General features: G+C 40.9%; 5 protein-coding genes and 2 long non-coding RNA genes across 13 annotated transcripts in view; 4 read left to right on the top strand and 3 right to left on the bottom strand.

Moving 5' to 3' along the window:
* The window catches only part of LOC149918597 (uncharacterized), a 4,201-nt gene extending 1,077 nt beyond the window's left edge, over positions 1 to 3,124 (top strand). For both annotated transcript variants that reach the window (XM_090137588.1, XM_090137589.1), the window contains one exon: positions 1 to 3,124. This exon is cut by the window's left edge. In XM_090137588.1, the coding sequence (XP_089993714.1) occupies positions 1 to 1,629 (1,629 nt within the window). In that variant the 3' untranslated portion in view covers positions 1,630 to 3,124.
* Positions 3,125 to 6,760: 3,636 nt separating this feature from the next.
* RGS20 (regulator of G protein signaling 20) lies at positions 6,761 to 44,666 on the top strand. Of its 3 annotated transcripts, XM_090137591.1 has the most exons (6): positions 6,761 to 7,158; positions 22,904 to 23,269; positions 35,696 to 35,844; positions 39,742 to 39,828; positions 40,868 to 41,102; positions 42,373 to 44,666. In XM_090137591.1, the coding sequence occupies exons 1-6, from the start codon at positions 7,036 to 7,038 to the stop codon at positions 42,559 to 42,561; spliced, it is 1,149 nt and encodes a 382-aa protein (XP_089993717.1). In that variant the 5' UTR covers positions 6,761 to 7,035; the 3' UTR covers positions 42,562 to 44,666. The 3 variants fall into 3 exon arrangements, with proteins under 3 accessions (XP_089993717.1, XP_089993716.1, XP_031468735.1); XM_090137590.1 differs by lacking the exon at positions 6,761 to 7,158 and having other exon boundaries at positions 23,008 to 23,467; XM_031612875.2 differs by lacking the exons at positions 6,761 to 7,158; positions 22,904 to 23,269 and adding an exon at positions 23,505 to 23,911.
* LOC149918598 (uncharacterized) lies at positions 7,011 to 11,951 on the bottom strand. The gene is made up of 2 exons (XR_016465173.1): positions 11,878 to 11,951; positions 7,011 to 7,107 (listed from the first exon to the last, which is right to left on the bottom strand). It is a non-coding gene; the product is annotated as an uncharacterized LOC149918598 (long non-coding RNA).
* A 2,478-nt stretch (positions 44,667 to 47,144) lies between the features above and the next one.
* On the bottom strand, positions 47,145 to 73,320 carry TCEA1 (transcription elongation factor A1). Of its 4 annotated transcripts, none has more exons than XM_031612816.2 (10): positions 73,136 to 73,320; positions 66,994 to 67,056; positions 61,769 to 61,874; positions 54,878 to 54,965; positions 53,709 to 53,854; positions 51,872 to 51,928; positions 51,194 to 51,348; positions 49,481 to 49,627; positions 48,534 to 48,605; positions 47,145 to 47,461 (listed from the first exon to the last, which is right to left on the bottom strand). In XM_031612816.2, exons 1-10 carry the CDS (start codon positions 73,202 to 73,204, stop codon positions 47,453 to 47,455), a joined length of 912 nt encoding a protein of 303 aa, XP_031468676.1. In that variant the 5' UTR covers positions 73,205 to 73,320; the 3' UTR covers positions 47,145 to 47,452. The 4 variants fall into 4 exon arrangements, with proteins under 4 accessions (XP_031468676.1, XP_031468675.1, XP_031468678.1 ...); XM_031612815.2 differs by having other exon boundaries at positions 53,709 to 53,857; XM_031612818.2 differs by lacking the exon at positions 73,136 to 73,320 and adding an exon at positions 69,926 to 70,170 and having other exon boundaries at positions 53,709 to 53,857.
* Positions 73,321 to 79,376: 6,056 nt separating this feature from the next.
* On the bottom strand, positions 79,377 to 90,031 carry LYPLA1 (lysophospholipase 1). The gene is made up of 9 exons (XM_031612761.2): positions 89,898 to 90,031; positions 89,522 to 89,553; positions 88,022 to 88,087; positions 86,719 to 86,766; positions 85,850 to 85,920; positions 85,194 to 85,267; positions 84,039 to 84,140; positions 83,446 to 83,619; positions 79,377 to 82,187 (listed from the first exon to the last, which is right to left on the bottom strand). The coding sequence occupies exons 1-9, from the start codon at positions 89,964 to 89,966 to the stop codon at positions 82,134 to 82,136; spliced, it is 690 nt and encodes a 229-aa protein (XP_031468621.1). The 5' UTR covers positions 89,967 to 90,031; the 3' UTR covers positions 79,377 to 82,133.
* Positions 90,032 to 92,206: 2,175 nt separating this feature from the next.
* MRPL15 (mitochondrial ribosomal protein L15) lies at positions 92,207 to 100,776 on the top strand. Its single transcript, XM_031612760.2, has 5 exons — positions 92,207 to 92,923; positions 95,704 to 95,861; positions 98,102 to 98,267; positions 98,741 to 98,864; positions 100,201 to 100,776. Exons 1-5 carry the CDS (start codon positions 92,825 to 92,827, stop codon positions 100,536 to 100,538), a joined length of 885 nt encoding a protein of 294 aa, XP_031468620.1. The 5' UTR covers positions 92,207 to 92,824; the 3' UTR covers positions 100,539 to 100,776.
* An 18,636-nt stretch (positions 100,777 to 119,412) lies between these two features.
* Positions 119,413 to 122,930, top strand: LOC149918599 (uncharacterized). The gene is made up of 3 exons (XR_016465597.1): positions 119,413 to 119,643; positions 120,591 to 120,724; positions 120,825 to 122,930. It is a non-coding gene; the product is annotated as an uncharacterized LOC149918599 (long non-coding RNA).
* Positions 122,931 to 144,179: the final 21,249 nt, after the last annotated feature.

Here is a 144,179-nt window from a genome sequence, read left to right on the forward strand (position 1 = left end):
GGGGGGAGCCCGGTTACTGACTGGGCTAAAATTAAAGAAGTAGCGGAAGAAAAGGGCCTAGCGAATCCAGCTGCGTTTCCGGTTGTGGCCTCAGAAAAGGGCCCAATTTGGGTTCCTCTAGACCCGAAAGGGATCACGAGGGTGCTTGAGGCAGTTGAGAAAAAGGGTTTGAAATCCCCCTCGACGATGAATGCCCTCGAGAACCTTACCGCACAGGGGCCTCTCCTACCCTATGATATAGAGAATTTGATGCGTATGGTTTTGAAGCCGGTGCAGTATACATTGTGGAAGGAGGAGTGGCAGGCCCGGCTTAGACAGTTATTGGTTATAGCGCAAAACGATCCAGCGAACGTATTACATAACTCCGACCTTCAGAGATTGATGGGTAGCGCACCAGGTCTGTTAACTGCCCAGGCACAAGTTACCAACCTGAGACCTGGGGAATTAATTGCTACATCTGACGCCGCTTTAGAGGCGTTTAGAAGGCTCGCAAGGAATGCAGAGCCCTCTACCCCGTGGACAGAAATTACACAGGGCCCCACGGAGTCATTTCAGGATTTTGCAAATAGGCTGATAAAGGCCGTAGAAGGGTCAGACCTTCCTAGGGCGGTCCATAGCCCTGTTATTCTGGACTGCCTATATCAAAAGTCGAGCGGGGACATACGCGCTTTGCTAAGAGCGGCGCCGGAAAAGTTTCACACCCCCGGTGAGGCCATCAAGTATATCGTAGAGAAGCAAAAGTCAAATCCGTCTGTGGCAGGCGAGGTTGCTGCCGCAGTGGCTGAGGTGATGATGGCGCGCGGGGGCTTTGGCCATCATCACCCCGGCTATCTGGCAGTGGGTCAAGAGGCTCAAGGACCATGTTATAGGTGCGGCCGGTGGGGCCATGTCAGGGCCCAGTGTAGGGCCAGAATAGGGAGCAACGAAAGTCCAGTATGCCAGTTGTGTGGGAAAAGGGGCCACAAGGCGCCGCAGTGTAGAGCTCGAAGTAGACCGCAGCATCCTAATAGATCGAGAGGAAGACCGCGTTCGACCGGGGACCTCCCTGTCCGCTTGCAGTTGGGAGACCTGAGCCAGCCTATGGTTGCTTTGTCTTTGGGTTGTGAGGAGCGCCCTCTAGTGAGGGCCACTATTACGATCACCGATCTCCCACCTGGTTCAGCGGGGCCACGGTCCATCTTTGTCACTGCATTGATAGACTCTGGCGCAGATGTGACGGTTATTGCGGAATCCGATTGGCCCTCTACATGGCCTACAGGGGCGGCACAGATGATAGCAGGAGTGGGAGGAACAACGCCCACCCGGAGGTCCGCCCAGAAGATTGAGATTATCGTAATCAACAGGGATGGTTCCCTGGAAAGGCCTGTTCTGCTTACCCCGTTAGTGGCGCAGGTGCCGGGAACCCTCTTGGGGAGGAACTTTCTGCGGAGTGTGGCAGCAGGCATAACAATTTATAGTGGGGGCCACGATCTGCCAATTGTCAGCGCAGTATGCGATCCCACTGCGCTGGAGACAGGAAGTGCGACCTGTCTGGGTGGATCAGTGGCCCTTACCGACAGAAAAGCTTGTAGCGCTTCACGCATTAGTACAGCAAGAGCTTCGCTTAGGTCATATAGAACCCTCTCTTAGTCAATGGAACACTCCTGTATTTGTGATAAAGAAGCGGTCAGGATCCTATCGCTTGCTGCATGACTTGCGCGCAGTTAACGCTCAGTTAGTGCCTTTTGGTGTAGTTCAGCAGGGTGCGCCCGTACTATCCGCCGTGCCTGCAGGCTGGGGGGTTGTTGTTATCGATTTGAAGGATTGCTTTTTCTCCATACCCCTGGCTGAGCAAGACAGGGAGGCTTTTGCCTTTACGGTTCCTGTCCGTAATAACCAAGGCCCGGCTCGTCGGTATCACTGGCGAGTGCTCCCACAAGGGATGGCGTGCTCTCCCACGATCTGTCAGATAGTGATTGACAGAGTCCTGAGTCCGGTCCGACAGTCCCCTAGGCAGTTCCTCCTGCTGCACTATATGGATGATCTGCTGCTATCATCCCCGACCCCATCGGGGCTCCAGTCATTAGAAGCCCAAGTGGTGACGCTCCTGACATCAGCCGGCTTCACTATTTCTGCTGAAAAGATCCAGAGAGGATCGGGGGTCCAGTTTTTAGGATATCGGCTGGGAGACAAAGCTGTCCACCCAGTCGGGGTTGACATCAAACCCCGGATACGCACGCTATGGGATGTGCAGAAGCTAGTAGGAGCCCTACAATGGATTCGAGGGGCACTGGGGATCCCTCCTCGCCTCATGCAGCCATTTTATGAGCAGCTTAAGGGCTCGGATCCGAACGAGGCGCGTTCCATCACGCCCGAAATGGCAGAGGCATGGAAGGAAATAACAGAATCCTGTTGTCAATCGGCTCTGTCTCGATATGATCCTGGAAGGGAGTTGGAAGTGGCTGCCTGTAAATGCGAGAGTGGGGCGGCTGCTGTTATAGGCCATGACTTGGGAGCCAAACCGCAACCATTGTGGTGGCATTTTTCCGTTCAGCCCACGCGTGCGTACTCCTCCTGGCTGGAAATATTGGCTAGGCTTCTTCGTAAGTGCCGTCATACAGCTGTCAGAACCTTTGGACAAGAACCTTCTATTATCTATCTCCCTACATCATACGGAGAGGATCCAGATGGACGACGACCCCATCGGAGACTGGTTCAAGAAGACGTTTGGCAACTTCGGGAGTTGGATTGCGAAGATCGTTAAGGGCATAGTATTAGCACTCTTAGTAATTGTGTGTATTGCCGCTATTCTGCCGTGTGTGATTATGTGCTTTCAGAATTGCTTGCTAAGGATTATGTAGTAGCTTATGGACCAATGCATAGAGTATAGAGTATCACAGGTATCGGGAACAATTGTAGCGTTTGCGTTCGCGCTGTTACGGGATATTACTGAGCATAGGGAGGGGGAGATGTAGTAGGCGTGGCGAGGAGACGGTGTGTGACGGGGTCAGGTTCCCTATGCTCAGGGCTTGCCAGGTGCTGTCCCACAATAGGACAGCGTGTATGCAAGGGGTGTAGACAAAGCAGGACAAGAATATTTAAGTGCCTGCTACATTTTAATAAACGCCATTTTGCTTCACCTATACTTGGGGTCTGTGTGAGCATTTGGCCCCGACCTGGTATGGGGTCGGTTTCGCTGGCAAAGCAGCATCTTATGGGGTGGAAAACGAATGATGCAGAGAGAGCGGCAACAAGTTAATACAGAAGGGTCTTCCCCTTCACAAACACAGAACTGTTTTCAATGTGCAGTGTTTCACTGAAGCTTTTTCCTGGGTAATTATAGCAGGATTGACCCACAGCTTTTTCTTTACTGCTTTGGCTCTTTTTTAGTTTATCTTAATTTCAGTGTCTATGACATTGTGGGAGATGGTTATTTTGTGAACATTTTTTTTTAAACAAGAGTAAACCATGCTTCCTGTAACCAATACAGAATTATGTGGTTTCTAGGTTAGAAGTTGGCTGATTTACTTTAAAGTTAATCAGATCTTGGCCTAAAGGATCTGATAAAGCTAATGCACCACAATTTAGCAAATTTCTTACCAAGAAATCTTCTGATTGCTCCACAACCTCTTTGAAATTAAATTCTGCATGCTCCGTTAGGTTACGGCACATATTCCTAGTAGGAACCACATTTTCAAAATAAAAATAAACTAAATTTTATTGTAATGACAGCATCTTCAGTTTTTCCCCTAGTAAACTGGTACAGTGCTATATTGTCCAAAAATTGAAAGTGAAGTACTGTGCAGAAAGAGGAACATAAAGGTCAGAGCAAAGGTACCTATTTATAGCCTTGATTAATAAATGCAGCTGAGGTCTAAAAAGAAGGTGCATTATTTGGAGATCAGGGAGAAGTGTCTCTCAGTCCCATGGGTATTCAATTCTGTATTGAAAGCTGGAGTATCTCGGGCTCTTCAGCACCTCTTTACAGCCTACGGTATCTCCTCTTCTGTCACCATCCCTCTCTGCTGCAGTCTCGTGTGCTTTGTGCTGATGGCAGTTATGAACAAGTGGGTGGCACTTGAATGTGTGGAAGGAGCACTCTTCTCTGGGAATGTGCTGCAGGTGAAATGAAACCTACCTCTGGGATAAAAGAGTAATAAAAAAGGAAGAGCTCCTCTAACTTATCTCACAGAAAAAGCTAGCTCGGAGCAGTAGCTTCTTGATGGAAGAAGGAAATCCTGAGCTACCTGATGCTGTTGATGTTAACTCTATAAGGAGAACAGGAATGAAAATGCTTACTTAAATCTCAGCAGTATCTCTGCCAAAGTCAGGCTTACTACCAAAGCTTATACAACAGCTTTCTTTCTATGCAGTGATTTCTAGTGCAATTCAGCTTGTTAAGCCGAATGCTGGAAACAGCATTCTCTCATTGTTCTGTATTTTTCTCCTTAGCACTGACTGGATTTCTCTGAAAACAAAGATAGAGGCATAACCAAGGCATTTCTTCTTACAAAAGATATCATAAGGGCAGGTAGCATTATACTTACATTATACCTACAGTGCTAAATTATCAAAATTTTTTAGTCTTAGCAGAAAAAGATTGTTGCCTCACATCTGTGGCTAAGAAGATCATGAAGCAGAATCTCCCAAAAAAGATGTTAAGGTGTGTGAGAGATGTGGAGGTAATACAAGACAGCCAACACAATTTCACCAAGGGCAGATTATACCTGACTAATGTGGTAGCCTTCTATAACAGAGCGATGGCATCGATGGACAGAAGGACAATTGGTGTCATCTACCTGTACTTGTGCAAAGCCTTTGACATGATCTCATACCATATTCTTATTTCTAAATTGGAGAGAAATGGATTTGAAGGCTGGACAGTTAGGTGAATAAAGATTTGGTTTTGTCATCATAGCCAGATAGTTATCAATGGCTCTATGTCCAGGTGGAGGCCAGTCACTAGTGATGTCCCCCAGGAGGTCCATCTTGAGACTGGTGCTCTTCAACATCTTTATCAATGACACAGATTATGGGATTGAAAGTACCGTCAGCAGCTGAGTGGTGTAGCTGACACAACAGAAGGGAGGGATGCCATCCAGAGGAACCTGGACACTCTCAAAGAGTGAGCACATGAGAAATTAATGAGGTTTAACAAGTTCAAGTGCAGGGTATTGCAGTTGGGTTGAGGCAATCCCAAATGTGACTACAGACTGGGGGAAAAACTCCTTCAGAACAGACCCACAGAGAAGGACTTTCCTGATGGGAAAAAGCTGAATGTGAGCTAGTGGCATGCTCTTACAGCCTTTAAGGACAACTGTATCCTGGGCTGCTTCAAAGGATGGTGGCCAGGAGGGAGAGGGAGGTGATTGTCCACCTCTAATCTGCCCTCATGAGGTCCTACCTGGAGTACTGTGTCCAAGTCTGGGGCCTCCAGTACAAGAAAGATGTGGAGGTGTTGAAGCTGATCTAGAGGAGGCCGTGAAGGTGATCAAAAGGCTAGAGCACCTTTTCTATGAAAATAGGTTGAGGGAGTTGGGCTTGTTTAGCTTTGAGAAGACACCGAGGAGACCTCATTGTGACCTTCCAGTACTTGAAGAGAGCTTATAAGCAGAAGCGGGACTGACTTTTTACATGGTGTGATAGTGATAGGGCAAGGGGAAATGGCTTTAAACTAAACAAGGGCGAATTTAGCTTAGATGATAAGAATTTTTTTACTCAGAGTGTTGAGGCACTGGCACAGGCCACCCAGAGAGGTTGCAGATTCCCCATCTCTGGATGGGTTCAAGACCAAGTTGGATGGGACCCTGAGCATCCTGCCCATGGCAAGGGGATTGGAAGTAGATGGTCTTTAAGGTCCCCTCCAACCTAAACCATTCTATGATTCTATGAGCTTTTTCAATTTGAAATGGATATAGTAAATTTTCAAAATTGTTGGAGTATCCCATCCAACACTCAAAATAGAAACTCTGTTGGTCCCTGTTTATAGTAAATTCTCATTTGGAAGTTTTAGCTAGTACTAATACTAATAAGAATACTAACTTAAAATATAAAGTTGTTAAAATTGGAATGAACAAATTAAAAAGTTGATGATTTTCATTGCACACTAATGTGTGATTTTGACCTTCTGCTGTTTGAATGATAAGAATTTTTTAAAGGTTTTGCCACGCAGGGAATGCTATCACTTCCTTAATTCCCTTTATAAACGGTAAACAATTGCAATTAATATTGCAAATAATTAATTAATTTGCAATTGATTAATTAAACAGTTGTAATTAATATTTGAATGAAAAGTTCAGCATTACTCAATGTTCCTTCTACTTCTCTGTGTTTCTCCCATTTGTTTTTCAAAAAGGAAAAAAAATGAATCCTGAGTGCATGTTAACAAACAGGAGAAAAGGGCTTGGCAGTCCTCTGCAAAACTAAGAGAGTAAACTATTAATAATCTACCTGGAGCATTAGTCTTTATATTTAGTTCGTCTCTATCCGCAGACAGGGCTACTTCTAATGTGGTGTTTTCCTTGGAGCTGGAAGGATTACCACTAGGCCATCTGTTCAGTCGGTTAGAAAAAATGTGATTGACAGGTACCACTGACCTAAAACAAGACATCTTCTTTTGGTACTGTCTGCAGAGTTCAACTACGTGGTGAATTGCTTCTTCCTTTGTGATAGAATGCATTTCATGGTTGTTACAGCCCATTTCTCTGACAGATATTTATCCACTATACATTCTTTTCCTCCTTTTCAACTTGTTAAAACCCACAGAGCTGTAAATCTAATCTCTAAGCTGGTGCAATGCTCAGGGGATGAGGCATTGCAGACATCTGAATGCAGATAATCCTGTTTGCCTCCAGAATGTTGGGGACCTCAGGAGGAGCTGGCAAGCTGTGAGAGGCCCTGACATTTGCCAGCTGGTGTAAGGACGAGCCATCTCTATGTTGTTGTCATTCAGTCCAATGTCTGGGATTTGGTTTTGTTTCATCGTTAAATAAAATCGGTACTTTTCCAAGAAAGGTCACTGCAAGATTGAATTCGAGAAGAGCCTTTTATTTCTCAATGTGGAGGCAACTTCTGCTCTACTTCAGGACTCACAGCTACCATGCAGACAGCTGTCAAGCAAAGGATGCCCTGCAAAATGAAAATGAAGAGGATATTAAAACAGTACAACAGCTTTTCAAGGTAAGATCTTTTCAAAGCTTGCATCCAGAGGAGGAAGACAAAGGTGGTAAAAAGGCTGGGAGGCATGTCCTATGAGGAGAGGACAAGGACGCTTGGGTCACCTAGCAAGCACAAAACTGCACCAGGGAAAGATCAGATTGGGCACTAGGGCACTTTATCATCAGAGTGGCCATACACTGCAACAGGCTTCCTAGAGAGGTGGTTGGTGCTCCATACCTGTCACTGTTGAGAAGGTATTTGGTCAGTGCCTTCAAAAACACACTTTACTTTTTTGTTAGCCCTGAGGTGGTCAGGCAGTTGGACTCAATGATCTTTGTAGGTCCCTTTCAATGGAAGTATTATAATTCAAAGATAGAATTCAGGGTTTCTGAATGTCCTCGACAATGGGGTAAGTGCTCTATCTGGAAAGAAGCTAAAAGAAACTGTGAATGTCATATATAACAGTTGTAGACTATTTGTCACCAAAACATCAGTAGCTTTCTTCTGTTCCTGAGCTCCACCCTTTACCCTCTGTTCCTCAGCATATCATAACCACAAAGACAAAGAAGCTGGTGATCCGCCTTCCCTTTAAGTCTGCTTTCAAACAACAAATTAAATGCATCCATCTAACTCATAAAAATGATTCATACCTCATGGAACTTATCTATGGTAAAAGGGTGAGGGAAAACATGCAGTGTCATGGCATTTAGATGCTGAGGAGATCTGCATTTTTACTAATGCTACCTCAGATGTTTTTTAATGATCGTTAACAAAAGAAGATTTCTCAAAGAAATCAAATTGTTTAGTACTAAAATCTATTAGAATGTAATAGAAAAGTCTCTCTAAAGAACAGATAAAACATTTTCTTAATTAAAAACAACTGTTATTTATCCTCTAGATTTTGTCAAAAGCCTCAAAGCTGTCTGAGGGCTGAACCAACATAATCTATGGTGAATGGCATGCTCCTGTGTACTCAGCAGAGCAAGGGAGGCAGATGTAAGAAAATATCTTATTAAAACTTTGATGCAAAAGTAATACACCCTGGTTCATGGTAGGGAAGAAAATGAAACAGAAAACTCAGACAATTTTGAAATAACGTAGTTTGTTATTTTTTTTTTCTCAGATTAATCTAGCACCAGAGCGGAGAGAAACAAAGGTAACCAGTCAAAAGAGTAGATCTCTTTGGTGAAAGGCAAGAAGGGAGAAGAAGCCATTCCCTAGGATCCTTCAAGTTAGAGCAAGAACTGGCTTCTCCATCTCACCTTCTTAGCCAACACATTTGTTTCCTGGAGGCAATTTCACTTGAATTGTACACAGGAATATACTCATCAGAAATCCTAAGTGATAGTGCTTTTACCAAGAGGAAATATTCAGTCAGCTTTGCCACTGCCACCCATTCCTGCTCATCAACAAAGTACTTTTAAAATTTCATGTCATTCTGCCTGGTTATCTGTCTATTTAGCCTGGCGACTTCTTGGCTTTCTTGAAGGGAATGGGAGTTCTGTCACAGGCACAACTACTTCTTAGTATAACCCTTGGTAGTCACTGCTTCTGAACCCTGCATTCTCCACAGCTCGTGTCCCCATTCAGGTCTTGTTTTGCTGCCCTGTTATTCATTGTAGGTGAACTGTTCCTTTCAGCTTGTCTCTTACATGAAATTGTAGTTTGTTAATGCATCTTTGAGACTAAAGTGGATAGGATGGAGTCAGGAACCTAACAGAGTAGAACATATTTCACTGCTCTGCAAAGGAGTTTACAGATGAACTTAAATGACACTGGAAGGCTTAGGGTTGTTTACTGTCCGTGGTTCTTTAAACACCTGTGCTGCCAGCTTCCCTTCTCCCACTGGTTACCTGTCCCATTTGCTTTGCTTTGTGTTTATGTTGCTAAATGCTGCAGCTCCACCAGCATTCCATCTCTGGAAGTAGGGACAGCCTGGGAACTGCTCTCTAACTGCTTTATGAGCTTAGCTGTGGTGAAATTTCTTACCTGTCTTGTATGAGACATGTGTTGGGAGAATGTGCCTACACAACTTCATAAATCATAGCAGCAAATGATTCAGTCTCCATATGCAACCTGAGCACTACTTGTAGTTACCAAGTGTCCAAAAGGATTGTGTTAGTGGTAGAAATTACAAAACATACTTTAGGAATGTGTACAGCCCTAATACTGAGAAAAGAAAATAAATTCCTACTTCATGTAGGAAAGCAATACTTTCCTTTTTTACTGGTAGGGAACCAAAGCAGAAATGGTGGGCGTGATTTCCCAGGTCTTAGGAAATGAAATTTGTAAAGCTGAAGACCAGTTTATCACTTACATTCCCAGAATAGACAAGATGATATTAAACTCTTTTTACGGTGACATTGAAGTCAGCAGAAAGTTCAGATTCTATCTAGTTAAGTATTTCTATATGTGACACTGATCACTGTGGGCAAACTATGTCATTAGACCCATTTATTTGCTTGACTGACAGGGACTCTGATCAGAGTGATTCCACAGAACTCATTAATTCTGATGTTCCCTTCAGCCTTACATGAGGTTTTGAACGTGATGCCCCTGAATGTGAGCAGTAGCTGCTTCTGACAGCAACTTGCCTTCTAATTCAACATGGCAAAATGTTGAAAAATTAAATAAATTGAGCTAAAAAAAGAAGCTTTTAACAAAAGACTTGGATTAGATTTATTTATTCCTGAATGTGCTTTCAAAGAGAAACTGAATTACAAGATGAATATTTTTGAAAAATGGCAAGCAGAGTTGAGTCCTTTCATATTCTCTTTGTGATATTTAAATTAATTCAGTTATTTCTAAACTTCATTTGCATTGTTGAAAGTACCTTTCCCTCTGACATGTTTTATCTTGTTTTGTAAAAGTGTTAAGAAGTAAAAGCAAATAAACTATTTTACCAGACTCAGCACAAAGATGCAAAGAGTCATTTTACCCAAAACTATCATGGGTACATTCTAATGTGCCTCCAGTGTACTTCAACAACAGCCCAGAAACACTACACTGAACAGGAATATAATGAGCGGGTACAAATAGGTCACAATATTTTCCTGATGGTAACATTAGTCTGAAGTCCTATTAAACACACTTCAGTGCCATCACTTCCTCAGAAGAGAATGAGGCTGTTCTCCGCAGAGATGCCACATTTTCGTTTGTGTCCAGGTTACATCTGAATAGGATCTGTTTCACTTACATAACGTAATTATTTTTTTTAAGCACATAGGCCACAGATTCAATTGATTTTACAAAAATGATATGCCTATGGACAACACATGACTGAAGAAGTGCAAATGGGATGACAGTGTCAGTTGTCTGAGGGTACTAATAAGCCTAAGCGTCCCTGACCAACCTCACCTTGGGCTTCCACCCACACCCATGGGCCCAGCTGTTCTATTTAAGATCAACTGTGGGTGCTTATTCCTTGCTTGAGCTGTGGAGGAGCACTCATCTCTGGCAAAGCTTTAGACATATTTAATGTGGTAATGGAGTCACCTGATTGAGACCATAACCCGTAGGCTCACTTCCTGTCTTGACCTTTGTTGTCCTGTGATAGTTTGGGTTTTCAAGGTGATTGAAAGGCTTGGTATTAACCCTTACCAGGGGATTGAATTCCATCCTGCCATGGTATTATGTTGCTTTATGGTCTGGGTTCTTGGTTGGACCTGGCCACCATCTCCATGTCTGCCCTGTTTGCCTTGCCCAGGTACTGTGGCATGGGCTGTGGCAGGGGAGGTACTTGTCCTGCTGGCTTCAGGATCTCCTTGGCTTCAAGCTAAACTCTCCAAGGGAGCAACCCTCTTGCTCTTGCAGCTCCCTGACATGCAAAATCTTTTCCAGCTTCCGCTGAGATTATCTTACCTGTAATACCTTTCTATCTGCTGTTCCCCAAGTCATGGAACAGAGAAATGAAGGAAGGTGAAGAAAAACATTTTGTTAAATGATGCATGTGCAAAGGAAAGGCAGAGAGCAGCTCTCAAGCCTCTCCAAACATCCATCTGCAGGCTGAAGCCTTATGAGCAGCCAGGTGGCACCTTGGTTACAGTACTTTTGTCTTTCTACTTCCCACGTCTCACCAGCCTGAATCACAGAATCACAGAATGGCCAGGGTTGGAAGGGACCTCAAGGATCATGAATCTCCAACCCCCCTGCCACATGCAGGGCCACCCACCTCCCCATTTAATACTAGACCAGGCTGCCCAGGGCCCTATCCAATCTCGTCTTGAACACTTCCAGGGACGGGGCATCCACAACCTCTCTGGGCAGCCTGTTCCAGCATTTCACCACTCTTACAGTAAAGAATTTAAGTTGTGCATAGTAAAGAACTTAAGAATTGAGCTGTGTGCAAGATGAGGCTGAAACTGAAATGGACATAAGCACACTGGAGCAGCATCCATTGGGTTTGGAGATATCAGACATTATTCCATGAACTGCATGTAATGTGGAAATTGCTCATGACCACGCATAGCTCATCTAGATTAGTCAGCAGCTGCTATGAATCATAATTTGTTTGATGGAATAGGGATCCATTCACAACTCCAGAAAGGTCAGAAATCATAAAAAACTACTATTTGTGAAAGACAGCATGCCATTTTCATGATTGCACTCTTCTGTAAAACACTCTAGTGTCTTCAGGTGATAAGTGCTGTATTAATTACTGTTAACAGTCCTGCTGAAGTCAGATATTGTCATGTCTTTCATAAGAGTAGCATGAGCCCTAATATCAGTAAGTAGACTTACCTTCTTCAGTCAATATAATCTCTGCTGAGCAGATTTTCATTGCAATATTGCTTGTTTGGTGAAGTCAGTTTTTCACACTTAGTCATGGCAGGACTTGTATGTCATAAAGCTTGTGATTGCATCACAAGATATTAGAAGCAAGCTGAAGAGTAATTTATACCAAGAAGAAATTATTGCTGTCCTTTTGAACAAGCATTTTGCCTAGTTAAATAGGCTGAAATACAGTTTAATCATCACATTTTATTTAATTCTTATGTTTGAGATGAGCAGGGGGTGCAAACTGTATGTCTGTGGATTTAATCACTTGGCAGCTAACACTCTTCATCTTTGCCAAAACAGTTACTTTTACATAGCAGCTGTAAAATTTGAGACATGTTTGGTGCTCTGTTTTATTCATGAGCAACATTGCTTCAACTGTAGCCAGACTTCTGGGAGGGAAATAGGAGTATTACAGGATGCTGACACCACCAAATTATGATTATCTAATCTTACTGACAACTTATTGGAGAATACACTATTCTTTTAGGGGGGGAAAGGGCTATTTTGCTGGCTAGCAATAAATAACATAATGAGGTAAAATAATATGCCATTGTCTGTGCTGTTTAATTTTGTTTTCTTGACATGTATCTTTTATAAGAAGGGTTTATCATGTCCCTGATGTGTTTTTACTAAGGAAATGCTACTTTTGCATAATTTTAGACTGTCAATCCTTCTGAGACCTGCACTGTCTATCAAAATACTGGGGTCCATCGTCCATCTCTTAAGCAGATCTGTTACAAAGATTAAGACCATCCCAGCCCCCTGACCCTATAGAGAAGTCAGACAGAAACTGGCTATGTTTTCTATCATTTGCAAGAGAATTCCTCCAAGGAAAAGTTTGTTGCATTAATTGCCACTTCCAAAAAGCACTCTGGGAGTATTTCAGCATTACTCACTCCCAAGTCTATAGCAGTTATTAGGGTCGCTCATGCTGTGAAAAAGACTGTAGTGGTCCTTTGGAGGGTGAGAGTTCTGTCTTTCAGCACTCTCCCACTTTATTTGAAGTGGGAGTTCTTCTAGCTTGCCACACTGTGGCAAAGACATTTTCCTTTGAAGGTCAGGTAAAGCTCCTACAGTTTTCTGTATTGAGTGAGGGAACTAAAACTAATAACTGGAAATCAAAAGGTATAGGACTGATATGCTGCTGTATGTAAATGCAGTGGTGTCCACTAAAGCCCATAGTTCCAAGGTAGGGACTTGCTATCTCACCAATGGATGAACAGAACTGGATATATAGGAACAGGATTCAAAAAGCACACTTCTGGAGAGGTGGCCACCAGCAGAAACACCAAATAATGCTAGAGGTGGGCATCTCCTTTCATTTGTTAATCACAGACTCAGATACTGTCTTGAAATTAGGCCTGAAACAGGACAGAGGAGTGCTTTCTCATTTGACAGCCCAGTACTTACTGCTGCTACCCAAATTATGGGCAGCCCCACTTGAAAACCTTTATCTGACGTGACTTTACCAAGTAGAGATGTGAGATTCATTTTTCCTTCTTAACAGGTACTCGATGAGCCTGAACCAAAATCCATAGGAATTCCAGGGCAGCCAGAGTGGAAAGTCATCCCCCTCCCCTCCACATTTAGCCATATCCAAATCAGAGAGGGCCCTTCTGGAAGCAGAGGCACCTCTTGCAGCCAGGTCATCAGCCTGGGAGATCAGAACTCACAGTGAAATTCACAGTGAAAAAAGATGCATTGCAAACATTTGTTCCTGTGTTTGGGAGTTCCCTCTGTCCCCAGAAAGCAGCTCCTTGCTCAGTGCTTTGGAGTTTTCTGGATGGCATGCTTGGATGCCTGTGTTCAGGAAAGAAGCCTGGCTCAGACCTATAGGTCCTTCTGGGAGCTGTGCTACAGTGTACTCTGAAACACTCAGCATATAACACTCAGCTCGTGAAACAAAGAGCTCCTCACAAGGTCCTTTTAAACTGTTCTGCAATTACTAAATCTAATTGGCATAATCATTGTTTTTTACTTTATAAAAGATTTTTCTTTGGCATCGATAAACACTGCTCAGAGAATAGATATTTATTGTTCAGCGCTCTCTGTGAGCCAGCAATAGCTGTGCTGACACAAATCAGAGAGCATTCTTTTGTAAAAGTTGTCGAAATAATAATGTATTATACATTAATGGGTGGACTGCTTGCATATTAACGATGTGCAAATTTTTCTAGCCCTCAGAGATAATTCGTACTAATTAGCAATCATGTGTTTTTCCAATTTAGTGATTTACATATTTTACCTGTGAAATAACACTAAAATTCCTTTTTTAGCTATGTGCCTTCAACATGGAAAATGCCAAAGCCTGAGCTGGTTGCACATTACTGTCAGAGGAAGAATTCAGTAATCACAAAAGCTAAACTATTACAATACTTCTAGAATAATGTCAGCAAAGCAATCCTAGACTGGCCTGAATTACGGAGTTTGTTTTCATTAATACATGACAATCTTCTTTAAGTGGAATAAAATACTACACTGACTAATATCTTACCTACTTAGCTGAATGTTAATCAATCAATTCAAGGTATGGGTAACTTGTAGTTAAAAATATACTCAGGATCTCCTTCTACCAGCAGGAATCAACAGTTTAGCTAAAGGATACAGAGGAAAAGCAGCAGCTCTTTCTCTCTGGAAAATATTGGAAGTAGCTTCTTCAAAAGGCAGGTAGTTCAGCATCTGTGAGGTAGGAGGAACTAATATTTATTCCATGGTATGTCTCTCCACACCCAGATGGATGAAAATAAAAGACTGCCAATTAAAAATAAATGTTCAATGACACAGAATAAATAAGAGGAACGGTGGTGGGTTGGGATTTTTTGAATCCAAAGTTCTCAGTGATTTCTGTGTGTCAGAAGAATCCCACAGGCCACAATAAATTGAGCCTGGGTCACAGGTGTCAGCCAATCCACCTTAATTAACACACCCTTCCAGTGCACAGGTGCAGTACTGCCAAGGGTAGTTTTGGGTGTGAGCTTGATAGTATCACCTGACCCTTGCTGCTAGGATCAGCTCTCCTCAAACCCTCCCTCATATGGGTTTCTCTGACCTGCTCTTTAGAACCTCGCTAACACAGACCCTACAGTCTAGGCAGCCTGCTCCATTGCTTCATGCTCCTACCATTAAAAACCCATTTTTAACCTAGAGATCCCTGTCTGCAGGTTAAATCCATTATTAGTTGCTGTATGTGTAGTGAGAATGAAGAGGAGTTTATTCTTTCCCCATCTGGACACAGCACACACTGCCTGATACGTCTATCACAAGTGAGGCAAAGACACAAAATTCATGAATCACAAACATGCTTTTTCACAGCAGTTTCTTTTCACACACACACAGACAGACAGACAAATAAATAAAAAATTTAAAAGACTCCCAGGACAGATAAACGTTTCTTCCAACCTGTTCAAAGCTTACCCAGTCCTATGTTTTCTGACCCCTTTCCTGCAAAAGCAGGGCAGCTCTATGCTCATATTTAGTTACCTCTCTTCATAAATCACCTTTGTCCAGCCAAAAGCAAGATGTAAAAGGAAATGATTAAACCCTACCATATACATCTTTATTTCAAAGCCCATCTATAGGTTGCAAGGGTTCCCCCTGCCAAGCCAGGATATGCAGGGAAAAGTCCATCACACTTCTCTCAGAGTCTGCACAGAGAACAGTAGCACTGTGTTGTGCCATATAGGGAACAGTACGCTTCATCAGAAGCATAACAACTTAACTCTGAGGCAGGCAGAATGTTGGTTTTTTTCTAATAGTTACATCCAAAAGATGTGCTGAAAGCTGCCACCTGTGAAATGGAAAGGATCTGTGAACATGTGCAGTGGTGGAGCCTGCCTCCTGGTGTGTCTGTGCCTCTATACTGACTGACTGTGATTTCCCATGGCCCACCCCTGCACCCAGCACTGATTCCAAAGAAATATTTGGGCACTTTGATTTTGAGGTCTTGGGGCTCAATAAGGGCAAAGACATCTCTAGCTGATTCTTTCAACTTACCTATTTCCTTTGGAGGTTATCAGGATAACTAGAGCAAAACCCATGGGTCAGTCTTGGAGATAAGATAAAGTATTTGTTCTCTAACTGAAGCATTTATTATGAAAAGAAGAGGGTTATAATATTTTAAAGTATCCAATTTCTTGAACTGCAGTGCTTAATTTTGAAATAAAAAGGATAGTCTCATTTGATGACCAAAATGTTGGTTTAAACACAATTTTGGGAATGTCTCTGGGGAAAGGAATATCCTTTCAGGGACTCCTTACCAATCCTGGAGTTGAGAATCACAAATAAGTTCTGACACCCACACTCCTTGTAGCTTCTGGTACTTGGAACTTGTATTCAAATTCACACAAGTGGTGCTAAATAAAAGCAGTAAAGAGTGTTTCTGCATTTTCATCCAGATCATCTGGATGGTTTGGCATGGAATAGCAGGCTGGCTCTCTGTCAAAGACTGATAAATTGAGTCAGAGCCTTAAACGACAAGGACATTTCTTCAAACTAGAATTACTTGCTGTTCACTGAAATATCTGATTCTGAAGGATGACTGCTGTTCTTATGGCAGATCAGTTTTCCTCGCTGCACTGCCCATTGTGTTGGTACAGGCCCTGTGCAGATTAATGCATATGCTTCATTTAAGTAACAGAGCAGCATCTGCTTGAATGATTTACCTGATCAAGAGTGGCATGCACAGACTGCAAAATTGTTTCAGACTCATAGAAATCTCTTGAGTATCAGACTGTGTGGTGAGGAGGCACCCTTTAAGCAGAAAGAAAAGCCAAGCTCCACTGGATTTCTACCAGCCTTTTCAGATCATTAGGAGAAATAACATAAAGTAGTCATGGATCATAGAAGAAAGTACAGGCTGTTGCAAGCTGGACCCTTTTTATCTTTTCAGTGTTTGGACAGGTTTGAAATGAACTGCAGAAAGGAATCTGGCAGGGACATTTGGTCTGCCCAGGAGAAGGAGATGGTCTTTAGAAACAGTGGTGTCACAGAGAAACTGCCACCAATCTGATCTCTTAATGAGTTGCTTTGAACAGCAATGTATAAAGGGGAGATATAAAACCGTTTCTACTCACCTGGACTTCTGTTCTCCCTCTTTTAAAATGCTTCTAGAATTCACAGCAGAGTGTATTGTGTTTTTGATTGTGATTACAGGGAATGGGGCAGATAGCCTGAGGGTGACCAGGGGAACAAGACTGCAGGAAGGAGTGCCTGTGTCTCTCAGCATCAGATGGGAGAAATGTGACTTCATGGGAAAAATCACATACCTTCCCCAAAAGCTCAGAACAGGTCCTCTGTGTCCATAACAGTATCTGTGGCACTAAAGAAGACCTGGGAACCAACACCATTTGTGAGGCTGCCCCTAAGCCTAAATCAAGCATGACATTTAAGCAGTCATTTGTGCTATCTGAAGTCACAGTTTGTGTAATCTATGCATGTATGCTTATGTGGGCAAGTTTACATAGGGTTTCTCTGAGAAAGATTAGTAAGACATTTTTCAAGGAAGCCACAGGGCTTTCTTCTTGATTCAATAGAAATATCTACTTAATAGGGATAACCTGGCCTCTCCAAATCTGTCCTTGTTATCTGCCATTGATAGTTTAGTGTGCTGGGGCAAATTCCATCTAAAGTGTTTCCATTTATCAAATAGAATCATAGCTGCTCCTCACCATCATTCCAATCAGATCTGCTCCCCTTCCTCAAATAATCATTTGAAGATCTTTCTCAATATTGCAGAATCATGGAGTCATAGAATCCTTAGAGTTGGAAGGGACTTTTAAAGTTCATCTAGTTCAACTGCCTTTCAACAAATAAGGACATGCACACCTAGATCATGCTGGAGTAATACTAGTTGCCACTACCTCAAACTACTATGCAGTGAAGCAAACACAGGATTTGCTCTTTGTGCCAGCATCTACCAGCAAAGAGCATTCTAGTCTGTGATATGACTTCTTTTAACCTCATACTACTCTTTTGCAGTCTCTTATTGCCCTCTTTTTTTTCCTTTTTTTCTTCTTCATCAAAGGAATTACAGTGTATTTTAGCCATCGTGTCTTTTCACATTCTGCCCTACATCTGGCAAGTGAATAATAGTTTTCTCCCATTGGTCTTTTAACAGGTCTACATGATTTTCCAAATTCCTCCAGATTTTCTATGGCCCAAAATTTGATTACGAGTCAGTAGCATAAGTCCCAGTGTCTTCCTTAGGAATGTTTCCAAGGCACAGTATTACAGTGCAGTCACATTGTGCAACCAGGTTTCTAAACGCACTTTGATACTACTCTGAAAAACCAAGCTGTTCAGGAGCATTGGTTCTAAATTAATCTATCAATCTTCCTTTCTGAATCAGCTCTGGATATAATTACAAAGTACTTTTGTAGTTTTCCAGACCTTAAAACTGCAGTCATGTTACTTTTGGATTCTTCTATAATTTAACTATATTTAGTATTTATCAATAGGAAGGAGTCTGCATAACAATTAGCTTACTTATGACACAGAATATTGGGAGTATTTCTGAAGGTCATGGCTGGATATGAATCTCTTGAGTGATGTTGATACCTTTTTTTGATACCTTTTTTTCCTTTCCTAATCATGAAGAGAAGAAAATATTTTTTGTTCCCAGATCTAGTTTGGTTGCTTTCCACTGTGGGCAGAGAAAAAAGACCTCTAATAGGAATAGTGCTTTGGCGCATAACATTATTAATCCTCAACTGATGAGGTTCTCCATTCAAATCGTAGGTGCACAGTGACACCTTCTGGAAGTTTGATATGAGAATTACTTGAGCAGCTTCCATCATCTGAAAACTCATAGATTTTACATGTAGAAGCTAATGTTTTGTCAGATCTTTGGCACACATTCCCTAATGTCACTGGGACATGTAGCAGCACAACATCGTCCTGATGGGAGAGTTTTCCTCAAAAGTCAATTCCATACTGTAGGGGTTTTAATGATTACAAATAATTCAAATGTTTATGCAAAGAAAAAAAAAAAAAAAGTAGGATAGAATTAGAAATGTATGTTAAGCTCACGATTTAAAAAAAAAATGCTATTAACATTTCATTGTTCACTACTTATTCACACAGACAAGGGAAGAGGGTCAGACAAAATACACTGGGACATCAATTGGCCTAACGCAGCAAACTAAATGAATGGCATAGTTTCTTAATGCAGTCCTACTTCAGCAGAAATTTCATTTTTGCATATGTCATATTGTAATCTGTAATTAGATCCTCTTTGCCCAAGCCACCAGCTCCCTGTATAGTCTGCCTGTCAATCTGCCAGCAACTCTTGAGTCAACGAGGTTTTTCAGCACATGGGCTGTGCCCCAGACCTCAGTAGAAAGGCTCACACACCCTATGGTGCCTGCAAGTGTCAACTGGATGGGAGCCACAACAGGAGCAGAGCCATCCCTGGCTAAATGATGCTGTAAAACGCAGCACTCACTCCTATTACTGGAAAGCCACTCCTTATTTCTAATATTCAATTCTGGCTCAAAAATGTTTTCTCCTTAAGCTGCCTCATCCTTACAAATAACAAAAATGTGATATGTAGGAGTGGAAAAGGAGCAGGGTTGTGAGTGGAGACAGCAGAGGCTGATTTCCAGACTTCCTGAGACTTCAGAGTAGGCGCTGACTGATAGAAATACTCGGAGATCCACAGAACTCAATAGATCTGTGATTCACACCAGCTGTGGATTGACTCTTTAGTTTCCAAAGAGTGTCTCTGACATATCTGGAGAAATGTTTTTCACCACTATCTAAAACAAAACAGTCACTATAGGTTCGGATGTCAACTGCATACAGAGCCACATCTTCAAGTAATGAGGTGCAATTTTGGCAGACAAGTACATAAAAACAATCATTATATAGCAGAAAAAAAATAGAGCTTGATTGTTTTGGCAGAACGTACACAGAGTCTTAGCCAACCTTGTGACAGCACATCACCCTGGAAAACTACCTTATGGAGCCATAATAATCAGCAAAGTTCTCAGCAGAGCCATCGATAGCAAACAATTCTGGCTGCACTGAGATCTAAGCAAGTGTAACAATCACAGTATCACAATTATCACAATAACTTTTCAAGCATGAGTTAATACAGTCACCTAACAATGCTACCACAAGTTTTAGCACAGCACCAGTAAAAGTGTAAGAGAAACTCCATGCTTTACATATCTCCTACTGAACAGTTACACTTGGACAGTGTAAATGAAATAACCATAGGAAGAATTTCTTCCCAGTGTGAATTTCACAATACAAAATAAATTTGGCTGAAAAATGAATGCATTTCCATTAACATTTGTGAAAAAATCAAGCATTAACATGTAGGCACTGCATGTAGGGTAAGTTTTCTCTGTGGACTGCTCCATGCAGCTGTATAGCTTGTTTTACGTCCTGTAAGACTCTGGTTTATTCTGCCTCCCATCAGCCTTGAACCTAAGTCTGTTTGAAGTCAACTACTAACGGCTCCATTAAGGAAAGCTGCTTTCACCTGTAAGTAACTAATGCTGAAAGAACGATAATAGCTACAAGTTCAAGTCATTTCCCAGAATATCATTTGCAACAGGCTCACTACAAAATATGGTTAATTCAAACGCATCTTTTAAGATTCTAAATATATATTCACATTTTGGGTTTTCATTAATGAATAAAATAAATATTAGAATATTGCTGATATTAACAAACAAACAAAAATAAACAAACAAAAAACCTACGAAGTTCAAGTAAAGTCATTTTACTTCTGAAAATATCTCCTTTCTCAAAAAAGCCTCAGACTAATTTGTGGCAAAGGCACTTTCATGTCAATGAAAACAGGCAAACATGGCTCCTTACCTCTGTTTGAATTGCTCCCTAATGTACTATGAATCAGCTCTACTCAACAGTCTAGAAAATCTCTACTTAACAATTTAAGTGAGCAGGAAACAGCAAAATAGATTGGTACACATAAAGCAGCCAGGCTACCTGTTCTTTCATCTGAAATTGTGCAAAAGCTCTCCGAGGGCAAGGAGAGGGAGTTGAGGAGTGAGGCCCACAGTCTGTCCTAGAACCTTAAAGTAAAGCAAGCCAATAAATAAAAGCTTTTGGCATTATGTCATTATATGGCATTAAGTCTGGTTGACAGAATGCTGAAATATAATAATGTTATTAAAATATGGATGCACATTCTATATTGCCTTTATTATAACATGATCTTAACATTTTCAATGGTAACAAGTTTTTTAAAAGTTACAGTTCAGATTTGTGGTAATAATTGCAGGCTCCTTCCACAATTGTTCATGAGAGTCTAATAAGGATGTATTTATTTATAATGCCTTATATAGTAATAGATAACATCAATATTAATATTTATCATGTGTGTTACAAAGAGGTGCAAGTGTGTGGGATTAGGAGGTGATTTTATGAAATACAGAGTTCATGTGTAAACGGTCAATTTTCTGTGACGTGTTTTCCAGCACACAACCAAGACCCAGATGCAGGACTCACAAATAGGTTGACGAGGTGTACACATTTTGTCTTCACTCTGTCCTAGTGAAGTAGAATTAACCTGTAGAAGTGATACAGCAGTGGAGACTGGGTGTGTAGTCACAGAGGTGCACATACAGCTCAAGTTTCTCTGATGTCCAAGGGAATTGCCTTCCCATAAGCACATGAAAAATGCATGCTTGAACTCATTTTAGGCAAAAAAAAAAAAAAGGGAATGAATCTTTGTATCTCAACTTTTGAAGTCCCTCATCTTTAAGCTTCTTTTTAAATAAGTTTGTTTACATCACCCTGCCTTATGCAGCCGAACATTAGCCTGCAATCATTAGTCAAGGAGAAAGGAGAGGAAAATGCCTATTTGTACCAACTCTATTCACTATTGCTATTCATGTTGAAGAAACTGGCCATCTTTAATTAGGTGCTAGTTGATCATGACCCTCCTTCCCCAAGAGAAACAGACTGAGACCATACCTCCCATAGGGTTACATTGTGCCCTTGTTGAAATGGCTCTGGTGTAGAGGGGGCTTAGGAAACTCATTCCAGCTTACTGCCCTGAGCTTACCCTGCAGAACAGCTGAGAGCTGGAGGCTCTCCATAGGTCCTGACCAGGCCATGACAACTGTAATTCAATACCGAAATGTATTAAACATCCCAGTCACATGCTTTGTGCCACAACAAAAAGGGCAGAGATTTCCAGAAGACCTTCTCACCACCATGCAGTAGAAATGTTCTTTCTATTGTCTCCTCTCTCCTGGGAACATTGTCCAGCTTCCTAGCTCACCCCTCTGAGTAGACCTAAGGGAGCTCCCTGTGCTGCCAAGCAACAGCAGACTCCATGTGTGCCAGAATGGCAGCTTCCCTGCAGCCTCAACTCAGGCAAGCCTCTTTTCCTCACACCAATAGTGTTGTGACAATGGTGTAGGCCTTGGGGGAGAGCACACCACCGCAGGGAAGGCTGTCTTCACACTAGGCAGGCCTCACTTCCTCTCTTTCTCTTTGATGCCAAGACAAATGGCTGTGGGCCAGAAAAGGGGAAGGTAGAAAGGCTGTAAATAAAACGAGCCCAGAATTGGAAAAGACAGAAATTGCAGCTAGAGAAAAGGGAGGCAGTATCTGAATGGCGTGAGTAATTTCTGCATCTTCCGATTCTGGGCTCGTACTCTAGTAGGGTGACTTCCTCCCCTCCGGGACCTTGCAATTTTGCTGGGAAAGGGGAAGATCGTATTGATATACTGCTGGGAAACAGGAGCGGCTTCGCTGAGCAGCCAGGGCAGCCCCGAGCTGGAGCCGAGCGGGTTCAGCACCCTGGACAGCGTCCTGCCGTGGTGACTCGTGCCTCAGCGCTTTGCTCGTGCTTATTTTACTGCTCGGTTTTCTTCCTTTACGCGGGTCACAGAATCATAGAATATCCTGAGCTGGAAGGAACCCCCAAGGCTGTTTACTTTATCACGTCTTTTCTCTCTCTTTCTCTCTCTCTCTCTCCCCCTCCCGCTCCCACTCCACCACCCCGCAGCCCCCGCGGGCCGCCGGGCTCCTTTCCCCGCTCTCAGCGCTGTTCTCCAGCCCCTTCCTCCGCCCGCAGCTCCCCTCCCACCGGCCCCGCCTGCGCTTCGTCTGCGCGCCCCGTCGAGACGCCCCGGGGCTCCGCCTCGGCCCCCTGGTTCTGGCGGCTCTGCCGGCCCCCGGCGGCACGGCTCCCCGCTGCCCGCTCGCCGCCCTCCTGCGTAGACGCTGGGCTCTGCCTCCCTCGGCAACCCCCCTCCTCGCCCCACCGCTGCCACCGCCCCACCGCCGCCCCTCCCCGGAGCGCCGGAGATGCCCGGCGTGCCACGGAGCCGCGCCGCCGCAGCCCCGCGCTGCCCTACAGACTCCCGGCGCCGTGAGTACCGCTCGGGGCCGCCTCCGCCCCATCCTCCTCCTCCTCCCTATCCGCCGCGGGGAAGCCGCCGTCCTCCCACGTCCCCCAGCCGGCTCCGGACTCCGCAGCACCGTGAGCAGGGAAGGAGCGGCCCCGACGGCGCGGCCCCGGGGTAGCCCGCACGCGGGTGAAGGGGCGGCTCCTGCCCGGCAGCCCCAGGTAACGCCGTGTCCCGGAGGTGCCGCGCCGTAAGCGACGGGCAGAGGGGGCGGGCGGGAGGACGTATCCCTGATGGTACTTAACGTGCGGGCGTGCTCCGTTCCCGCTTTGTACAAACGCGGCTCTCATATAGGGCATCTCTGAAAACCAAAGCAGCCGTGCGAGCCCCGTGGCTGCATCGCCTCCCCCTCCGGCCCTTCCCACCTACCTCCCCCGAGCGCACGCACACGCGCACCCGCTCCCTCCGGCACTTCTCCCCGCCGGGCGCCCACTGCCCGCCTCGCTCCGCTCCCCCGTCCTCGCAGAGCGGCTCCGGCCGGCGAGGGGCGCATGCGCAGGGCCGCGGAGCCGCCGTCCCCGGGCGGAGAGCGCGCATCTGCCGGGCCGGCAACGGGAGTGGGAGCGGGCACTGCCGCCCCACGGGTCCCCACCGCCGCCGACACCGTAAGTAGCGCTCGGTCCCGCGGCGGGACGGGACGGGACGGGGCAGGGCGGGGGCTGCCTTGCCCCGGAGCCTGCGGTCCTCACGCCGGCATCGCGGGCTCCCCTCCTCACGTGCGGTAACATCACTCCCCGCCGCCCCTCTGCGGGTCTCGACCTCCGTCGTCATTGGCACCGCCGTCGGGAGGAGGCTGCAGGTGGTGAGAGTGAGGCACGGCCGCAAATACTGAATGAGATTATCTCGGTACACGCCGGTGGGAATTGCAGTAATTTACTAGCGACGCAATGTGCTTGGCGCGACCGCTCCGTCATTTCATTTTGGCTGTTGAAAAATGCGCGATCCGAACGTTCCGCGCCGTGCCGCGGTGCCCCGTGCGGGTTCCGAACCCTCAGCCCCTCCGTGCGGGGCAGCGGGGCCACAGCGCCGCCCTCAGCTCGGAACAACGAAGGGTGTGTCCGAGCCAACCGCGTGCTGTAGCGGGGCGTGCGGGGTGCTCCGGGACGAGAGCATCCCACCTATCCCCGTCCATCCCTGCCCTCGCTCTGGGTCCCACATCTCGGGAGCACCACCGCTGCGGTGCTTACCGTGCCCCGGGGAGGAGCACCGCGCCCGTTCCCGGCTGTTCGGCACTTTCCCGGGGCCTGGGGTCTCTCCCCGTGTCCCCGCTTCCAAAAGTCCATCCCTCTGAATGGCCGCCCACTTGTTGTCCCGAGCGGGCGGCGGGAAGCACTGCGAGAATCCTTCGCGCTGGGGAGCAGCGCGGTGCCCTCATCTTTGAGAGAGCGTTCTGCCCACGGAGCCGCCGCGTGATGCAAAGGATGGATGTATCCACAAAGCGTCCGGGCTGAAGTGGCGGTGCGGGATGCCGAGTCCGGTACTCAGAGCGGAGCGTCGTAGCGCGACCCGAAGCGAATCGCGACGGTGGGCAGCGATAAGAGCTCAGCGTCAGTCTCTGCCCCCCGGTGACTCATCCCGCGCAGCCTTCAGCGCACCGCACCGCAACCCGCTCCGGCGGGAGCCGCATGAGTCAGACCCGCGCCCGGCACCGCGCGGGATGAGTCAGCGGCCGCTCCGGCTGCGCGGCCCCGGTGCAGCGCCGTGAGTCACCGCGGGACGGCAGCGCCGCCCGGGAGGAGCGCTCCCCGTTATCTCCGAGCGGCCCGCGGCGGGCGGTGGTGGCGGAGAGCGGAGCGTTCCGTGCGTCGGGCGCGCTGTTTGCGTGGGGGAGAAGGTTTGTAAAGCACGGAGCTGAATGAACTCGGTGTGCGTGTGCGTGCCTGTATATATCAGCGCAAGCAATATCTGAAGCAATACTTGCTCTAGGTCTAAAGCTGGAGGTGTGGCCGTTGGGGCCCGGTGTTGGCTGAGCTGAATTCCAGCTCCCGATGATCCGGTTTGTGAAAGGGCTCAGTGTTGGGCAAACTTCACCCATACTCACTTTTGTACCGCTCGATTGCCATGGCACCCATACACGTAGCTGGGTGCTTATGTTGCTTTTGCTGTGTCAAAGATGGAAAATTCTCTCATCTTTCCGAATTTACAGGAGAAATAGTGACAGAGAGTGACTCTGTTAAGTGCATTTTAGATCAGCTTTTTCAGTCAAGCCTTACAGGATGGAGTCCAAATCAGAGGTATCATAGAATCGCAGAATGATTTGGGTTGGAAGGAACCTCAGAGAACATCCAATCCCAACCCCCTGCCTGTGGGCTGGGGGATGCCCTCCACCAGCTCAGCTGCCCAGGGCCCCATCCCGCCTGGACTTGAACATCTCCAGGGATGGGGCACCCACAGCTTCTCTGAGCAGCTGTGCCAGTGAAGGAGGAACAGAGCACGTTTAAGCCCCTGGCAAAAAAGCTGAGCTGAAGTGACATGATGGAGGCAGTGGTAGGTGGAGACAGGACAAGGGGAAATGGCCGAAAACTGGAGCATAGGAAGTTCCGCACAAATGTGCACAAGAACTTCTTTACAGTGAGGTGACGGAGCACTGGAACAGGCTGCCCAGGGAGGTTGTGGAGTCTCCTTCTCTGGAGATATTCAAGACCCGCCTGGACGCCTACTTGTGCGACCTGGTGTAGGGATCCTGCTTTGGCAGGGGGGGTGGACTCGATGATCTCTGGAGGTCCCTTCCAACCCCTACAGTTCTGTGATTCTGTGATTTTGTACCTGTTATTATGTGGGTGTGATGCATTTTCAGCTATTTCTTTTGAAATGAAAAGCAATGCTTTGATCTGGAGAGATGAACCCAGCTCTTCTGAGCTGCTGCTCATCTGAAAAAATAAAGGAAATATACCAGGTAAAGACCAGGTTTCTGGACCCAAAAGCATCTCATAATTGTTGCTTACACTCAGGAAAGGGTCCAGCTGTCCACTGTCATCTGCTGAGGCCTTCAGCAGGCCCAGGTGCAGCCGTGGCACACAAAGCTGCGTTATGTGGTGTGGCTGCCAGCATCGCCTTACTGACTGCCATCCCTCATTCCTACATTCTCAAAAATTGCCATCGTCCCACTTCTGTTGCAAGATGCCAAATCTCTGCTAACACAAAATCTCCAAGGAGCTCTTACTAGGAACTCACTCAGCAGGTAACACAATAACTATGCCTAAAGCATGTGCGTGTGTGGGGATGTGTTCATTAACATGTATTTAATTCTTCTATATTTAAAACAGCACACTGCTTAGTGCAGGAAACCTGTGTCACTTTCCTCAATGAAGAGGAAGAAACATGACTATCAAACTTTCTATTCATATTTCAGTTGACAGCAAAACACTGCCATAGCCTACAGTTCTTATGAAGGACTTCAAATATTCAACTATTTCTGAATTAATAAAATAAAGATTTGTGGAATCATAGAATCACCAAGATTGGAAAAGATATCCAAGATCACCCAGTCCAACCATCCACATACCACCAGTATTTCCCCACTAAACCATGTCCCTCAGTACAACATCCAAATGCCTCTTGAACACCTCCAGGGATGGTGACCCAACCACCTCCTTGGCCATCCCATTCCAGCATCTGACCACTCCTTTGGAGAAGAAATTTTTCCTATTATCTAACCTGAATCTTCCCTGGCACAAGTTGAGGCTTGTCCTATTGCTAGTAACATGGGAGAAGAGGCTGACTCCCACTTCGTCACAACCTCCTTTCAGGTCACTGTAAAGAGCAATAAGGTCTCCCCTGAGCCTCCTCTTCTCCAGACTGAACAATCCCAGCTCCCTCAGCCGCTCCCCATAAGACTTGTGCTCCAGATCCCTCACAGCTTGAAATTTACTGTGATCCCAACCCCAGCTGCAAGACCTGTGAGGCTTAGTGGGCAACAACAGAATCCTTTTTCCACTTCTGACTATCACTACTGGGAGAGGTCTGAAGAATGAGCAGCAATTGCAATGTGGATATATTTTCACTTGGAGCTACTGAAGTTGAGTGCTCCTCATTGGTTTCATGGCATTTGGCACTGTCCAAGGTGTTCAGTGACAAAAGACAGCACCACTGTGTTGGCAGCACGTGGCTCCATGCTCTGTGTTCTCTTTGCAAGTCTTCAGGCTGTAGCCATGCAGGTGGGCCTGAACACATCAGGGCTGTGCTGTATATGGGGGCGAGAGTATTATTTTTGTGTTTAACAGCATCTGTGTGCTTCAGTAGGCTGAGAAAATCTCATTGTGCTCTAGCATAAACTGAAGATGGAAGTGTAAAAGTTTTGTCTGCTGTGTTTTATTTTGTTTTTTTTTTGGTATTCCTGTGACTTTTTTTTTTAATATCTGACCTTCATAGTTTATATTTTAAATATTTCTTCTTTGGGAAGGCTGTTTTCTTGGTAGGTAGATCACCTTTCTGCCGAGAGATAAGCAAATAATATAAATGTTACATGTCAGTCAAATAGTTCTTGAGGTGCTTTCAACCAGGGCAAGAATTTTAATTCCTGACCTTCACACTCTTTTACGTTCATAAGGTCACACACAGAAATGCCTCCCCTTCTGAATGGCAGAGAGGTGTGCCAGGGAGTTGAGATGAGTACAACAGCCATACTTTTAGGATGAGAGGTAACAGCCTAAAGTTTCATCACGGGATTTCAGGTTGGGTATTAGGAAAAAATTCTTCTCAGGAGGTGGTGAGGCAGTGAAACGGGCTGCCCAGGGAGTGGCGGAGTCACCATCCCTGGAGGTGTTCAAGAGCCATGGAGATGTAGCACTGAGGGATGTGGTTAGTGGGCATGGTGGGGGTGGGCTAATAGTTGGAATAGATAATCTTAGAGGTCTTGTCCTACTTTAATGATTCCATGATCTGTTCCAGTACCTCAGCATTTCTCTTATGGTATATGTTATGGCTTTTCCACTAATGTAAAAAGTAGTTTTTAAAAATGCTTCTTTAAATCCTCAGAGGTTTGGATTTGTTACTCTGTTTTTGTTTGTTTGTTTAAATTACTCATTAGCATTCAGTAACCTGAGTGTGTACTTTTTGTTATGAATCTCAGATGCTATCTAGCTGGATAAGAAGTAAGATAGCATGACATATTTTTCTTTATTTTTGGTTAATTGCTTTTAAGGCATATTTTTATAACAGATAAAGTTTGTTGTAATCATTAAATAGAAGAGAACATCTCTCTCCTTTGGAGATCTGGAAACTTCACATCTAGAGGCCTGTAGGATATTACCTTAGAGGGACTTGTAAAGCTGAGCCAACCAGAGACAAGCCAATTGTCTTGACAAATACATCCTTTCCCCAGCTGACTGATGTGGGAATGGGGCAGTTTTGTGGATGCCTCCAGACAGATCCTTCTGTCTGTCTGTGCCCAGCCCAGCATCTGTGTGTTTCTCTGCACTGTCTAACATCCTGGATCTGATCCTTCCAGACTCCAAGGCTGCAAAAGTGGCCAAACTCTTGCAAGTAGACAGAAGAAACTTGTTGCTAGTCTCTACTTGGAAGTGGTGAGAAGAAACATCCTGCAGATGCAGAAAGACTGTTGACGTAGTCTACTTAGACTTCAGCAATGCCTTTGACACTGTCTCCCACAGTATCCTCCTGAGGAAGCTGGCAGCCCGTGACTTGGACAGGTTTTTGTTGGGTAATGAACTGGCTGGATGGCCGGACCCAGGGTGTGACTGGAGTTAAATCCAGCTGGCAAGCCAGTCACGACTGGTGTTCCTCAGGTGTCAGTATTCAGGCATGCCTGTTCAATATTTTTATTGATGATCTGGATGAGGGCATTGAGTGCACCCTCAGTAAGTCTGCAGATGACACCAGTTTGGGAGGAAGTGTCAATACAGAAAACCCTACAGAGGGATCTGAACAGGCTGGATAGCTGGACTGAGGCCAACGGGATGAAGTTCAACAAGACCAAGTGCTGGGTCCTGCACTTTGACCACAACAACCCCAGGCAAAACTACAGGCTTGGGGTAGGAGGGCTGCAAAAACTGTGTAGAAGAAATGGACCTGGGGATGTCAGCTGAACATTAGCCAGCAGTGTGCCCAGGTGGTCAAGAAGGCCAACAGCATCCTGGCTTGTATCAGAAGTGGTACTGGCAGCAGGAATAAGGAAGTAATCATCCCTCTGTACTCAGTGCTGGTCAGGCCACATCTCAAGTACTGTGTTCAGTTTTGAGCCCCTCACTACAAGAAAGACATCGAGACCCTGGAACGTGTCCAGAAAAGGGCAACAAAGCTGTGAGGGGTCTGGAGCACAAGTCTTATGGGAAGCGGCTGAGGGAGCTGGGATTGTTCAGTCTGGAGAAAAGGAGGCTCAGGGGAGACCTCATTGCTCTCTACAACTCCAGGAAGGGAGGTGTGGTGAGGCTGGGGTTGGTCTCTTCTCCCATGTTACTATATAGGACAAGAGTGAATGGCCTCAAGTTGTGCCAGGGGAGATTCAGGTTGGATAATAGGAAAAATTTCTTCTCCAAAAGAGTGGTCAGATGCTGGAATAGGATGGCCAGGGAGTAGTTAAATTACTGTCCCTGGAGATGTTCAAGTGACATTTGGATGTTGTACCAAAGGACATGATTTAGTGGGGAAATATTGGTGGTATGTTAATAGTTTGACTGGATGACCTTGGATATCTTTTCCAACATTGGTAATTCTTTGATTCTATGAAGTGCCTATGTGCAAAAGACTGTTCTATAGGATATTGGTTGCTGAGAGATGCTCTATATGTAGCTAATGGTCATCCCTAGAGATGGATCAGGAATGTCTGCAGGAGTTCTGTAGAGCACATGGCAGCTGGATGCAGAACTCCCCAGGAAAGCACGATCCAGGAAGACTCATTTGGTCCAGCCAACAGCGCAGCAAGGAGTTTTACACCAGAAACTCCTTGTGTCACCTGGACATCAACCAACTGTCTTGTTCAGGAGATTTTATTCCCCATACAAAGGGCAACTCATGCAATGATAACTTATTTTTTATTATTATTTTATATGGTGTTTGAAGTTTCTCGGACTCAGTGCAGATGGGTCACAACTGGTGTTGGTGATGCAGTGCTCCTAAGTTCTTTCAGCTGAGACTGAATGGTGACAAAAATTTTGAGAATGCCACATCCCACCACAGTGACTTGAGTTTAACAAACTCAGATCCCACTGACTACCCAAGAGCCCACAGAATAGTGCCTTTTAGTCCTTCCCTATTCATATAAACTAGAAAGACTTCTATTAACTTGTGGCTACCCAAGCTCTCACCAAGTAAACAGAAGTGTCTTTGATAGTGGGCAAACTAACAGAACTGGACATAGAGATTTATTTCATGCTATATCCAGCAGTTGGCTAAACCTGTACCCAGACTAATAATAATAATGCTGAAGATAGTAAAGTTAAACCACTTTGTTCAAGGTATTTTACCTCATTCCATCACAAATCTGAAAGAATTTTTAGATCTGTTTCAGAACACACATGAACAGTCCATCACCAGCTGTTAAATCTTTTTCCCCACTGTTTTCTTCTGAAATCCATTTCAAGCCAGGCAGATTTCTGCTGCATATGTGGGGGGACAGAGGAAACAGACCCTGATTCTCAAGATCAAGCAACATCCAGTACAGAGGCTTCTCCTGCAGTTTGTTCTTGCTTCCTCCTAAGGGGCCTGGAAATCTGAAATCTCAGAAGATAAAGGAGGCTCATGGCACAGGGAGTTTACAACAATGGTGATTCTATTTTGGAATAAAGAGACTATCTAGAGGAAGATAAGCAATTTCTGATTCTGTTATTTTTTTCCCATCAGACCAGACTGTAGAGCACAGATCTCTCTTGTAGCACAGCAACCTAGTAAGGGCATTTCAGGTGACAGGGAATTTAAAAAGTATGAGAGAGTAAGGAACATCTAAGTTTATTGAGATGCTGGCATACTGGACATAACACAGCTCTCACAAGCTAGATTGATGAATGTCCCCCTAAGCTCTCTTCATGGAGAGAAGCTTTCTTCCCTTACCTTGAAGAAGTAATACAGCCTTGCCCAAATCTTCAAAAAACAAAGCTCAGCATGACTGCCCAAGGGACTTTCAAAATCAGCAGGTCAGTAATCTGGACTTGTACATGCGAGAGGTTGGTCATCATAAAGATTATGAAATTTCTCTGTAAGGATAAATCAGTCTGATCACTAGTTCTTTCCCACTTCAATGCCATATTGACTGAAAAGCAGGTTCCTATCTGATGTGGGTGATCTGGAGACACCAGGTGTAGGAGGATGGCTCTGTACCTTATTTTCATCAGCAATGTACCCTCTTCTTTACAGCCAAGTAATAGCTCTGAGGAACCCCTTACCCTTGGACACACTTATACGCACTTCAGCTCTCAGAGCTCCTCAAGCTCCAAAATCTTCCAGCTGATTGCTACAGCTAATGCTTTCCCTGCCCAGCTGTGTACATGCATTTTGCCACAACATCACGTTTGCGGTTTAAGAAAACAAGGATCATTCTTCCAGTTTAAAACAAAACAGCACAGCAAATCGTTAATCAAGCTGTAAGCCACCTCTTCTGCTATGAGTGAAATGCAGCAGCTGGAGGGGAGCAGTGCACCTGTGCCTCTTCCTCTGCTTCCTTGTGCCACTGCCTGTGAGTCTGCAAAGTATATTCTCAGCTGGGACTCAGAAGGAAACGGTTAGCTAAATATATGCGTATCAACATCTGTACTTCCCTTTACCAGCTTTATAAGTATGCTATTGGCTCGTGATGCCATTGATAATTGCCATTTTTCAGTATTAAAACAACCTGATTGCCTGCAGTGTTAATCTGGAAAATAAGGAAAGCCCTCTCGTGGCATTAGCAGTCAGACTTTTGTTTTGGTTTAAGCCCTTCAGCCTAATCCTGTGGAATGACAAGCTTGCAGAGATAACGTCACTAATACTATGTATTATAGCAGTAGGATCCACAGGGCAATAAGCAGAGCCTAGTAACTTACACTGGGTTCAGGCCTCATGTTTGGCACATGGTCTCAATGTGATCACAGTTTCATGTTGCAAGCATGAATTTTTAACTATATTTCACAGTTCTGCTTAAGAAGATAGAACCACAAGATGTAGATGTTTTATACAAGACATTTGTTTTTTCTGCATATTAATAATTCTTATGTGACCAAAGGGAGTTAGTCCCAGTGAAACAGAATAGGTAACGATGTAACTGTGGTTTGGTTTAGAGCCAGAGGTTAGGATAATGGTGCTGCATGGATCATTGACTCACTGCTTGTTCTGTGAACCTGGACCAGCAGATGGATTTTTTCTTAATACAATCTGCCAAAGGAGTTTCTCCGACTTGTAATAACGTGCTGGACCCACGCAGTACGTGACACCCATAGGTACTCACACAGAGGAGTAAATTCCTTCCTGTATCTTAACACGGTATTCCTAGCACAGAAAGTCACATCCTGTTCAGTCTGTGATCCACTCCAAACCTCTATCACATGCATCATATGGAAAAAAAGTGAATTTATTCTGCTCAGTCCTTTCTGTTCCATAATCTATGTGAGAAGAGATGGACATTCATAAATATGCGTAATATCAGAAAATAGGGTGGTGAGGCAGTGGCACAGCTGCCCAGAGAAGCTGTGGGTGCCCCATTCCTGGAGGCACTTAAAGCAATGTTGGATGGGGTCCTGGGCAGCTGAGCTGGTGGAGGGCAGCCATGTCCACAGCAAGGGGTTGGAACTGAGTGTTTTTTGAGGTCCCTTTGAACCCAAACTATTCTGTGATTCCATGAAATCTTGTAGGTGAACGATTCACAAGCGAACTGAAGAACTCAGTGCTACCAGGCAGTTTCTACTGAACAACTATGTCTGTACTCTTCATCAAAAATGTCAAAGGATAACTGTGAAGAAGAAACTGAAATGGCAACAGTGGATCCAAACAGATTTTTTTGAATTAAGATACAGTAGGATGAGGTGGGGTGAAAGAGCTTCTTCCTCCTACATCACCACCCTCTACTTTCTTCCCTTGAACAAAAGCCAACAGAAACCAGCTTTTCCACACACCACTATCAGTTAACTGCAGAATGGATTATTAGGGCGATGAATGTGTGAACTACCCATGTAAAACATCTCAGAAGGAAGCCTGGATAGGTTAGGCTACATAAACAGCACATCTCTGACTCCAAATTACTCTTCTCATCAATAATAACTGTTTACTGTCCAAGGAAGCCTGAAAAACTGCTTGATATATGATCAAACCCTCAGAGTGTTACATTTTTACATTCTAACTGAAACACAAAGACTGTTTTAAAACAGGAGAGGTACCTGCAGGAAAGTTAATGTTTAGTCTTTTATTCTATTACTATGAATTTCCAGATGTGATCTGCATTTCACATTTATGCTTCCACACTTTGAAATGAGCGATGCTATGGGTTTTTTGGAAGGTGTGTTCTTTTTCTGATTTTCTATTTCTGGACATTTAGGGATTGCTGCTGAGATTAGGTTTACAGATTTACAAATGGGTTATCATTTGTCTGCACTGTCCTTGTGCTTTATTCCTCCTGCAAAACAGGTGCATCTTCTGCTCAGCATGTCATACATATTTCCTTTGGGAGAGTGGGTGGTTCTCACAAAAAAAAAAAAAAAAAAAAAAAGCAAAATAGAAACTCTTAAGATCTATAAAACAGAAAGAAATTCAGCAGAAAAAAAAAAAATAATCCAGCAGAACTGAGTGCTGTGCTCTGCTAAAATAATGCACTTATTTCTGACTCTCCTTAAGTCTGTGACAACGTCTCTGCATTCCTCCTCCACCTCACATCAGCATTTCCTAAACTTGACTGAACATTTTAAACAGGAAACTTTTAACTATCTGCTCTTTGGCTCTTAGATTATATTTCAGATATTTTATTAAATTATCAACACAAAACTAACCCCAAATCTGCAACTGCTAATTTTAGTTTCCCTACAATCACCATGGCCTCAAGAGAAGATTCCATAGAATGGCCTAGGTTGAAAAGAACCACGGTGACCATTGAATTTCTACCTCCCTGCTATGTGCAGGGTCACCAACCACCAGACCAGGCTGCCCAGAGCCACATCCAGCCTGGCCTTGAATACCTCCAGGGATGGTGCATCCATAACCTCCTTGGGCAACCTGTTCCAGTGCATCACCACCGTCTGAGTGAAGAATTTCCTTCTAATATCTAACCTTCCCCTGTCTCAGTTTAAAACCATTCCCCCTTGTCCTATCACTATCCACTCTTGTAAACAGCCATTTCCCCTCCCATTTATACACTCCCTTCAAGTATTGGAAGGCCACAATGAGGCCCCCACAGGAGCTTTCTCTTCTCCAAGCTAAACAAGCCCAGTTCCCTCAATGTTTCCCTCATAGGAGAGGTGCTCCAGTCCTCTGATCATCTTAGTGGCCTTCCTCTGGACCTGTTCCAAGAGTTCCACACCTTTCTTGTGCTGGAGACCCCAGGTCTGGACACAGTACTCCAGATGGGGCCTCACAAGAGCCGAGTAGAGAGGGACAATCACCTCCCTCTTCCTGCTGGCTACTCCTCTTTTAATGCAGCCCAGAAACACAGTTGGCCTTCCCGGCTGCAAGCGCACACTGCGGGCTCATGTTCTGCTTCTTGTCCACCAGGAACCCCAAGTCCTTCTCTGCAGGGCGGGCTGCTCTCAAGAGGTTCTTCTTCTAGTCTGTATTAACACCTGGGATTGCCCTGGGCCAAGTGCAACACCTTTGCACTTGGCCTTGTTGAATCTCATCAGGTTTTCATAGGCCCACTTCTCCAGACTGTCCAGGTCCCTCCGGAAGGCTTAGCTACCTGAAAAGAATCTTGCACACAAAGGTATCATTTGGTACAGGAGGATGACTGTTACATATCCAAGATCAAGCACAATCCAACTGAAGCACTGGAGCACTGCCATAAGGTGCACAGAAAGGCTGGGAGTCTCCTTCTTTGGAGGTGTTCAAAGACACATTTGGATGCTTTCCTGCCATAGGGAACTTGCTTTAGCAGGGGGTTGGGCTAGATGGTTACAAGAGGTCCCTTCCAACCCCTGCGACTCTGTGAAGCTGCACTCACTTTTCCACAAGCTGGTAATTGATCTACAAACACATCGAGCACTAAGACACAGCACAACCCTCTGAGTAAGAGAATATATACTTATTGCTGCAGAGCGAGGCCAAAGCTCACACAGGTCAGAGAGGGACAGTGCCTGCAGCACAACTTGTCATTTCACTGACATAACTTATTTATTTATTTACAATCAGCAGAACTTGGGCTCCACCAATAATTGTCTCATTGCTTGTTTGCAGGCTTGAAGCTGTAGCTTTTTTATGACAAAACTAAAATGATAAAACCCAGATGTGCCTTACTTTCCCCTTGTCCTGCTCTCTTGCAGCCCATGGGATCGGAGCGGACGGAGATGCGCAAGCGGCAGATGGCAGCAACCCAGGAGACCCCAGGCACGGTGCAGACTCAGCACAGCGTAGGGAACCGCGGACCCAATGCCTGCTGCTTCTGCTGGTGCTGCTGCTGCAGCTGCTCCTGGTATGGCCCTTACCCAGCACAAAAGGGGAGGGAGGTAACAGCCAGCACGTGGGACAGCAGGAAGCAAATAAACCACCTGGGGCATTCAGCAAGGCTGCAACTAGGAGACACTGCTTTCTGCTGCAGTGCATTTTTTTTGCCACTGAAATAACATTATATACATATTTAATCTCTGTACAGTACCTTCAGAAGATAAGTAGGAAAGCATTTTAAGAGATGCTTTAGTCCTTGCCTTAGCCTCTCTCTAAGCTTTGCAGGTACACACACACACAAGTGATCACCTTTTTAATGAAACCCCAGCAACACATTTCACATTCCGGAAACAGAACAAAAAAGAAAAAGGCAGTAAGATCATTAACTCTTATATACCTCCTTTTAGAAATCCTTATCATTCTCTCTCTGCTTACTCTTGTTAGTGAGCATCTAAGTCTGATTCAATTTCTATAGCCATTTACCCTTAGACAAAAGGCTGTAGTACCAGGTCGCCCTCAGCTCAGGGAAACCCTTGCTTTCTGTTGTCTAAATTAGTACTTGGGATCAGAGCTTAGAAATCCCAACAGCTGAAGAAGTAGGTCCAAGCCTCACCCATCCCTAAAGAACTGCAGGTGTGATTCAAGTGAAATGTTTTGTCTAGCTCCTCCTCCCCACCCCTTTCACTTCCTTTTGCTTTTATTTTTCTTCCCTGGTAGCCTTTGTTAGCCGCAACCTAAGAACTGGTTGTTCTTGGCCTTTTCCTTGAACTGGTGTATCACCTACGAAATGAACACTTAATGTATATCATGTACTAATACTGATTCTCCTCAACTTTGAGCTTCATTGGGATTCCCAGTAAAACGCGAAAGCAATACCATAATGTGTAACAATTCTAGATGGAGGATCGCACCTTAGAAGGAGCACAGATTGCTACAGGGAATTAAGAGTACGTGTAAGGATGTGTAGGTCAGAAAGATAATAGCCAAGTGTCTGGCACTGCTCCTTTGTTGCAAAGGCAAGCAGATTTGTTGTCATTAATTAGTGGTGTCAACTCACAGCACCTGCAATTCATATGAAGCTAACTCTTGGGATCAGAGACTTCAAATACTGAAGTGTTCAGTGCTCACCTTCAGTAAATAATGGAGCAGAACATATTTTCAAAGAACTCCTATTACAAGCTGTTGAAGAGGACAATTTATCAGAGAACGAATCGAGACAAGGGGAGTCACTGCATTCCTTAAAAGAAAAAAAAAACAATTTGTCCACCTTCACTCTCATATCAGATGCAGTTTATTTCATTTAAAATTCAAGCAAAGCTTGCCATATTCTAAAGTCCTGTTCCTGTTTGGGGTGCATTACTAATTTAATGGGTTAGACCAGAATTTGCACTGAAATAAAGAAAAAAGTCTAAGTCATAAGAATTAAACCAAAAACTGACAGCATGCTGAGTGCTTCTTGTAAATACACAATCTACCATATGAACACTTCAGAGTAAGCAAACCTGGGATTGATGTGGAAGAAAGAAGTCATAAAACTACCTGATTGATCAGACAAGGAATCTGTTCCACCATTACTTCTTCCCAACAGCAGCTGGTAGCAAATGCTTTGGAGAACTTAAGTTAGGGAACAGTAGGCTCATCATTCCTTTGCTGTTAGTATGCAGCTTGTCAGAGCCTATAGACACCCAATCCTGTCCACCCTGATGGAAACAGAAAACATTTGGTAAGGACAAAAGGCTTCTTTTTTTGCAGGATGCCAAGGACTCTGGCTCTATCCTACAAAGCCTTGCAGCAGGTGCTTAGAGGTAAACTATGGTAATGTTCAGACAGAAATACTGTGCTGGTCAGGATCAGAGTTTGCTTCTTTGCAGAATGATGCCTATACTCAACCATAACCATACAAACATCAGAGTCATCTGAGCAGTTGTCCAGTACAATCTCACGTGGGTCATTTGGGACCTGCATTATTGCACTTATAAATATATTTGTACATAAGGAAAGAAACCCCAGACATTTATCTATGAAGTCAGTACATAAAACTTGCATTTCACCTTTCAAATTATTGATAAACTTTTTTTTTTTTTTTTTTAAACTTTTTACCTAATATTCCTGGGGATGCTGATTATCTGTGCACTTCACTATTCAAACAATTCAAAGAAAGCAATTTACTCAATAGATGGAATTATATTACCCAAATTTCACAATGTTGAAAATTCTTACTTTAGAATAAAATAAGAATCCAACACAGGCTCCAAAACAGAGTTGCTCATTTTAGCTTTAAAATAATCCCTGATTTCTTTGAGAACAATTGTTTTCTAGTAGCAAGAAATGCAAAACAAACCATAATTAAGCTATTTTTGTTCCCTGTTCGTAAAGCCTTTCCTCTAAATAGCTCAAGTACTTTGAACAGAAAAATTATGAATAGGAATAAAAATAACAGTCTGCATGAGTCATGCAGCTGATTTGCAGAACAGCCAATACCCAGCATACGCTTAATAGTAGATTTAGAATGAAATGGTGAAACGAGTCTCTCAGCCAGATTCCCACAGCCCATGTTCACTCTGCAGCTAAATCTGAAGCCTCCAGCACATTACTCTTTGGAAACCTGAGAATATGCATTTTGAATCTTAGCTCTGTTTACCCATACATTTCTAGGAAATGAGCTAACCTGCAAGGGCATCTTGTGAGGCACGGCATGACCTCTGAAGGAAACTTATTTCTTTTGAGCTTGTCTTCTTCCCCCTTCGGTTGGATATGTTTGTTCCCCTCAATCTTAAAACAACTCTGACAAGCACATCAGTTCTTGTGTGAGGAACACATACCACTTCTCTTAGTAAAAAAAGGCTAGAACCGCTGGTAAAAAGCATACTTAATGTAGACACAAAAATAATATACAAAAGCATGAATAGGCTTTAACTACTCGTTTTCTAAAAACACAAACTCCAGTGGTTCATTGGTTTGAATGTATGGTTCAGATGTTGCAGAGAAAAGATGCGTTTGCAATAGGTGATGTGCTTGCTCACAAATCTCACAACAGGAAAGCTTCCCTATCTCTTCAGTGCATGGCAAAGAGAAAAGCTTTTCTATCCTCTATTGCCAAACCTCCAGCTACTCTTCCCAAGCCTTAAAATATTACCATTCTCCATCCTCCCACCAGGTCCCTGCAGATGATGGACCACCCGTGGAGACAGCAAGAGAAGGAATAAGTGGTAAATAGTTAGGCTGCTAATAAGACAAAGCCAAGAGCTTAAAAGGAAAAAGAAAAAAAAAAAAAAAAAAAGAATTGGTTTAACAAAAAGCCTTGCTAGAGACAAATTAGATTCTTAGAGATTGAAGCAAAATGTTACATCAAGGAAAAGAAAGATACAGATGAAGAAATAGTTTGGTATTTTCCTAGAAGTTGTAACAACTGTACCACTTTATCTCAGCTGAAGTATAGATTTAATACAAATTACTGGTTGTAAGTCACTGGAATGTTTTCTTCTTGACAAACTCTTAACAGCTTTACAGATCACAAGAGTTTGTGTGCACACATGCATTTCTCACTGCAATGTAATAATCTCAGAATTCAGTCCTGTTTGCTAAAAGGAGACATGCTGAAAGTCAGCATCAAAAGAATCATCAGCAAAGAAAAGCGAACACTCAAGTTTAAGTGACATAAAATAACTGCATCAAGGGTAACTTACGTAAAAACAACAATGCAGTATAATAAACCTCAGTGGAGTACATACAGACTTTGTTGCAGATATAGGTTACTTTCTATCAAGGACACACCTGATATTGTATAGTTCTGCCGCATGAAAGTTTGCTAAGCTTACACAACCGAAGAGCTAGCATCAGAGTGTAACTATGGCTCCTGTTTGCATTTTTTCATTCAACCTTTCATTTCACAAAATTGGCAAAACTTTTGCTTGCTACCTTGCAGTCTTACTGTTAGAAACCAGGAAGAAGAGAGAGCAAGGAGAACATCCCATGAACTCCAAGCAGAGGGTATTCCGAACTGTGAGGAAAGGTATGGTTTTTATCATGTGCTCTATCAAACATGAAACAAAAATTCAAATCTTACTAAATAATGAAAATCAATTATCTGACATATGCAAATAAATGACAAATGGATAATAATAAAGCTGAATTTGCAAGTCATCCATCTCTTGCTCCTCAAAGAACCAAGAGTCTGATGTATAGCCTTTCATCCCATTTATATGCAGTGTGGAATCACGTTCAATTTTCAATGCTTTTTGATATAATAGACAAAAACAAAAAAACACACATAGTAAATCTCAGAATCATAAAATCATAGAATGGTTTGGGTTGGAAGGAACCTCAAAGATCATGAAGTTCCAACCCCCCCCCCCCCCCGCTGTAGATAGGACCACCAAACTCCATGTCTAATACTAGACTAGGCTGCCCAGAGCCCCATCCAACCTGGCCTTGAACACCTCCAGGCACAGGGCATCCACAGCCTCTCTGGGTAGCCTGACTGTTAACACAGTCTGTCCTTTATCTGAAAAAAAATAATATTTTTCCCACTCAGTTAATACATAACTGGAGCTAACTGGCAGAGCTCAGCCTTAGAAAAGGAATAAATACAAAGGAGAGCTCAAATACTCTTAAGAATCAGGCATTTGTCTCTTAAGAGTTGCCCAAGCAGGTAGAAGGACCTGTGAAACTGCAGTAGACTGAAGGGTGTCTGTTGTGGTATTTGGATTGTTGCTTCTTTTTACATATTTTCATTCACTCTGTAACACAGTGATTCAATAAGGATTATTACTAATAATAAAAAGCTTAGTTGTTGCCGAGGGTTTTTTTTTTTTTTTTACTGCAATTACTCTGAGAACTTAAGTGTGATTTCTGCATCAGCGTACATGCAATCAACTTATCAAAAATGCATCTGTTTACTGCAGTTTGCACTTGGGTAGTTCCAGTGAGGAGTAAAGAGGTTCATGAAATGGCATCTGTTCCATCATGATGGCAGACACCTTCTACCAGATGAAAATAGTTTAAGTAACAACTGTTTGTTTCTCTCTTGTCCTGTCATCCTACCTCCACAGCCCCGCTCCTACTCTTGAAGAAGTGAATGCTTGGGCTCAGTCATTTGACAAGTTGATGCTTACGCCAGCTGGTCGAAATGCTTTTCGTGAATTTTTACGAACAGAATTCAGTGAAGAAAACATGCTTTTCTGGATGGCCTGCGAGGAACTGAAACAGGAATCCAACAAAAGCGTCATCGAAGAAAAAGCAAGACTGATTTATGAAGATTATATTTCTATCCTTTCTCCAAAGGAGGTATATTGCTTTCCCCATTCTTTGATGCTGTTTTGCATGGTTGATGTGCTTTAAGCTAGAAGAATACCTGGGGATAACTCTCTTTCCCCCACATTCCACTGTTAAGAAGTAGAGATATTTAGGGGTAAAAGACAAACCCAGCACTGAGGTGAGATGGTTAGAACTACTTTCACCATCTGTAAGAAAATTCTTCCTGTACTGCTTTGGCACGCTGATGTGAAGGCTTCAGTTTGAGGCATGATTTAACACAGTATCAGAATATCCCATAAAGATCATGGAGTTCAACACAGAGATGAAGATTTTATTCTTGCTCAACTTAAAGTTTTTTTGCTGGATGAATCAGTGGGGTTTTCTTTTGCAGTGCACATAGATCAGGTCTCCAAAAGCACAGTAACCACAAATAAAGTGTTATTTGCACAGCACAAATTGCTTTTGTGCAAAAAGCAGCTCTAAAATATGGCACACAACAAAAACGCTAACTTAAAAATTTTTCAAACCTACCTGCCACTTTGCTGGTAAAAAATGCTCCAAGTTTCAAACAGGTCTTGGTTCATAATTTGAGTATAATTCTAGAAGAAGGCAGGAATTTTAAACTTTCTTATATTCTTGCAAAATTTGTACACTTCATTACTTGTGGTGCCAACTGCATGCAGATAAAAAGGCTGTTTAAATCTTATCAGTCCATTCTAGTAATGCTAACACCTTTCCACAGACTGGTGCTTGCAGGAAAACAAAACAAAACATCACTTGAATGCATGTGGAATCGTTCTATAACTATACCTGTGGTCCACATCAAGTCATCCTGCTTTTTAAGATAGGGATTTGATTGAGCACCATCTTTCCAGGTTGCAGTTCCCATCTGTGTCATCCTGCTTACTCCAAAGTCAGTCTCTTTACCACAGCACTACTTCCCAAGGAAACCAGCTGTCATAGAACATTACAAATTCTCTCTGCTACAGAGCAGGAAGTCAGTCTGGAAATAATCTTCCAGTCCTTCAGGTTTTAGTAGCAACAGGGTTGCAGGCAGCCTTGTTCAAGTAACACTGCTTCTATGAGAAACTTTCTCTGACGATATCCAATACATTTTTATTGCCAAATTTCAGTCATTCTTGGTGTAAATATACACATATTTAACAGTCCTTATATTCTTAAAGGACACCAACTGAAACAATTAAAAATATATATATTTTTAAGCCAACAGAACAAAAAGCAAAGAAACTGGCTACTGTACACCACTATTACTTACGTGATTCTTTATTCTAACATGCAGGTCAGCTTGGACTCCAGAGTAAGGGAAGTGATTAACCGAAATATGCTGGAACCCTCACAACACACCTTCGATGATGCACAGCTTCAAATCTATACCTTAATGCACAGAGACTCCTACCCACGGTTCATGAACTCTGCTATTTATAAGGACTTGCTTCGGTCCTTATCTGAAAAACCCATCGAAGCATAGGATTCCTTTTTTCTTACATGTATTTATTTTAAAACAAATGGGACTCTGGGCTACCCCGATCAATAGGGGATTTAGTATTCATTTACCTGAAAACAACTCAGGCAAGTTTTACTACAGACTGAATGCTTGGAACCCGCACAAGGCTCTGATACGATCAGCTAAATACAGTTTCTGATCAAATGAAGTATTACTTTGCAAAAGAGAATGAAGAACAAACATTTATGTTAAAAAAAAAAGCAGTATTTTTACATTGCAGCATACAACTTGGACACAAGTCTCTTATAATGTATATCTGAAGTACTGAGCATGAAAACTAATTTTAAGTGGACTGTCACAGTTTTCTTGAAAGTCAAACCAGTTGCTCCATCCACACTATGACCAAAGTAAAAACAGTTGTACCATCACTCGCTGGGTTACATGAGACCAAGTTTCACCTCCTGTATGAATTGTGCTTGGAGCAGGTAAAACCCCTCTTGTCTTATCTGATGTGCATACAGTGTGATAATGGAAAACAGTATGATCTCAAGTTTCTGAAAACTAATTGTTGAAATAATTAATGCTGCCTATAAAAACCTTTTGCTGAAAAATTGTTATTTTACTACTGGAGTCCACTGAGAGCATTTTTAAGTTCATACTGTTCATGTTTATAATGTTAAATTATTTACTGAGTAGGAAGAAGAGTCTGGGGATTGAAATTCTCAAATAAAGCACAATTCTCCCATATTTTTACCTTCCCTCTGTAGGTAGGTTAAAAAGCATTTCATTGTTTGCTCCTGAAGGAGTGGCACTATCAGCCATCTTGGTTTTGTACACACTAATTTGACTTGTTCACTGACAGAGCTTGTAAGGCTTAGGTAACGAATACTCATACCTTACACTGACAAAAGATGGAAGCCTGAACTCTCTCATTCCATAGCACTTTTTCAGACTGTCCAAAAGAAAAGCAACAGCTTTATCAGCTAATAAACTTACGTTCATTACACTTCAGCCACAGCATTACGCTACCCCTAATTCTAGCACCATGACAAGCATGAAAAGAGCACTTTCAGGAAAAAAAGAAATGGGAATAGCAAAGCAGAATTCAGGATATTAATTTGTCTGCTCAGTGCAGTAGGTAGGAGACGTGATCTTCCGTAACCATATTCACATTATCAAACAAATAAGGAGCTTTTTCACTGCAGGAAAAGACCTAATACAAGGTAAGTTTACAATAGCTGTGGACTAGTTTCTACAATCTCCTTCCAAAACTGAAACATGATTCAACACAACAACTTAAAAACAATTCAACCACCTTGAAAGACTGGAAAGCAAAGTTCTTTTTGCCTTCAGTACAAAACTGGATGACCCGGAGCACCAAGTCAAGAGGAATCCCTTCTATCTACTTCTACTTCAGACATGCCCCTGCTTTTTATTTATTTATGAACGCAGGTTCTCTCAACTGACTTTGGCATATCCCAAAGCACTACCTGTACAGTCTTGGTTATATAAAGTATAACATGATAGGCAACAAAGGAACAAACTGGACCCATTGGTAAGGCAGCATTCAGGGGAGCTTGCAGTCAAACTGAGAATGCCATTGGTGTTGTTTTAATCAGACTGGGTAATGCTGCTCTTAAACTCTAAGCTGACAAAGTTAGTTTAACTAGGTCAGATTCTGCTTGCTGGAAAGATCAGACACACACATCAGAAAAAGTTCAAAGTGTGTCATTTCATTTCACTGAAATGGACTGTTTAATTTCTTTTAAGTTATCTCCCTTCCCTGCAAAGATACCTCATTAAAAGCTGGAAGACAGCTGGAACGCTCATACTTTATAGTAGACAATGCATTCTATCATCCTATGGGGGAAATAAAAAAAAGATACACTGAAATTAAAGGGGAGACAAAACGATACTGGATTGGGCAGTTCTATGGCTAACATGAGAGTACTAAAAGAAAAAGTAGCTATTTCTAAACTTATTTCCCATTTTCCATATCCAAATAATTAAAATACTCAAGGTAATTTTCATTTTATTTCTGCATTACAGCGTGCTGATATTCGCAATGCTCATCTTTCTTGGAAAACCTTAAACTTCAATGCTGAGTTTTAGACTTAAGCTCACATTCAATACTGGTCCGTAGGTACCCTGAGAGTATCTCATACGAAATAAATCACTTCTCCCTTAAACAACGTTATTTTGAGGCTGTTCAATGCTGGATTTAATTGAAGGAAAAAGAAAAAAAAAACTCACACAGAAGGCAAGTTTTTAACTACACTTCATTATGATGTACTTGCTAATTGTGCACAAATCTTTTCCATGGCAAATGTGAATTGTAAGTTACTATAAGCAAGATGTTATAGAAATACGAAAACAATGATATTGACACAAGATATTATTTATAATTCATAAAGTAAAAAATTACTACAAAGTCTAGCTTGAAAATAAGCATGGATGGTTTGCCTTGGCCTTTATTTAGCCACAGGATATCATTAAGCTATAACAAGTATCCAGCCCACTGGTATTTTCTTCAATGTCTGTACTTTAGAAACCAATAACTCTCACAGAACATGCATATTGTTAAAGACTGCTTTTTGCCAAGAGCCTGCAAAGTAGTATTAAAATTGCATGGCCTCCTTCAGCCAACACATTGTGCTTCATACTGACCTTTAAAAATAATTAGCGCAGTACAAATGGAGGGTAAAAAAAAAACACATCTAAACATACACAGGCTGAAAGGTTCTACTATATCAATTAAAATTGATCAGAGAAACATTAAGCATGCCTCCTGATTAATAACAGCTGAAACAAAATGTGATCAGAGTCCACCTCAATGTAATTTAAAGCATGCGATCACAAGGGGAATCCAGAACTCTGAATTACAAAAAAAAAAGGCAGTTCTCAACAATATCTGGGAAATGCCATACGACTTCAAAATGGATTCACAAAAGCTTAGGTCATGAGCAGCTGTTTACCTTCTGTTTAGTGCAAGTCAAAAAAAAGACAGTCAGGACAACATCATTTAAAAATCAAATATTCTCCTGTGAAAGTTAAGAGAATTATGTATGAGGAAATGGCTTTGAGCTAAAGATCCAGAAGCCTTCAGTATCTTCTGAGCAGCACTGTCACTCAAGAAACATGACATTTAATCCCACTCCATCTCTATGAGGAATATGGCCTCTTCTTCTTTGCTAATGGACTAATGTAAAAACTTCAGCTTATGCTATAGGACTACTATGTTCCAGACTCCTCTTTGTTAAAAAAATGTGCGTGAAAAGCTCACTGCTGAGCACTTCTATTTTTGGATTTGGATAACCAAAATGAAGCATAACTAGAATTGAAGCACCTATGGCTTTTTTTAAGTACATTTCTTGGACTTCACTCTTCCGCTGTGACAGCTCTTTATTCTGAAGTCAGAGGAGTGAAAAGCTGAGGCTGCTACCACAGCCACAAATCTGGAGCAGGACCAAAGAAGGGCAACAGGGCTTGTGAAGGGCTTGGAGAATATGCCCTATGAGGAGAGGCTGAAGGAACTGGGGCTGTTCAGTCTGGGAAAAAGGAGGCGAGGGGAGACCTTATTGCTCTCTTCCAATACCTGAAAGGTGATTGCAGTGAGAGCGGGTTGGTCTCTTCTCACTGGTGACAGGATGAGAGGAAATAGCCTCAAGTTGCACCAGGGTAAGTTTAGGTTGGATATCAGGAAAAAAACACCACAAAAAGGGTGGTTAAGCATTGGAATAGGCTCCCCAGGGAGGTGGTTGAGTCACCATCCCTGGATGTGTTTAAAAACCATTTGGATGTGGTGCTCAGGGACATGATTTAGAGGAGGGCTGTTAGGGTAGTATGATCAGGTCATGGTTGGACTCAATGATCTTTAAGGTCTTTTCCAACCTGAGCAATTCTACAACAGAAAGCACTACCACAGATCTAGCTCTTTTAATGATCTTCTTATACGTGACAGTCAGGCAGAAAGATTAAAGAACAAATAGCATTAGGAAGGTTGCAGAAACCAACACTGCCTGTCCTGTATGTTTTTTGAACAGCAATGGAAATTTAGGTCTACTCGCCATTCAACTTGCAATCATTTTTAACATAATTTTTTTTTTGTCTCATTCCTCGGGAAATGCACTAAAACACAGCACCCTCCTCGAAAGCAAACATCTATAATTAGTTTGTTGCTGCCTAAAGCAAATTAAATGAAAAATCTATTATGAACCTGTAAATAATTTCTAAGAAGCAATTCTGCCAAAGCACTCACACAGGTAAAAAATATATCAAATATATCTATTCTTCTAATAGAAAAAGGAATGCTTTCTGAATTACAGCCATACTATCAAGTAAGTTGAATTTAACATGTTTTTATGCAAAGTTATGTAAGAAACCTTGAAATGCTGAGCTATTTTGTGCCTAAGAAGTGTTTAGATACGTAACTCAGCTTCTTTGATTTAAGCATTTTTCCTTCCACCACAAAAGCCACTTTTTTTTCTACGTATAATAATAAAATAATGATAAAACACATTATGGAAATAGGATGCTTATTTCAGACTTAAAAATACAGCAGACGATTCACATAGTTAAGGAAAAAAACAAACAAATTATCAAAATACTTCATTGGTAAAAGTTTAATTTCAACTTACTTACAAAAATGAAAAAATATTTTAACATTCACCATACAATCGAGCAACCTGGCCCTACTGACTATCAGCTATAGGAAGGCATTTAAGGTTAAGGAAATGATGGCTGTGTCAAAATGAAGGCTAACTTCAGGTATGTATGCTGCATAAAAAAAAGAAAAAGGAAAAAAGAAAACCAAATAACCTCTTGTTTGCAGGAAGCTAGCTGCTTAGCCTAGTTTTTAAAGCTAATTACAAAATCCTCTTTCATACTGGTCCAGATGTCTTGACAATTTCTTCCTCTAACAGAACTGTGAAAAGAAAAGAAATTTTATGAGGTCTCCATAAAACTTAATTCCAAATCTTTGCCAAAAGAAACAGCAATATGACACCATACTTTGGATATGGAAATTAGTATTCAAAACATTTGCTTGTATCATACAAGTATGCTGTCACTCAAGCATTTTTATACAGAGACTTTTATAACTACTACCTCACTAGGGGATTTAAGGACAAATGAACTTTTTCTTTATGCTGTATCAAACAACTTCTAAGCTTTATAAATTATTTAGATATCTTGGAGCACAGATCTGTATTCAGTAACAGGAAACAAAGCAAGACACATGAAAGAACTCCTAATGCAGTAATCCTAATATATGCTTTGCAGCATTATTCATAGAAAAAAACCTAACAAAATGAAGATAGCATGCAATATTAAACTTAATATTATATCTTAAATTGTAGATTATGCAGGCCTTTATTTGAGTGTTTCTCTACTTCATTACCATCATTCCTGAGACAACTTCTGTTGTTGTTTTAACATTTTATAACTCCCATTTCTTGAAGTTTGTTGTTTTTTTGTTTTTTTTTTTTAAGAAATGAAAGCAAATTATCACTGTATTACACTTAACCCAACACAGGAATATGGCAGCAGTCACCTCTTTTTTATATTCCGCTTTTTTTTAGAGTAGAAAATAAAAGGGAAAAGAAGCCCAACAAAATGCCTAAAGGAACCTATTCTACCCATCAAATCAGAAATTAAAAATGGTTAGAAAATCTTTGGGAGAAGACTGGGAAAATCCAGTGGCTACCTTGCCACCGCTTTTTATGGCAAAGCATAGTATTGTACCTAGATGTCACAAGGCCTAAATCAACATCCTGACTTTTACCCTCAGCCAGAACTTGTGCATTCTCAACACCTTTGGCCACAGATAGCTTCATATTAGAAAACTATTTCAGAACATCAACATACAGTATCATTTCTGGGTTAAGAAATAACCACAAGTCAACAGAAACTGAACTGTCATTTATGGTAAAACATGAAATTAAGCACAGAGCCTGATTGTCTGCTGTCAGGTATACAGAATGGTCTATTAGCCTTACCTTCCATCTGTTTCCACATTCATTACAAACAACAAACGTTGTCATAGGTTCATCAGCACTGCGGGTTTGAACCTTTGACAAAGGTAAGAGCCAGAGCAGAAAAGGAAAATTAGTATTTCAACTTTTGTTAGCATGTGTTCAATGTGAAGGTTTAAAATCAAAGTTTAATGTTAAGTAACTACATTTGGATAAGAATATAAGTTAACTTTGCATTCCAGTTGAAACCACTTTATTTTGTTTGGACTATATAGTGATCATAAGCTTATGTTTTGACAATTTTAGAAGCAGTAAAATACCAATTTCAGTATAGGAACTGTTCATATATTTCTAGGAAAAAAATCTGCGGTGAAGCTACACTTTAAAGTTACAGCATAGGATACAGACAAAAGACTTAAAGTCTCATGGCTGAAACACAGCTTTCTGTTTGAAGTACCTAACACACAACACTAAACTATAAACATAGCTGATCCTGTGATCAATACTACACGCCATGCAGCACCACTACAGTTCTTGCATGTATATTATAATAAGAAAAAATTCTAAGTCAGAGTCTAGCATCAGTCAAATGGTAGATGATAATATATACATATTCACTACCTCCATTAAAAAAAGGTTTACACATCACAAACAGTGAATTAGTTCTCTTCCATATAAAACTGTATTATTAAAATTAAACCAGAAGAATTAGCAAAAACTCAGCATCACAAACTAGCATTTCAGGCTACATACATACTATGCTTGAATTTAGATAAAATATTTGGTAAATTAATACAATTAATACAACAAGCATTCTTTACATAAGCACACCTACGTAGACCCAACTGTCTCCATGTTTTGTTAGTATTTTGTAACATGTCATTTTGTAATAAACCCTTTTTTCTCTGACCACGTTTATACAGGGCTTCAGCTTTGAGAAAGGAAAATGAACGTCCCAAATAACCACATACCTGGGTATATGTACAGTTCTTCTTTTTGCACTTGCCACATGTAAACAGATCGGTTTGGGTACCTCCTGTTTTGGCCATCTGGTGCTCTCTGATAGCCTCTTTGGTCAGATTTTTGCGCATTTCTTTCAACTCATCACTTGCCATTTCCTGTCACAGAAAAAACTGCAGAGTTTAGTAGGAAGTTCTTGTTATAAAGAAAACGAAGCGTGAACCATAGCTTCAATGTGCAGGATCTCAAAAATACATAGTAAGCATTATGTGCACAGTAAAAAAAAAAGTTGTTCCTTTTTTTTCAATAGCATTTTACTCTGCATTCTGCCTTGACGTGGAATGCAAAATTTTCTATTAATGCATTTCCCTCAAGATATCATCTTCAAGATATAATTATATAATAAGGTTTTATAGCCATTAAATTAGAGAACTTAGTCCAATATACTAATTAAAAAAAATAAGGAGCACTGGACAACATGAAACATGTTTCTGCATTTGTACTTAAAAACACATAGGATAAAAACACTTTAAAAATACACTTCAGATACCTACTTTTCTTTCCCCATTCCTTTGCCAGTCTCAATTTTTTCCTGGCCTCTATATAAACTGCAAAAAAAGCCATTTGTTGATACCAAAGCTAGTCATGATTTTTGTTACTCCTAGATACAACTTTATACCTATCTAGGGCCGGATATAGGGGAGGGTGAGAAGTAGCAGAACCTAACACACATAAGCAGAACTACAAAATCGAAATCAAATGCTTTCCATGCTTTTATTTTTCTTTCCTATAACATTTTATTTTTCACTTCTGACTTTCTTTATAAATCAAAACAAATCTAGACAGTGAGCATCTATTTGAATGGGAGCTTCTGTTAAAGTGCTCAAAATGTTCTTTCAATAACAAATTGAATTTGATTCAAAGGCCAATTCTCCTAGCTTCCTTCCCATATCATTTATGTCTTCTATTTACTGTAAAGCATTTCCTTCAAAATCATTTGACATAATCTGTCAAATTTCAGATAAGCTTTAAATCAACACTAAAAATGCCAACAGGACAGGCACTTCAAAAGCACAGTGCTACACCTTTCATAGGAGAATAACAGCAGAGGCTAGTATTTGAAAAGCAAATAGCAAGACAGGCTAATGTGGGTGGTAGTCTTACATATCCAGAAGGGTGAATGGCTTAGCAGCTTGAAGTCAGTCACTACCCTGAGCATAAACCATCACTAACAGACCATAGAATCACAGAATCCTTAGGGTTGGAAGGGACCTCTAAATGCCAACTAGTCCAACTCCCCTGCAACGAACAGGGACACTACATTTAGAGTAGGTTGCAAAGAGCCTTATCCAGTCTCACCCTTGAAAGTCTCCAGGGACAGGTCAACAATCACATCACCGGGCAACCTGTTCCAGTGCCTTGCCATCCTCAGTGTAAGAACTTTTTTCCTTATATCTAACCTAAATGTACCCTCTTTGAGCTTGAGGCCCATTGTTCAGTATTTCAGAGAATCTGGCAGAGAGCTTAACTGACTCACAGAAAAATTACATTTTCAAGAGCCACTAGGATACACTACTTTCATTTCCTCTGCCCCTTATCATTCAGACTGTGCAAGCCATGAACAAGTCTTAGTCCTTCAAAAGTACAGGCATTTTTTATTAGTTAGTTAGCAGCCAGGACATAAGTCCAGTAGGGAAATAATTCAAGAGCTATGCTTTACTTACCTCTGCAGTCATTTTGGCAAATTTGTCAGGAGGTATGTTCCCACATAACACGTTTTTTCTTAGGTTCGGATTCTTTGCATCCTTGAGATTTGCTATCCTACTTCGTACCCTATTTTTGTATTTCATATCAGTGTTTTTTAATTCTTGAAAAATAGGTGCTTTGGATTTAAGGAACAAAACAAGTAAAACAGAGCACTCTGAATTGTTTTTCTGGACGGGAGCAACTGTTTTAAAGAAAAGTCCTTCCCCACACTCCCATCTCCAAACAGCAGTTACTCTCTGCTCAACACAGCAGACAGTACTTTCACATCTTGCCAAAGCCTAATCACTGTTTAGCACATAGCTGGCAAAACATGAATTTGGGGATAATAGGATCTTAACAAAAATTCACAAAAATCACCCAAGGACATAAGCCCAGTTCCTTGTTCTCATTTAATTTCTAATATAATTTCTGTATTAGAAGTAAAAATAGAAATCACACATATCCCTCTGTTTAGTTTGTGGTACTTTTCTAAATACTGAATTTCAGTACTGCTGTCTTGAACACAGTTTGCTTGTTTTTTGTTTTAAATGAAATAAAATACTCAATGTACAGATTAAGTGAACTATTTTTTTAAACAGCATCAGTGTTCTTAAATACTCTCATCCAAGAGCACAGAGGTGCCCAGCAAAGGATATCTTCTTCGATCTGAGAACCCAACTCTTCCTCATCAGCACCAATAGCAATGTAATCATCTGAGGAAAACAAAAATTAAAATATTAGCACTGTTATGATCTCAGAAGTGTTTTATATCACTGAGATCCAAGCTGAAACATGAAAAAAAAAAAAAAAAACAAATCACAAACAACCAAAATGAATTTCATTTGTTAAGGATTGGTTGACTTACAAAGATTTGTTAACAGTACTATGAAGAAAAATCAGTGAAATGAAGAGCAACAGGAGTTGTAAAAAGAAAAAAGTAGAATCACCTTAAATCTTTCAGACAAAATTATCTCCAGCTGAAACACGGATAGTAATAAAAAACATTGTCTTCTATTATGCTTGGCAATTACCCATCTCTAAACACAGTGCATCTGTGTTTAGAATAGGCTATTACAATGAGAAAACATTCTTTATCAAGCTTTATCAATTCTTTCAGCCCACACAACACCAGCTATGTTTTGTATGCACGCAAGAGAAAGATTTCTCTAGAAATACAGTAATTAAATACTATTGTTAAAAACATGCCAAGTAGGGAATGGTCATAAAATGTGCAAATGAGAAGAAATGAACCACAGCAATATTGAACACAACACGACCTAAAACATCTCCAGATAATTGTTTAGTGTTTCTAACCCAAACCCTTCTTCATAAAGACAGCTGCCTTTTCAACACAGGCTGGGACAAATTAGACACAATATGTGTTTTCCTCCTCCTCATTCTAACATGGGTGCACTTTGAGTAATAAAAATGCAGTTTCTTCTTCACCTCATGCAGAAGGCCACAGAACCAGAAAACAACCACATATTTTGAGACTGGCATTAGACCTATGGATGATCAGCTTACACATCAAACAGGAAATAACATTACAATAGGAGGTAACATTACAAAAAGATTTCTTGGAAACCTAGTGAAAGTTTCAACTACACGTAATTACAGAAACTAAGAAGCCATATGCATCTTTCTAAAAACCTGTTTGTCCTCTGAACTACATATCTGGAGGATCGAAAGTCTACAGCCTTTAGTCAGCTCTGATTTCTGCCTGTGTTAGAATTCATGTGAATTAAAAGTGAAGTACAAAAGAGAGTGCAATAGAGTAAAAACAGAATTTTGGAAGTCTGCTTACAATGAGTCAGGTTACACTAAGCTAAGAACAGAGAAGAGTTCTTGCAGATGAGAACAATGCATAAGAAAGAATTCAGGTCACTGAGTACAACAGTTGATTTGCTCACTATCTAGCATATCATTCATCAGTTTAAAGACACAAAATGTACAGGATGGGGAAAAGCAAAACAACAACAAAAAAAAGTCAAGTAATTCAAAGATGTCTCAAAGGCAGGAAGATGAAACAATGTAAGACTAACTGTGACTATATCCGTGAAACTTCAAGGTTAAATCAAAACAGAAAGGCATTCTTCAAAATCTAGAATCTGAAGGCTCACAGGACCTCTAGAGTAAGAAAGGCAGTCATGCTTATGGTGACATTCTCACTCAGAGATAAGATGAAAAATAGCAGTTTCCATTAATAGAGTCAAATGAGGAATTACAGAGGTAATAACTTCCTGTAATGAAGGTTCTCTGTAGGCAAGATATCAGATGAACAGAAGCCACAAAATGTCCCATATCACCAGCAACAAAAAAGTAGTTCAGTACACTCCCATCTTGCCAAGATTACTCAGTTTATTGCATCTTGAGTGAACTGGCCTATGGGTATGCACACACAATTGCACATAAGAAAGGGTACAGTAAACAGGGACAGGAAAAGAACAGAAGGAAGAAACAGTTAAACTTTAAAATATTGTCTACGGAGCTCACCTCCTGTTCTGAGAGCTGCAGAGAGCATTTCTCTACATTTCACTCGTACAGAATCCGAAGTGCTTGGAGCCCGAGGAAAAGAAGGGATGAAAGAATTTGAGGGAGCGCTACCCTCCTCCTTCCTGCTGCTGGAATTGCTACTTGAACTGCTAAAAAAATAAGTAAAAACAAAAAAAAAACAAGCTAATAATTAATGTTTTTTGCTTTCTTCAAATCACTTTGTTTGAGGGGAAGCCACAGATCTTTTGCTACAACCATTTAATTATATTAATAGAAAAGAAGAACACAAGACACCATCCAAAGTCAATACAAAACACCACTCTAGAGTCAAAATAATTTTAAGAGCGTCTTCAGAATATCTACCAGGGTATTCCACACAACAGAGATGACAGCAAGTATTTAATCCCATTAAGTAAGTTTTAACTTAGTTCTCTACATTAACATGAAACCATTTTTTCCTTCAAGGAACTTTACTTTAAAAAATAGTAAAGAAATATCATGCTACCATTCAGTCTGCTTACTGTACTGAAGAGGTACTATGGTTTAAGAAAGCTTTCGCAAAGTCTGAAAGTGTTCTTCTCACATTGGGACAAATAATTAGAGGTTATATTCTAATTTGAAAACAAATTTGCTACAAGCAGAAATCCATAGAGAAACCAGACTTGTTGATACTATGCAAATATTCTTCAGCACCTCAAGTGTCATTTACATGGGCTCATCTTTCTGACAACACATATTTTGTCTTTACCAAAAAAGGTGCAGAACGAGACTGTTTATCAAACATAAAAGCTAACAGACAAAAGAAGTATTCTAAACCTCTAACGTATGTAATTACCACAAAGTTGTAACTGAAAGCTACACTTCTCAAAGCTCAGTACTAGTATTGAGAGAGGAAGGAGTCTCTGACAGATAAGACAGAATGAACAATAACTAGACTGTCCATATCTTGTCCTGTGGCTTTCATCTCTTCTTAGTGTGTGAGCAGCAGTCGGATCTTCTTCCTTAGCAACATACCATTTTTTGTACAACTGTACATACTTCACAAAATAACATGGAAGATGTCTCTAATATTTAAAATTTTGGCCCAAGTGTATGAATAAATTGGTTGATTTTTCAGGTTAGTCCTAATTTATACTGAACAAGGATATTTGTCCTCAATCATTAAGTACCTTTCTTCTCTTGCTTCAGGGCTGTTTTGTGAGGAAGATGCAGGCTCCTTTCTCTTTTCTTCAGAATCTTTATCAGTTGAAGGCCCATCTGGGAATACAAAACATGAGAAACTTTTATTCAGTAATCGATTTAAAGCAGTGGTACAATATCTCTGATAATTTCTTCTGAGCCAGTTAGACGTGCTATCAGCTCCTACTCTGATCTGTCTCTCTCTTGCAGTACAGCTTTCCACCTCTCACACCCTTGCCAACCCAGCAAACGAAATCTATGTCAACACTTCAAATCCTTCAGATCAAGACCAGCATCTGCTTTAACTGGCAGTGAAAAACAAAAAAGGATTCTGAAAGAGCTTGAAATTAAATCAGCTGCCTGCTTTGGTTTGCTTTCTACACTACCAATAGAGAGCACCCAGTGACACTGCCATCACTCACCTAATTTTTATGAATTTCTCCTTCGAAGCCCTCATAGATCTGCCATTACACATCTAACTCTGTACACTGTTATTACTTGGATGAACTTACTACAAATTTTAAAAGAGAACCAAATTCAAAGAAAAATAGAGAAAAGGCTCAGTCACAAAGGTATCTAAACCTTTGCTTAAGCATCAAAAAGGAATGTCATTTCCTGAAGGATCCTATCCCCATGTTTCTCATGGGAACTTGCAGTATGAAACACACAGATTCAGGTCTCTTCTTACTCAAGCACTTAAAGCACACATCAAGAATTCCATCTCCAGACGTAACCAAACATCGATGCCTAAAAAACAGTCTGAGATCCAGGCAAGTTCACAGAATTCTCCAGAACGTTCTCTACAGGATAGTGCATATCTGTACTCCCCCTATATATTACTATTATATATATGATTATGTATTTTTAGTGATTGCCTTTAATAAACTAGAAGTGTTATTAAAAAAATCCTAATAAAAATACTGGGTCAAAGAATTTATTTAAAAAAAAAAATAACTAAAAAAGCAAACAAAGTATAAGCAGAATGGACTGCAGAAGATTTTTGCTATGACACCCAAAGACACTGTACTCAGAGAAAGGAAACAAAACCATAATCCATTTTTAACACGCACATTCACAACCAGTCTCTATGGCTACAAACACACGATAAACACTTTTAAAAATATACTATTTATGCATGTTATCTCATCTACTCACATCTTAAGCACATGACAGTTTTTGCCAGAGGTTTTTAGACAGATATATCAGTATGTATCTTAGGGTAAGCACTTGTGAACACTTACTGATACCCTGATTGCGTCTTTCACTTATGTAGGGCAGAGTATACACGAGTGTAAAGTAGGAGGTAAAATCATGGCTCTTTCTAACCTGCAGAGCAGTCTATGCAAGCATGTCTCAAACAAAAGGTTAACTTCAGCAGCTGAAACAACTGAACCATCTTCAGCAAATATGCGTTCAAAACTACGCTATCTTTAATCTCTCAGAGAAGAGTTTATATATATTTCTCTTAAATCCAGCTTCACAAATCTGAAAATAAAAACATTCTCTGCTTAGTAGAAATATTCTTACTAAGTCACTCACTTTTATGCATCACACATTGAAAGTATTCAGCAAATTCAGTGCCAAGCAGTAATTACTCTTAAACTCACACATGAACAAGGATTACTTATTTTATTAATTACATACAATTCTTCTGTCAACACAACATTTAACAGGGGAAAAAAGTATTTATCCTTGAGAAATGAAAGTCTCTTCCAATTAGCTTTTTACATCCAGCGGCCAGACTCTGGAGTAAAGGAAGAATGACAGCTAAAGGAAACTACAAACCACCATAGAAATCTAACAAAGAAAATGGAAAAGCAGCTTGTGACAGATACTTAAAAATTCAAATGAGCAAGTGATTCACATCAGGAGACACATAGAAATAGATAAATATTTCGAATTAAAATTTTAATTATCTAAATTCCTCTGAAGAGGCATGATTTATTTAATTTTATTTAATTTTTTTTTAATTGTACAGCTATTATAACTTACAAAGCCCTTTCTTTTCAGGAACAAACTGAAATTATCATCAATTTTAGAAATGAAAAATGTAATTTCAGTTTTAGCCACTACTGCTTCAGAAGCCCATTAACAACAAACTAACACACACACTTGAGGCTTTTTCTTCCTTTTAAATAACAGAAGTTAATTTAAAATAATAACCAGCTAACGGAAGGTTTGCAAACACAACTCCAGTCTACCAGAAGGGCAGGAAGGAGGATCCAGAGAATTACAGGCTTGTATGTCTGACCTCAGTACCAGGGAATGCCATGGAGCAGACCATCTTGAATGCCATCATACAGCACATACAGGACAACCAAGTGATCAGGCGCAGTCAGCACAGATGTATGAAAAACAAGTTCTGCCTGACAAACCTGATCTCCCATGACAAGATGACATGCATAAAAGATGAGAGAATGTGTGTCAATATGGTTTACTTTGACTTTAGTGAAGTATTTGACAGTTTCCCATATCTACTGGAGAAAATGGCTGCTCATGGCTTGGACAGTTGTACAATACATTGGGTGAAGAATTGGCTAGATGGCCAGGTTCAAAGAGTCACAGTGAATGGAGCTCAGTCCAGTTGGTGACTGGTCATCAGTGGTGCTCCTCACAAGCGAGCATTGGGTCAGTTTTGTTTAACATTTTTATTACCAACCTGGATGAGGGGATGGAGTGCACACTCAGAAAGGTGACAGACGAAAAGTTAGGCAAGACTGTCAATTTACTTGAGGGTAGGAAGGCTGTGCAGAAGGACTAGTTGCATCCAATTATCTAACATTCAACAAGACCCAATGCTGAGTCCTGTACCTGGGTCACAGCAACTTCACACAGCAGTAGAGGCCAGGGGAAGAGGGGCTGGAAAGTTGCCCATTCGGAAAAGATCTGAGGTTGCTGATCAACAGCTGGCTGAATGTGAACCAGTCACGTGCTGAGGTAGCCTAGAAGGCCAATAGCTCCTTGCTTGCATGAGATAAAGTGTGACCTAAACCAGGATAGCGATTGTCTCCTTGCACACCACACTGTTTAGACTGAACCTTGAGTACTGCAGTCAGTTGAGAGCTCCTCACTACATGAAGGAGGCTGTGCTGCTCAAGCAGGGGCAAAGAGGAGCAATGCTAGTGAAGGACTAGAAAACAAAGTTTAATGAGGAGTGACTGAGGGAACTGAGTTTCCTTAGTTTAAAGATGAGATGGCTGAGAGGATACCTCTCTGCTCTCTAAAAATCCTTGAAAGGGAGTTACAGAGAAAGAGAGCAACATCCTCCTCTCACATGCTAGTAATTGGACTTGAGAAAACAGTCTCAAGTTCTGCTATGGGAGGTTTAGATTGTATATCAGGAAGAATTTCTTCAAACAGAGAGGAGCCAACTGTTGAAACAGGCTGACCAAGGCAGAGGCAGAGTCCCCAAACCCTGGAGGTATTTAAGAGACATGTGGGCAGGGCACCAAGGGACGTGATTTAGCAATGAGACTCAGCAAGTCAAGCTGATGTCTGGACTTGATGATCTTGATCATCTTTTCCAAACCAGATGATTCTACAGCTCACACGTGATATGTAAAAGAAGAGATACTCTAAAACTACTTTTGCACTCGCTATCTTATAAATAGACATGTTATACTTAACAGTAAACACTATTCCTGAACACAGACTGTAAGATAGTCTTAAACTGTACCAGACTTGCTCCAGCAGAATCAAAACTAAGTTTGAAATAACACAGGATCATATATACAAATTCAACTGAATAACACACTTCTGCATAGTCTGGCTAGCATTAACTTGGTAACATTAGGCAAGCCCAAGCAATTTTGTTTCAAGACAGATTTTTTTTTTAATTGACATCTCAAAACGCGCTTGGACGTTTTTATTGTGGTAGGTTTTGTTTGCTTTGTATTGCCAGGAAAAAAAAAACAGGATCAGACTTACACTTAATGATAAGATTATTGTCCAATAATTCCGCATTTCCAGCCCAGAACATAAGTTGACTGAGGTTAAACCTACTTAAGGGTCTAGATGTTCTTTTTCACTGTATACTCTTAGATTTTAGTAAGAAATTATTAATGATATAATGATATATTTGAAGAACTCCTTATAACCAAAATTGATATCCATTGATTCATCTGTATAACATAATCTACATACTCAAGTATTTGGCAAAATAATAACTCCTTGCAAATTCCATGTTATGACACAATGTTATTTTATTCTGAGAACAGAATTTGCTTCTTCACCTAAATTGTGACCAACTAGGATGTGTGGTTTAACGTTTTCATAGCAACATCTGAAAGCAATCTTTCACTATAGCTCACGCAGTGACTCACACAGATATTGCCTAAGAGCCCTCTGCTGGGCAGCTCTGACCTCACTTGAGAATCCATTTGTAACCCAGCATAATTTTAAGCAAGCCACAAAAATCTGTTAAAACTCTGGTGATTCACAACCTTATTTTGATTTCTAGTTTCCCATGCATCCTTAAAACATAATTCCAAAAGCATTCAACTTAGTACATGCAGCCTGAACAAAGATTCTTTCCTAAATTCAAAATATCATTTATAAAAATAACTCACAAAGATTTCAGATCTGAGTACAATGCTTGGTATGATTAACAGCTGTCCGCTTCTGTTGCCATCTTTGATCCATACCATTTTATATGCACTATAAACAGCATAATCGAAACTGATTTCCCAAGCAGCTCAACATAGGGTATTTCGTATTCTTCTGAGAAAGTCAAAACTAATGATAAAACAGAATAAGAGTACTTCATAAGATTCCCACCCAATAAGTCACGCAGCCCAGATAAGTCTTGTAATTCTGGAAGTTCTAATTACCAAGCAATGAAACAAGAGGTGAAACATTTGACCTACTGTGCTTTATTATATGCGCTACATTGCCATCAACAAGAATCTAATTATGTCAGATTTTAATACAAGAAGTGCTGTACTTTCAAAAATAATTTGATTTTATTCTGCACTTGCATAACCAGAAGTGTAACAGACTTTGCACAATCATGTACATGCAGCAGTATCTGACCCGTAACAACAATTAGAGTAAAATAAAGGTAACATACTTTCTGTCCCAGGAAGAAAATATACAGTTCTGACTGTAGTCAAATATTTGCTATTTACTTTCCAGTTCGTCACACATTTGAGATCACCTGATATAAGCAGCCTGAAGGTAGATTCTCACAATTGTCTTAAAATAATCTGAACGTAGCAAGCCATTTAAAGGGGCACCTCTTAAAGTTCCACCTTTCTCCAGCTGTGTGCTACTGCTACAATCCCTTTGCAAGAACTGCAAAAGAGCTGGATCAAGAAACCAACAGTTGAAAAGAATTCAGAAGAAATAAACAAAATGATTAGTTTACAACTTCTGAGTTCCCTTTTTTGACCTCTTCAGTACAGGAATGAGCAAGAAGGCTCCTCTGCAGACAGGAAGGAAAACCTCTTTCAGCTGCAACCTACACTTGGATGAACCTACCATTACCATCAGACACCACAGACTTATTCCAGACTTCCACAGCAAGAACATACTCAGAGTTGAGGAAGTGTTTCACAATGTTTGAACAGTTAAATATCAGTTGGCCACAGGTAACGATATATTAACACGAATTTGCCTGACTTCAGACATTAAAGAAAAATCAAGCAGAAGACTATTTCTATCTTAAACAAATAGCAATCCCTTTGTTCAATGGGTAGTGACACCAAAAAGTTACTATTACTCGCCTAATTAGAATTATCTAATGTTTAAAAGCGTTAAAAATATCTCTGGTACAGAAGCTGTTGCTTACAAGGATGTACAAATTATTGAAAAGCAGATTATAAAAACTGTCACGATTTCTCCTTTTTTACATATCAAGGCACTGCCTAATTGAAACAAAGACATTTCTATGCCATTTACAAAAGGAATAATAAGTATTTGCTAATACTTCATGACTGATAACACAGCTAACTGGGATAAAATGAGGCTAACAAAATGGATAAACTGAGGTTGACTGAGGCTGGCAATGAAATGGCAGACATGTATTTAGCACATTTACCTAGACAGAATATCAAATATTTAAATCAGTAGAAAATTATACAAACTGTTTCCTATTTCAAAATCTTAAGCCTCCTGAAGCTTAATTTACCGAAATCAGGATACAAAGAAACACAATTGAGTACAATACTATGTTGTATTAGATACAACTATCTAAAAGACAGCTTGAGATTTAAATCATTTTAAACACAATAAGTGCTACAAGATACCCTTGCACAAAACCCTGTTAACAGAAAGCTTTCAGTAACTGCATTCAATGGAAATGAAAGAAAAACTACTGGTTCACTAATTAGTAAATTTTCTAAAACTATTAAGGTTTTAGAAAGAACAGGTTTAATTAGAGAAACGTTCACTATCTCTAACAGAATTTAAATTATTTTTTTTATTCTTTCTTGTAAAGAGAAGAAACTTTTGTTTATATTTATAACCAAGCTTCAAAGGCTATACACACTTTCATATGAAGTTCTGCATGAATTCCTCAGAGTACTTTTTACATTTGACAGAGGAAATAGTCAAGAAAAAGCTTTTTAGCTTTTAGTACTGCAGTACAGTACTGCTCGTTCAACAGCACGCAGTGAGGCTTGAGAAATGAGTCATGTTGCAGAAGCTGGTTTCCTACTGTTTGTCAGCACTAGTCAACGCATATTAACTTTGCTTCTGACTACATTTTCACAGTAATCATCTGTGATAGTCAGAGGTTAAAAAAAAACAGAAACCTACCTCAGCACAGATAGTTTCAATACTTAAGCAAGAACGCAACTGTTTCTGAAGAATGGAAGTGTAAGGATCTTTATCTACATGTAGTTGTAATATAGAAAATTAGTTAAAAAAAGTTGTTGTCATACCTAACAGTTTCTTCCAAGATTTGATCAAAGATTTTGCTAAAGAAGTAACTTCTTCATCTGTGCTTTGCTTGCGTATTGCATTCACTGACATTCCAATTCTGGTAGTCTGCAACAGAAATGAAAATACACAATATGAAAAGTGGCACAAAGATAATTGATTAAATTAACATTTCTAAAAGCATTAACATTGCTTTTTAGACAATTTTAAGGGAATGTATTTTTATTTATCTTTACGAGTATCAGTATGAAATGCTGCAAGCCTTTACAGAACTTACTTTAAAAACATACAGTACATTTTACTAAGAAATACAACACTACCATTTGTCTCCATCACAGAAGTTTGGAGTTAAGGGAAATTGGTCCAAGTATTTCTGTCCTTAAACTACTTCAAAGAAACTCTATTATCTAAGAACTTGAAAATCTTCCACACATTTTAATGTTACAAAAAGAAATACTTTAGAAAAGGTTCTAACCACAAAATCTTATTTTCCTGTGACACAATGACTGCATTTATACTTGGTATGAGCAGAAACTTGCTAAATGTTTCAGTAACTTTGTATTTTTCAAATTCCCATTTACCGACTATGGAAGAAGCTGTACCTGTCATGTTGGGAGTGATCATGTTTTAGGTCTCGAGTCATTTTGGCAACATTGAGACTTACTGAAATTTTAAGCACAGAGGTTTCTGCATTTAGATAGAAACAATAAGAAAAGTTTATCCTTCTGAAAAGGCCAAGCTGGCAATGGTCTTTAAAGCTTTGGCTCTACTGCCACCTATAGAGTGAAGATGATATTTATGAGCTACTCAAGATTTTTTTTTTTCCTTTTAAGATTTATAACTTATGTCCTCATGGACATAAATTTAGATAAACAGCAGTAAAAGTTTCATTTTACAGTATTTTCAACTAACATCTTAATATAAAAAAATAGAACACTTCCAAAACTAGAAGTGTGGAAAAGAAGCATTTTGTACAAGTACTGTACTACAATATCATATTTTGATTGATGACTATATTTTTACATTGTTCTTAAGATGCCCAGCTTTGCTGCATTTATTAATTGCCAGACTCACTAAGTACAATTTATTCTATTTATTTTTGCAGTGGCTTGTCAGAAATATCTTCTCCTTTTCCTTTAAAGGAGAAGTTAAATCTCAGCGTTACACTAAAAAAGGAAATAATTTGTTCCTGAAAATTACCCCTTACAGCCCACACAGAACACTTCTCTAGGCACTCTGGATGTGCTAAATGACTGGAAACATACTGAAATCTTCAGTAGATATTTCAGCAAAGGAGGTACATCAAAATTCCAGGTCTGAACATAGTTCTGAACATATTTTAGACTGAAAAAAAACAGATGGCTACTCACTTGTAACTAAGGTTTCTCAGGATGGTCTTTGTGCACATACACACTAACAGAAAGCATCAAATAGGTGCAGAAGTTCTTCCCCGTTTCACCTTTCCCCTCATGGCTGAACACTGAGGACAGGCCAAGGAATGCACTCATAGGCAGCTATTTGCCATTTCTTTACTGTTCCCTACACGCTCTTTCCATGATACGCTTTAGCAACTAGCTAAGTATCACATAAAGGCCTAAACAGGGCAGAACTGATCAATTGCTGGATATTATCCACAAAAATAATTAGAGGGCTGGAGCACTTGCCATATGAAGACAGGCTGACGGAGCCAGGCTTGTTCAACCTGGGGAAGAGAAGGCTGTGGGGTGACCTCATTGCAGCCATCCTGCATCTAAAGGGAGCTTATAAACAGGAGGGGAGTCAACTCTTTTAAAGACAGATAACAGCAGGACAAGGGAAAATGGTTTTAAGCTGAAAGAGGGAAGACTTAGGTTGGATATCAGGAGAAGTTTCTTTACTATGAGAGTGGTGAGGTACTGGAACAGGCTGCCCAGAGAGGCTGTGGATGCCCTGTCCCTGGAGATGTTCAAGGCCAGATTGGATGGGACCCTCAGCAGCCTGGACTAGTATTAAGTGTGGAGGTTGGCGGCCCTGCCTGTGGCAGGGGGGTTGGAACTTCATGATCCTTGAGGTCCCTCTTCCAGTCCAAACCATTCTTTGATTATGTTTAGACTATAAAGATAATATGTTTTGAACTCCATAAAATTCTTATCATGTCTGAATGAGAAAAACGTACCTAACAAAAACAACTACCCTCCACTGATAACTGGGCACAACCATGGAATAGTCTTATTAAAGAAGGGAAGAGACACCAAACCTACAGGCATAGCCAAAGAAATAAAACTCAAAAACTCAAGTAAAACTCAGAATTAATTAGATTCATCATTTTTCCTCTGATCATATAAGTGGAACTGATGATGATAACTGCCTAAACTCTCAGATTTCTTAAGGTTATATGTAAAAACACTTCCCTTGTTTTTATACAGAGCAATTGATTTAGCATCACCTAAAAGATACAAGGGAATGATCCTCCAATTTATTTACCTGAAAACTAATGCAAGCAATCACAAAAGGTCATTATTATATTTACCAAATGACTGCTTTAACTACACATCAGCTATCAGCATTTGAAATTTCCTCAGTCTTCCAGCCTAAGGAACTGTTACTATGAGAATCATTTCAAGTCAAAGACTCTGGTATTTCTGTCTAGTCCAATTTAGCCCCTGAAACTCTATATCAGTTTATAATACGCAGGTATCCAAAAACTCTCCTCTGTTCAAGTGAATCACTCTTCCCTACTTCATATTTCTGAGCACTTGTTTGCATTTATTGTAAACTATTTTTGAAGAGTAAAGAAACTCAGACTTGCATAAACATCTTTTCTCCACCAAAGCATTCAGGCTGTAGGCTTAACAGCTAGGCCAAGCAGTTGAGGAAGAACAGCAATCACTAAAGCAAGCAGAGATGTTACCAACTTCAAATTGCAATGAAGTAAAGAGGCAGAATTTGGAGAACTTGGCCCAAAGGACTGACAAATAAAGCTCTTGAGAACAACCACATCAAGGTTCCCAGGTCTCCACGGCTTGCCAGTGAACAGGCAAGTAATTAACAAGGACTGCATTTCACAGCTCAGTTTTGTGTAGGGGTATGCACATGCATGTGTGTAATTTCCAGTAAAGCCTGCTGGTTCAAATGAAGACATCTACCTCACTCACTGTCTAGCCGCACACCACCTACAATGAGGATCTGAAAACCAATGTATTTATTATTATACAGCTGCTAGTAAATTTCATGTGACATGAACTACTGGCTGTTCACACAGGTGAGCAAGTTTACGCTTAACTTGTGGGATGTGAAACATTATTGTATGCAACTGCTTCATCTTTGTGACAGAAGTGCAATAAGACAGACTCATGCCACAAGCACTGTCCTGAACTGCTGAAGTGTACTTTCTCATCCCATGTAAATTGTCAGAGGATGCACCCATGACTGTCACTTCAGTCTGAATTGTCACTTCTCTTACTGCAAAGGAATAATGAAACTATCAGTCAGAAGTGCTCTTCTCTGCGTAGGCAATTTTGAAATGGTTTTCCCTCATGTGCCGTGTCGGTTTGAATATATCAGTCAATATCTCAGTCTACACAGAGGAAGTTAGTGCTCCCATTCTCTCACTGTCATCCCCCTTGACATTAGCACACCAAGAGCCACCAACTAGTAGAGCCAAGAGTGTGATTACTCCACATTTGAATCATTGTTCCAAGTCCTCCATTGCTTAAGCAATTTTGGGAGACTACTAGAAAACATACAGCAGACTTTATATATTTATAGAACTCAGCAAAAATAACACATTTCATTCTAAATGAAAACTTACACAGCCAAAGAAGCGTTTTGAATATAGGAATGGATGCTGCATTAAAAAAAAAAACTTGACTAAGCTAGTTAGTCGACTAAGTAAGAGTAGACAAAAATAGTTGACCCCTTTGGACCTACTATAACAGAGAAATTTTCTTTAAAAACTCATAGCATCTGCCAATACAGATTAAAACCAATCCTTTATTAGAAACATTATTTTTCTTTTAAAATAGATCCATGTGATGTAGATGGGAATCAATAAGCTTATTTCAAATAGAACAGAAAACAGGATGGAATTAATATGCAACTCCATATAAACTGACACAAGTACCCTAAAACACAGACACCTGAGTTAAAGTTTATCAAGATTAAGAGTCATCTCTGTTTATAACATTACTAAGAGAAGTTTACTCAGCAACTGAATAAGAATCAATTACCTACTTTATTCATACCCTTAAGGTCTGGAAGGGAAAAAGAGTGCAGTGTCGTATGAGATACACTAATTCATGTAAAAAGGTGAAAGCTTAAAATTCCAATATTAAATGGCAATCACTAGTACTAATAATGTACTGAAACACATTCTACAAAAACATAAGCAAGACTGACACTACTTAAATCTTTCCAGATAATTCTGCATCTGCAAATTAAATGTCACTTAAAAAAAAAAGTTACTTTTCAGTCTTTTCCAATTTAAGTGTCTACCACAGCAAAAAAAAACAACTGAACTTCTGCTAGCCTCTGCTATTTGCAAGTTTTCAGAAATGGGTAATCTCCAGTTAATTTGGGACAAAAGTTGATCACTGCAGAACTACATAACCAACTCTAAAACTTTACATGTAAATAAAGTTCACTGATACACACTTTTGAAAGTATTTATAAAAGTAATGTTAGAGATGTAAGAGATAAGCAAAATGAGAATGTAATGCGTGTAAGAGAGAGTCCCACACCATCACATCCTATGCAAAATTGGTATTGTAATCAACTGTAGAATTACACTACTGAAAGGTATACGTTTAAACAGGCAATGATGAAACACAACCTACCAGAAGTAGGAACTACAGTTCTCCTCAGTTACAGTCCAGAAACATAACTACACAAAAGGAGGACCTACGGTGCATAATCCTTCATCAAAGAGGGAAACATACCACACTTGTATTAATAAGAAATAAAGAGTGCATGTAAGGGAACTCTATAAACAGTGCTCTCCCTCCGCTCTCCCGTGACAACATTCAATATTTTCAAATCCAAGTTCAACCTGAAGAACTTGCTACTGGAAGAAAGCACTTCAGAGCCCTAAATCATAGTGAAATAATACTATTTAGCCAAAATAGCAATGATTCTTCAAGAGCTTTCTCCACAGGAATCTATTTAAATAATGCAACCTTCCAAATTTGCTGGCTTCACTTTCATTATTATGGAGTTAACTTTTGCAACATAAGAATAAAAGAAGTTGTACCTGTAATAACTCAAGGGTCATGGGAATATTCTTAAGCTCCTTTAATAAATCAAGAGCTCCAGCCTGCAAATCAAAAAAAAAAAGTCAAGTTAGTAGGAATCAAGAACTTCAAATATAGTACCAGCAGCATATTTTTAGTCTTAAAGGTCCCAGATTAGATCCAAACCATCAGCTTTCAATTTACCCACAGAAAAAAAACAGGAAAAGTAACATTCTGATTCATTAACTCTAAAAGTTAACAAGCCTGAACTCAGAATTCACTGAGACTAGAGAAGTTTAAACCTGTATAATTCAAATACCAGTCATTGTATTCTGTAAGTTGCTCCTTAACCACCAGACATCCTCTAGAAAATGTCCTCAGGCGTATATCACTTATCATAAACTAAACAGCAAACTACAGTGAAGAACCTCACATGCTTGAGAACAAGAACTTGGAATTGAGAAACTCTGCAGAGTCCATCACTAACACAGCTTGTTATGACCAATTTTCCTATCTGTATTTCGAGTGGTTAATTTAGGCCATAAAGTTATACTGGTTTATACACTGTTTTACTAGATGCAGGTTTAGCGTACACCACAGAAAGAGACATCTGTGTAAGCATGTTTACTAACAAATGCCCCAGTAACAAAGCTGAACAAGACTTGCTTAGAAGTCTATATTTTCAACTATAGAAATATTAATTCAGTGAACTATACGTATATTAGATCATGTAGATTAGCGCATACAGATAACAGTATTCATTCTACATCACACTGGCCAAGCATCAACTTCTTCCAAAATGGAAGCCAGAGACCATCCCAATGCACTACAACATCTGAACCAACACATTTGTTTATTATATGGCTGCCACGTGGCTCTCTTTATTCCTTTTGCATTGCTATGATAAGGAAGAAAGTCTTCTTCACTGCAAGAAAGACATTGAGGCCCTGGAAGGTGTTCAGAGGAGGGCAACAAAGCTGGTGAGGGGTCTGGAACACAGGCCATATGAGGAGAGACTGAAGGAGCTGGGAATGTTCAGCCTGGAGCCTCTCAGGGGAGACCTCATTGCTCTCTATAACTTCCTGAAGGGAGGCTGTAGTGAGCTGGAGGTCGGCCTCTTCTCTCGTGTCATTAGTGATAGGACCAGAGGGAACGGTTTCAAGCTACGGCAGGGGACATTCAAGCTGGACATTAGGAAGTATTACTTTTCAGAAAGGGTGGTCAGGCACTGGAATGGACTGCCCAGGGAGGTGGCGGAGTCACCGACCCTGGGGGTGCTCAAGGAAAGACTGGATGTGGTGTTGAGGGACATGGTTTAGTGGGAGCTATTGGTAATAGGTGAACAGTTGGACTGGACGATCTTTTAGGTCTTTTCCAACCTTGGTGATTCTATGAAAGATACAAACAAATACCGTATGAGCAGCCAATTTTCAAGACAGATGGGTCCATTTCAGAGACTGCACTTAATAGCTAATCTGCTACTAATTAATTACTATCTACACACACAGCTACTTTAACAAGTCATTCGCTTCCCATGCTGGCCTTACTTAAAAGTTTTCAAATATGTGAGCAATATGCTTCAGACTTTACTCATTCACTTCAGCAAAGCTCTGCAGCACCCACTTCTCACCACACATAGGGCTGCCCAGCAGAGGACAGCAGGCTCACAAAAGCTAAGACAAGCCTTCTATTATTCAAATGCATCTGGTTCTCAACCTGTGACTTCAGGAGAGCAAGGTAAAGGACTTCTCTCATAAGAGGCCACTGTACCTGAGCTAACTTCATCACATCCCTGCCTTTTTCTTTTTTTTTTTTTTTTGTCTTTAATTTAAATTTGTTTGGAAACAAACCCCCAAATCCCCTTCTTTCAGTTCAGTTAAAATTCAATTCCCTTCTCTTTCTTTACCTCTCACTCAACGTATCCTATTTCACTTACCCTATTTGCTTTTCCATACTTAAAATATACATTTTGCATATCTTTATTTGCATTTGTCCTTGTTTTTAAGTTGTCCCCAATCAACTTCTCACACTTGTTGCAAGGAAACTCAAGTAATCTGCTGCTGCACCTGCACCGTCTTACAATTTAACCACTAAAGATAACACACAAAACAACCACTAAGAGGCTGAGAAAAACAAAAGTTTCAGGTTGTTTTTTTTTTTCAGCATCACATCCAAACAGACACAGATTGGGATGCTTTCAAGTTCTGCTACAACCTCTTACAAGTGACAAGCAGATAAAACCAAAAATGTAATTAATTCCTATCTTACACAAACCCAATTCACTCATGAAACCAAGGCTCTTCTATTTCACTGTTAAAGAAAAAAATCCTAACTTCTATCCATGAAATACAAGGCTTCTCCAAACTGAACTACCATGCTAATCCATATCCTTCTCTTACCACTCATATGCATGCTTTTTTTTTCCTATAGAAGCAATGATTAAAACCAAATAAGTTCATTAGCTTTAAGAATACAAAATAAAATCAAATTTAAGAAAATTTTCTTAGCCAAAAATAAGCACTGTATTACAAAAAAAATAAAAAAAAAGAAATAATAAGATGTCCTTCTCCAAAAGACAATCCAGTAACACTTACCTCGTAAGTAATTAACTTATTAGCAAACTGTGCATGGTACATATCTCAAAATAAATTCAGATATTGCATTCTGGTACAGCACAGCAATAATACTGTAATGCAAAGTAGGAATTACAGCATACTTCTCATCTCATCTTAGTAATACATTCATTCAAAATCTCCCTCCCTCTAGTTTTTTGTTTTTGTTTCTTTTTCTAACTGCATAACAATTTTATTATTTCCAGTCTAAACACCTTCCAAAACAGCTTGACATACAGCAGGTGAACAAGCCATACAACTAATAAAAATGAAAAGGAAACGAAGCACTCGTTATACAGTAGTTATCTACATGTCACGCCCTCAGATTCTCAAAACTTACAATGCATTGATGCTTTCTAGTCCTTAACTTCCTCTAGTCAATTACATTAAGTGTCCTAAATAATAGATGCTTTACAATTAAATCTGAATTAAAAACTGTACCATCAATAGGTGTACAACCAATAGGTATGTAGATGTTAGGCTTAGTAAAATTATAACAGTGAAAAGTTAACCCAAATAAATGGAAACGCTCATCAGCATCATAGGCTCACAGTAAACTCCACAAGGAACAATCTCCAGGAAGAAATCCTTCCTCGCTCGCAGTCAGCCCTTAAATGGGGTCTAGGAGAGGTGGAGCCAGGCTCCACCTCTTCCGGTAGGGCAGGTGAATTGCCTTCACCTGTGCTCCCATGGCTGATTCATTGCTCACTTCAGGTGGTCAATAAGAGGTGCAGGCTGTGGTCAACAGTTCCCATACAAAAACACATTGCAAAGATTATTATAAATCTTTTTTTGTAAAGCATTTCTGTAATTTTATAAGAATTGAAAGATAGGATTCCACTGCAGGTGGCTTCCAGCTTACCTTACCTTTCATCTATGCATTTAGCAAATTATCCTTCTCAGACTCCCTTAGATGATCAGATCATAACAACAGAAACGTGCTCTACATGTATAGTTTAAAGTTAGGCTTCAGGCTACAGAAAATGTAATGTGTTTATGAATATGGCAGACCTATATGGTTATACATCTGATCTACTTCAGGAAACAAACATTTACTGACACAGACAACTTTACGTTTTCTTTTCTGATCTTACTCAATAGTTTTATCATCCATAGGTGCACTTCGTTTTTTATACTTATTCATCAAAGTAACTTAGTGGAAGAAGAGCGTACCTACACACAAATGAGAGCTACAGGAGGGTACAATATGCATTTTAACCAAATCCCAATAATTCTGAAGAAGTAGTGACATCTATCTCAAAAATGTAAACACCCGAAGTAACAGCAGAATATGTATCTCACTGTGTATTAAGGACAAAATTGCTTTGCTATTTTGTCCTTCAAAATAAAAGAACTGTGTGCACCGCTTCAGTAAAATAGTTATGAAATGTGCCCAGACACAATTAAACCCTTCATCAAAGCAAGTCACCAAGAGCCTGACTCAGGATGGGTGTCTGCTCTGACTGCCTTTTCATCCCATCAAAAGAAATGCCGCACAGCTCTCAGTCACAAGCACAGAGCCTCCCTGTGTAGGAGATTGTTTCCTGCCATCGGGCTCTTGACAACTTCAGAGAGAAACGGCATCAAAGCCTTTTTTATTGACGGGCTTCATCAAATCATTCTCAAAGACACACACTAAATGTGTACTGAAACACACAAAAAAAAGTTATTCAGTGTTTCAGACTAAAATGAATGTTGGCAACATAAAGAAATGGTTTAAGGTTTCCTGTTCATTTTAGAACCATAGGATCATTAAGGTTGGAAAAGACCTCTAAGATCATCTAGATCAACCATCAGCCTATCCCCACCATGCCCACTAACCATATCCCTCAGCACCACATCTCCACATTCCCTAAACACCTGCAGGAATGATGACTCCACCACTCCCCTGGGCAGCCTGATCCAATCCCTCACCACTCTTTTAGGAAATTTTTCTTAATATCCAATCTGAACCTACCCTGCAGCATCCCATTAAGGCCTGCCCCATGGACATGGTGCCACTCTCTGCAGCTGTGAGATAATTTGCTTACACACACCAGAGCATGAACGTGTCCCTGGCTGCTGTTAGGAGTTACAGCTCTAGGCCTCCCAAATCCCCAAGAAATAGATGATGGTCAGTCACCAGGAGCATCCACGGGATCAGTGCACTGGTGGCCATTCCCACGTTGTCTCAGAGCTGTAACTTGCCTTCTGTTGTCAGAAGGCTCCCAGATAACACAGAATTGACTGTATCTCACTATTCTCACTATCATGATATTCAAACATTCTGCAGTCAACATGTTTTTCTCAGAATCACAGAATGGTTTGAGTTCAAACAGACCTTAAAGCCCATCCAGTTCCATTTGCCTGCCGTGGACAGGGTTGCCACTACCAGCTCAGGCTGCCCAGGGCCCCATCCAACCTGGCCACCAGGGATGGGGCACCACAGCTTCTCTGGGCAGCCTGTACCAGTGCCTCACTACCTCCGAGTAAAGAGTTTGCCCCTAACATCTAATCTAAATCTACACTCCTTTAATGTAAAGTTGTTAACCCTTGTCCCTTCTCAACACAGACACAGTCCGGTCCCAGCTTTCCTGTATGTACTGGATGTCTTCTGATACATCCTAAGAATCACTACTCCAACATCAGAGCTAGGAAAGCGAAACAATGAATCCTTTTGTGCAGAGGAGTTGAAAGGGGGAAGGGAAAAGGAAGAACTGAGTATTACTGTATCACAAAAAGCTTGCAAATGAGTTTTCGAAGAGCAAGAGGGATGTGAGTCCCCCCTTGAGATGTAGACTGCAGCCAGAACTTCAGCACCTGGGCACAGGTGCTGCAAGCTGCCGTCCCTTCTGCACCAACCTTACTTAAAGTATCTGGTCCAGTCAGTAGGAACCAAATCAATTTCATTTCTTTACTGCAACTGGTATCGCTACAAATATGCAAGCCTTATTAAGCACTGTTGATTTTTTTTTTCCTCTTTTGCAGGAAGAATAAATACTGCTGTGCCTACTGTAGAGTTCTGTAAACTGAAGCATCACACAGTTTTTCACTGTGGCTTGTATGCTACTTTGTGTATCACCGTATCAGGCACTTGGCCTGATAAAGGGAGGAGGGAGGTTTGGTGTTCAGCTCACGTGTGCCTCAGAACCCTGCCCACACAAACCTGGCCAGCAGGACCGGGGCTCCTCAGCTACCTTCACGGCTTTGAAGCCTCACCGTCAGCACTCGAACACGAAAACAATGTATCCGAAGGAGAGACCCGCCCGCGCGTTTCCCACCCAGCAGCCGGCCGCGTACCCGAGCCGCCCGCCGCCGGGCTCAGCGCGGACACCTCTGCGGGCCGGCACACCGAGCGCGCCTCGCCCGGCGGCGGGACTCGAGGAGTCGGGCCGGGAGAAGCGACCCCGACCCCGCCGTCAGGCTGAGGGCTCCCCGGGCCGCCCCCGAGCGCCCCGTGGCCGCGCGGAGCTTCCCGGACGGCGGCAGCCCCCGTGGGCCGAGCGGGGCCCGCTAAGAGAAGGCAGCGTGGAGCCGGGTGGCGGCCGCGCCTCGCCCCGCCCCGGCTCACCGCGTTCTTCTTCTGCACCATCTTGTCCATCTTCTTGGCGATGCGGATGATCTCGTCCTCCGTCGTCATGGCTGCCGGGGCCGGCGTGGCGGCGGCACCCCCAGCACTCGGACGCGACGGCGGAGCCGGGCGGGAGGGCGGGACGGCGGCAAGGCCGGGACGGAGGCGGGCCGCGGCGCAGCGCCCCGACCCAGCAGCCCCAGCGGCGGCGCCAGGCAGCGCCCGCCGAGCGCCGGCCGCGGGAGCCACAGGCAGCGCTGCGGCGCGCCGACAGCGGGCGGGGCGGGGCGGGCCTCGGGCAGGGGGCGGGCCGCGGGAACGGCGCTCGTACCCGCCTGGGCTTGTGAGCGAGAGGGGAATAGCGCTGAGGGCACGGCGGTGGCTGCCAGGCAGAGCGAAGTGCAATTGAATGGGCTGCTCGCTGCGTTATCCTCTCCAGTTCGCGGTGCTCGGCGGCCCTGAGAGAAACGCGCCTTCCGCACAGCGTTGCAGCCCAGCCTCTCGGCCTGCCGCCAGGAATCATTCAGTCATTTTATATTTTCGACCGCCAATTGCAGCACTGCGCTTTAAGCTGGGGGAAAATCCCTTCTTCCCCGGAGCCAGAAAGGTCTTTCAGAAAGTCTGCCAACGACGGGTGTGGCATGGAGGATTTCAGATGGCAATTTTAGATGAGGTTCAGAACTCAGCTCCAGCACAAAAGCAACGGAGACACAGCAGAAACCTTGACCTGAGCCCCACGCTATGCTGCAAGGTGCTAAATGCCTCCTGGTCTCCACACTAGTCCAAGCCCTTGTCCATGCTCAATTGGGATATAAATTGATGAAATTTGATGTAAATCTATGATACGCACCATCAGTTAACTTGTCCATTAATTTATTACCCTTAATTTTGTTGCTGAGAGAATAGCAAGCAAGCAAGCAAACAACAACAACAAAAAAAACCCAGCATCATTTAACTGCTTTCGCTACATCGATATATCTGCAGGTTGCATAAAGAAGACATGCAGATTACCCCCTGCTGAGATTCAGGAGGGTGTTCATGTATGCCTCTAGGCTCTATTATTAGTAAGCTTGTAACACTGCAGATGCCTGTGATGTAAGCCAAGGGCTGGAAAACATGAGCACTTTGGAGAAGAGGTAAGATGGGCATTGTCCTTGAAACAAGACTCAGGAAACAATGAGAACAAGGAGCACTGCCATTGCAGCTACACGCTGTGTGCTTTGCAGCAAGACTGCTTTCAATTATGAAACTACATACAGACAGGTGCTTTTAAGGCACTTCTGCACAGCACTCAGTGCACATGACGGTTGCAGCATCTGCCACTGAAAGGCCTAGGCATACATAGATATTATAGAAGTGAAAAAATGTATGCTATATGGCATCTTCCCAGAGGGTAGATCTAGCCCATGAACAGGACTAGCATAAAGAAACCTTGTCATTTTTCCTGTTATGCACCCAAACAAGAAAACTAAGGCACATTCCTTTAGCAAAAGAAGGGGAAAAAAAAAAACAACAACCTTTTTCTTTCATTGACAGATTTCAAAAACAAAACAGCAATCTTTACCATTTAACCTGAATTCATCATTACTAGTATAAGGTTACTGCCTCTAGACAAAATTGTGTGTAAATTTCATGTTAACCTGAAATGAAATTTATCACTGTTTTTCTCACTACCAGATCAATGATAAAAGCAGTGCAGTGTATGCTATCAGCTGAAAGTTTTTGCTACACTGCACATCAAGTTCGTTCATCTGTGTTCTACAGTAGGTGCAAATTAGGTCAGGGATAACACTCAGATCTAGTCAGTATCATCAGATCTAGTCTAGATCTGTCAGTATGCTTACTTTGAACATTTTAAGTTCTGAAATGAAGTCATCAAATATATTTTAGAAGAATACCTTATTCTAGGGAAATACATGGAAAAAGTTCAAAAACGCAGATGAAATCTTCTTAACACTCAAACTGTGTTAGGAAGAAAATGATGATTATAAATGCAATGCTACATAGCACTTACAAGAGGCAGTAGCAGGACCGTAAGGAAAAAACATATTTAACATCTAAAGTAACAAAAGTAGCAACAGGGAAATATTTAATAGGGAAATATAAGAATAACCAGATGGGAATGCATATCCTTTTCTTCAATGTCTGCATTAAAAGAAAACAAAACGCAGCTCACATAACTGACTACCATTTTGATTCTGTAGCACACAAAACCACAGGTCCTCCTATAATCCTGAGATTTATGAGATAGCTCTCCTAACAGGGTGCACATATGAAATGCTGTAGAATACTACTGTGTTCCTTTGTTATGAAACAGCATACTGAGAAATCAAGGGGAGATCAAACAACAGCACAAAAAAAAAACTTGTAATGAAGGATCTTTAACTGATGCACTTTAAATCTTCCATTTTCAAAACTAGCAATCTGTATGGAAAAGCTCCTCTAATTAACTGTTAATGCAAGCATGCAAAATATAAAATTAACAGCATTCCACAGGGTATTATGGAACAACAAATTATATTCACTGTGCCTCGCCTTTTTATTTTAGCACTGTCTGTAACAATGACTTAAGTCTATCAAAGCAGAATTGTAACAGGTCTACATCAGTCAACACATCCTTGCTCTGCACCGAGGACAAACAATTAGTCCAAGATTAGACATATCAGGGGATCTGATGGAGTTTTGATGCCTCTTAAATGCAAGACTTTCCTCCAAACTTTCTGAAATGGTAACATTTTTGTTGATTAGTTGTTTTTATTGTACTTCAGCAGATAGGATCCTTAATTTCCATGTACAAACTGTAGATTATAATGGCATGACCTGAAGTTAGACCACATGATTTTAAATTCAGGTGCTAGCAGTATCATTTAAAAATGCTATTCTCACTTTTTCCAATTGAAATCAGTAACAGGAGGCATTTATGTGTGAAAGTCTACAATATTTAAGAAAACCTGATATATATATTTAAGGTTTTGTTATTAGATTGTCACTCAGATTAACTAGCCTGTAAACCATTGACAGCCCTGCTCTCTATTCTGGAGACTATTCTATGCTAGAGATTCAAAATATTCCAGTCTCTTAAAGACTTTTCACCCCATGCTCTCATCATTTTAAGCAGTACTTAGCAAATTATTCTAAGTATAAGGTAATTCAAGAGTTTGCTTACATTCACAACCAGTGAACATTCACACTCTGACTTTTAAAGTCCATCATCTGTCTCTGTTAACATACAGAAGAAGCCTTTCAGAAATGCTGAACTGCCTTGAGGGAAAGCTACCTTGTCTACACAGAAAAGCTGAACCTCACACTTCAATGCCTGAAGTGAAGTTGACTATCCCTCTGCAAACTGGCCAGGAGTTTTTACAGAGATAAAAGGAGGTAATGTGTTGCTCTCTTCCAGTAACTGGAGCTAAAAGAAAACCATTATTTACTGATTTATTTTGTGGATATCAATTAAAATTATGTCAGCACTTCAATTAAATCAGTTTTAATGAGTTACATCAAAGGCACATTTCACTCAAAGAGAATTAATAAAACCTGTTGTCCCAAAGGCAAATGGCAGTAATGTGAGTAGCAAGCAAAAAAAGAAATCTTTTCTTCTACATCTATTCTTCTTCTCCAAAGAATCCCATTTGCAAACTAATGAGTTGACATTATGAAAATGATGTCACTTTCTTCATTTACCACACAAGCGGCCTCATACCGTACTGGATAAAGTTCAATACAATATTATACAGAGTTGTAGGGGTTAGAAGGGACCTCTGGAGACCATGGAGTCCAGCTTCCTTCCTAAAGCAGGTTCCCCACTGGAGGTTGAACAGGAAAGCACCCAGGCAGATTTTGACTATCTCCAGAGAAGATGACTCCGTAGCCTCTCTGGGCAGCTTGTTCCAGACTGTCGTCACCCTCATAGTAAATAAGTGCTTTCTCATGTTCACATTAAACTTCCTGTGTTCCAGCTCCAGTGTTCCAGTGCCTATTTCCCCTTGTCCTGGCACTGGCCAGCACTGAAGAGTCTGGCCCCACCCTCTCGACACCCACTCTTCAGATATTTATCAACATGGTCAACCTGTAGTCCACCAGAACACCCAGGTCCTTCTCAGAGCTCCCCTCCAGCAGGTCAGCTGCCCAGCCTGTACCAATGCAGTGATTATTCCTCCCCAGGTGCAAGACTCTACACTTGCTCTTCTTGAACCTATCAGGTTCCTCTCTGCCCAACTCTCCAGTCTGTGCAAGTCTCACCGAATGGCAGCACAGCCTCTTAACGTCAGCCACTCCTCCCAGCTTCCAATTACAAAGTAATAATAATAATTTATTATTATGCTAATTGTAGGCAACTTTTCATAACTACGGAAAAGGATGCCAGGACTAAAAGTAAACAGACATTGAAAAATATTCCAAAAGTTTTCCATAAATATGAACTGACAAATTACTTTGTATATTGTTGTATCTTGTTACTAACTATAGTCTCATGTTGCTGTTATATATTCATATATAGCACTGCATCTAATACGCATTTGCATATATTTATTAACTTCATAAATGTACCCCACTGTCTTCTAGACACTACCTACGCAGACAAGTGGACTTTTAATTAAACTACTGGTGGGTGAAGATCTACTTTTACCACACAAAGGCCCTACTTCCTCTCAAGTTTCATCAGACGACCACTTCACAGCATGTCTTCCCAGATAATCTCCATGTTTTCTGTTGAGTTTACCTCATACTATATATAAACCACCGATCAGCCTCAAGTATTAGTTAACCAGAAGAGCATGTAATCCCTATTCCAACCATAAATCTGCTTCTTTAACAAAAATATTAAGTATTACATATGCTAAACCTAACGGAACTTCAAAAGCCTCCCTAACTCTACAGAATCCCCACAGAAAGGTCTAAAAGTACACAGTGAGAAGACTTGGCTTTTCAGTGTCCTACTGTAAGAGTGCTAGAAGATTTCCTTAATTTCCTCCGTGTTTCAGCAAGCTAAATAAAAATTAACCTAGAATATGAAAAATAAAATACTTAATGTTCTCTCAACAAGGTAGCAAATAATTAACTAGCATTCTTTTTACTTTTCATAATTACAAATCATCATGCTTTTGTATTACATTACAGAATCACTCAGACACTACTATGCAGTACATTTGCAATAGGCCTATGAAGCACCTGCATGACAGCACATGAAAGCTCAGCTTCTGTCAGGTATGCATAGAAACAGTTGTGAGCACTTGCCCACAACACCTTTATTTCAGAAATGATAAAAACTGAAGGATTTTCCCTACTAAAGAAATAATTTTCCAAGTTAAGATTCCTTGTCATAGATGAGCAAACTAAATTATATCTTAAATGTTTATATTAAATATAAATGGCTTACACTTGATAACATAAAGAGTAAGTGTTCAGTATTTCTTCATAAAAATGTAAGATACAAAGTGACACACTAGAACAATTGTTCAAGGAGGCTGTGGATGCCCCATCCCTGGATGCATTCAAAGCCAGGCTGCCCAGAACCACATCCAGCCTGGTCTAGTGGTTGGTGACCCTGCACATAGCAGGGGGGTTGAAACTAGATGATCACTGTGGTCCTTTTCAACCCAGGCCATTCTGTGATTCTATGATATGGCTTCATTAACATCTTCAAGATTGTTCTTAGTCACATCTGTTAACATAAATAGCATCCCTATATGAAAGATGCATCCTAATAACTTCAATAAAGTTCAGTGTACCCCATCAGAGAAAACACGTTTTAATTAACAATTCTAGTATCAGCTACAGTATACAGTACTTTTTAATCAATCTACTGTGTTGTAATCATACAAGGCAGGAATAAGAAATCAGAGCGCACAGCCTCACACAATTTTACTTCAAGACTGGCTGAAAGATTTGGCTTATAATACATAACTTGATGCACTTATTTAAAAATGAGCAGCACATTCTAACAAGCAGTCAGAACTTCTTACTGCACAAAACTGCAGCTGAACGTAAGTACCAGTTGAACTTAAAATGTGGTAGGGAGTTAGAAACACCCAGAAAAAAAATGACACTTTCATATCAGATGCTTTAACAGGTTTGACAGACATCATACCCTTTGGGGGAAGTTTAATACAGCAAAAATAAAATTAATTCTTGACCAGTTTTAAATTGTAGCTTTGAGAATGGAATCTTCATATTTAGATCACTGATAGCCCAACATCTCCATTTTAATAGAAATTGTAGAAATAAACACACTGGGCCAAGCTATCATCATATACAGCAGTTATGACAACAGTCCTATCATCAAATCACATCAGGCAGTGAATGAGTTCAGCTACAAGATCACACACAGCTTTTCAAGTAGCTGGGAAGTTAAAAAATTCAAGTCAGGAACTCAAGACACTGTACTATGGGAAGAGACAGGAGGGGCTTCAAATGCATCACAAAGTTCTCTCTAATTTCTGAATTATTTAGGAACTTTTAACTACAACATACAGATCTTCCCCTGCAACACAAACATGAGGGAGGACTCTTCTTAGAAGACAAATTCAAATAAGTCATGACATTTACTTACATTCACTTTGGTAACACAGCTCTTTGTGATTTAAGTAAGCAGCAAAACAACAGTATAACAAGAAATCTTGTTATGATAGCAAGGTATTTGAATGCAATTACAATATAAAGCATTTATAGAAGAACATTTGAAAGCATCATGGAGAAAACAGTTGAAGCTGACAGCTGAAAACGTAAAAGTACTAGAAACTGACTGCAAACTACAAACAGTGCCTCAGAGAAAAGTGTTAAGATAGAATAAAGCTAGGAGTGATCTCACTTTAGCATCTTAAAAGTATTTTTTAAAATTATTCCAACAGAAGAAAAAAACGTCAAACAAGTAGACAGTCAGTTAGAAGATGAACAAGAGCAGAATGGTGTTATTGAACAACTTACAAACAGGACAAGAAAACAGTACAGGAAAAAAAAATCAAAAAACTTATATAGAACTTTGGAAACATGCCAATATTCAGGGCATAATTTAGACACAGAGGAATGAGTAGCCTTCTAAAAAGTAGGGACAATACACAGCTATGTTACCAAGTTTGCAATTCAGCAGGACTGCAATATTAGCTAATGCAATTTGGGAATGACTCCAAGCTAGAAAATACTATTTTCTCAACAGAACATTGGCACAACTGCAATAATACTATGGCTCCTTCTGTGAAAGAAATTAGCTGAAAGACAAATTGGCAAATATACAGAACACGGTGACCAAGTAAAAAGACTAATTAAACTTCAAACTTGATACTCTCCTCAGCCACAGACAGAATTTCTAGAATTGTTCCAATACCATGAACATAAATCATTTCTTAAATTTTACATATTAAGAGATATTTAGTAATCAGAGAAACTGGATTAGAAAAGTAAATTGGCTTCCTAAAATTGAAGTGCAATACATATGAAGAAAAGTACCAAAATCCGAGAACTCAGACAAAGTGAATGTGTCAGGTTTCTGGCAGCAGCTATGTTAAAGACTGTAGTTCCCAATGTATATATATTTTTGTACTGGCAGATGCCTCTGATATAAATGTTCTGTAAGAGGACCACTGATTAACCTGGCTGAGAAGTAAGTACTTTTTATGTCAGTATGAATCACAATGCTGACAAAACAGATCATCACAGATACATTCAAAACAGGAACATTCTTTGCTTGCAAACATATTTTAGTATAGAACATTGTTATGAAGCATATTATGTAGTAAAAACCATAGTGTCTTTCTTAGACACTGCTCACGTGGTGATGGCCTATAAACTCTACTTCAGAAAATAAATTACAAAAGAAAAAAAGGTGTTGCATTGATTTCTGTAATCCAGAGCACTCTAGAATTGTCTCTTCTTTCAGAAGCTTACATCTTGTATCTGGAAGATTTTTTCCCCCAATAGTAGGTCCATATTTTTAGACTACAACAATCTAGGGAAATGCAAAATCATACAATTGAAAATAAAGTTGTGTTCTTTTCCAGACAAATCTCAAGTGTCAGTATAAAGTAAAGAAAGTAGTAGACAGTAAGAATGTGTTACGGATGAGATTCAACAATACACAACTAAAAACTACACAGCTGCACTGTTTTCATTTAGTTACTCCAAAGCAGGCAGTAAAGTCAAAACTACATGCTGGAATAGCTCATGTAAAATACATCATCAACATTTATTTATAAATAAAAGCTACAATTTTGAAGTGTAAGATGAATATTCAATGTGAAAACAGGAATTTTAAACAAAACTCAAATTATTCCTATGCACTTCTTCCAAATTCTGTTCGAGTCAGCATTTGGCATAAATTTATAATAATCCAAACCAAATGGCAACAGCACAGCAACAAACGATGGTCTAATGAGGAATGAGTCCCCTTATAATTTCCACAGTATCTATCTATATGAAAACATTTAAAACTGAGGTGTTTTAAAATACAGGAAATATTTCTGACTATAATTGTCATTCTAGAAGAAAAGCCCTTCCCTATGTGGAGCAACAATTCATGCTTAACATTTAAAGCTTTGTTCTCAGTAACATTTATTCTACAATCATATGCTCACTTTGTTACATGTTGTGTACTTTATACATCCATTACATACACAAAATGTTTTGATTTATTTTCAATGAGTACTAAGAACAAATCAAGTATACCAAACTGCTCACATTTATGTTGCTCACATAAGTTTAGTTTTTGATTGTACAAATAGTTTAAAATTCTGCAATCAAAAGTCTTAAAATAGTTACACTCAGGTTACATTCTATCGCTGTTACCTAGCTGCATCATTTTGCAATTCCATCAGAGGATGATCAATACTAAAAAGATTATCATTTCTCACATGTGTACAATTTACTCCTTGTCTTAAGTATAAATTTGCAACACAGTAGTAACACTGCAGGTACAGAAGTAATGCTTTCTTATCAGGCATGTGAAAAGACTAATTCTACCACAGTTGATGCTGGTGTTTATGTAGAAGGCTTCTCACGTGTCATTTCAGTCTACAGGAGGTAGATGTTTGTCTATGAACTGTTTTATATCCATCATCTCCTATTCAAAGATAAAGGTATGTATTAGTTAAGTTCCTTGCTAATATACATTCACTAAACAATGTTTCAAAATTTCAGTTACTGTGGGCAGCTAGGCTACAAATATTGAACATTTCATTGACATGTTTTAATCACTTTACATACACCAAGTCAATACTGTTAACTCTTCCAGGCACTAAATGTATCTTTACTCACAAATGGTTAAAATACAAAAAAAGAGCAGAGTCACCTTCTCTGACTTTCTCTATTACATATTAATAATGTGAACTGAACAGCATCAGGCTGAGGCTGGATTGGATTTGAAGGTAGCTAAAGCTGTAGTTTCATGAAAAGCCAGCAGCTACTCCTCTCAGCCAAACTGCTTTACCTTCATGATGCTTCCTTCCTTCAGTTCAGAGAAGCAATTAAGTGAATTAGACTGCAAAAGCAATCCACACTAAAAAAAATAATTTTTCAGAAGTTTCGTAACTACAACAGCTCCTTCATCAGAATACACAATAGGAGTATGTGATAATAGAAATTCAAGCAAGTGTAGAAAATACATGAAGTTACAGCCCAAAAAATATAAATTATGAAAAAAAATAGATCACATGGTACTAAGTGTTGTAAAAAAGGGCACATATTTACACATTAAGCCAGCAATCTTTACTATTTTTGCAAATTCAAATAGTTCAAAGAAGTCTCTGATCAGCTCCAGAGCTGGTATTGGAGGAGAGCACCAAAATGTGAGCAGAAGGAGCTAGTCCACCTTTTACTGGCAGTTGCAAGCCATTATTAAATCACCTCAATTGTTTGCTGAGCCAGAGCCATAAACACACGTTTTGTGGCTGCTACTTCACTAATATCAACTTTCCTTCCACATTTTTCTGATGTCTCCATTCAAAATCACGCAAAATTCTCCTCAAAATATCAAGTTGCACTGGTGCTGTGAGAACTCAATCTGCCTTCTAATTCAGTAATTATTAATGTGATTAATATAGATTAGGAAAAAAAAAAATTAAAAATAAGATTGTTTTATAGCTCAGCCAGCCCAGCCCCAAAAATACAGTCCTCTGAGGAATTACCCACTGGTCATATAAGCTTTTCCCTTGGATGTCTTTTCAGACAGACATTCAGTATTATAGTTATTCAGTAAAATAAGTCAGTAGCATAATGTGCTTTTAATTGAAAAAGATAAAATAAAATTTAAAAGCTGTAGAATTGTTTCGAGGAAAAAATAAAACCATACTTAGCTAAAACATTTATATTAAGAAAATTACCTCAATACATGAACTATGCATCATGCCAGAGTAAGTTCTGAAGGTTATATTGGCTGGATTTATCATACTCTTTAGCTTCTCAACAGTAAGAGAACCAAACATTAAAGGAACAAGTGGGTCACAGTCCCCATGGCACTGAAGAACAGGAATCTCCTTGTTGACACCAACAGCACCCTGTCAGGGATGAGAAGAGGAGGAGGAGAAAGTAAGCAGGGTAACTTTAACATCTCTGAGAGAAAATAACCCCAGGACACTACTCCCTGTGGTGTGACAAAGTGAATTCTGAAGGGGGAATAAAAAACAATGAACCATTAGTCCCGTGAAACAAAATTGGCACTGATTTCAAAACAGTTCTTAAAAAATATGATTTCATATGAATGTCACATTAAGCAGAGGTAACGGCTGAGTACTTCTTCAATTCCCTTTCCTGCTAGAATTTAATCTCCCAGTGCCCTATTCTGAGAATTGCTGAGTTATCCAGCTGCAGCTAATAGTCAGTAATAACAATAGTTACTAATTCCTGGACAAGATACAATCTTCAGATATACTCATTCTGCCAGTGCAAAACTGCTTCAGAAAGAATAAATAAATACCTGAACAAAAGAAGTCCGTAGAGGAAGCCAGCAGCTGAGGGCTACAACACCTGCTAACTTCTGATGCGTTGTAAGAGCCGTATACAGTGATAAAGCACCGCCCTAAAATAAACAGATTGGTATTAGAATGGTGAAGGTAATGTTACTTCTAAGGTTTGTTTCAGGATCTTTGGTTTCTCCTGTAAAGAACTTCTATTCCAATTTATTCTTCCTTACAATCAATACTAAAAGCAGTATTCTTATATGTACTTATTGTGCACTTTTTTTTCCCTTCAAGCCCATGCGATCAGTTCACAAGTAAAACAAAAAACATATCACAACTGACAGCTGAAACCCAGGCAAGAAATAAAACAGTGTCACTCATGACAGTATCATCTCAACTTTAATATTGTAATTCACTTCAACACAGACTACAGAGTTGATGTATAGACCTAATAGGTCCATAGGATATTGGTCAATTAGGATATTTTAGAAGTACAAATGATGGAAATATATTTCCCTAACCAATCCAGACCATGAAATGCCTATCACATTAAAGGTAGATTAAAATGCTAGCAAGATGTTAAAGAAAAAAGATTTTCTAGACAACGCTACAGAAGCTACATACATAACTAATAACTTCAATTAGGCTATTAATTTTAGAACTTCTCTTCCACAAGTTCATTTGTCACTGTGTACAATCAGTGAATATACAGATGTTATAATTATGAGATGTACCAGCTTGGCCACACAGTTATTACACCAAAGCAAAAAAGATAGGATGCTTACTCGTATCCTGGGCTCACTTACGAAATGCCAGCAGAGCAGATCTCCAGAAGAGATCCTTCCCCACTGATAGCCAGCTCTTAAATGGGGTATAGGAGCCAGGCTCCACCCCTTCCAGCAGCACAGGTGAATTGCCTTCAGCTGTGCTCCCATGGCTGACTCATTGCTCGCCTCAGGTGATCAATCAGAGGTTCAGGCCGTGATTCAGCAGTTCCCATACACAGTGAAAATTAATTATTTACATAAACTAAAAGACTTTGGCTATTCAAAGAGAATTTGACACCTCAAAACGTAGGAAGCAACAAACACCAATTCAAGTTTGGATTTCCCACATTAGGAAAGCTAAGCTGTTCCCCTAGAAAAAGATGGTTCTTTCCAACCAAACCTTACCTGAGAAAAGCCTCCCAGAATAATTCGATTGGAAGGAATTCCATTTTTCACTTCTTGATCTATCAGTGCTTTAACTGCAACACAAAGGCCAGTAATTAAAACGCACTCTATAGAAAGTCTAGGAGAGGAGAGAGACCATCTCCCTGATATCAATATCAAGCTCATGAGAGAAAAACTTTGTCTGCTATACAATAAGAAAGTATCAAAAAATCTAGGATGCAATCAAAAACTCCAGTGCCGCTATGTAACTTCCAACCAGGAAAACATGCAAGGAAGTCTTCTACTGCCTGGAAAATGGTATCATGTTCTAACTATCCAGTGTGACAAATGAATGCCTGTAAAGCTCTAACTTGCTATGCTATCCAGAGGGATATCTTAAAAGGGAAGAACAAAAGTAAGCATACAGGCTTCCCTGTCCATTTCATCTTTGAAGATTTGAAGTGTATGAAGTGTTTTCACTGATGAACTGCCTACTTAGTCATGAAGCTTAAAAAAAAAAAAAAAAATCAGTAGCTAAATTTATATCAGCAATAATACATATTACCTTTCCTAATAATTTTATCTTCTTTAATCTAATAGGCTCTTTCAGACTATCACTAGCTCCTAACAATACTATGGAAGTACTTCCAAGACTGAAAAAGTATTCCTAAACATACCATTCTCTGCTGCCTTTTTGATCCCAACTTCATCTTCCTGTGAATCTGGAGAAAGTCCAATGATATCAAACCTTACAAAAATATCAACAAGAGCATTACTCAATAGAGCATCCATTCCACTACTTTAAAGCACAAAACTGAGATACTTTCTAAACTAGAATGCTTGCTAGCTGACATTTCATACCAATTATCCACAATTTCCAAGAAATCATGAACAACAAATGCTTGACCTAGCCAACAAAGTTTTTGAGAGCGTTGCTTTCTTCTGTCATTTACTGCCAATTAAACAGCACAGTTTTGATACTTGCTCTGAAAACATCAGCAGGGACTTAAATTTGTCACGCACACAAAATTAAAATACTGTTTGAAGAAACAAACTCAAGTTACTTGAAGAACAGAAAAAATCAGGAGGGATGGCTTAAGAAATCTGAAGCTACCATATTTTTTCCTGCTTTCTATTCAGAATGGATGTTCTAAAGAACAGTTGCTAGACATCCTAATTCTACTGATGCACTAAATATTGCTCAATTGGTAGCAGTGGTATTTATATTCAAACCTCTGCTACTACTGACTACAAATTCATATACAACACAAACTATAGATTATAGATGTAAAATGAGATTATTTTTTCATGTAGTTTAATACATGCAGATTAGAACTGAAGAATAACCATTGCCACAGTTACACAGAAAAGTGCAGTATATTTTGAGAGCCCTTTTCTGAAAGGAAACTGAAGCAAAAAGCTTTTAATACTTCCATCCAATTAAAAGAAGCCATTCAGGATGTTCAGGATTTTTAATTAAGAACAGTGAGCTCAGACCTCTAGATATCTTTTGAATCAAACTGTTTGCAGTTTAATAAATACTCACCATGATGGCATAGCCATGTTCATGTTTAAAGTAACCGGCATAAATGGCCTAAGAATGGGAATGAACAACATTGATGTAAGGTACATACTGAAATTTAATTACACAGATGCAGTTACGTCATTGAATTACATCTCTCTTTTTCTTCCAAACCATAATTAACACTAGCTGCCCTATAACGTGTCTTTGACTAATCTCCCTTGAAATCGGTCTCTCCAAACACATTTATCATACAGGGCTGACCTTTGCTTGGAGAGCAAGCAAAATATTAATGGGCTGTTTTAAATATACACCCACACATGTAAAATACAAGCATATATGTATGTTCCATGTAGCTATTTCTAAATAAGACTTGTACATCACAGTTCCACAGACAGGCTCAGTGGATGAAGGCACCTTACACAGCATCAGCAAACCTAACAATCAGCAAAATGCAGCATAATGGCAGAGCCTAGCCACACCTGCTCCCCTCAGCAGCAGAAGCTGCTTAAGCAATGCCTGACTCCATTCAAAGACTCATTCCCACCCTCATGCTGCTGCTGCTGTATGGCATCTTCTCAGATAACTGCACTTGACTACATGACAAATCAAGTGTAGCTACTGTTTTAATCAACTGAAGCAGAGGAACGTAAAGGCGGCAGGGAAGACTGAAAGGAGTCAAAGGGCAATCAAAGAGAATAGCTTGCTTACTTATTGCTGTTAGAGCAGAAGAAAATCTGAATTTTGGGTTAAAGTAAACTAAAAGCATTAAAATACATCTAGGATTACTTACTGACTCCTCACCCTGCTCAGTACTTCAGTTCTCAAATTGCAAAGAGAGCCCCAAATGCATTATTTGCAGAAGATATAAGAATATCCTGTGAACCTCTGAAATGCACTACATGTAACATGGAAGTTGCAACTACTACATACACAAAGGTTTAAGACATGCATGTGCATAATGTAAAGCTTATTTAATGGTCAATAAAACAAAAAATTAGTCCTTGTTAAAAATGGCTTTCAACAGGTGACAGGGGGTGAGGAGAGACCTCAATCCAGTGAAAGCATAAAGTCAAAACAATCTAACTTTATATCTAGAGGTTTTCAATTTGTTTTCAGCCCGAATGAGTAACAAAAGCAAAAATGAATGCAATTTTGTCCAAAGGTTCCTAAAAAGCAACAAAATATTTAATAGAATCAAAATTGTTTTCAATGTCTTTTTAATTAAAAGGTATAGCCATCCCAAATTCCATGTGACTTCATCATCTGCACAAGACCTTAGTATTTAACTACAGAAAAGATGAAACAAGAAAAATTACAAACTTACGCGTGTGGGCAAATGTATTTTACATGGGGGCTTTTGATGCCAGCAAGTGCTTCTGACCATCCATGCCTGTTAACAAGAAACATATTGTATGTTATTTATGTACTAGCTTAGCTCCTACATTTATCTTGCTGAAACTACACAGCACATATCAAAAATGCTGAATAAGGTCAATATTTCTAAAAGAATTGTACAGATAGTTCAACGTGCTATGAATACATTACTAAATTTAAAAGGTTTATCATGCTTCTGAGTATTTGTTGCATATATGCAGCCAGGGACACTTTATCTAATTTTATCTAGACTATCACAGCTGTAGAAATACCACTTTGGCTCTGTTTAAAGCCTGCTCTTTACCTGGCTGGGTTTAACAACTTTAATACTGCAACATATGAACGTGTACTGCTTCCAAACTCAGCACTTGCCCAGAGCTCAGTGTGCTGCTCCTGCAGAGTTAAGGCAGCTTTCTCATTTTTAACTGCATCTCTTGATGTGTGAGAGGAGAAAACCAACACCTAAGCATGGATCACATAGAGCCAACTTAATCAAATCAGGCATGTTGACCACGGTTCAGCCTGCATGCCCTCAGAATCAGGCAGTTTTTCAAATCTCAAACATATACTGTATGAATGTACAGTGCCCAAGATTTGCCCAGGACATGAGTCATCAAGCTTCCTACAAACCAGGTAACTGGAATCATTATTTAAAGTAAGAGCTCAGTGAGATTCATGCTAGAGCTGAGCCAGACTTGTACACAACTGGACCCAAAGCCAAATCTGTGCAGAACTGCTGGCTGTGCCTGCACTTTGCTTTAGCAAACATTCAACAGTCACTGGATTTCCTGACTTCTCTCATTATTCAGCATCATTAACTCACTCAGCACACTGGGTACCAGAGAGACATTTCTAAGGAAAAAACACCTGTAACAAACTCAGTGACGTAGCTGAACTTACTCAACCAACAGCAGACCAGCCATAACACCCTGTTTTTAGTATCATCCTAAAATGTTAATGCATACTGCATGAAGTAAAGGAGGTTTCAAACACACAGAGTGCACAGGCACTTGAAATCCAGGCTGGAGATGGCAACCTGCTTCTTACCAGTACTTTTATATACGTTACTAACAAAGAGCGGGTGATCTTACCTGCAGAGTGTTAGTAATGAAGCACAAAAGACCAAAGAAGGATCTAAATGAAAAAGATGACTGAGAAGACCTAGTTAAACTTTAAAAATCAGAGTTTTTTTTTTTCTTTTAGCCACGTGTAAAGACTAATTTGACAAACTGCAAAAACTGCATTGCATAAACATGTATTCTGACTCTCTAGAATAATCCTCTATGTTGCACGCTTTCTTCAGATTTTGACAAGCATGCAGTCAGCCGAGCAAAAGCAGCAAAGTACGAAGTTTAAGCAACTTTCAGCGGCTCCCATCTCTAAGGCATGCAACCTTACACCCGAAACTCTGCACAGCTACGGGCAGGCGCTAACATATCGACATACACACCCGGTATCTCCCAGTCCATGAAGAAAAATCACCTAGGAAAAATAAGATCGCGCTATAAGAAGGCTTCAGGAAAGCGAGATCCCCGGGCTGCAGCCCCCGCCCCACCGCCCGGCACCACGCCCGCCTCCCCCCGCCCGCTGACACCGCGACCTTTCCAGCACCGGGCGCCGCTCCGAGCCCGTAGCGCCGGGGACCCGTGGCGCTGCGCGGGGCCTTTCACCGCCCGCCTTCAGCCGGGCACGGCCTCGCCGCGGCGTCACCCCCACGCCGCCGCCCCCAGCCCCGGCCCGGCGGAGAACAAAGCGGGGCGGGGGCCGCCGCCCGTCAGGGTTCCCGAAACCTTGCGCTGTCTCGCCCGCTTCCCGCCCGGACTCACGGCGGCCGTCGCCTTCCTGGCGGCCGGGACGATGGCGGGAAGCGGCGCCGACATGTTGTTGCCGCACATACACCGGACTGCCGGGCGGCCGCGGGACGGCGGCCAGCGGCGGGAGGCGGGGCGGGGCGGTGGCCGGGGGCGGGGCTGTTCCTGCCGTCACCGCCCCGATTGGCTGCGGTGGGGTTGGCGGGAGACGGGGGAGGCGCGGGGGAAGCTCTGAGGGAAGGGCAGCGCTGGGTTTCTTCAGATCTTACACAGCTGCTTCAGCTTTGGGTTTGCAGCGATTACAAAGGGATCGTGCATGGAGGAAAAGGATCTGGGGGTGTTAGCTGATGTTTGGCTGAACGTGAGCCAGTAGTGTGCCTAGGTGGCCAAGAAGGCCAGTGGCATCTTGGAGTGTGTCAGAAGTAGTGCAGCCAGCAGGAGCAGGGAAGTGACTGTCTGTACTCGGCTTTGGTGGGGCCATGTGTCCAGTACTGTGTTCAGTTTTGTGGCCCCTCACTGCAAGAAAGACACCGAGGCCCTGGAGTGTGTCCAGAGAAGGGCAGTGAAGCTATGAAGAGTCTGGAGCACAAAATCTGATGGGGAGCAGCTGAGGGAACTGGGGTTGTTCAGTCTGCAGAAGAGGGCGCTCAGAGGAAACCTTATCGCTCTCTGCAACTCCCTGAAAGGAGGTTGTGGTGAAGTGGGGGTCGGCCTCTTCTCTCAGGTAGCAGTGATAGGATGAGAGGGGATGGTCTCATGCTGCACAGGGGAGGTTCATGATGGATATTAGGAACAATTTATTTTCAGAAAGAGTGCTGAGGCATTGGAACAGACTGCCCAGGGATTGGTGGAGTCACCGTCCTTGGAGGTGTTTGAGAAACGTGGAGATGTGGCACTGAGGGATATGGTTAGTGGGCGTGGTGTGGATGGGTTGATGGTTCAATTAGATGTTCTTAGTGGTCTTTTCCAACCTTAACGGTTCTATGACTGAACTGTCTTTCACCTTTAAAACTAGCTTTCAAATGGGCCTTCAAATCTGAGCGTCTGCCAAATTACACTGCACTTCTGTGTCATAATTTGTTCATGTCTGCCATTTGACTGTTTCTTATAAAAATCAGTTTTTGTGCTTTGAAAGACTTTGGGGGGGAAAGGAAAGCTAAATGTTCTTTAAACACTAAGTCACAGGAAGCAGGAAAAACAGGAAAACAAACAAAAAAAACAGCAGGCAATACTGTTGGACAGAGCTCATTTGTCCCTGTCAGATCAGATGCTTGCATCAATGAATTGTGTTTTATGGCCAAAGGGTGAATGCCTCTTATTCATTTGCTCATTCCAAGAACTCAGACAAACTCTGAATGAGTATGGCTAACACACTGCTGCCAGAATAAAATGCTTTTGTCATCTGTTCCATGCATCTTTGTCAGATATTTCCTCCGAGGAAGTCAATCTGCTCACTGTATTTTGCTGGGTGGTATCTGTTGGAGCTCAGTCACTATTTGACAACTCATACAGCAGCTGAAATGTGCACTGTGTTGTGTGAAAGCGCATCCATCCTGCTGGCACGTTCCATACCAGGCAGGGGTAGTTTTCTACTACGTAAATTCTTCTCAAGTCTTAATATCTTTGTCAGCGTGGTTGCTTATGTTGGAGAGGTCTTTGCACCAACTGTATAACTTCAAGTACACATCCTCTTTTGCCATGACTGTGATGCTGTTTTGATAACTAGTATCTATGGCAGAGGATTTCCATTGTTGCCATCTTGTTATTTTTAACAAGCCCTCTGTTCTATCTCTGTGCTTTAGTTCTTGTACCACGTATGATACCCAATTCAAATCTGCTACAATTATGTTTACTAGATTGTCTTTCTTATTCAACAAAGGTAACTCTCCTGAGGTGACCTGATGCAACTCCTGCTGCGCAGGGCCTGATGTCTGCTGACAGCTGGGCCAAGTGGTTGATCATTGCATCTGGACCGACCTCAGCTGAACTGCCAGCCCTGCTCAGAGCTGCTGGAGCAATGCTGCTCCGTGCGCACAGGGCAGCTGGGAGTTGGACAACAGCAGAAGGGCAGTGGGGCACAGGTCACAGCAAACAGCACAGGGCTTGTCTTTCTGAGGGAGCCACTATTAGCTTCCAAACTGTGTATCTTTCAAAGCCTTGTGAGTTGGATGTCTTTAGAGTGAGTTATATGCATATATTTTTCTACCAAACTTAAGGTACTGAGAACTTTACAAGGCAGAACGTGCTCTAAACTGTGTATTTTCCCTTATCCTAATGGCTGAAATTGACACAGATGGTTTCCCATACCAGCATTTTATGTGTATTGCTACATAGTTGGTGTTTCTGAACACCAGGAGAAGCAATACAGACTTCATCCTGTAACTCAATTTCCAAATGTCACAGAATCATGGAATCATAGGGGTTGGAAGGGACCTCCAGAGATCATTGAGTCCAACCCCCCTGCCAAAGCAGGTTCCCTACACCAGGCTTACTGGCAGAACAGTAAAGGTTACCAGGCTGAGCTGCCTGCTAACTTCCATCAGATCGATGCGCTGAGTGCCCTAAGTCACTCCCGTTCATAAGCAGCCTTGACGGTTTTAAAGGCTTGGCTTTAAAACACGGGGCTGAGGGCAGTGCGAATAACACAGGAGTGAAGAACTAAGTCCAGTTTGAGACCACAGCCATTGGCACTGTCTGCTGAGAGGGCTGTCTGACGCTTGACTCGCGCTTCCCCGCTCTCGCAGCACGCAGCCCACTCGCAGCTATCCGGCGGAGCGGAAATCCACGCCTCTGACCGCCGCCATCTTGTGCCACCCTTGCACGCTCCCGCCCTCCCAGGCTGTGGCACTGCGCGACAGTGCTGGGAGGTGCGGTTTACGGCTCTTGCCGTAAAGCAGCTCTGCCTGTGGAGCGCCGCCGTCGTCCTTGGGAGGGCAGGGGCGATGAGCGGGAATGGCGCGCATGGGGCTCTGCAGCTGCTGCGGTCGCTGCCTAAGGTCAGCCTGGCCAACCTGAGGCCCAACCCGGGTTCAAAAAAGTCGGTGAGTGCCTGTGGCTGGTCGGGTGGGTCTCGGGCTGCCTGTTGCTCTCAAGAGCCGTCGCAAGGTCTTTGAGAGACCGCGGTAGGCCTGGGAGAGCTGCCCGGCTGGAACGAGGCGGGATGGCCCTCTGTCTATTAAACCTGTGTGCATGTGGCCATCTCCGTGGACAGCTGGCTGATGGGCGGCCCTAACTAGACCTCAGGGCCGTTGTAGTCGTTGAGAGACATTAAAAAAAAAATATGGAATACCAAACGTTTATGACTGGGAGTAATAGTATGCATGAAAAAGGAGAGGCTAGACAGAAAGGAAACGTCATTCCAGGCAGCATTTGTTATTAGTAGTGATTGTTCCAGGGCAAAACTGAATTCTCTCTTCCCATCCCTAATTATAAAACAATAGACAACTAAGGAAAATTGATATGGGGGCAAGAAGACTCATAGGAATAGAGAGCAAACAGAACACCAAGCAGGGCATCCTTGGAAGTGCTCCCCAGAGATGCTAACAGACCTGGTGAGTTTGGCGTATTTGTAGTCCCACAGGCCCATGGCAAGGCGGGAGAACCAATATTCTTTCCCACTGTGGTTATCAGGGGTTCTCCAATCAAACCGCTTATCTAGATGCAGCTTTGTCAAGGTCATAATGACCTGGAAGGGAGACTCTGTGTGGGACTGGTGTGGTGTCCTTATTTTTTTTTTTCTTTTCTTTTTTTTTTTTTTTCTCAAGCTAATCACACCCATGTTGTCTAAATTTGAGGTTTAAAGGAACTAATGTAATCTGTTCAAATAAGTGTATTTAAGTGTGTGTTACTTCACAAACAGATGTTGTGAAAAGAACCAAAATGTTTTGATTAGCCCCACTGACAATCTAAAATGTGGTTAATATACCAATTGCTTTCTATTTTTGACAGCAAATTGGTGTGTGTGCAGGCAGCTGCCAGAAAAGGTGGGCCAGTAATCCCCTCCGTCTGCCTCCAAGTACTTTCACTTCTGCTGTGTATTTGTGCTGATGCTAAAGGTTGTGTGGTGAGCCAGATCAAGGAATGCAATCCCTGAAAACTAATTAGACAAAAAATAATTTTCATCTGGTTTAATTTCCTGATTTATCTAATGCAGAGCTATACAGCACAAGAGATTCTGTAAATTAAGCAGCACAGGTGTGTGGGTTAGGGATGAGACAGCTTCCATTAGTGGCAATAGTGTAGTCTAGCATGAACTTGCACTGGAACTCTGTGCTATTTAATATTAATACGTGTAAGCCTTGCCTTGTTTCAAGTATGTTAATGATTTTTTAAAAGATTATTTATAGCCACATTGGCTTTTTTGTTAATATGCCAGTGTACATAAAGTTTTCCATAACTTAATAAAAAGCATTTAAAAAACAACAGATTTTTTGTCTTTGTGTCAGTTCTCAAACCTTAGTTTTACTAAATATTCCCTGCTGCAGTATAACTGCAATGCATTATTTACAGTATTAGGAATGCCCACAGTTTGCTTGAGTGTTGGATGCGAAAAATTAGAATGTGAAGAGACTTAATGAAATCTTTTTACTAATGACTTATTTAAATTATTTTTGAACCAACAGTGATTATGGAGTGACTTAGGATATCAAAAGTTGCTTGTGAACATTACAGATCATGTTTAAAATGTGTTGCTTTACATATTTCCCAGTATGACTGATTCAAATTGAAGAATATAGTGGAAAATAGCAAATACTTGTGGAGACATGAGAGTGTAAGCAATTAAATGGAAAAAAACTTTGTAAATCAAAAGCATTCATCAAGGTGATGTGCAGAGATGGTTGTGCCTCTTGGAGCTCAGTAGCAAACTCTTAACTGTACAGCACAGTGGTGAGGAATCTGAGGCTTATGGTTTATCCCTGACAAAGCATGAGGAAATCAAAGTGAGCTTTAGTGCTGCAAGATCTTTGGTATGTGAGATAAAGTAATCTTACACAGTAGATTTTTAATAGCTAGGTCAGTGTGGGATGGCACTGCTTCATTTCAAGGTGGTACAGATGCTCATTTCCACCATTGTTTAATGCTTATCTTGTGATGCTATAGATATTTGCATACTTATGTTCTGCTAAATGATGTAACTAATCTTTTCTGATACCTTTTTTACATTTGCTGTTTGCCACTTGCTGTGCAAATGCTGTTGCAGGAGGATTGCTAACATGCTACTTGTGGCTGCAGTGCTAAGTTGAAGTGTTCAGGAATCTTTCAGCTTAGTTTCACAGTCTTAGTTTAAGCAGTAATAAAAGTTTGAAATATAATCCTCTTCTGATTTGTAGTCTGTAGTTACAGACTTTCCAAAATAATCTTGGTCTCTGGAAAAGAATTTTGTGTATGCATTGCGAATGTTTTCTGTTCCTCTGCATCTTGAAGTGTTCTGATTTCCGTTGTTAATATTCACAAACTTCTGAGCACTAAGCAACTTTTTCATTAAACAGGAGGGAATATCAACAGTTAATGCAGCAAAATTGTTTAACTTGGAGAGTGCAGAATGTGTAACAGGCAGGATTAAGTACTACTATTCCTTTTATTGCAGTATGTGTTCATGTAAACTTCCAACTATTTGTGCTGCTTACCAAGAAATGACTGTCAAAAAAGCCCACATGAACAGTTTTACTGAGCATTTTTCCCCTTATAAAAGAGCTGTTTCTAACTCTTTTTCCATGTTAAGAATTGGCATTTTATTGTGTTTGTTGTCTCGGAAATCTTATATTTTAAAGATTCTTCTTTAGAAAGTAGCTAACTAAATGTATCTTTTATTATTTTCAAGGAGAGAAGACGTGGCCGTGGACGACACAGAGGTAGAAAGTGTGGTCGAGGTCATAAAGGGGAAAGACAAAGAGGAAATCGCCCCCGGTTAGGCTTTGAGGGTGGCCAAACTCCATTTTATTTGTCTATACCAAAATATGGGTTTAATGAGGGACATAGGTAAGTTCTTTCATAGTAGCACACAAATTAATCAGTTTGCTTTTCTTAGTCTTTCTCATGAAGCCAGAGTCTGTCTAGTATGCCAAAACATGTTATAGACTAGTTATATCTGATAGTTACCTTACTTACAGAATCTCCTGTTTCTCATGAAATACTTATTTCTTTTAATAAATTATTTCATTTTGCTTTGCAGCTTTTCTTGTTTGCCCTTTTCTTTGCATAATCTCTCATTTAGCAGTCTATCCCCTACACTTAAGACTATTTTTCTTCTGAGAACCCTCCTCCAAACTTCCTTGTTTTTCTCCATGCCTGTAGTCACAGCAGATAGCCGATTGGACTGACTGGAAGTGGGCACTTTGCCTTTAATGAACTCCTGTGAAGATGTTAGGCTTCAAAGTGTAGCTTTTCTTTGTTATTTCAGTTTGCTTTATTCACCTGGACCTCTCATGTCTGCTAGTCAAGCAATTCTGCTTTTTGTCATTGCTCTACTTGCTTAGCCCTGCAGTGATGCCATTTATGTCTATCTGTGCTCCATCTGTTCTGCCCAGTATCGTAAAAAGCCAGACGTTAAATTATCCTTTGCTACTGTTTTCATCAGGTGCTCTCCCTATGTCTGATACTCCTGTCCCCTTTTCACATTGTGCTTATTTGTGCTGTTGTCCCTCTTTCAGCTTTTTAACATTAGTCACTCAACTTGTTTTTCCTTCTGTCTCTTTTCTTAGTGGTGGATCTGTGTGCTGGTCTTTATATTCATTTTCTTAACTATATTGATAGATGAAAAACTGTTAGGTTTTTGTTGTCTATTTTTGTTCTTTTTACATGTGGTCATGAAAACTTCTATTTCCATACAACGCTGTTATGTTCTGTACTAATAACAGAAGCATGCCACAAATGCAGACAGTTTAAAATGGAAAGACTGATGTCTTTGTTAGTTGTTAAACTTGCAGTTTGATTTAATGTTTCATTTGCTGATGTAACTTCAGCAAATAGCTGTTCAGTTTTATATTTTCAGTTTATTCAGCATATATTCAATGAATTTATACAGACCTGTCCTCATTACTAAAGGCTTTTTCAACAAGTCTTGTTAGTTTTGAACTGTTTCAAATTATATTTCTATTTACTGTCATTTCTTCCTCTTAGATTAATTTATAATATGAGTAAATGAGAAGCACTTTTCACCCACAAAGGACCTGCTACAGAATGCAAACATTGAGCTTCTCACATTAGCAGTGGTCATAAGTTTATTACTAAACAACAACAATAAAAATCCAAGCTTCTGCAGTGACGAAAATAAAAGGATCCTACTGCTTTGTAATTGTATTGGGTACACATAGAAACAATAACAAAAGGTACTTCTGCAACTTAAGTGCACTCCAGAGACTACTGTGGTAGAATAAGAGTGTAGTGAACAATGTCTCTAGAGTTTATCTTTACCTCTTTTTTTTTCTTTTTTCCTATCTGCAGTGCTAACCCTCTACTTTTTCAACTTTTTCTCTGTTAGGAGCTATCTGATGGGACTAATTCTGTTGCTTTTTTTTTTTTTTTTTTTTTTTTTTTTTTTTTTTTTTTTCCCCTGGCTTAATTTAGATAAACTTCTCAGTTTTTCTACAAGCATTCACGGATTTCCAGTAGCAGTAATTAATTGTATGAGGATAGTTTTGAGCTTCAGCAGGAATCCTATGCGATAGGCAGAAAGACTGGAATTGGGGAAACTACTCTGAGGATTGTATTATGTAGTTAAGTTAGAACTTCATAAAAGGCAACAGAAGATTCTGCTGAAGGTGACAGCTATTGATAGAATACGTAATTTTCCTTGGTGATAGTTTGTCTTGATTTGTTTTTTTGTCAGATTATTAATGAAGGCATTACAGTGATGTTACCAAGCTGGATTCACTTTCATGTAGTTATTTAGAATCTTGTTGAATTAGCAAGAAATGCTTATATTTAACTCATGATGTTTTGCTGCTTCCTTAAACCAACCAGCTTGTCAACAGCAAAAGGATCAATGTCGTATTGGAGGGTGAAAATTGAACTCATAGTGCAATCTTGATCTGTAACTGGGACTTGTAAGTTTAATTTAATGCAAATTTGGCTTATGGATGAGTCTGTTGTAAGCATTTACATTTAAGACTGGGTAGAAAACTGAAGATGTACAGTATATCATTGACCAGCTCTATTTAAGTTTGAATTTTATACATTTCTTTTTGTTCCTTTTTTTTTTTTCCCTCATTCCTCGCCAGCTGCCGACGTCAGTATCATCCACTCAGTCTTCAGAGGCTGCAGTACCTGATTGATTTGGGTAGAGTTGACCCTACGCAACCAATTGACTTAACACAGCTTACTAATGCTAGAGGTGTAACAGTACAACCTCTCAAACGGGATTATGGTGTCCAGCTGGTGGAGGAGGTAGGCATAAAATACAAATATATTGTTTCAGGCAGCATAAAGCCTTGGGTTTTCAGTTTTTTCACACTAGACTGTCCAATTGTTCTGCTTTGGAAGCATCCTTGCTTTTTTAAATTAGTTTTTTGTAGAATTCATTATATCAAATCCACTAGAGGGCAGCATGTGCAAGCAAAATATACGGGAGATGTTTTAAGACCAGACAAAAATAATAGTTGAGGAAAACATAATGATAGGTCAAAAATTATTTTGGGACAGGAGGTTAGAACATACTAAAAGAAATGTATGAGAATTTTGGATGGGCAAACATTTTTAATTGAACCCAGGTGACTAAAGGAGAGTGATATGGGACAGTAAACAGACAAATCATAGTTTTTTTCAGGATAAAATGTTTCTTATAACTTTGCAGAGAAGAATGTACGTATGCCTTTAAATACTCCTGTTAATGTTACTCTAATATGTATTGAAACTTACAGGGTGCTGATATCTTTGCAGCAAAAATAAATATTGAAGTGCAGAGGGCATCTGAATTAGCAATTGCAGCTATAGAAAAAAACGGAGGTGTTGTTACAACTTCGTTCTACGATCCAAGGAGTTTAGGTAAGAATTTCTGTTCATTTCTGACTTATTAAAATATGAAGAATAAGGGTCCAAATTTCAGATGTAGTTTCTATTGGAAAATCGTCCACTTCATCCATTCTAAAAGCTTAAGCAAAAAGTATATTGTATAAATGTTGACCTGCAGTGTCTCCTCTGTTTTCTTTTTTCTTAAAATGTTCATCTGTTTAGCCCTACTGGTGTTAATGGTTATTTACCTGTCAGCCAATTTAAGAAATGTCAGTTGCTGTGTAAACAGAGGAACTAATAAGGGATTGATTCTTTGAATTTTTATCTTTTCCATACATTTAACAAACCTTGGGAAATTCAGGGGAAGATTGATTTAAATGATGCTTGCTTGCTGATATTTTTAATTTAAAATTGCTTTCCAGTTAAAATGAGGAAATAACTAAGTCAGAGAAGGTCAGAATCATTCCAAATAAAATGGCTATTGTTTTAGAACACTTTCACTGAAGAATGTGGCTTTGCTTTGCTCGAGGCTGCATCCTGCCTGATATTCATTCATGCCATTTTTATTGACAATAACGGAGCTTTCATGTGTGAATGAGGCTGAGGACAAGAGGAATAGGCTTCTTTTATACAAAATATGTTGTCCTGGACTGATACAAGCAATTTTTTTTTTCCTAATCCAGGAAATGATCAATTATTTAGTTTAAAAACATCTGGAGTGTAGTTTGTCAACTATTAGTTAAAAATGAGGCGAGGACAGTTTCACAAATGTCTGGATAGACTCATAGAATGGCTTGGAAAGGACCTTGAAGATTCTCTAGTTCTATCTCCCTGTCCCCCACTGTGACAGAGTTGCCACCCACTCAATCAGGCCCTGAATAGGGCCAGTGAATGATATGTGCACAGCTTCTCTAGGCAATCTGTTACAGTGCCTTTGAATAAAGAATTTCTTCCTTATGTCCAATCTAAATAAACTTCCTATTGATTCTTTGTTTAAAATACTTAAGGAAACACTGAAGTTACCACTCGTTGACTGTGTAAGTAGTAATTTTTAACATCTTAGCCAGTACTTTAAGCCAGAAGATGCCATCATCTTCAGTGTTATCTTTCCAATGAAGGCATTATAAATGTATTAGAAATGGTAACTCATATAGACTTGTTTTAACTGATATTTATAATGACACAGTTCTTTGTTCGGAAGAAAAATGGCATTTTGTTCTGAATAAGAATATTAAGATTTGGTTTCTGCTTGGTATGTTTTTATTAAGTTAGCTTAATATGTTACTTAGCACAAAATACTAAGTGAGTGTAATTTATTGTCTCTAAATATTGATTATAAAGGATCGTATCTAATCTCTTTTCTCTGCAGAGATTTTAATTAAGCCAGTCCCTTTTTTTCTGCGTGGCCGGCCTATTCCAAAGCGAATGCTTCCCCCCGAAGACCTCGTGCGTTACTACACAGATGCCAGTAATCGTGGGTACCTGGCAGATCCATCTAAGGTTGCAGAAGCCCGACTTGAACTTGCCAAGAAGTATGGTTATACCCTACCAGACATAACTAAGGATGAGCTCTTCAAAATGTTAAGTACGCGCAAAGACCCTAGGCAGATATTTTTTGGTCTTGCTCCAGGATGGATCGTAAACATGGCAGACAAGAAAATTCTGAAGCCAACTGATGAGAGGCTGCTAAAATACTATAGCTCGTGAATTCAGGACTGAAGACAACTGCAGGTGTACAGGAAACATCTGGGTATGAAATAATGGATACAAAGTGGTGTTTGTTTTTTTTTTTTTAAGACTCCTGTTACACCAGACAAAACAAAAGTTTTTGTTTATGCAATCTACTGGTGTAGCTTTTGCTCTTTTTGGTTGTCTTAATAATGTGTATGAAAAGGTCTTAACATTTGGAAGCAGTGTGGAGTCTGAAATAAAGCATGTATTTGGGCACTTTCTCTTGCTATTATTTGCCTATTATATTTTTTTCAGAAAAAAATTGTTTGGAGTTTTATTTTTCAGTGGATGTTTCTGAAGAGTAGCTTGGCTTAATAATTAGTTTATATTCTTTCCCTTCAATCCAAAAATCTGAAATATGCTTGTGTAAAGGAAATACTAGTTTTAAATTGTTATACAGCATTCCAATTAATATTGTAAAAAATGTTACCTTGAACGCTTCCAAAACATAAACTGTCATTTTTTCTTGGATGGAGAAAATAAAATAACACTGGAAACCATTGAAGTACAGAAGAATTAATTAACCTCTTCAAGTTCATAGCAATGTTCTGGATTTTGCCACTGCCTAAAAAATCTCAATTTTCTTCTTCTTTTTTTTTTTTTTTTGTCCTGTAGTCATTGCTTCAGATGGAATTGAGAAAGCCATAGCGTGTAGTTTGAAAGAACTTCATCTGAATTCCCAAAACAAAAGATAACTGTCTTAACAAGTGCTTTTATTCAAATGGAACTTAAAAGTTGTCCAGATGCAGATATAATGTCATTGCTGAACATGCACAGAATTCAGTGACAGTGAATGTTAGTAGTGCATCCAGTGATGTTAGATTATGAAGGATGTGTGAAGAATGTATGTGATGGACAAAACATACAATAAGGATTCAGTTTTCAACTTGGTCAGACTGTGTGTGGTAGGAGACTAATTCAGGTGTTGTAAAAAAAAAAAACAAACCTGCAAGTTAGTTTTATAGAACACAGTATATAACAAGAACAGCTTGATATAAAGAGGGTAAATATTTTCCAACAACTGCTTGTTTTATCAATAATACTGAAGTATTACAATCCTAGGTTTTATCTGGATGCTTAGGATTGGGCATTTTGGGATGACAACCATGCAGTAAATCGAAAGGAGAATCTTAAATTAATCTGTGATTGACTCTTCACAAGTTAGTGAGATGTTTCATAATTACTTGAACTTTTAATGGAAGCTGAGTTTGGCGTTAAAGTAGGGATAGTTTGGATATCAAGATGCAGGAAGCAGTCCGGAAGACCAGAACATAAGAATAACACTTGCTTTCCAATTTTTTATGTGCCTTTGGAAATGCTGCTTATAGTTTCCTGTAGCAAACAAACCGCCCCATCACCTAGGGAAAGCCTTCCAAGTGCCAGAATCTGCTTCTGATTTGTAACACCTGCAGTTTCATTTGTGTGCTTCAGTAAGAAAAGCCTTCGCTTTTTCTTTCAGAGAATAAAAGAAGTAGCAAATTTTTTTTTGCTGGTTTTTGTCAACTCAGATTTCTGCTTCACTCAGCAAGTGGTGTTGGCAATCTGTATGAACATCTGTAATTACAAGACGAAGTGAAATGTTCTCATGCAGAATAACTAGCACAGAATGCAAAGATTAGCAATGGAAAGTTTTTTTTTTTTTTTTTTTTTTTTTACAATTTACACTTCAGTTTCTATTGTCTGTTAATGTGTGCAAGATGCTATTAATAATGGGCGTTCTCCTGATTTATAGCTGAAGTATAGGTGAAGCATAGCAAAACAACAGCAATATAAAACTGGATTGTGAATAGCAGGAATTTGCTCTCACTGGTGTTAACATCAGTATTTTATAAGGTGCACAACACTTTTCTGGCACATCAAAAGTAACACTGCTTGCCAAAAAAAGTATAGCGAGTGTTAACTTGAACGTGAAGTAAATAACTTTCTCACTTTAGATGTATCCTGTTCTGCATCCTGATGATTGTAGGTTTGGAAACTTAAATGACAAGCAATACTTATTTTTACTTTTTTTTTTCTTGCTGTTGTTACAATGCTGCCACCTCCATTTGGGAAAGAGTTGGAGGGGGAAGAGTATTTATTGCCTTCCCTTATTTGTGCCATAATGTTTCTGTTTTTATGAATCAATTCACAATTGTATTATGTGGAGGTGGTGGTACTCAACAGGAAAGCTACTTAACTGGAAGCAAAGAAGGAAGTTAGTCATATTAGTGAAGACCAGAAGACAAAAGTGTTTATGTATCATTGTGTATTTTTGGGAGGAGGAGAGGGGGGAAGGCAACTTTGTTTCTACTCCTGCTCTTTGTATTAAAATGAACAAATTGCTTTCAGCAATTTTTTTCCTAAATCAACTTTGATACCCACACGCGTGTGTATGCACTACTTGCTATAGGTTTCTAAGTGGTTTTCAGGTGAAAGAGTAACTTGGATAAAATGATAACAGTGAAAGAAAGAATGAAAACAGGAAACAGATGTCTGGTGACGTCGAGTGATTGGATAGCACTTATTCAAGCAAACGACATCTTAGTCACAAGGCAGCTGTATCCTGGCTCTGATACTATAATGCTACAAATACCTTGGAGCCAAAACAGCCACGTTCCACAAAATCCGGTCATTCTACTTTATAAAGGTGATCTTTTATCATCTTATAATTGGAGAGGGCAAAGGGGGCTGTATGTTGCTTTATTTAAAATATGCAATGCTCATCTTTTTTTTTTTTTTTTTTTTTCTGCTTATAGTAGTTAGGATTTTATAACACTTGTTCTGATTTTATTTACTAGTGAAAAAAGTGGTAAAGCTATAGAGGATTTCCTGTTCATTTTATCTCATCAGGAGCACAAGTCTCCTGGCAACTGAATACAGAATTATCTAGAGCACATGTAACTTATTGACAAGGTTTCCAATAGATCTGTAATATAAACAGCCTCCCAGTGGACTGTCATTTATTCGATGATCAGGCCCTTTGATGGAGGACTACACACCAGCACTGGCATCTAAGGGCAACCTCTATCTAGGAGTCTGTACCATGTTTTCATGTTTGCAAGATAAACGATTGGTTTCGATATCCTGCTTTGATAGGGTTTTGTTTTTCATACGCAACAATTAATTACACTGCAAGAAGCACAGAATCTGCTGTAACTGAAGTGTTACCAGTTAGCTGAGAAAACGCACGTTAGTGCCATGAAATACCAAAAGTGGTGTTCATTTTTTATCAACATCAGGCTTGAATGGTTCCTTGATAAAACAGGTTGCATATGTGAGACTGAAATGAAAAAGGCCTCTGAACAACTATCTAGCTCCATAACTATTAGGTCTGTCTCTATTATACCTGCAAGTGGCTGCAGGCTTGAAGTGAAGCTAGTTAACATGAATGTCTTTTCCCTTTTACGTATATGTACAGCAAAGACAGTTCTTTGAAGAGCTACTGACTTGTCATTCATTACACTGCCTACTAAACTATTAGCGTTTAACAGTCAAAAGTTGACCAAACTGTTCACTGATTTCTGAAGACACAAAGACATAAATTATTGGCCCTGGCCTGAATCTTCTCTGGCAGAGTGCCAACATTGTTTTGACATATGAACATAACTGATGTCAGTGCTCCAGGAAGTCATATAATAGTGATCAATTATGAAGATAGCTTCCCATTGCTATTTTATTGGATTTTATTTCACAACTTAATTAAAAGGCTACTTCAAAGCTAATTTTGTGCTGCTGAGCACTCAAAAGTTCTGTAAGATTTGCCTACATTAATTTGAAATAGTTGCACAATTTGTTATTTTAAGCATTAAATATGAATATTATATATCTGTAGAACAAGTGAGATGTAATGTCTGCCCAAAAGAATTTTGTGTTCTGGATGCAGATTTCTCTCTTAAAATTTCCTGATTGGAGATCAGATGGGAGTAGTTTTACTGAACTCATGGTCTGTACTTCAGTTTATTGTGTTGTCATTCAATATGTGAAAAGATGTACTTGGAAGTCTTGGTGTGGCAGACAGAATCTTTGCCCATCAGAGGAAAATTGTGAACATTGAGCTCCTTTATCTTGACCCATGTGGCCATCATTGTCTTACTTAGCAGAAATGTGTGGCATTGTCTAACAAGCTCTGTTCCTTGGTGGAAGCAAGCTCTCCTCAGATCTATTCTGTCTCCTCTGTTCCATCTGTGTCTTTCAGCAGTCTCTTCTCATTTCTCCTGCTGTAGTTGTGGGAACTGCAGGGCTCAATCATTCTCACAGTGTCATCCTGTCTGGCCCACTCTGAGTTTGAAAATCTGGTTGTTTAATGTGCCTCTGGAGCAGGAAAAGTGTTGATCATTCCTGCATCTGTTTATATGAGGGGGTTTTTCGTGGCTTGAGTTTCCTGGACTGGTGTTGCTTTTGTTGTTAAAAATGTCAACAGCAGAGTTGTTTACTTGTTAACCTCGTAGATTCCAAGACACAAGCTGACCAGTGTGGAGAGCTCTTTGAGCAATGGATTCAGAGCTCATTCAGAGTCAAAGAGAACTCCTGGAAGGGTTTCTGTGCACTGAGTTCAGAATTATACACCCTAGATCCAAGTCTCAACAGACACTTCTGTATATCGTGCCCAAACCAGTCTGTGCTTGGACTTTTGGAAACCCAGCCTCTGTAAGATTCATGATAGTCTCCTGACGGGATCACCCTGACTGATCTCTTATCTATAAACACGGGCAAGTTTGTATTAGCAAATCAAACACTAGCATATAATTTCCCTTTAAAGTTAATATCATGAGTTGCTTTTTTTAATTTCCAAATTAATGGAATAACAATCCACGTTGCTCACAAGCAGACAACACAAGCTAACTTTGTAGTCTGCAGAAATCTGATCGTCAGTCAGTAGAGTCTGGACGCTCACTATATTTAGCCTGGAGTAGGCACCTGAGCAGCTGAAATGCTCTCCAGGCTCCACTCTCTCTTTCAGTAGTTTTGATATATAGCACATTTGTGCTATAAAATATCTGGAGCTGAATCTCAATCTCTGTGTCTTCAGTAACTTGCAAGCATGAGCTGGGATGATCTTAAGGATCTACATGTCACCCTGCTCAGCATTAGGAATTTCTGAAGCTTGATGCACTAAGTCCTTGAAAATTAGTATGCTGGTGCATGAAAAACAAGCCAGAGGCCATAATGTCACAAGAGACGAAGCTTTGGCAATTAGACGATGAGTGTTACCTTGCAGTTATTGGAGACAGCAGCTTTTCTGAGGTACAGAGATCAGTGGCACCCCTTCCTAGCAGCCTCTGTGACTCTTTCCAAGTGGATGACTCCCACTTTCCAGCTCTGCACTGGTACTGCCATTCAGAACCTGCTTATCATCTTGATCCTCTTGGTGCAATCAGCTGCTGTTGTTTGTGCTAATTCTAAAGTATGCGTTTCCTCTGTTTGCAAAACATGGAAACACACAGCTCAGAAAAATGGGAGAGGAGCTCTGAAGTGTGTGCTTCAGCAAGCGGTGCATGCAACCATCAGAGCAGGTGACAGATATTTAAACGTAGGTGTTGTCTCACAGCTTTCTGAGATATGTAGTCAATGTGTCTCTTAGGGTCACCCTGTGATTGCAGGGATGAGCTCTGATGGTCTGATGTATAGAAGACCTATTTTGGGACTGCTCCTTTACAGATTTTGACTTGTCATTCCTCCTAATGTCAGTGATTCCTGAGTCCTTGACACACCACTGACAAATCTGTTTTTCAGTGTGTAGTCTTTTTTTTTTCCGAAGTAAATAATACTTATCACCACTGCAAGCAGTCTGGGTAAGGGCCATGTACTAGACTTGAAACTGCTCCAGCCAAAATATTATTCTACTGGTTTTATGTTAGCCTTGGCTTACATGACACTGCTGCTGCCCTGACTTCTAGAACTTGAGGAATGTTTGGGCTTATTGCGTCTTTGCTGTTGGTTTTTTTTTTTTTTTTTTTCTTTTTTGTTGTTGTTGGAAAGCTCCAGCGAAGTGTTTACTATTAAGAAATGAATTACTGTTACAAGGATGTGAACATGTAGCACATTTCTGCCCATGTCAGTTCTTCTGAACTCATTTGTATGCATCTGAAGGAACCAAAGCACAGGGATGTGTTGTCTATTAACTGTGGAAAACATAATCTGTCCATTAAGAGAGCCCAAGAAGAAAATGGAGGGGAGAGAGCTGTTCAGACATTTTTGCTACCCCTTGTGAAAGTGCATGTTTTCCCACTTCAAACTGCTGCTCTCAACAAAGCTGGATGGCTTGGCCCGAAGCATATTAAGAAACCATGCACAGAACCTGGAATACTACCAGACCACTATGGACACTGACAGGCAGCTCTGGTACTGCAGTCGGCCCCAGTGAAATAAAATATAATTTTCATAGACTTGAGAACACGAGAAACAAAGTATGAAATTCTCCATTTGAGGAGATTCCAAAAGCAGAAAACTTCTGAGTGTTTTGCAAGCACCATTCAAACTCTGCCACATATTCAATTGCTCTATATTTTTTTGCTGACTGTACTGTTGTGGACCATAAATGTTCAAGAAATCATTTAAAGAATACATTTTAGGTTTTCTTTGTTGTCCTTAGTGCTTTCAGCCCCGCAGGAATCTTGTTTCCAAGCATTGTTCCTGTATCCAACAGGGCTAGAAACAAATCTAAGAAGCGGGTGCCAGCATTTTCATGTGGTGGCATTGTTCCAGGAATTTGTTCTTTAGGATAAACAGTAAATATTGTAAGGCTTGCAGAACAGTTACTGATTCATATCTTATATCAGTGCTGGGTTTTATTCATTGTTTGAGAGTATAACTCCCCTGCTGTACCTACACTCAACATTCAGTCATGTCTTCCCAGCGTGAAAGTAACATTCAACACTCTCCCATAATATTCAACAAAACACTGCATTACCTGGTGCATAACCATCCCATGCAAACAGCATCCTTTCCCCAAATTCTAAGCCTGCTCTGATGATTTTTGGTGTGAAGAGCTGTGTCTACTCATCGGGCTAGGCAGGTCTACCGTCCTTCTGATACAGACAATGCTGACACCTAGTGACCAGATGTATTTACTCCTAAGGGAATTCACCCAGTCCTGATTTGGTCACTCATCAGTCGACTCTCAATCTGGAAAATTTAAAATCCAAATTGTTCTTCTAAATGTCGAGTTAAGGTGGCTTGAAGTCTTGTTCAAATATTGGAGCCATGCAGGTTTTGCACACACTCTCATTGGTGCTGCACCTTACAGTTGCTCTAAGCAAACTGAGATGACGGATAGCACAGTCCTCCTGTGTTCTTTTTCCCAGCGAAACCATGCTGTTTGGATTCTCTTTGCTCCTCCTCTTTTGATGAATCCAAAATCAAACACGATGGGATATTCTCTGAGCTGCAAAATTTTCTGTCCATAGCGGACAACATCACCCCATGACACTGCCACCTGGAAAGCACTGCCTGTTTTGTCATCACTGCAGGTCCTGCTGGACATACTTTGGAGTCTATGCCTCACTGAACTACCATATCAAAGACAAAGAGTAAAATCTAGGTAAAAGACACTTCCAGAATGCTTGTTACCAAATTCAAATTTCAAGAGCATTATATATTTCTATATGTGACCTTTGTTAAAAGAAGTAGCCACATGAAGTTAAGGAAAGAGTCACCCAGTTGTGAACAAAATTAGCATTTTAGTTGCAAGAAAAATGACTGCCTCCAAAAGTAGACTGCAGATGTTCTCAGTAGTTGCCCAAATTAATAGATTTCATATCGAACCACAAACTGTAGCCCTGAAGTAACAGGATTTGGAGGAATCCTCAGGGCTGGAGAAATTTTTACCTTTAAATATATTTTAAAAGTTTCTTCAAATGTTAGAAATAAGCATTTTGGTTGATTCAGCATTACCCATTGCTCCTGTATAGCACTGTATAGCACTGTATTTGGCTATACAGAGTCACAGCTCAATGTTTTTCTGTAGCTGAAAGGAAACTTTGATTCTTCCTGAATGAAATAACTAGGAACTTGCACAAGCCCTGTGTTGCTGAACGGAAAAAGCAGGCTTCTTTTCCTTCAGATAATCTCCTATCTGACTCAGAATGTAGTAGGCAGCTCAGGTTCTGTACCTGTGGTGTGTTTCTAATTAGCTCACCAAAAAAAAAAAAAAAAAAGAAAAAAAAAAAAGTAAGATTCTGCATTTTAAAATCCACATCCTCTGATAGGATGTGTTAACAAATTCCCCAAGCAAAAATCTTTGCCAAAGGCAGCAGAGTCCAGTCCCTGAGGAATACTTACCTCCAAACTGTCCAAATGGCACCCATGGTTGTTCAGAGAAAGAAAAGAACAGTGTTGTAGGTGTTTGTTAGCGTAGGTTTGATGTTCGTGTTCTTCATGTCAGGGCACTGCTGGTGCAATTTGTCAAATGTCCCTGTGCTGTCACCCAGCAATGTGTGCCTGAATGAAAGCCTGCTTTTTGTTTTCACTGCTGTATGCAGCTGCCCTTGGTTTCTCTTCAAAAGGAGCTCACAAAGAAAGAGTGCTAAAAGATAATTCGTTTGTATCATTAATTTGAAGAATTAATTTCAAATTAATGATGCCCCATCCCTGGAAGTGTTCAAGGCCAGATTGGATGGGGCCCTGGGCAGCCTGGTCTAGCATTAAATGAGAAGGTTGGTGGCCCTGCATGTGGCAGGGAGGTTGGAGATTCATGATCCTTGAGGTCCCCTCCAACCCTGGCCATTCTGTGATTCTGTGAATTATTTTTAAAATAATTGAAAATAAGCTCTAAACTTATAATAACATCCTTCACACTGAAGATCTAATGATCCATTCTGAGCCATGATTCATAGAACAGGTAAAATGTAACTTCGATCAGTTATAAGTAATTCTCCGTTTTGAAATCTAAATATTGGTGACCCTGAGAGCCTTGAATGTAATCTTCGTATTTAGGAGAAATGCAGTATTTGGTGAATCCTCTAACTTCTTTTCTTTTCTTTTCTTTTCTTTTCTTTTCTTTTCTTTTCTTTTCTTTTCTTTTCTTTTCTTTTCTTTTCTTTTCTTTTCTTTTCTTCTCTTCTCTTCTCTTCTCTTCTCTTCTCTTCTCTTCTCTTCTCTTCTCTTCTCTTCTCTTCTCTTCTCTTCTCTTCTCTTCTCTTCTCTTCTCTTCTCTTCTCTTCTCTTCTCTTCTCTTCTCTTCTCTTCTTTTCTTTTCTTTTCTTTTCTTTTCTTTTCTTTTCTTTTCTTTTCTTTTCTTTTCTTTTCTTTTCTTTTCTTTTCTTTTCTTCTTCCCCCCCCCTACTTTTTTGAAGGTAATGAGAGTTCCATTAATCGGCCATGCTAAGCCAATTGTTTTCATTATTTCGTATTGCTAGGGCAGGATTCCTGTCTTTGTTCAAAGCAGCGTTGAGGAGAAAAGTAAAATTTTCCACTATCCAAGTAATGTTTTGTGATTATAGAGAGAAAAGGAAAGCACCGCCTACAGTTGCTTCTCTATGGATAGGTACAGATCACTGTACCCTCATAGTACTACCCACAGAGCAGGGGACCCAGTGTAGAGTCAGATCCATGCATTCCTAAAGTACCACCTAGCACAGAGCTCCACCAGTGGGGATGCAGGTGCATATGCAGAAGTGAATGAAGAGCCAATGACTTTAGTACATGGTACCAAATCATCCTCCCTGCTGTTATAACCTGAAAGGGGAGCAGCTTTGGTGCACCCAGATCACTGGGTTAAACAAACCTGCTGCTTGCAGGGTTGCAAGCCAAAGGAACAGCCTTCCCCTGGGGTTAAAGCAGCAGCAGACAGGTCTTGTGTATGTTTGGCATGGAAATCCTCAACCTACTGTTCCGCCTGAAAGTCTGTGAGTTCAGTAGTGGACAGACTGTTCTCTTTCTGGAGGAAAGCTGTATGACTAGAACTGGGGCAGATTCTGTGAAGCTAACTCTTTTTAAAGAGAGTTAGCTCTCTCTTTTACTGTTTTCCAGTTGCTTACTGAAGAAAGTTGTTCTGTGGGCCCATGCGCTATTTGCCCACCTCTGTCCGAAGCCTGCAGCTCCTGCAAGTGGAGGACATTTTCCTCATGCATTTCCCCGAGGCCACTTTCATATTTCTCCTCCAACAAAGCTCACCTGCAATCAGCTGCCACACCCTCATAGGAAAGAATTAATTTTATTTCTTCAAATAACATCAAATCTCACCTGAACCATCACAGGCCTTGCAGGCCTACCTCCACCTGCTAACGTGGTGAATTAATGGCGTATCAAAGAGCTTCATCTTTCAGACTCAAATGTCTCTGTAGGAACCTTATGTGCAGTAGTGCTGGAATCAACAAGTAAGGCACATAGTGCTGAGGCTTTTCTCCTGTTATGCTTGTATCCAAAACTGTTAGTGATTCTTCTGTCCAAGGAGCTGGGCCATTTATATGTATACTTCCTGTTCTACTTTCCAAACTTTCCTGGTAGTTCACTTGGATTTACCCAAGTGTAACTTGATAAATCACACACTTGCAAATATGAAATACAAAGGCATATCCAAATTTTCATCACATCTGAAATTAAGGTTAAATGAAAGTCAAACCTAAACTATTAGATACTTTAGATAACTAGTATCTATCTAACTATTAGATAGATATTAGTTCTTCCTGAGTCTCAGGATGCCTCCCCACTGAATGTTCACTTGAATTGCACAGAGCTGCATTCCAAAAACACCAACTGATGAAACTTAAGGTATAGGATTTTTATATTGTTAAGACTGTAGTGTGTTTTTTTCTTTTATTAATAGAAAACTATCAGGAAGGACGTAATTCAACATTGAAACTTGGTAAGGAAGAGACCTATGTGTTATATCTCTTCCATTTGTATTCTTTATTAGAAGAAGGCAACATGATTATTTCTGCTTATTGTATTTGTTGACTGCTTATTGGTGTTTTTCACTCCTTTTTGAAACAGAAGTTTTGGAAAATTCCTAATTCCACTTTTCTATAAAAGCTTAACAGTTGGACTTGATTGTCATGGGTCCCTTCCAACTCAGGATATACAGTATACAAGCTACACAGTACAGCACTATTTAAAAATAATGTATCTTTTGTGCTTACCAAGGAATGACTGAGTATCTTTTTGTATATTTGAGCAAGTTGTTAACATTACTAACATCAACAGAAAATACTAAAAGACAGCAGTGTCAAACGGAGAATATAAAGGTTTCATGTAAGTGAAAAATATTTGCTGTGACATGGAAAGAAATTTAGAAGATTTTTGGTGTTGCTGGGAGGTGTCTATTTTCTTCACCCATTTCCACCTCTTCTGTGCCATCCTTACTGAGAAGCTAAAGTCTCTGGCCAGGTGAGAGAGATGTCTGTGGCTCCTGCAGAACAGAAATCTTCTGACTCATGACACAGTTCTGTTCTGATAAACCCTCTATACTAGTTTGTTTGGAGCAATTAGATTACATATCTTCGTCAAGTTTTATTTTTTTTCTTCTTTTCTTCCCTCCATATCCAATCTGAAAACAAACATACAACATCTCTTATTTACTACAAAAATATCATCCTTTTTTAAGCCTTGTTTGGTGATCAAAGTCCATCAGCAAGCTACTCTGTGGCTATGATTTATTTTAGTAAAAGCACAGAGCATAAACACATTTACAAAATGTAACCTGGAGAGTGTAAATATCACTCATGTATAGCTTCATAGAATCACAGAATCATAGAATGGCCTGGGTTGAGAAGGACCATAATGATCATCTAGTTTCAACCCCCCCAGCTTTACAGACTTTTCAAATAAAACTACGACCTAGATGACTGGTAGCCTCCAGTATTTCTGGAAGACTGTCAGAGATGCATTGGTCACAGCATTTGGGATGCACAGGCAAAGCAAGAGACACTGGAGTCTGCAGAGCCCTTTGTTCAATGGGCAGCAGCACTCTTAGCTGCAGATCCATTCACAGTACATGAAAGAAAACATGCTTTGATAGTGTACACTGACACCAGCTGACATTTTTAAATAGAATGGCTTCTTATCAGAGCCACCTACAGGCAGAAGCTGAAGCCCTTAATCAGTTTTAGGGAATGCTGCAGTAAAGTTTTTCTTTGTTTTAGTCTGACGTCCTAAGGAAAGGAGTGTTGTGCAACAGAACATGCTTGCCTGCAGGCTCATCCTTTCCATTTCTTTTAAACCTTTTGAACAGGTTCCAGAGAAATGGAGGTTCTTATCTGCAGAGAGGGACCTGGGTGTCCTGGTGGACAGCAGGTTGGTCACAAACCAGTCTTGTGGCCAGTGGTTTCGTGGGGTACATTAAAAAGATCATGGAGAGCTGGTTGAGAGAGGTGATCCTCCCCTTCTGCTCTGCCTTGGTGAGGCCACATCAGGATTACTGTGTCCAGTTCTGGGATCCTTAGTTCAAGAAAGACAGGGATCTCCAAGAAGGAGGGACACAAAGATGATTAAGGGCCTGAAGCATCTGCTGTATGAGAAAGGCTGAGAGACCTGGATCTGTTCAGCCTTGAGAAAGCTGAGGGGTTATCTTATGAATGCCTGTAAATATCTAAAGAGTGAGAGTCAAGTGGATGAGACCGGGCTTTTTTCAATTGTGTGCAGTGACAGGACAAGGAACAGCAGGCACAAAGTGGAACACAGAAAACTCTATATAAATATGAGAAAGAACTTATTTATTTTGAGGGTAACAGAGCACTGGAACAGGCTGCCCAGGGAGGCTGTTGAGTCTCCTTCTGTGGAGATATTAAAAACTCACCTGGACACTTTCTTGTGCAACGTGCTGTAGGGAACTTGCTTTAGCAGGAGGTTAAATAAGATGATCTGCACAAGACCCCTCTGACCCCTGCAATTCTGTGATACTGTAGATGTCGAAGAGGGGATGATCCCCCAGGCCTCATGAAGCCAAGCAGCCAAATAGGAGAGGAAGCTGGCATGTCTGGGAAAGACAGGCGGGGATGAGAATTCCTCTTGCAGGCACCAGCAGGTGCAATCCCAGGGGTACGGCTGCCAAGTTGCCACGTGTCTCCTCCTGCTGGAGCTCTGTAAAAGACGCACACATCAGCCTAGCTGGAGAGGGAAGCAATGAAATCAAATCCACCAATCATTCCATCAGAAGTTAATGAGAAACATCTTTCTGTTTCCCCTTGTATCTGTCAGTTGCACAATCTTACTATTGCTTGTACCAGCAGCGAGAGCAACGCTTTTGTTTGCCGTATGATTGATACAAAATGAGCAGCCCTTTGAGGAAAAAAAAAGAAGGGAAGGGAAGGGAAGGGAAGGGAAGGGAAGGGAAGGGAAGGGAAGGGAAGGGAAGGGAAGGGAAGGGAAGGGAAGGGAAGGGAAGGGAAGGGAAGGGAAGGGAAGGGAAGGGAAGGGAAGGGAAGGGAAGGGAAGGGAAGGGAAGGGAAGGGAAGGGAAGGGAAGGGAAGGGAAGGGAAGGGAAGGGAAGGGAAGGGAAGGGAAGGGAAGGGAAGGGAAGGGAAGGGAAGGGAAGGGAAGGGAAGGGAAGGGAAGGGAAGGGAAGGGAAGGGAAGGGAAGGGAAGGGAAGGGAAGGGAAGGGAAGGGAAGGGAAGGGAAGGAAAGGAAAGGAAAGGAAAGGAAAGGAAAGGAAAGGAAAGGAAAGGAAAGGAAAGGAAAGGAAAGGAAAGGAAAGGAAAGGAAAGGAAAGGAAAGGAAAGGAAAGGAAAGGAAAGGAAAGGAAAGGAAAGGAAAGGAAAGGAAAGAAGATAGCTCTCGCAGCTCGGAGCCCACTGCTTTCTAAGCTGCTCAGCGTGTGTTCAAACACCAACTCGGTTGTGTACACCGCGTGCTTCTTTCCCCGTTCCGAAGCTCCCTGAGGCACGGCCGTGTCCGGGCCGCTGGGGGGAGGTGTGGGGCCGAGCTCCGGCCCGGAGCTGCCCGCGGCCTCCGCCTCGCTCGGGGCCGGGGGGGTCGGAGGTGCCCCCAGGGGCTTCCCGAAGAGCCCGGGGCTGCTCACAGCCGTCGGCAGTGCCCCGGGACGTCTCTTGGTAATAAATCGATCATAAAAGCTTTTAACGCTTCAAGTCGTGCATGGAGATTAATGAGGCAACAACTAGGGGCGGGGGGGGGGGGGGGGGCGGAAAGGAGGGTTTTGAGAGATAATGGTTGGTAAATGGGAAAGCTGCTGCTCTATTACCTTCACATTTCCTGGTGTTAAAGAAACGCAATCTTTGAGGATATCTCTAAGTCAGATGAATGCTCTCCTTACAATGAAATAATGAAGCCGTGGAGATCTTTGTAAGTTTGTCAGGAAAAGAAGCCCTGACAAGACAATATGCCGAGGCTCCTTATACATTTACCTTTTCTCTTACCATATATAAATGGTGATACAAAGTATACATTAAGCAGGAGATATTCGGGCCAGTTTTTAAACTGTTTAGAATTACATTACCCTACACCGATCCACACATGGTCCCACTGAGAAGCCTCTACCGTTGCTGTTTGGTGGTGTCAATTCACCCCCCTAGGGCCCTCCTTACAAATTAAGGAACCAAAGATATGCAGAGATTTAGTGCTGCAGGAAAGCAGCCAAACGCTGGAACGAGTAGCCTTGGGGGATCAGATGCAATACAAACAAACAGCATTTTCATGTTTGTTAACAGAAGTACTACGGGAAACCAGTTTTGTGAGGCGTCCGTGACTGTAATGTGGCAAGAAGTCCTGTAAGTATCTACAGATAGGGAAAAGGCTGTCTATTCTGCTTTTCACCCTGTGGACTCAGGCACAAAGCGGCTGATTCCATGCTCCCCAGCGTCCCTATATTTCAGGAATATAGATATATAACCTTCTCTTTGGCAGTTGACAGTGTTAGGCTAGGACGGAGAGCAATCTATCTTCCCTTTACCAGCAGTGAGTCACCTATTTCTTCTTCACATCGTGTCTGCAAAAGATGTGAATGGATTGTGAAGTCATATTTTGAGATTTCTTGAAGCTTGGGAAATTTTTAGTGTATTATTTCAGAATAACACAAGTACACAAATCACTCTGAAAGTAATGCTTCCTATTTATTACCTTGGAAACTAAAACAGATGCAAAGAGCAGAATAACACTAAGTGTCAGTGCAAATTCTCAGCTAAAAAAAAACATTATTTTCAACATAGTCACCCCATTAGCTGATTCACACAGATGTGCTGATTGAGACATTCTTCATTTCATGATGCGACAGCTTTGTATGGCTGCCTGGAATGTGGCTTGTCTTTCACATCGCTGTTGTCACTGCTGAAATGTACCACCCACTGTCTTGCTATGTTCACATCCACTGTTTGGTCTCCATAAGTGTTCAGCAAGCACTAGTGAATGTCAGTGGGTGTAGTTTTTTCAGCACAGGGGAGCTCAATTCCACACCTTTGCTTCACATGCAGTTCCATTAGCCACCATTCTGTCAGACTGCCCCTCTGCTGCCATCTGTCACATGGCAAATAACATCATGGAATACTGATGGGAAGGTTTAGTCTCTACTGCCATGCCACAAACAGTTGCCTCTGACATTGTGGGCTCACATAATAAAATAGGAGGCATTACTTTCAGAGCAGCCCTTGTATATCTTGGAGGACTGTTTTGTTCTTAGCTCTGCTGAAGACAAGATTTTGTCTTCTGGGTTTTGGAAAGCCAATGTCTCCCTACACTCAACTGCTTTCCTGAAGACCACTACATTCCGATATCTTTTCAGAGGGGAAATATAATGCCAGCTTCATGTTTTCCAGTTCTTTCTGTAGAGTATAGCAAGAGCTTTGGCACTGGCTGTCCTCAACTCCTCCAGCTATGGCCCTGAGGAAACAATGCAGCACAGATCTGACAAAAGTCACTGTTTTCCCTCCAATCCTCAATACAGTGAAGCCTATCTATGGGTTTCTTCTCCTGCATGGCACTCCTTAAGTGTTTTCTATGTTCAAAAGCAAACATCACTGCAAAGTCTGTTGGCTTGTGCCCTGCAGATTGCAACGAGTTTCAGCAGACAAGAAGCTGTATCATAGCATTCTGGAACAAGGTGAAGCAAATTGCCTAGGAAGCAATTTGAACTGTGTCCATCTTAAGTGTGAAACTCAAGTGCATAACTAAGGCTGTATAATGTTATTTCTTATGGATGATAGCTCCATCTAGCTGATACAACACAATCAGGACCAATACCATCTGGAAATACTCAGATCAGTTTCTGCCCAGCTTAAGTCCAGCCTTATGTGCTTAAAGTAAGGAGAGACTTGCAAAGACTTTTCAACTTCTATTCATCTGTAAATGACTGTGGAAGAAAAGATGTGGAAGAAAAGAAGAGGAAGGGCTCGTGAAAATGCACGAGCACTGCCTCCAGCACAGTGAACTGGTAGACAGAGAACATATAATGTACTCTGCCTTTACATGATGAGTGATGCAGAAGATCTATGTGTTTGAGTTTGATAAATGCAATGTATTGTTTCAGAAGGCATTTGGAAGAGATTCTTGCAGTTTCTATCAGTGAAGTCATCATATCTTCTAAGAGATGAATTGAAATAAAATCCGAGCAGGCTAATGAAGGAATTCTCAAGCCCTTTCCCTACTGAATGAATTTGGTACAGTTTTGAGGTATCATTACTTGCCGTGTTGTCCAAAGAAGACTTCCCAGATATCGGTGAGCTTGGCCTGTGAACTTGGCTGAAAACTTAGTGTTTGATTGCTCTAATCAAGAAAATAAAACCCTTCAGAGCTGCCCCAGATTTTGCGATATTGTACAATGGATGGAGTCTTAGAACAAAAGCACAAGTGCAGGTTCAGCCATTCTGAAATAAAACCTGCATATATGCAGAGTTTCTGATGACATAAAGAAAATTCCCACTGAGACAATCTTCCACTTATTTGTTTCAGAATCATATGAACAGGCAGAGAATGTCCTAAGCTTTGTTCCTAGTACCCAGGCTGACAGGCTGTCTGGAGTCAAACTAACCCTGGCCTCATACTTCTTCCTACAGTCTCCTACTGAGTGTAAAATATGGCTGTCTTGCAGTTTGAATAAGGCTTTTAATATGCCATGGGATGTCACGGTCCACAGAAGTGGAATACAGTGTTCTGCTTGCTGTGAAATAGAAAAAAGCTAACCAAACTGGTTCCTTCCTCCTGAGTACATAGTGACTGGTTTGAAGTTCAGTCACTGAGACTAAAAATATCAGCTTGATCACAAAGGAAAGAAAAACATTTGACAGATGGATTTAGTCTTCCTTCAGCATGAACATCTATTTGCCACTAAAAGTTTGGTTAGAATGTTGAAGCCAAATAATGTGATCTCTTCTCAATCCATCAAGAACAGTCTGTGGCAGAAGGTGGATGCTATTTCTTCCCTCATGGGAGGGACTGCTCAGTGCTCTCATAGAAAACAAGAAGGCTGTAAACGGCTTTGGAGAAAGAAAAGTTTATTTAAGAATATAAAGAGAAGGAACTCTTAAGAGTGGGGCTTTGTTCCACCGTGGGGTGTGTTCACCTGAGCTGAAGTGCTGACTCCATCCTCACACCCACACAAATGGGCACAGATTGCTCTGATGAGAATAGGCAGAGCTTGGTGTGATGGTGCAAATGGTGGTGGTTGTAGGAGAAGCGTCAGGAACAGCAGACATCACTAGTGTTGCTAAGTTTCTTACAGGTTTCTCACCACCTTTTTACCTCCTCGTCTTCCAGATAAGTTGCAATTAAGACCTACCTGTGGTTGTGACCATTATCTGATATGAGATGTCAACAGCAAAATAAACACACATTGCTATGGTGTCAAACTTTTCTCAGTTATCAGGAAAGTCCATGGTGAAGGTGTGTATGAGTGCTGAGTATGCTGAGGTAAGACAGCTAAAGGACACTTTCTGGGAATCTTTGCTTCTTCCTCACAGTCTGTTCCAAGGAGGACCCTGCCATGGCCCTGATTCTGAGGATTATGAGTGCTTTTCATCATTTTATGACTTTGAAACCAGCACAGATCTATGTTTACTTTCAAGCTCTACAGAGTGCTGTTTTACAGTGTTGGACCAAGGCTACTGTCCAATTTTAATAGATGTATTTTCCACAGGAAATTAATGTATTGTTTCCCCAAAGCTATTTCAGTCGGCAAACCTCGCTGCAGGCTGCCTGGAACGTTACTTCAGCTAGCCAAACAAATCAGGTGCTCTCAGACAGTCCTCTGCCTAGTTTTGGCCAAGTGAGCTGTGACAGTCCCAAGGCTACCACCAGTAGCTGAACAACCCTATGTATTTTTCACATGGAAAACCACGTACAGAAAGGTTCCTAATTGCTGTGTTAGTTCTTTGGCAAACTGTACAATGTGGAGTCAACATCACTGTAAGTGTTCAAGAAATGTGTAGATGTGGCCCACAGTTAGTGGGCACGGTGGGGATGGGTTAATGATTGGACTACTGGACTATCCTGGAAGTCTTTTCCAACCTTAATTAATCTTTGATTCTGTAATTTTAAGACTATATAGATATTCTGTCTATATTGTATATAGATGTAATGCATTACTAGTGTACATACTGTAGTACCAGGATATGTGATGCTGAGTATATGATCTATATTGGCTGTGGATTAGTATATTTTTCTACAGTCCTTTTTTTTAAAAAAAAATTAGCATAAATACTTCAAATTCTTCCTCTTCTTGGGATGTATTGCCAAAATGGCAGCAGAGGGTCAGCTTCACCCCTCTGGTGACAAAGCCTTACAAGCAGCCACCGCGATGCCTTCCCCGATCCGTTCTCTGCTAAGATGACAAGTCCCTCACTGCTGTCAGCCCAACGTAGGAAATCCACACGGCAACGCGGAGAATGTTTATTGTGGAGGGAGAACTTTTGCCCTGTGAAGTCACCTCCTAGCAGTCACCAGTAGGCTTCTGATATTCTATCACAGGAAATTCCTGGTGGGCCACAAAAGCGGTCCCCTGAGTGCAGCTGCCGGGGGAGCGGCGGTGCGCCGGGCTGCAGGGCTGGGCCCAGGGCCTGTGTGCACCCGAGCACCTGTGCCCTGTGAAACGCAGACCGTGTGCTCCCAAACAATGTCCCAATGAACCGTATGGGGGGCAGAGGTCACGCGAACCATTATTGTGCTGCATTTTATGCAAACAAAAAAAAATGTATTAGAGGATGTGCTTTGTATTGTAACAAGGTACTGTAAGATTATATTTAGGCTTGGTGGCTTTGAAGCCCTTGGTAACACAACCGCATAATCACAGCTCTTGATGTTAATGAGGAAGTTATATTATAAGGTACTCTAGCTTACTGGGAATGGTGTAGGAAGAATTAACAACCTTTAGGAGAACACATAAAACCAGCTATTGCAGCCTCAAATTCTGGCTGTATGAAGTGGATATGTCCACATCTCTGCAAAGGAGAAGGAAGGAAGATATCAACTAGCAATTACTGTCTTCAGCTTGCCTGGCAGATAGCAGTGCCTCATACACCTTCATGGCACACGGTTATTGGCATGTCATTTCCCTTGCTCTTCTGCCTATGTTTCAGCAGGGAATTGCCTCAGCAGGGCTGAGTGGGGCAGTGGAACAGATGAACACCGTGGGGATGAGTGCAACAGGGTTGCATCTCCCTTGACTTAAAGGCTCCTAATTTTTCAGATAGGAGTGTTGTGGAATCAAAATACTCACTAACCACTGTTATAGCAGATACTGTTCTTCCAGAAAGCTGCTATCAGCTCCTAACTATCAAAAACAGCAATATCATTATTAGATGTTAGAATTTGCACAAAACAAGATTTGATCCAAATGTAAGCTGTTCCACTCATACAAATACAACTCCCTTTTTTATCAGTCCTGAAAAGAAATTAAACTGTTCTTTTTTCTCCTCTCCTCTCCTCTCCTCTCCTCTCCTCTCCTCTCCTCTCCTCTCCTCTCCTCTCCTCTCCTCTCCTCTCCTCTCCTCTCCTCTCCTCTCCTCTCCTCTCCTCTCCTCTCCTCTCCTCTCCTCTCCTCTCCTCTCCTCTCCTCTCCTCTCCTCTCCTCTCCTCTCCTCTCCTCCCTTTCTTGCAAAAATACTCTCTTTGGAGTAAAATCCTATTTCATAGGATTTTGATGTTGCGCTCTCTGTTTGCTATTCCTGCAGTGCACCTCCATGCAGTGACATTGGCATCATCATTATTGCCAGCCTTGTCAGAGCCAACTGTGTGCAACCGTGAGGAGAAGGAGTCATGACTGGTGGCATCAGCTCTCATAACCACAGCAGAACAGCACTGCAAAGTTACGTTTTAAGAGGTTGTGTGTTTTGGGGGAACTTGAGGGACTGTGAGCTTTTTATTGAGTTAATGAATGTGACTATCTCCTCCTCTTTTTATTGAAGAGAATATTTAGGGAATACCAGCATTGTACAAGCCTGCAGCACCTGTACCAAGTTACTGAAAGACCAGAATACATACCCTTCAGGCCAAGAAGCAAGGGATTCTAAAGGTGCTTTCAGAAGGTGCCCATAAGACTGAGAAGCACATGCATAATTTTTAAAAAGTGCCTTGCTGAGAGATGATGGACTGGGTAGGGCCTGCAGAGAAATCAAATGGACATTTTCAAAAACTGCACCCCTTATTTTAAAAGAAAGGAAAACGTGAGGCAATCGCAGCTGATTCAGCATCCGGCAGTCTCAGCCAAGTCATATTTTACCTCTTCCCTTCCCTCCCCGCACAAAACTTCCAGGAAAACCTGCAAAGAAAAGGCATATGTGGGTAGGAGGAGACCTGCTTTTAATTTCTGTACCTCCTATTCAACACAATGCCACACAATGCACAGGATGCGAATATCCCAAGACACCTTATACAATACAAGTAACAAAAGCACACACACATGAACAAGAAAGGGGGAGAAGCAAGCATGACAGAGTTACAAAGCAAAGTGAAGGTAAAGCTATCTCTAAAGTATCTCTAATATAAAGGAGCTCCTTGAAAAATTCACCTTTAGAAAAGAGAAGCGGGGGACTGAAGAAATATTTCAGTGAACATGAGAACTAGATTTCCATTTCAAAGCAATATTTATCTATTTTTTTTTTTCTGCTGTGTTGTATGTAGTGGCCAGATCTTCATTATCAGCAAAGGAGGAGGTCCTAAGGAGGTATTTGCACTAAGGTGCAACAAGGATGCTCCTATGTTTGGTCTACAGAGCAACCTGGTGTCTGTAGAGTGCTGGGTCCCATAATGGCTTTGATGACAGCCTGCAGAAATGACTGAGGTTTGAAGTATATCACTTCAGCTGTAAAGGTTTTCCCCTTCTTTTGGCTGAGAAGAGTGCATGTAGGGTCTGCTCACTCCCAAGAAACACCACCTGGCCTGGTTAAAGGAGATCCTTCAGGAGATGGGACCACAGCCATGTCTGCGTGAAGTGCAAAGTGCCTGGAGCGATGCTCAGCATTACAGCTCCTGTCAGCACTCAATGAATGCATCAGAGCCTGATCAAAGAAATCCAGGGCTCCTCCAAGGCTCTTGCTGAGGCATGGCTCTGCATACCCATCAGAATGACCATGCTTGAGGGTGAAGCTCCAGGAATCTTGCCTGACCTGCACTCAGCTCAGGCACAATTCACTCAAAGTCTGTGAGCTTGCAGAGTTTACAAAGAAAACATTTCTGAGCCAGCTACTCTTTAAAGTTTGTCTGGAGTTGCTGTGAGATTTTTACAGCAAGGATGTACTCCGTTTTCAGATAGGAATGAAAGCAAAATACTTCAAACAATCAATCAAACAAACAAACAAAACCATGGGACATGATCTTTACAACATGTTTATTAGAAAAAACAATTTTTTAGTGTACAAAAATAGGGCTTCATATGTAGATAGGAAGACTGGATGACTTTTAGTCACAAGGCTACTGGATGGTGCATCAAAATCCAATGTGAATATACAGAGGCAGAGAGGAGAAACTGCAGGAAGCAGAAGAGGACTATAGCCATGAATCACTTGTCTCTGTGGAAGGGGGTCACTAGAGTAACTTGTTTAACTGATTACATATTTCTTCAGTGTTTGAGAAAAAAAAGGAAGTTGGCACTTTTTTTATTGTATTTGTGCGTTGACGGACAGTTGCTATCAGCATAGTGTAATTAGAGTGGGCAAAGAGGATCATTTTGAGCATCTCAGCTGCCTAATTCTGGATCCATATCACAAGCAATACCTCATTCTTCCTTAATGGATGTTCTGTTACTGCATCAAATATATGCTTGGTTTAATGTTATTGGGAACTTCATTAGGAAAAAAGGAAGAAAACAACAAAAAGCAGAGAAATATTTTTTTAGTATTGTATATTTTGAAGTGTGACGGTAAAGAGGTTTTTTATATTGGCTCTTGGAATATATTCACTAATGGAACAAGATGTCCCCTGCCCACCAGCAGTCACAGAGCTGCAGCTGTGTGCTGCTTAAAGCTTCTGCGAAGGACACAGATTTATTATGTTGTGTATCTCCACTTCCTATATTTCTGACAGGACTGCACTCTGGCTTTTGCTTTTGTTTTTCTAAAAATAAAATTAAAAAAAAATCAAAACAAACTAATGAGGCGCTGCTGTACAAAAGAAGGGTAATCCTAGCTGCATATAGAGGTGTCTTTCACAATAAGAATGTGTTTAGGATGCTTGAAGACATATTTAAAAAATTGTTTTGTATCAACCGAGGAAATATCACTTAAATAATTGGCTGAACTTTTGTGTGTTTGTGCTCTGTAATCAATGCCCTGTGTTTTAATGTGTGTTTGGATAGATAGATGAATAACTGGGCTCTCCTTCAGCAGTAAGCTGCTTGCCCACCCCTGCTGCCTGCTGCTTCCCATCCCACCTCGCCCTGCAGATCTGGCTGCCTCTGGCCACAGCTGGCACCTCCTTAGCTGCCAGCTCAGGAAAAGGAATCATTTGTTGCCTGAGCATTGGGCTGAGTGGTAAAACTGCCCCAAAGTGAATCAGTAGTCTAGTTCCAGTAAGTGACTTCATTATTCTTGTGTTTGTGTTTGGCTAAAAGCCAACGGCTTGCTTAGGAGCATGCTGAACACAAATGGTGTTCCGTGAAAGTTAGTGCGTACCATGCACAAATATCCTTCTTAGCACATTCTGGTGTCCTAAGTGTGCACTCATAAATATATCTTGTTATAGTAAAACAACACCCAAAGCTTATCCCATAGGTACTCTGCATCTAAATAAACCTTTTGGGAATGGGGCAGTTTTTCTGCTTGTTTGTTTAGTGTATATAAAACCAGAGAGACTGAGGTACAGTGAAGCAGCCCTGAGACCCGAGACCAGGAATTTAAGGACTAATCCATAGGTTTGACCTGATCATCAGAGTATTCACTGCTCTGTAGAGAAGCTGCCTCTCTCACTCATGGGCTACAGCACCAGTAAACTGCTGTAAAAATATTACATTGTGGAGAAATTAATGCTATTATTTTACCTAGATCTACTTCTAAATGGCAAGACAGCCTTCCAAATTCCAAATTTCCTTCATCAGATTCTGGAATAGATCAAACTATAAATTGCTGAATGAAATATCTAAAACCCAGGTATTGAAAAGCTGCTACACATTTAATACATCTTGAGAACAGAAAGGATTTTCCATGGGTAGTTCTGTATAGAAAGGAGGAACCTTTGAGTGAGCGAGAAGTACGGAGAGAAGCTTGCTGAGATCTTTGTTGTGCAATAAACTATAATTCAATCATAGCTGATGACTTCATACTGCATAACAGGCTAGTACCCTGCATGCCTCCAATGTACATAGGGCTCTGGTGGTCCCCTCGTTAGACAAAGATCTGTAACCCCAACAGACAGTCACAAACACCAGCAGTCTCAACCCAGCAGGACAGACGGAAAGTGGTGCAAAATGCAAACCCCAATTTGGCAGTTTGCTCCAAGAACCACACATACAAACATCTCCCTATTTATTTTTATTTTTAGTTTTATTTTTAGTTTTAGTTTTTAATAAACAGAATCTAAGCACAAGTTTAGAGCCACCTCTTTTTCCACTCATCTTCTTCCTCACATTGGGTTCCATCAAGGTCTCACACTACAGTGATCATATGATTTTTGTTTTCATCTATCTAGTATTGTCTTCCAAGTACAGCTTCAGCAGCTTGTGACCCATGTTCAATTTTGTATTTGTATTTTCAACTAATGGCCTCAGGAAAAAAAAAAATAACCAGCCTGTGCTCTGCTGCTGCAGCACAAACACAGCAAAGATGAGATGTCCTGCCAAAGCTACTGGTAAAGGATTGTGAGGGTTTATGTTTAGGAACAAAAACCAATAGAGCAATTTGGTGCTTATTCTGGTTGCCACTGTGAGGAAGGAACACATGATGACTGCATCTTCAGGAGCTCATTTGTTGTAACACATGCACTGTAATTTTGACCCCTTTTCCTCAGGCTTTAATAAATAATCTTGAGAAAGTGGGATGGCCAAGTATGTCTCTTAACTGTAGATGGTGAGCATGGGCTATGTGGTTTTTAACACATGTTTTGGTCAGGAAGCTTCATATCCAATGGACATTCTCATAATTATAAGAAAAAATCACAGTGTCTATCTATCTATGAGTGTTTGGATAAGATTTTGGCTTTATTGTCTGGGCTATGAAGTGACTCAGTTCAGTAGGAATGCCAGCTATGTGCAGAGGAATTCTTTACATCCCGCTCAAGGGAGTAAGGGGGAATCTCTGGCACATCCCCATGCACAGTGCAAACAGCGAGACAGCTTCCAGCTGCTGGACACAGCTCTACATAAATATGAACTACAAAGTGGGGGAACGTGGGTGTGTTTTGTTTTGACTGTGTTGTACTGCAGAAAGATCTGTTTTTTCTCCAGATCTTTTTTCTTCCCCCCCCTCTCTCTCTGTTTGCATTCCTTTTGTTTGTTTCTTTAGTATTAGGAATTTGGACTCCACTTATCCCTGGACAACTTTGTGGCTAAGCTGAAATAATGATAATAAAGGAGTGAAAGCTGAGAAATAGAATGGAAAAGATTTTGCAAAAGTGGCAGCTTCATCATTCCCCAGAAGATACTGCACTTCACTCAGTAATCTCTACCATTACTAGCACCATGCTGATAGCTGAATGCTAAATTCTTGGCCATGAATATAGTGTGCTGGGGTTCTATACACTGATGCCAGCTAGCCACCCTATTCTGAATCTGTAAGTCATTTTTTATTTTTAATCTTGGTTCTGGACAACAGAGATATGCTCTTGGGGTAGTTTGATAAGGATCTGTTTCCATCTACAAAATTGTTATAGTCATGAGTACTTGGTATCTGCTCACACTGCCCCAGCAATGCTGGTTTGCTCTTGTGGAGGCTACAGAGACTCTACAACATATGTAGTAAGTAACAGATCTGCACCAAGCTTGCCTCCACCATGCTTGTCAATTCTGTGAGACATGTTCCTGCTTTGTGGGACTTCAACACCATCTCCCAAGTCCGTTGGACAAAGGCATAATGCTATCAGACACATGGTTTGAAATCTGCATGGTTCTGTGTGAAGCCAGGAGTTGGAATGCAGGTCTCTTCCAACTCAGGATGTTCTATGATTCTATTCTGTGACTCTGAGTCTCCAGCTGCAGGTCCTGACTAGAGAAATTGGAGCGTAGAGCTCCTAGCACTCATAGTGCTCCTGCTAGCATCAGTGCTGCGGACACAGAGCTACATAAGCTAGAAAATCAGAGAGACTGGAGAGACCATTAGCCAAATGGAGCAGTGCTCCCTCCCTGTAACAACTGTGCCTAAGCCCAGATGGATCTGAGCTGGAGCACACAGATGTAGGCACCCAGCTCTTCTCATGGGCTCTTTGTGAAGGTGCCAATGGGTGTCTCCATTCCCTATGGCTTGGTGAGTGCCAATGGATGATTAATCATTTGCTCCACCTGCTGTTCATTGAGTTGCTTTTGATACTGGGAGGTGTTTAAAAGGTTAGCTGGATGGACATGTGTGTGTGTGCCAGAGTAGAAAGAGCAAGCAGTTCTTTGTGTGTGCTGGATACCCTCATGTGCAGGACAAGATCTTTGGCACATCCTGGGGTGGCTGATGCTGGTTCACTAAGCCTGGGGAAGGCTCCAGAATCTGCAGCAACAAACATGTACAAAGGATAGCTGTGGAAGTAATTAATTTATATGAATTTAGATCATACGTGGTTTTGGAGCCTAATGTGGTGAGCGTGCCAGACTTCTGACAGCTCTCAGTTTCTTTTTTACAGCTACTACTATTGCTGTACCCCTTGAATTTTACAGTAAGTGCTTAGGGGATGGGTGAAGCCTTTTCTCTTTGAAGTATTGCACAGCAAGATGGTAGAAGGTAAAAAACTGCTAAGGCCTTCATTTCAGGCCCCTGATCTTCCAGGTATCCACACTGTCAAGTCCCTTTCCAGCTGATTCTCAGTTTCTCTGTAATGGAAGCAGAGGCATTTTGAAGGCTGACTTTCTACAGCAAAAAGAGATTAGATAAAAAGATGATGCAAGCTCACTTTAAAGAAAAAGAAGAAAACATGAAGTAGGCTAATCAATCTCTGTAACTTTCGGAATGATTATTAGATACAATCTCTTTTGTTTGTTTGTTTCTGTGTCATTAACTGCAGGTCACAATGTACTCTTAAGCATAAATCTGTCCACAAAACCCTGAAATGCAGCTTGCATCAGGGATGGTAGGGCTGGGAATTCAAGGGTAAGTAGTAGCTGAGTTGGTCCAGCAATTTCATGAGTTAGGACTGATTGATTTTTCTTTCTCATACTTTTTGTATGAAATGAATTTTCACAATTTAATTTTGTTGCCATTAACTTGGTGTTGAATAGAAAATGTAAGCTTTCACACATCGTATGTACTGCCTTTATTTCCTGTTAGTTATCTGTCTGATAACTGTTTTGTAGATCTCTGGGTACTGTGCATTATAACCAAATTATTTTCTAAAAAATGCTTTGCGGAAACTCAGAGATCATCCAAATGGTGAGACCTATCACTGAACTCCCATCTTTCAAAATCTTTGTACTTTACTACTTGAACTTTCAATGTCTTGGCCCTGATACTTTTCAGAATCCTAGACCTCCTTTTCCCAAAGCTAACTGTTAGTGATATTGACCTGGATTGAGTTGAGCGAGGATCTTGAAAGCTCTGTACATCCACTTTATCCTGATTTTTTTCTTTCAAATTTAATGTCTGATGTAATGTTAAGGTCCTGAATATCAATGGTGTCTCATTAATGGATTTTTTTTTTCCTATACCTTGTTTTGAACTTAGATCTATTAAGTGTAGATGACTACCCCTAGTGAATGAATTGGTAGTCTATAGTCTTTGTTACCAGATTCAGCCAGCAATGTATCTGTATTTTTTAAGATGTTAATTGGTTGTATGATCACTAATCACTTCTGTGAGTAAAAAAGTTAGGGTTAGAATGACAAGGTAAGGAAAATACTTCCTAGGACACACTTCTTAGTGTCATGCTGCTTTTTGGTGCTGAGTACCAAACCCCTCATTTCTTGCAGATGCAGCACTGTGCAGTCCAATAAGTATATTCAGAAGAATTCACAGATCTAATAAAAACTGTATAATAACATCTACAAAGAAGTTTGTGAATGTATAGGTGTCTCTTTTGTGTGGCAGGGTAAGAGTCAGGTCTTAAATTAGAATAACCTCAACTTACTGAAATTCAAATTATTCCCCCCTGCTATATCCCTTTGAATTTGATTCACTGTTTTCTCTCCTTATTTAGTTTGCAGCCATATTACCTCATCCCAAGCTTTTAAGGTCGGGCCACCTGGGGACCCCACCTAAGTTGTGGGTGCTCCAGGAAGCACTGATGACAGCACAGTGGGTGGCATGCTGCCCTCTGAGTCACAACAGAGAAGTCTGTCACCACTGGGTATGGGCACAGTCTTCTGATAGAGATGCCTTTCAGATGAGGCATAAAACTGACCATTGGAAACTCTGGAGTGTTTTCTCAGTGAAAAGGCCAGGCTCTTCTTGGTGGCAACAGGCAAGGAACAGTGACCTAAAACCTGAATATAGGAAGTTCCATACAAACATGTGGAAGAACTTCTTTCTGGTAAAGGTGACAGAGCACTGGAACAGGCTGCCCAGAGAGGTTGTATCTTCTATAGAGATGCTCAAGATCTGTCTGGACACCTAAATGTGTGACCCGCTGTGGGGTGCCTGCTTTAGCAGGGGGATTGGACTCAATGATCTCTTCAAATCCCTTCTAACTGCTGTGATTCTATGACTCTGTGAAAATAAAGCAATGTTCTGCTTAAGGAATATTTGTGTTTTGCTGTTAGTGCAGCTCTTGAACTGCTAAAATAGATGCCAGTGTGATGTTCAGTAGTTTTCCTGTTCCAGCTTAATTAGAAGCATTTGTTAAAAGAGAAATGATTCACTAGGAATAGAAATTTTTACTTTCAAAGTGTTCCAGAGTTTAGCACTATTTCAATAAGTATTGTTTAAGTTTGGAAGTTACTCAGTGTAAAAAAAGCTTCGTTTTCCTCTACATAGAAGAATGATTGAGTTTAGGTTTAACTAATATATTAATAAAACGTAGGCCAAATTCCTCTCCTCTAATGAAGTCAGTACCTAAGGGCTCAGATTTGAAAATGTAGTTCCTTACAGCACTATTATCAAATCACATAAATACCTAACTGAGCTCCCTCTCATGTGCCCAAATTTATTGTGGTGACTGTGTGCAGAAAGTCTGAATGTATACAGCAAATCTCAAACTGGCCATCACAGCTTTTGTAAACGCTGAAACTTTTTTGTAGCCCTTCTTCTTGCTTCTCTCCCAAAGACTTTGATACTTTGACACATTCTAATAGAGTGAGAAAGATATCTCAGATTCAGCCCCAGTCCATGGGGCTACTGTGTTGTTTTGTCGTCAGTGGGCTGGCTGGTGTAGTGACTGGTAGCTGGCAGGGAGGTGGGAGAAGGTGTCCTTTGCAGCCCGGTGGAGCAGCACAGCAGGCCCTACAGCCTTCCAAGTCTTCCCTGTCTCCACATGTTCATGTCTCCCTGGCTCAGCTCCCTCTCCCTCCTTGAAGTGTGCCCCTCCAAGAAGTAGTACATTAGAGCTCCAAAGATAGAGTAATAAAGCATAACAATTCAGATGTTTGAAATAAAAAGATATGTAACACATAGCAAGGATTATATGGTACTGAAGGGCTGTCAGTTCTACTGTGCAGATAAAACAAGCCAAAGGTAGAAGATATTTAAAGGGCAGAATCTGTGCGACCATCTTTTGCAGGCAGATTCTTTCCTCTTGCTCTTATCTGCACCAAGACCTGATGACTCTAGTGGAAGAAGGTCATCAGCACAAAGCAAAGGAGTGCTGGGCCTACTGCTTCTGTGCAGCTGACAGACACGAACACGCCTTCTGAACAAGTCTATTGTGGATAAAATACTTCCAACCCTACCTCCGCAGAAGGGCTTCGCACTATGCATCATTGCTTGTCTCTATCCAGTTCAAGTTCACAGTGATAAATCTAGCTTATAAGGCACTTACAAAGATGGGTGTGGTATGCTGATAGCATTCATGATTAAGAGCTTTCCTGTGTCAAATATAGCCCGTAATATACTACAAACAGGCAGTCGATTTTTATACAAACTGATCTGGCTGCTATCAGACTCTGACATTTTATACTTATGCTTAAAATAAATCTAGAAACAGGAAAGAAAGTACAGAATTATTGTTTTAAGCAAACTGTGAGGGCTTATCTTCAAAGTGGCAGAGTTTCTATTGTATTTGAAGAAACTGGTCAGTATACTGGTGTAAAGGTTAGAAGTACGCATGAAGCCGGAGTTAACTGCCAGCTTCAGTTTTCACTTTTGATATAGAGCCTCTAAGGTGGTTTTTGTTCTAACTAGAAAGCTTAAAGATACTTTTGCTTTATTTTATTTTTTCTCCAAGCTTGCCAACTCAGAACTGAGACCTACTCTTGGTAAAATCACTGCGTTTTTTTTGCCACGCATTTCAAAAGGACTGATATGTGTGTCAGTATACACTAAAGTGTGTATGACTTGCTCAACACTGCAGGCTGCTTAGATAAGAGCCTGGGACATGTGAGCTAACTTTAGCAGTCCTTTCCTGTGCCGTATTACATGTAACATCTGTGTGTTTTTTTGAGTTCTCAGTTTTAAAGACTAAGAGATTGTTTAGAGTTTGGCTTGTTTTTGAACTGAATATGTTCACTGTAATGGATTTCAGAGAGAAGGTATTTGGGTAATGTAAGGAGTAGGAAGGACCAAATCAAACTGAAAATAAAACCAATGAAATAAGACATTATAATGAAGCTCATAAAATATCTGCTTAAAAGAGGACAAATTTCTCAGTTATGTTTGAAATTTTGACCAGCTCAAGTCTTCTTCTATTGCCAACTAAGGCCACTTGCATGACCCTACCTGAAACTTAGCATGTCAACCACATGCTAGCCATAGGCTTACTTTCAGCTGTGGTTTGCTAAGCCCAGTCACACCTGCACTGTGATGCAATCTGAGCTTCCTTCCCCAACATCTGGACAGATCAGGTTAATAGTATGGTCCCCAGAGGATATATCGACTCTGGCTCATCAGAACGTGGGAATTTGAGCTCCATGTGGACTAACAGATTGAAGTTCAGACTGAATGTGGACCAGAACTGTGGAGTTTCCCATTGTGAGCCTACATTTTTTAGTCTGCTGCTCTTCTATAGTGTAAACACTTATGTTGTCTATAAGCAAGATGGCTAACTGTGGCATGTCAATGTTAAATTCTGAACTTAATGAAATGTGAGAATTAACAGTAAATGACGTTCCTATGGAGACACAAAAATGCGGAACTACTTTGAAATGTTAAAATGTAGGGACTTTAAACGATCAATTGACATACATCATGAAATAAAATCCTATATATTCTGATGAATTTAATAGTCACAAACTTTTCTTGATACTTTTGTCATAGGTTCTTACTCCTCATATGTGTCAACTCTATGAAAAATAAGCAGAGAGCTATTAAAGCCCTTTCTTGTACAAGAAAATTCACACTCCAGCACTATTTGCTAAGAAATAGAAAATAAAAAGACAATTATATTAGTCTGTTGGCTTCCCTGGGAGAAGCTGGTATTATCAGATGAAAATGTTTTTTTGTCTTCAGCTGACCAGTCTACAGATGGAACAAAATGTTTATTTTTTTTAAATCAGTACAACGAATGTTGGTTCAATAGAGCTAAGGGAGGATGTTGTGTGTACCAAACAGGTGGCTGACAGTCGAATAAAACTTTATTAAGGGATGTATCAGAACTTCATTTCTCTTAGTAGAGCAAACATCTCACCAGTTTAAACTATCCACTATAAAAAAAAAAAAATGTTGTCACTTCAGTCCATTACTTTTTGAGGTCACCTGAATTGTTAAAATGTGGATCTTTTTTTTTTTTTTTGTCTTTTTTTTCTTTTGCTATCAATTGCTCTAATTCAGGCGAGCAATAGGAATTTGTGTGTGATTGGTACATTTAACTTGTGCAATACTTTGGTTACCAAAGGCACAAGAGATTTTCTGAGAAATGAAAATGGTACAAAAAAGTTAAAATTCTTGCAAAAATCACACTCCAGTTCTTGAAGTGTGAATGTTTGGTGAGCTTTTTTAACAGACTGGTTTTCGTGTACTCTGATGACAAAGAGTGAGGGAAAAATGAAGGAAAAAAATGCCTGAGTGACAGCACTCCGCCCAGATAAAGCCACTGCTTACAGAAACTTGGGAAGGGCTCAATGCAAGCACTGTGCCAGGAATACATGCTCTGCTGCATCCAATAGTGGTTTTCAATCATTCAGCCCTTAGGAGGTCAGCGGTATTAACAGCCTGCAGGCCTGATCTCTCAACACAGGAAAGACTCATGCCACTCCTGAATCTGATTTAGGTCCTTTTCCTTACAACCTCTACCTTATTTATAGAATCACAGAATAATTGACATTGGAAATAACCTTTGGAGGTCATCTAGTCCAACTCTCTTCTCAAAGTCAGACAAACTTAAAAGTCAGATGAGGTTGTTTGTGGCTTTCTCCAGTCAAACACTGAAAATCTTTGAGGATGGATATTCCACCACCTCTCTGGCTGCTTTTGACCACTCTTCCCTGCTCTGCTTTGTGTTGTTGTTTTTTTTCCCTCTTATACTTGATGAGAATTTCCCTGGCTAAAGCTTGTGTCCACTGATGTTTGCCTTTTAGCTTCATGCCTCTGAGAGAAGACTGCCTCTGTCTTTTTATAATATCACTTCATGAAGTTAAAGATTATCTCTCTCCTACCCAGACATTGCTTCTTCAGGCTGGACAAACTCAGTTTCCTCTGCTTGTCCTTGAATGCCTTACATCACTGTCTTTGTGACCCTCCATTGGACTTAGTCTAGCATACCAATGCCTCTCAGTCTGAAACCCAAAACTGGACATTACACATTATGCCAAATGTAGCCTCGTCCATGCCAATTGAAAGGGAATAACCATTTCCCTCCTGCTGCTGGCTGCTCTCTTGCTAATGCAGCCTAGCATGTGGTTAGCTTTCATTACCTCAAGGGCGCACTGCTGATTCGTGTTCAAAAACTTTACCCCAGATCCTGCCCTGCAGAGCTGCTCTCACTCTAGCCAGACTCCACCTTACAGGGTCTTCTGTCTGTCCAAGGGGAAGTACCTTGCATTTGTTCTGCTGAGCTTTATGAAGTTTCTGTCACCCAGAAAAGATGTACAGTACTATGCAACATCAGCAAATCCATCACCCTTTTCTCCAGAAGTCTTTTCTACACATTTAGCTTCGAGTTTTAACATTCTGGCTCTTGCCAGAAGCCGATGGATGAGAAACTAGCCTACATCCCACAACTTTGGCTCTGTAATTGCCCTGCACCAAAGAATCGCCATGCTTTATAATCGACCTGTACACAAGAGTTTAGTCTCAGACAGGATTCATCTGATACTTAACAGATGAGGCTGGGTCTAACTCCTTTAGAAGGGCATATGGCCTGTGTTAGGTCAAAAAGCAGCAGGAGACTGCAAGAGGTTGTCTCACTGGGCAAAATGAGGAAAGTACCAGTGGAAAGAAAGTACACAATGTTATTTTCAGTTCTGTGAAGAAAATATTTAATAATTAAATTAAATAGAAGATTTGATATAGAAGATGTCACTATAAAGGGCAAGTTTGTTCATCCTGACCTTTCTGGTATAATTCCACAGATATGTGCCAGAAATAGGACTCTATTCCAGCTCTTAATAGGATGTGAGAGTATCTCTTTTGCCAGCAACTGGAAAACAAGAAGAAATTCTGGGCATATATGCATGGCAAATTAGGAAACATTCATTGTCTGGAAGAATTTTCTTTTTAGCACAGGTGGCGGAAAAAAACAGGAGTCTGAATTTTGTACTGATTGCCATGTCTCTATTTCTCTTGATAGTACTGACTAGAATGCTAATGTAGTCTATGAAAAGGTAGGATTTTAAGTAAAACCAGGATTTGTATACTTCTTCTGGTAGAAGTTATTCCAGGCTTCTCCCTGGAGAAAAGATAGTGGTTAGCCATGGGCTGAGAATCAAACAGCTGAACATAAAGACCAAACATAAGACTGAACATAAAGATGGTTTCTGAAAAACTTAGCTTGGCTCCAAAACTTTCAAGCAAATCTTGTACAATTTTTGGAAAACCTTTTGTTTTTCACCTGAAATGCTGAAATATCCCTTGCTGTCTGTTTACATGTGGTATATGTACTTGCTATGTAGCACTCTCAAAAAGCGAGTGGAAATGTTTGAGTTTTTTTTAAAGGCTTGTTAAAAGGCTACTACATCACAACTATTGTTGTGCCAGCAATATATGATTATTATATTAATTAGGAAAGCCCTGATATTCTTATTAAAACCTATGGGAGTTCCACTGTTGAATTCAGCTGGAACTGATTCAATGCCTAAATCATAAATCTGTAAGGTCGAATAAGAGAGGTGAAATAGTTCCCTCCATTGTAGTTGTATCTATGACTATGTGTCCATGCTACGGTACCTTAGAGCAGGAGATGAACATGGGAAGCATGCCAAATCCTGATGTTCTTTGTTCATTTCACCATGAGGAGGAAATAAGGAAAGCCCTCAGTGTCTGACTCATGGCAGACCATCAGTGTCATCAAGCTTGGAGGGAAGCAAAATATTTAGTTGCTTAAGGCAGTAAAGAGAAATCCCAGCCAAAGGCATTGATGAAGCTGACTTCAAGGATCAGACTCTGAGGTGACAGACTGACCTAATTTCTGGGACTGGAAAAAACAACACATCAGAATTTAAAAAAAAAAAAAATATGTGAGGGAAAAAGAAAGTGGCTCAAATTGATTGAAGGGCTTTTGCCAGACATTCTCAGCACTGCAGTTCTCACTGTTCTGAAATCACTTCTTCATTGTTTATCTTAAGTAAAGCTCTTTGTAATTAAGTTAATTCTGATTTAATCATGACAATCATAGCTGGTAGATATCCAAGGCAATGATAACAAAAATTGAGCAGTGGACAGATTACATCTATGACAAGAGACAGAAGAAGAAAAGAATACTGCAGGGGCAGGTCACACTGCAGTTTTCCTATTGCAAATACTGTTCAAAACAAAACCAAATAAAACAGCAAACTAGAGCTGCTTCTTCTAAGTACTTAATCATGCTTTGTGTAATAATGTTGGACTAGTTTGTTAACACAGTCCCAGGTAATGGTGAGGATTTGGCAGCCACTTCATTACATTGCAACTTGGCTTAGAGATGGTGGGAGACACTCTCATTGTGTTTTAGGTCGTTTGTGCTCATTAGCAAGCGCAAAGTCATCAAAGTCATGTTTGCCTTCCCCTGCTAAGCAAGGCTGTAGCTCTCTCTCCTGGACTCAGCACCATTCAGATACGCAGCAAGGTTGTCCAGCTGATGCCTCATCTCCTTGAGAGAATGAGTTGGAATTATGAGGCATTAGGCACGGCCACACTATATCTTAATTTCTTTTTACTACCTGGTGAGTTGTCTGCTCAACAGTAGCAGTGGATTGGACTCTTGGGGGCAGGTGTGGAGCCACTACCTGCCGTGCCAGTACAATACTTCATCAGGCTTAGGTCTCCATCCTTAGACCAGAGCTTGCTCAGATAAGCTAGCCAGTGCTAGCAGAGGAAAACCCTTTAGCGTGATTCATGTGTTACCTGAAACAATGTCACAGCCCCATTTCAGATTAGAAAATGTAATTACCCCGATCAGTTGTTTACCAAGAAATTGTTTGAAGCTTTCCAAAGACATTGTTTGCAGTCAGGGCAGTATCACTTCCATTGTGTGTTTGTGTACTGGCCTGATATATAATGATGTGAGCTCCTAGAAAATGACCCTCCCTCAAAGCATCAAAGTTTAAGAAGAGTTTATATCCCAGATGTAGAATCCCATATGAGATGCAAAATGTATCAGCCTTCCAATCCATGACTATTAAGTTCATTATGTTTTAATTTGAAAATTGGACGCTCAGCATTAAAGGATTTATGGCCTTATCCCGCACACTGAAGTAAATGGCAGTTTTGTCCTTGGCTTCATTTGGAACAGGATTAAGCTCGTGTGATGTAATGTTTGATCTCCAAGCAATGAATTCAAGAAATAACCAGATCTGAGTAGTTATCAAGATCACTTAGAGCTAATCAGATAAAAACCCTGCAATTTTGAGGGAAAGAGCGAGGGTGCCAGAAATTCAGGGCCACTGAATGCCATGGGAAGACACGGTGGAGAGCATTTCTGTGTTGTCTACATTTAAATCATAGTCAAAGCTGTTCTGAGCCAGCCCAGGCTGGAAAAACCTCGGCTGACTGAAGAGTGGAGCAGGTCTGTATGAGAGATTGCCATTTCATTTTAAATCGCAGTTCAAAACTGATGCTGAACTTAAATGTTAAATTGGAGTGGGGTCAGTGTAAGAGTCAGATCTCTTGCCAGCACTGATAAATAAAATCTGGTATGGGGATTGCTACCCTTGAAAACAAATGGTTGCAGATTTTTTTTCTTTTTTTACTTCTTCACACTAATGTGAGGATATTGGAAGTGAAGAAATGGGGGAATTAGCAGTAGTTCTCTCATACTGACTTTTTTTTGGAGTGAGGATCTCTACAAGAGAGGAGCTTGTAAATGAGTTAACATGGTGACAAAAGCACAAAGATACACAGGTGAAGAAAACATCCTTAACCTTAATTGTGCTCTAATATGGCTGATTTCACAGCTAATGTGACTGCATTCTACACTGAATTCCAGTGTTTTACAGATGTACCTTTTGAACTTAAATGTACCCTTATGGATACAGACCTTGACTTCTCTTATACTCTAAAGATGCTTGAAATTGCCGACTTTAGCACATGCAAGAATTTGTGATACTTAATTTGCCCAGAGAAACTGTAGATACCCAGAGCCACACTGGATGGGGCCCTGGGCAGCCTGAGTTGGCGGTTGCAGCCCTGCACATGGCAGGGGGATACTAGATGATCTTTGAGGTCTCCTCCAAGCTAAGATATTCTATGATTCTATGATTCTAATTCACTGGCTTTCAGCTTTCACAGAGGAGCTTCAGATACGTATAAAATGTACAGATTCTGTTTAAATGGATGCCTTTACTATGGGGGAAACCTGGCTGAGTTCAGTCAGTTGATACTATCCCATGACAAAACTGGACTGTAACATTCCTTCTTACAAGTGCTGGGGGTTGACTGCATGCCCTGCATTGGTGTGGTGTTGGTATGAAGCTGGAGCAGGAATTCACATTTGCAAAGTTTGGGATGCAAAACTGAAAATAGCTAGTGTGAGAGATAAACCCTGGGACAACATTTTTTAACTATTACTTTTCAGTTTCATGGGAGAGGCATATATAGTTGCACTCTTCCTTCTTTCTTTACCCACAAAAGGAACAGTGCTTTTAATTTTCTCTGAAACTCCTCCAGCTCCCTATACCTGTGCAGAGGTTAGAGAGCTGCTGGAGCCAGGGAAATGTTCCCATGCAATCCACAGGCATTGGTTTTAAGGAAATTTTCCCCCTTCACTCTGCCTTCCTCCCCCACCAACCTACCCCAAAGGCTTCCCTGATGGAGGCTGTGCCAGAAGCAAAGTGCAAATCCATATTTTAATTCACCATAAAGGCTGGGATTGCTATTGATACACCTCCTTCCTGTCTGTGTTAAAGATCTGCCCCATGAACATGCCTCATTTTGAAATTACTGGGAATCAAGGATTTGCTGCAATTCACCAGGTTGGCTTTACAAATCCAGCGGTAGGTCTCACCTTCACTGCAGCAGAGGTGTGGGGATGTCTCAGCTGCCACTTCTGAACCACGATGCTGCTTCACTGCTCATCCCATCACCAGTCTTCTACTTGTTTTTAGTGCTCAGATTACAGCATTTTCACATACTTCAGTCCTCAGCAAGGAAGCAGTGCTTGCCTCCCTGTCTCTTGATAGCACTGCATAAATCCACTTCCTACACACAGTATAATGAACCGGAATCTTTCCTCCCATGGAAGGCCATATCCTCCCTGCAGTCAGAGCACACAGGCTGGATGTCTTACTGCACATTAATCACATGGCCTTTCACAGCGGTGTTTCTCCTGGTCTCCCTCTGAAGCAGCCATCCAACTTGAATCATTTGTGAAATCCAGATCTCTTTTCCTGCATGTGCAGCAGCTTTCCTATATCCCAAAAAGAAGATGGAATGCGATAGAATACAACTCTTGTAGAATTAAACACATCGATGTGAGCTATTTCTCCCTTTTTCACTGAGTAATGCAGACACAGCCAATAGACGCCCATACAGGTATGAGTGCAGCAGGAATCCGAGTGTTTGCAGCACTGGAAGACACTGAAAATGTGAAGGGGTCTGAAAAACTGGTATTTAATGCACTGATCTTTGGAGCCTTCACAATGAGGCATTGTTAGATATAGGATCTGCTAAACAATGAGTCCTTGATAGGACATAATACCTATTCAGAAGCTCAGCTTTGCACACTTGCTCTTAAAACATCTTTAGCTCAACTTAAATTTACCTTTGCTGCACACAATGCACTTGTGACAGACCATTGCATTCATTCATCTATTTTATTTAGATCACTGAGCGGCTTACCTACTGTCTGCCGTAAAGCTGAGATTGTTATGGGCTCTTCCAAGCAGCACTATTGATAGCTGGCTGCTTTGAAATTGTCACTGTCGGATACTTCACTAAAATAACACTGAGTTGAAGCTGAGACCTGGAGCTCTGGTTTTGTCTAGTTGCCTTTTTTGCATACCTCATATGCCTTGTTTGGACACTTTCTCCAGCTGAATCAGAAATGCAGTTTACAGCACATACTGTACTTTGTCTATCAGCGGTTAAAGATCCGAAAGTACTGTTTGTTGTTAGCAATCAGTTAAGAACCTCCTATTACCACGGGCTGATAGCCAAGCTGCAGTGCTGGGAAGGTGAGAACGTGGGACAGGACATCCTGACTGTACGTAACGTACCGTGCCACTCCAACAGGGACTTCCCTCAGCTGGCATTCCTGTAGGACAGCAGGGCACCAAGGTGGCACAAAATGGCAAAGGTTTTCAACAGAAACTGTTTTTTCTGCCTTCGTTTCTTGCAAACAAAGCAGTTGCTTAAGCAAACATGCCTGCCATTATATGTTCCCCCTACAACACCTGAATGAAGCTGACCATGTGAAATTGTGCAACCTTTCAGAATTTTATACAGTGAAAACAGAAATATCAGGGTGCCAAAACTTATGGAAACTTATTTGTCCAGTTGCTCAGCTAAGTTTAGAATTTCAAAATCTAAAGCAGAAATCCGCAAATTGTGTCAGTGGTGATTTTCATACAAAATATGTATAAATATTAGACACAGCTTTTTACAGCAGTTTCTAGAGATTTGTTCAGCAGGAAAAATAATTCCTATCCGAATGAGGTCTTCGGGTGCTGCCATTCCAAAGGCCAGAAAATGCCTGGTGGTTGTTATGGGGTTAGTTGGAGGTAAACACTACGAGGCTCATCAGTCAAAAGTTCTTCCCCTGGGGCCAAGTGGCTCATAGTTCAGTCTTCTGTCTGCCCTAGTAAAATGCAATACTTACAGAAGGGCAGAAGGACTGCTGAGAGAACAAGTTCATGCTTGCCCTTTGGACAAGTCTGTTCCTGCCACTCTCACAAGATGGTTTGCGTGGTACTTCAAGCAGGATCGTGAGGCTGACATTTCAAGGAGGGAAAGTTGTGCAGTGGGAGAAGTAATTGCCTGTGTGATGGGCCAAGCGGTCAGCAGAGCCCTTCAGCACGACCATGATTTGATCAAGTGTAAGGGTCAGGAATCACGTATTTGCATACGTGCCTCATCTAACTGTTAGTGCAACAGATGTAAATTGGAAATAGAAGCTGTAGAATCTTATACTACAAGGAAATGTAAATGAGAGTCTTAGCTCAAAATTGAAACAAATGAGATTTCACTTCGCTCTCGGAAGCGCTTTCATTGCCCACATTCACTGCTAATTTGGGTACTCTGGTCTACAGACATTCTGGATCAGGTTTTACAGCTATTTCTGAGCCCTTTCATAACTCCCACGGATCCCTCCCCTCCTACAATGTTTTAAGCTGACGTTGAGTATTTACGTTTTTGATAGTGAAAAATATAGGCCTGCCTTTCAAATGGCCGTCCCCTTCTGTTCCAGGCAGCCGGGTTGCCTGTGATTGAAGACAATTGGAGATGTAAATAAGGTGCTACGAGAGGTGGCAGACACAAGCACTGTGTATTGGCTGCCAAGGTGGGGGCCAGTGTGGGGACACCCCAACTCATTTGCTTTGCTTGGGAGGCTCCCACTGAAAAGAGCTTGCTTCTCTGCTCTCTGGCCACGTCTTTTCAAGCCAAGGAAAATACTTTTGGAAATTAGGATGTCTTTTCTGTCAAATATTCTTGTATCTTAAACATCATTCTTACAGATCTATAGGAGTTATACAATGTCATCTAGCTAAGGATAAGATCAAATGCCAATGTACGTTTATTTTTAAGAAGGAGCTGACTGTATGGGAGTTTGCCTTTTTGATTGTGTTGTTTGCATAGTGTTTTCAGCCCTGATTTCCTAAAGTTTAAGCAGAAGCCTTGCCAAGGCTTGAGCATAAATCTCAGTCACCCTCTGAGCTGGGCTTCATCAGCTCTGTGGCACCTTCTAACAGATAAAAACCACTGCATCCCTCTTTGCCTTCCTGTCTCCTGGCGTAAGCTGGTAACAGAGGGGTTCTGCAAGGCTTCCACTCCTTGAGATGTATTGATGACAACTGGAAAACGTGTCTGAATTATCGGAGTGCAAGTGAACAACAACTTGTCTGAAAACCACTTTGTAAAATAATCACTTGTTAGTAGTGAGGAATAGAACTACAGCGATGTATGTAGGTTTCTCTGAAAGTAATGCCCTGTGGGTATGAGGTAGCTGCTGCCCTGTGGTTTTCTGATCCTAGAAAGGAGAGGGGAAAAGGCAAGAGAAAGGGGAAGGGAAAGGGAGGAGCAGCTCTTGCCCAGCAAGCTGGTTGCTACCATACACATGCTATGAACATCCTTTGGCTTAAATCACTCAGTGCTCTAACATACATGCCATCAGCATTATGTGATGCCAGTGACACTCAGCTGATGGAGAGGAGAGCTCATGAAAGGGAAGGGGAAGAGAAACAGGCAAATAAGTGTGAAAACGAGGGAAGAGGTAAAGTCAAGATGGAAATGTTCAATATTTCTCATGCAGTCCCTGATTAGATGCAGATGTTCTCATGAGAAATCATATCCCACTTTGAGAATTGCCTCTGTGTTGGAGAGTGGATCCAAAAGCAAGTCTGGCATCATGAGGATAAGGGCCAGCGAAGGCAGAGGTGAACAACTATTGTTAGCGCTGTGAGTCACTGTTGTGTGGTCAAGGCCAGCATTTTGTCTGGGGAAAGTGCTTTCTTTCAGGACAGGGAGCAAAGAAGAGGTGGCTTTATTGCTGGAACTTGCAAAGGCTGCAGATCTAGGAATAGAGTTAGAGGCAGGAATAGGGCAAAAGGCTCCACTGTTAGTCTGTGACTGCTAGAAATCTCTATGGTACAATTCAAACTGAAGAGCTGGAGTGAAGAGGAGGTCCCAGGATACTACAGCCAAGATGAACCTAGAGCTACGTTTTCTTCTAGATCCTATAAAATCTGCAGCCTTTCTAATGACAAGCTTAGACAACAACTTTTGGAAATGTATTTGGGTCACTAGGCAAAACTACTGAATCCAGCTTTAACAGTAGCCATATCCTGGGGTTTCATAATGGCATATAACCACTTGGTTATGGTCATAAACCAGAAACATGATATGTCTTTATGTTTAGTCATTGCTTTGAGATGATAAGAGCCCTCAGTCAGTTTTGGGTGGAACTTGCAGCCCCCCCATTTTTTGTACTAAATTTATTGTCCACCTCCAAAGCTAAACCTAACTATGTCTTGTAAATTGATCAACAGGCTCCATGTGAGTAAACCTGAAGCTCTTTGTTACTGCATCTAGCCTTTGCTGGGCTTTGCAAGCCTCCTTTTTCTCCAGCTGTCTCCAGCCCTGCTTTGATGGCCCATCAAGCCCAGCCCTGCCAGAGATGGTTGTTTCAACACCAGTCTGCATCTTATCCAGGTCAAGCATCTCTGTTGGTGCCTGCCTCATCAGAGACCTCTAGTTATTGTAAAACTCAGTGATAAAGCAATCTTTTCAGTTTGTGTTGTGCCTGACCAGAACACAAACTCAATACTAAGGTACAGCCCAGCAGACTCATATTTATGCAGAACTTAGCAGAAGTCATTTACTCTTTTTGGCTGAGTCTTCATCTTACTACTGCAGCCTTGCACATCTAGTGACAAAATCAGCACTGTCATGGACACAAACTCCAAAAAAACCCTCAGATGAGACTGTAGCCCAATAAATTTTATGTTTGTGTTAGCAGAGCTATGTGCTTTGAAGTGTGCTTTTTGCATTAATGTTTATGCTGCAAGCTACACTGGGTCATTCAGCTATGATTAAGCCTTAGCTTTGGGTATCACAAAGCTGAAGACAGCTCACTGCTGAATCCTACAAGCCCTGCAGGGCTGGGGTGAAAGTTCAATCTGACAGGTGAGAATATTTTAAGGCAAGTTTTAAAATATGTTGGGTTCAAGGTAGGGCTGAGTAAAGTTTCTCACAACTAAGAATAGAAGATGCATGTTTGTGTTAGGTCCTGCTGGATTCACAGCCCTTGTGTGTACGGACAAGAAGATTTCTGGATGTGGACAGAAGCCCTCGGGCTACTGTTAAATAACGGTTAGGTTAAGGACTCTGTAAAAGAACAGTGAAGAATTAAAATTGTTACTGGATGTCATATTGCTGGTCTTGTTGGAAGAACTGGGGTGAACAAAATATTGAAGAATTTGTGATAACCGAGGGTTACGTGGGTTTTGGCTTTGGTTTGGGCTTAAGTTTAGGATAACTCCAAGAGAGGTGGCTTTAGGATTAAACAGATAAAGCTCTCAGAGATAAAGTGAAGATGAGAACCATTAGCGTATCTAAAGAACAAATATGCTATTTTTATTTTTGCTACAGAAGGAGTTTCTGGGCTGCAGTGATGCTTCTCTGGGGATTAGCATTCTGGACAGCTAGACGTAGGTGTATTTCTGAATCATGTGAAACATTGCAAGGATGTAGGTTTTTTGCAGTCATGACAAAAGCCTTTTATGAGTGCTTGGGCAGGTACAAGTCACGGGGATAAGGTTCAAGGTTAGTGTATGCCTAAACACAGCTTTATTCTCCCTCTATTTGCCTGCGGATAGCAGAACATGAGCTTCCTGTTTGTGACTTGTCTAAAAATGAGTCCAAACAAAGTCAGTTCTGGTCTGAAGGGTCTCCAGATTTTGAGAAAGCTGGGGTCTCTGAAAAAAGTAGTTCCCATTCATAGGGAATATGGAAATGTTAAATGTTGAGTGGAAAAATAACTAGAATGTAGCTTAAATGCTTCATTTTGATTTATCAAGAGCAGTTGCAGCAGAGCTGTAGCTGCCTTTCCTGGTGCCTGTTTGAGCTATGCTTGTGTTGTTAGAAAACAGCCTAATTGCTCAGGGTGAAGAGTTAAAGTTTATTTTTATGTCGCTGTTTTTAGCTGCAGATTGACATAACTGGCTACTAGTGGAAGCCCCTTTGTATGAAACATCCCTTATCGTATTTGTCCCTCGAGTATATTATCTGCCAAATTATCATTCCTAATAGGCTGGTGGACTTTCTGGAGAGAGGAAACATCTTGATAAGTTTGCTAAATATGTGGTGTCAGAGAAAGTTCTTTTATCATCTGCATAAGGAAGAGCTCGAGTCAGCTCTAAAGTGCCAAATTCCCTAAGCTCACCTGTTGGGCAGCATGTTATTCACAACATCTGATTATCCAACTGTGTACGCCTGGCTGCCATTTTTTTCAGAGACACTTACGCAGTGGCTTTTTGCAATGACGTCAATTCTTTTCCTGTCCGACCTAGAAGACTGCTGTGACTCAATGTTGGCTAGGCAGCCTCAAAGATTAAATCGAGGACACTACCTTAATTACTTTAACAGTCTCTTTAAAGGATTTCCCAAGAATGAGAATCATGACAAATTGTAGCTTAGGGGATTTTAGTAATTCCTGAAACTGAAGCTAATGATGCAACCCAAGATACTCTCTGCGTTCCTGTTGATCCACTGCAGATTTCTTAAAAGAATAGTTAGGATTGGGAAGGCTTTTGTGCTACAAAG

Source organism: Phasianus colchicus, chromosome 3 (genome assembly GCF_987193195.1).
Source record: "Phasianus colchicus chromosome 3, bPhaCol1.hap1.1, whole genome shotgun sequence".
Taxonomy (NCBI): Eukaryota; Metazoa; Chordata; class Aves; order Galliformes; family Phasianidae; genus Phasianus; species Phasianus colchicus.

Excerpts from the sequence above, each read along its gene's own strand:
- MRPL15 (XM_031612760.2), top strand. The coding sequence starts at position 92,825 with ATGAGCGGGAATGGCGCGCATGGGGCTCTGCAGCTGCTGCGGTCGCTG. Across the intron at positions 95,862-98,101 it reads GGGTTTAATGAGGGACATAG|CTGCCGACGTCAGTATCATC; the intron begins GTAAGTTCTTTC and ends ATTCCTCGCCAG. Across the intron at positions 98,865-100,200 it reads CTACGATCCAAGGAGTTTAG|AGATTTTAATTAAGCCAGTC; the intron begins GTAAGAATTTCT and ends TTTTCTCTGCAG.
- RGS20 (XM_090137591.1), top strand. The coding sequence starts at position 7,036 with ATGTGGAGGCAACTTCTGCTCTACTTCAGGACTCACAGCTACCATGCA. Across the intron at positions 35,845-39,741 it reads TGCTGCTGCAGCTGCTCCTG|TCTTACTGTTAGAAACCAGG; the intron begins GTATGGCCCTTA and ends GCTACCTTGCAG. Across the intron at positions 39,829-40,867 it reads ATTCCGAACTGTGAGGAAAG|CCCCGCTCCTACTCTTGAAG; the intron begins GTATGGTTTTTA and ends CTACCTCCACAG.
- LYPLA1 (XM_031612761.2), bottom strand. The coding sequence starts at position 89,966 with ATGTGCGGCAACAACATGTCGGCGCCGCTTCCCGCCATCGTCCCGGCC. Across the intron at positions 89,554-89,897 it reads CCAGGAAGGCGACGGCCGCC|GTGATTTTTCTTCATGGACT; the intron begins GTGAGTCCGGGC and ends TATTTTTCCTAG. Across the intron at positions 83,620-84,038 it reads TACGGACTTCTTTTGTTCAG|GGTGCTGTTGGTGTCAACAA; the intron begins GTATTTATTTAT and ends CATCCCTGACAG.
- TCEA1 (XM_031612815.2), bottom strand. The coding sequence starts at position 73,204 with ATGACGACGGAGGACGAGATCATCCGCATCGCCAAGAAGATGGACAAG. Across the intron at positions 67,057-73,135 it reads TGGTGCAGAAGAAGAACGCG|GCTGGAGCTCTTGATTTATT; the intron begins GTGAGCCGGGGC and ends TTTGATTTGCAG. Across the intron at positions 49,628-51,193 it reads TTGCCAAAATGACTGCAGAG|GAAATGGCAAGTGATGAGTT; the intron begins GTAAGTAAAGCA and ends TTTCTGTGACAG.